The 144,179-nt window shown below is 36.5% G+C and overlaps 1 protein-coding gene across 6 annotated transcripts; it reads left to right on the forward strand.

Moving 5' to 3' along the window:
* The first annotated feature begins 9,147 nt into the window (after positions 1 to 9,147).
* FLRT2 (fibronectin leucine rich transmembrane protein 2) lies at positions 9,148 to 72,940 on the forward strand. Of its 6 annotated transcripts, none has more exons than XM_038137417.1 (2): positions 9,148 to 9,281; positions 61,527 to 72,940. In XM_038137417.1, the coding sequence occupies exon 2, from the start codon at positions 61,937 to 61,939 to the stop codon at positions 63,920 to 63,922; it is 1,986 nt and encodes a 661-aa protein (XP_037993345.1). In that variant the 5' UTR covers positions 9,148 to 9,281; positions 61,527 to 61,936; the 3' UTR covers positions 63,923 to 72,940. The 6 variants fall into 6 exon arrangements, with proteins under 6 accessions (XP_037993345.1, XP_037993344.1, XP_037993348.1 ...); XM_038137416.1 differs by lacking the exon at positions 9,148 to 9,281 and adding an exon at positions 11,486 to 12,388; XM_038137420.1 differs by lacking the exon at positions 9,148 to 9,281 and adding an exon at positions 11,486 to 12,148.
* The last annotated feature ends 71,239 nt before the right edge of the window (positions 72,941 to 144,179 follow it).

Consider the following 144,179-nt stretch of genomic DNA (forward strand, 5'->3'; position numbering starts at 1 on the left):
TTTATGATAGGAAAAAAAGAAACAAATGAATATTTTAATTTACTAAAAATAAAACATGATGCATGATAAAACTAATAATAAATGGAAATCATCAGTAACAGTCCTTATCCCCTTCTAGCCACCAATCTAATATTTATCAGCTGACAATTTTACAGAAATTACTTACAATAAGTGCTTTTGAGTTTTAGGCTATGTCAAGGATAATGTCCATAGCATAAAAAATAGATTAGGGAAAGGTGTGTAGGTTGTTGTGGTGTACAACAGATTCTCAATACTGGAATTTATCCTGCCTTGCTGGGGCATGTTAGTCTTGTAGATAAATAGTAGTGTTGACTATAAACTCTTGTTAAATGTAGGAAAAAAAATGCATTACCAATATTTCTGGGTTGAAACTGCCAGAAGATTACAAAAACACCTGGTAATTAAAAACAATTAAAAGCAGAAATCAGCTAGCAAGAAGTAATGTATGGTCCAGGAGAAGTAAATGAGGAAGAATGCAGACAAGTGCAGAAAGATGTATAGGGCATTCAAAACGCTAACAGATGACAGACAGTTCCATACAGATGAATGAAGTGCAATTATGACTTTGATAAGCCTTCGTGACACAAGACTACTCTTTGTTTGAGATAAAATATGAGGAATATAGATGAAAACAGATGAAAAAATGAGAGACAAGCCATTGTGCATCATTAATAAGAGATAAGAAACAGAAAGAAAAAGACAAATCAATGCATTTAATGAATCTTAATAGTCCAATTGTCTATGTCTCTGGATTCGTACGTGCATGCTTCATAAAATATGATCATTCTGAAAAAAACTGAGAAACAAAAGGGAGCTTCTTCATGTTCTGTTAAATACAAGGCGTCTAACTGAGGTCTCAACTAGAAAACGATCATCAGTTTCCCTGACTTCAGCTTCTTCATCCATAACTTTTTTAATCAAGATATGTAACTTGAACAATTGACCAGGTGGTTTATGAATTTTTTGCACGTTTCTCTGAAGCGTCAAATAACAGCATGGCCAGAAGTAGCAGGGTGTTGGCACAGCTATACCAATTCTCTGATTCATTGCATCAAAAGTTGTGCAGTGTGATATGACTCAGCTGACTCAATAGAGTTTGCCCTGGAACAGCAGGAGACATTTTTTGTCCATTTATCTCCAAGTGTAGAATTCCAGATTTGTGATGGTAACTAAATGGGTAGAAAGCAATTTAATGATCTGTCTCTTAGTACAACTACAGAAGAGATGTTCCCAAAGGATCTACTCACATGTCTTCAAGAACAGATTTCCTAGGAAATTATAAATTTAATATCTTCCCCTGCAAACCTGAAATAAACCTAGCTAAGTCAAATAATTCTACCAGAGAATAAGGTAGGTGACAGTAGACAATGGCCTGAGGCCACAGGCAATGAAAAGTTCACAGGTACTGACTGCAACAAGTTCCTTAACTCAGGTATCACATGGCACAAGCATTATTCAGCATTTCTGGGCAGTTCAAATAAAATGAAAAGAATAATAAATTAAATAGAATAAAAAGGGAGGGGAAATCAAAACAAACAATCCAATAAATGCAACTTTAGAAGTAACAAAAAGTGAAATAAACCCAGAACTGTTTACTCTAATCTTTCCTTAGTCCCAAAATTGAAAATCATGATATTTAAAACCTGCATTTGTTATGGAAATCATGACAGCAATCTATGACATGATGTGGAATTCCAACCCAATATTAGCTAGGAATTCCTTTCTTCCAATAATTATCTCATTCACTTATTTTGTCTTGGTTCATTAATTGGTTTGTTGGGGTACTTTTGACTTTTTTTCTAGTTTGAGAATTTGCATTCTGGAAAGTTAGAGACATTTTTTTTTTAACTTTAAATTAGAGCTGTGACTATTGACTCATTTGCAGTGGGGGATCAACATTGGTTAATGTTATTACCTCCCCCAGTTGTCCACCCATCCCTTTCCTCATTTTCCCTCAACAGGAAGAGCTTTTTTAGACTGGCAGTATCCCCTGATAATTATCAGTTTACAGCCTAGCAAAAAAAAAAAAAGGAAGCTGGAAATTGACCCTGGTTAGTACTAGCACATATTTTGCTGTCATCTGCAGAGGTTCAAGAATCTCATCTCAGTAATAACTGGTGCAAAAAATATACTTGCAGGAGCACAGCAGAAAGTTTTGATCAATAACTGCTTGAGCCTCCTCAGATCAGATGACTGTAAAAGTCTGCATGTCTCAAGCAATAGCCTTACCCTATTATTGGGGTATTATCAGGAATTATCTCCATAACAATATCATCTATTATAAGAAAAATTATAAGACAACTGTTCAAAATGGTGATGGTGTATGTCCTCTCTGACTGTCCAATCTCATGCACAAAAATGAAAAAACTAATAAAAGAGAAGCACTGATAACATCTGAAAAGAGCTTAAAACTTTCTTACCTGTGTAGATGAAATAGTCTATCTTTCAAATATGTAGCACAATAGACCATCCAGTATGGATTGGTAAAATTAACATGTCGGAGGAAAGAGCTTGATCTTGTTTGTGACTGTATGAACTGGCCCTTCAGAGAACTGATGTCATGTAAGTCATCAAGTACTACATGTTTTCAGTAAGTCAAGTGTGCTGGTACTGGTGGCTAGTGTCATCAATCCAGAGTCCTGGGGAAACCCATGGGCCCTGACTAGACCCATCCTTCCTTGGGAACCTCCCTCCCCACTCCTTCTCTCCAACTCTGCTCTGGTGCAGGGGCTTTGTGTCCCCTTGGGGATGCTCAGATGCAGTCACTACTGGACATGTGCAGGTCTCCAGTCCTCTCTTCTGGATGGACATTGGATGGCATGATAGCCCTCTTTCCAGTCTTGTCTCCAGCCCTCTGTGAACACTGAACCTAAGTCTCCACCCTGGCATGCCTGGGGATATTAATGAACCCTGCACCAAGCCCCCTTTTTTGTCCTCCCTGTCTCCCTTCTGCAGGACTGGCTGAGGGCACTGCCTTTTTCTGGGATCACCCTTGACTTCCAGCTCATCCTCCCTTTCTCTTGCTGTTCCCTACAACAAGTCCAGCAATAGGCTGAAAATTATGAGAATGCTAAGACTGGCCATAGCAGCATTCAATAGCCAACAACATTTGATACCAGAGAAATCCAAAGACAATGGCAATAGAAGTATATAGTTAGCCTATTTTGTTCAATAGTTGCTAAGACTATTTGTGTTTGACAAATGCAAGAAACAAACACCAAAGATGTTCCTATAGTGAAACCCCAGCATCTCTGAGCTTGCACAAATCCGTCTCTCTGACGAACAAGTGCTAGTGAATATGCATATGCTTCAAAATTAAAAAGAAAGAGCCAAACCTGTAAACTCTTCTCTCCTTAACTCATTATTTGGACTTACTAAAGTTCACCAATAAATGATTACATACTCAAGCTGCTTCATTTTCTCCAGGGAGGATTTCACTGTCTTCTCTAACCCTACCAAAAGAATATCTTAACTTCTTAGCATTCTTTTTGCCTGAGGCACAGAAAGGAGGATTATTTTATGATGTAAGTAAAAAGTTCAGTTTATCCTGGGGGTATATTCCTGGCTCTCCTTCATAACTACTCCACCTAGGCCACTTTAATTGTGGTATGTTTAACTAAATAATCTCATGGTAGATTTCAACTCCAATTTGTCACCACCAAGTAAGCAGAATTAACTGAATAGAAAACCCATCATGGACTGAAGAAGAGTCTGTTTGAGTTAAAAACAAAGAAGAAGCAGACCTCGATTACTTAAATTCTGCAAGACAATTCAATATATATGTAGACACGTGTCCCAGAAAATGAATTTTCCATGTGCTGTTATCTTCGCATATAGCTGGGGTTTTGTATCAAATGGTCAGCACTCTCTCAGAGGTTGAATGTATGTAGCATATATAAAAGACAAAATTGGTCCTTCCTCAGGAATTGTTCAAGGTCTTGAGAATTGCAAAGGCTGCTGAATGGAAAACACAATTCCACAAGAAGAATGGAATTGCCTAACAATGACTCCTAGCTGAATTAAGTTCACCCTAAATTTGCAATCCTGGTGCAATTCTGCAGATGGGTTTTCTTAACAGAAGGTTCCTTCAGCATCCCATCAGTGAAGCAAATTTAGACTTTCCCAGTTCTGCTATACTATGGGAATGAAATAAAAAATAAATATACTGGCACTAGGCACCATATTCTTCATAACATCCATTAGTAAGCAGCCTCATAACTTTTAACACTGCATTTCTACTTCAGCATAATACGTGTCACTCATAAGTGCACATCCCTTCTCTTTCTCTCAGCCGGCCATGGTTACCTGGATGGGTACCTTTCACTGGTTCAGTAGATCTAATCAGAGATCCCTGTACCTCCTAACAACATTTCCCTTAAGTCTAAAAGGCAGTGCTTTCCTGTTCATAAAGAGATTTCTGAAGTGACATAGAATCTTTTTTACTAAATCCTAGGAAAAACTTTTTGGTCTGAACAAAATTAATCTGGTGCCCTATGTTTTAAAGGAGTTGAAGTTGCTGACTGCTGTGACAACCTTCCTATCCCCCTCAGTCCACAAATCTGTGATGTGGGTGCTTTGCAGTGCTAAAGAGCAAGACAAATGGTTTCACAAGATATTTTCACTGCCTCAAAATCCTCTTGAAGACCTGAAAGCCTACTGCCAATTTATCAGGATTCAAAACAGATACCATCTGCCTAGTCTTTTTTTTTCTTTTTTTCTTTCAGGTCTGTATCACGGTGACATGTTTCTCTGCCCTCTAGTAATAGTCCCTGGAAAGGAGACCTCTTGTGCACCAGCATGCCAAGATTATTGCTCATTTATTTCTGAGTTTGGAGGTAAAATCATGTAGACTCTGCTTCTTGACCCTGATAGTCAGGGTAACCTTTTTATAACTTTTTCTTTAGGTAATTGAGACCAATTTTCCTTTTCACCTATCCTTTTTACAACAATATGTTCTAAAATAAATAAACAGGAAAGACTAGAAAAGGCTTTACCAAATGATGCTACCAGTTAATCAGAATCTAGGGACTAATCCAGAAAAGGCAAAAATCAATATATTTCAATAGAAAACTTGCATTCTTCATTGTATCCCATTACACATAATTAGCTGATACTGGAATTGAAAGAGAGTTAACAGTTGTCAGATAGAGCTCAAAATATTTTGAAATACTGTAGATCAAAGTTTGCTAACCTTGTGTAAAGTGACGCATGGAAATCAAGCAAATATGAAGCCAAAGCTATGCCATGAGCCTTGGGGTCTATATTATATAATGTAGCATTTTTTTATGTTCTCTCTTTAAATAATATTGAGATGTTTTGATCAGGTTAATCTTTTAAAAATAATGTTCTCCTGTCCAACTTTTATGTATTCTCATAATTCTAATGTTCATCCATGTTTGTGCTGAAAGAAAACTGGCTCCTTGTCCTGGTTTAGGGCAATTCTGGAGGAAACTTCCAAAGAGATCGCTCTAGAAGACAGATTCAAGTGAACCTTCCCCCTACTGGTTCAGGAAAAGATTTCCTAGGTGAAAAGTGGAAAAAAACGGTTTATTTAACAAGCAAAGTATTCTGGAAGTTCATTTTCTGAAAACAAACTCTGTGCTTCTTCTCCCTCCTCTGCTCTTGGAACCAGTCTTAATGGTGCAGAACTTAATGTCCAGCATAAACAGAACAGACAAATGGGGATACAAGCATCATAAAGTCACCCTGGGACACTCCTCTTTGATCATTTAGAGGCACTCTGTCATAATTATAACCATCCTCTAGAAAATACAAAATTTACAGAAATTGACTTGACAGAGACAAAAGTGAAAGAATGATTTGAGCTTGTCAAACCTGTGGATAAGAAAGTACAAATAAATCTGATTTTTTTAATCAGTAGGAAGTTGGAATGAGTGAGCTCTTGAACTCCCATGGGAGATTGGGAGGATAGCCTTGCAATCAGAAAAGGATGTTTTCTCTACAGTAGATTGATAGTCTGCCTTCTAGGCATCCCCACTTAGAATAAAAGAAAAGCACTGAATGCAGAAAGGGCAACTTAATGAAGGCTGTGTGACTTTCACTGAGGTGTTTCAGCTTTATATGGTGAAGCAAGAGTTTGTCTGATAAAAGAGTGAGGATTATTTTTTCCAGAAACATAAATGCACAGAGACAGAACCAGAGATGGAAGATATTCCTTTATTTTAAAAGCTGGCTACGACAATGAAAAGGACCTTAATGATTACGCTTAGAAAATGTGAAAGTAAAAACTTATGTTGGCTATTTGTATTATTTGTTATTAATTTGTATTATGTGTTATTCAGGTTTTACTTATGCCTTCCACTCACCATGGTAGGTAGTTAGGTTAATCATAAATTATTTATTTTTTTCATATAGGTGTTGATTTCAGTTTTTCTCATTATTCTATTTTCTCTTGCACTGTCTATACATGAAAAAAACACAAATAAACCACAAAGAAACAATGCATAACAATGTTTAATGACTGCTGGGCTCTTATGTCATGATTTAGCCACTTTAATTACCTTAATTTTATCAAATTGAGCTAAATGTCGGTTGGATTGATCTACATTTGTGCAACTGTAGTCAGCATGAAAACTATGGTAATTAACATCAATATTCTATAACTATGTCTATCTGGTTCCCTTCCCCTTCCCCTTCCCCTTCCTTTCTTCCCCTTTCCTTCTTTTTCCTTCAATTTCCTTTCTCTTTCCTTCCCCATCCCCTTTCCTTTCCCTTTCCTTCCTCAAAACCTTTTTAATAAGATGATTTTCCAAAATTTGATGAAGAATATATATAGTGACTTTTTTCCCTTCTGTCAGCTGCATGAATTTAAGGCCTGAAGTAAAATTTTACATTACAGACAAAATTGAGATTATTCAGTATGATTTAGACCAGCCTCTCAGTTACAAAATTATTTCAATTTCCTTTTACCCTCTTTCTTGCAAGCTGCTGAAATCAATCTAACAACATAGCTGGAAGAAAAAAAGAAAAATTTAAAAAATACGTTCATTATTATAACATTTCCTAATGTTATCCTATATTACATTTTCTATAAAATAAGTGAGGTTGTATTATGGATCAGTGGACCATCACTCCAGGCTAACCCTCTTGTATGATCACAGATAATTTAAAAAAGAATATATTTCTATATCCTCCTTTTAGTTTACAGCTTTTCAACCATGCAAAGCAGTTTGCTAGCAAATAAATAAATAAATACATCCTTGACACATTTATAGTCTGGTGATGGTGAGGGGAAAAATTGTTTAAAGTCCAAGTAATCAGACTATTACCAAGATTACATGGAGAGGGGGGGAGAGGGGGAAGGGGTGTGCAGCAGTTTAAAGAGAGCGCGCTGGAAGCAGCGAAGGGGGGGAAGCGTCCATCCTACCGCTGTGCTCTGCTGCCACCTTGGCCGCGCCGCGGGACGTGCAGGCGGCCCCGCTCCGCGCCCGCGGAGCTCCCGCTGCGCACCTGCGGCAGCGCTCCTGCTCCTGCTCCTGCTCCTGCTCCTGCCTGAGGAACCTCCCTCGGCCAGGGCTACTCACGGCCCCACTCGCATCACCTGCTGTTACAAACTGGACAAGGATAGATGTGATGTCTAAAGGGTCAGTTTTGGGGGAAGTTTTTTTTTGGGGGGGTGGTGGTTGTGTGTGTGTGGCTGGGGGCTGTTCTTCAAACGAGGTTCATTTGCCTGCTGTGCTTAAAATCGGAAATTAGTAATGTGGATGGGAGGAGAATATTTTTTTCCTGTCCTTTTGCTTACTGTAGGATTCATCTCCTCCCTTGCCCAGCCTTATCTTACACATTTAATGAAGAAAGCACTGAAATTCCCATTCATACACATCTACCTGCCTCTCCATCCTTCTACAGCATGACCACAGGGGCTCTGGAAGGACCTCCAGGAATACCAGCTGCAGTCAGAGGTCGTGTGTCTCCCCCTCCTTTTTTGGGGGGGGAGGGGGAGGGGGGAGAGAAGGGTGACGGAAATATCATAATGCACTGGAAAGATATATATATGAATACTAGGCAACCAATAGAGTTTGTCAATCTTGTTTCCCTGTTGTCTTGATATTGTCTTGACATCGGGCTCTGGGCTGGTGGTGCACACTTTGGAAAGCTTTCAAGCCCTTCATTTCATCTTTGAATTGCACATGCTTTTCTCTCAGTTTTAAGGTTTCTTGTGCTTAGGAGGAAACATGTTCTGACGTGCTGGAGTTTGATGGTGTTAAATATTTCCTTTGAGTACAAAGTGTATGTGGGGAAAAAGGCTTTTTTTTTCCTTTCTTTCTGTCCTCAAAATACGTTTCTTTCTCACTTGATCCTTTTTCTGTTGTAGTTAATAACCTGTAAAAGAGCAGATTCTGGAGATCTGAGTGAAATGGCACTTTTGGAATCGTACTTTTAGCCACACCACTCTGGGGAAAGTGCAGAAGCTCTGTATATGTGCGTAGGAGAGGAATTCGTGCCATGCAGATGAGTTTGCAGACACTGTGACAGAGAGGGACCACAGGTGAGTCCCCAGCGATCTGCTTTGCCAAGAGGATTTTTCCAGTCCCTAATCACAGAAAAGCCCTCCATCTGCTCTCCAGAATTGGCAGTTCTCATCTGTTTCAAGTGAAAAAAACCAAGAATATAAAACGACAGATAAAAAAGAATCCCCAGCCAAGTAGCCGTGTTGTCCTGTTGTCCTGCATTCCCCCCAGCCAGCATTCCCCGGTGCTGGGGTCTCGGTCCCCGGGAGAGAGAAAGAGCAGCAAAGGGTTAAGCCGCTGACTTTCTTGCGAGGCAAAGTTTGAGGAAGAATATGTCTGAGGCTGGATACGCTGCGGCCCCGCGTTTGAAATCTGTCACCCTCACTTAGGAGCGCTGCATCTCTGGTTGTCACCGGTGAATAATGATCGCACGGCGATAAGATCGCTCGGTGGCGGTGCGCCGGGGCCGCCTGGGGGAAGAGAAGACAGGAAACTGCGAGCCGTTTAGCCGCTTCAACGGGGTGTTCTTCAGTGTCATCGGCGGGTGTCAGGGTCAAATGACCGGCTGGAGAGCAGTTTGGGAAGATAATTTCTTTCCTCCTTTCCTTGAGAGCAACCTTGGGTGTTGGTGACCATTGGCAGCTATGGAAAGCAGAGACCTCGGTGGTGATCCTTAAAACAGTACCATGCTGGAGCCCAGCTGCGCTGCCACTTTCTCCCCTTTCAACCTGCCGGACCCGGTGGGCTTTGGGTGACCTACCGAGAAGGAACCCACTTCCGCAGGAGCAGGTAACGCCTGATTAAGTCACTTTCTGGATTGACACAATCTTGATTTGATCAAAACGTGTCCTGAGCATCATTCACTGATTTGAAGTATAGGCTGGTTGAGGGTCCAGGGACAGGGAGAGGAACAGGAATAATTCCGCCTAATAACTCCTCTGAGATTGTGGAGCGGGGCAACTGCCTGCAGCCTTGCAGAAGTTTTTAACATCCCCACTTTCCTCCCTCATTAGGGGCACAGAGGGCAGAAATACTTGTGATCGACAATGGCCAGCTCTGCATCCTGTGCTGATGACAGGTTGCTAGTATCAGGGACGTGGAAAACAGAGGGACAGGTGGATTACACATGAGAAAGAGAGGGTTTTTTTTCCCCAGAAAATGCACTGGTTGTCCATCAGCCTCATGAAGGAGATATCAATCATGCTCAAGAACGCTGAAAAGTATGCAGAGGCTAGGAAAGAAAGAAAGATCTGAAAAAGTAAAAAAAATACCTAGCACATTAGCCTTTGTACTCTACAGGACTCCTGATCCTTTCATCCTTCGGGACCAGCTGGCAGCTGCGAGCAGTTTCGATCACAGAGCAGCCCCTTCTCCGAGGGAGGGATGCAGGCTCTGACCGAGGGTCGGACCGGTGTCACACTCTCTTCTTCTCGGCTGGCTGGGACCCGCGGAGGGCCCCGGGCTGCCTCCCCTCCATCCTGGGGGCGTAAAGCAGGGAGGGAAGCGGGGTCTCGTCCTTAACTCCCTTCCTCTTGCTGAGTCCCCTGAGAAATGTTGGCTACCTGCGCTCCCCCGTCCGTGCTCGCTTCCCACCCCCATCACTCCGCGTAGGTGAGGGCACAAGTTCTTGGAGCGAGCAGGCGGCTCGGCTCGGCTCCGCTCCGGGCTGTCCTTACGCGGGGACTCTCCGAAGCCCCCTTGGAGGGCAGGAGGTGGAGGGCAGGGCGAGTGCGGGGGCAGGAGCTGCGCCGAGCACACGGCGGCTGGGCTGACCCTCGCCGGGGCTCCTCGGTATGGCTTTATTGAGCCTTTGAAGTCGTGAGTGGTTTAGCCCCCCCAAGCGAAGGGCGAAGGAGGCGCGGAGCTAATAGCGAGTGATTCAGCTTATGAGGTACGGCCGAGCAAATAGAAGCACTGAGCAGCCAGGGGTGAGGGGGAAGCCAACCCCGAGGCATTTCGGTTCCCTTTTCTGTTTCCTCGACACATGGCATTGATCAGCTCCCTCTCCTCCATCCCTCCTCAGCCCTTTTCTTAAAGTAACTCGCAGCAAAAGCTGTGCTGTGCGTTTTCTTTGCCAAAGTAGAAGTTTGAGGCAAATTCTCTTCGCACACCCCACGTCCTACCTTGACGGCTGTATCCTATCGCTCAAGTGCTTCTCGGTATTAAATAGCCTTGTTTTTAAGTGGACTTTCCAGGACAAGGCAGTAGCCTACTAGGGAGCTGGACGGCGGGGGAAGGGTTACTCCGAAACAAGCGCAGACAGCCCGGCATGCACACACACACACACACACACTCATATGTACACGCACTGAATGTGTACAGGAGAAATAGGAGGGTGGAGGGGGGAGTGGGTGTTGTTACCGCTTTAGGGCAAAGGGCGGTTTCTCCCGAGGTTTTTAAGTCTTTATGGCTGATGATGAAAATCAGACAGAATACTAGAGGAGCTCCGTCTCTTCCCTGAGGGTTGGAGATTCTTTTATTCTGTGTTATATTTGTTGAATACTGGTGTTGTGTATCTAAAAGTTCGCAGGGGAGGAAGGAGAGGAAAAGAAGGGGGTGGGGGAGGCGGGCTCGTCGGCGGCTGCACATGAAATATCGCCATGTTGGTGGAGAGCACGGCTGTAATTATTGCTAGCGAGGGCATCTCCCAGAACCGCCGCTCGGGGAGTTTTTCAGCTCACTTCCCGGCTTCCCTTCCGATACGCTCCGGTACACTCCGAGGGTCCCGGAGCAGCGGCGCGGGGCAGTCCCGCCGCGAAGGACGGGGTACGCGCACCTTCCTCTCCCGCAGCGCCGGCCCGGCGGGCTCGGCGGCGAGGCTGGGCGGGGATCGGGGTCTCCGCAGCCCGTACATCCCCCGGCAGCGCCGCCCGCTTGGTTCCCATTGCTGGAAGCGGGGGAGAGGGGGAGTCCAAACAGATGAAGCTTGCTAAATCGCCCTCAGCAACCTAGGGGTTAAAAGTAGCCTGGGGGGTGACGGGGGAGACGGGGAGGGAAATAAGGAAAGAAGAAAAAGAGAAAATCTAGCCTGACTTTGCCTCTTGGAAAGCTTTAGGTTGCAGCCCTGCCTTCCAAGCATTCTTTAAAGTAGAAATGTGGGAGGGACTCCAGGAGAGAGAGAGAGAGATGGCTATCAACTGAATTCATTACTGTAAACATCTCCCTGGGGTGTCAGGCAGGGAGGAAAAAAAGGCACGACTTACATTAGCAGGGAATAGTGAGATGTGAGGCATCACTACTGCTAAGATCATCCTGCAATCCCGGCTGGAGGCAGGCGCAGGACTTGGAGAGAGCCAGACACACGCTCACATATATACTCACATACATGTGTCCGATGCCTTCTCCGACTTACGAGGGTCCTGGGTCGCCGTGTTTGCTCCTCATGTGATCTTTTCATCATTTCCAGAGGACAGAAAGAGACAAAAAAAAAAAAAAAAAAGAAAAAAAAAAAAAAAAGGGCAAACAACCAAAAAATCCAGAAAGAAAGAAACCCCAAGACCCAAGACCAAGCGTAGCCGCGGTCCCCTCTCGTTTATTTTTTTTACCGGAGAAGGAGGAACGGCGGGGGAAAGAGAGAGCGAATCGAGGAGAGAAAGTGCGTTGGGAATGCCAGAGCCGTGGGCTGCGCGCCGGAGGAGGAGGTGGCGGAGCAGGGGGTAGGACGATGCCGTCGCCTCGTAAGGGCGGAGGAAGGCGCGGGAGGCGCGGGGGTCGCTCGGAGCGGCGGCGGCCGGCGGGGAACGGGCCCGCGGGGCCGGCCGGGAGCGGCGCCGGGCGGAGGGCGGCGGCGGCCACCACCGAGGAGCGGCGGCGGCAAAGTTTTGGTGTGGGGGGCCAGAGGCGCGGAGGGGGATTACGATCGGTGCCGGCGAGGGATTCCCACCAGACACCGCCAGGTACAGTTGGGATTTCATTTCTTACTCTTTTTCCTTTCTGGTAATTCTAGCCCCGGGCGATCTAAAGCCGCGGTGCCCTTTGCCTGCTCCCAGATGGCAAAGTTGCGGAGCCAGGATCAGGCTGTGTCAGAAATACCGCCTTCGCCGCGTTAGAGCCCCATGTCCGCGGCGCCGGGCACACTCGAGTAGGATTTATGAATGGCCGGCGGCAAGTGCTAGCAGGGTCCGCGGGCTGTTTTGCGCCAGCGTGTGGCTCAGGAGCGGGACTCGGAGCTGGCAGCTGCAGCGAGGTCCCGGGTCCCCGGTCGCGTTTCACCGCCGAGCAGGGAGGGTGCCGAGCCTGGCCCCCCCTCCGTGGGGAGGGGAGAGCCGAGGACTACCCCTGCGGCAGGGGCACCGGCAGAGCGCCCCTGTGAGCACCACCAGCGGTTCTCTTTGGGAGGCGGTTCGGGGAAACGGGACCTTTAGAGGTGAGCCTTGCTTGGGGAGAGGTAGTCGGCATAGTTCGGCGCTGCCGAGTGTTAAGGAATCTACGGGGAGAGTCGGCAGGAGGATCCATCAGATCCCCATCAGCAGCCTCTGGAGCGGGCTGGCGGTGAGTGGGTGGGGGAGAGGTTAGGGGAATCGGATCGTGATTCGGAATACAAAGGAGCCGCTCAGAGAGCTGACGACTTAGACGGGGATCTGACAAAATAAGAACAAATACTACGGTGGGGGGGGCTGGGTGCGTGGGGATTGTGTGTGAACAAAAAATAGCAGTTGGCAAAAGGAAGTCAAGTAGCTGAAAAGACCTCTCTTGAATATGATATAAAACCCCATAAAGACAAATAAACAATCATTAAAGTTATGAGAATAAGATTCTCCACCTTCTTTTCAGAGTGGGAAGCAGTCAACAGGAGCTTTTAATTAATTTTAATGGAGGAAATCTGTTTTAGGGCTTACAATAAGCTAATAAATCCAAGGCACAAATCCGTGTAAATTCCTGAACTGTGTGTGGAAGGTACTGATTGTATTTCTTCAGATACTGCGTTTTGCAATGCAGCATTCAGCAAAATAGAAAGCAAGAGGTTCCTTACACAAGGAGTAGGAAAAGATACTAAAAGCAAGTCAGATCTCTCCCTCTCTCCCTCCCTCTCTCTCTCTCATTCCTTCCCTCTCCTTCTCCCCACCTCTCTCTCTGAAAGTCAGGGTGTATGTTAAAGAGAGGTTTATTTACTGTAACTAACTTTACAGTGCTTGCAGGGAAATTAAACCAGTTTAGAGGTTGAGATTAATCAGTTCTTGGGTTTAATAAACCCAACTATCCCTACAAAAACCCTCACAAATTTCCATGGACTAAATTCCTTGCTTCATTCACTGACATGGTCTTTCTCCAAAGAAAGACCTTTACATATTTGTAGTTTAAGATGAAGCTAATGAATTGATTTTTGATATATGTATTTTTGGAAGGAGAAAAGTTTATCCTGACATTTTTTTCAAAACTCTTTAAAGGTACTGTACCTATATCCCTATTCACCTTTCTTTCCTTTCTTCTATGAAAGAGTCAATATATGCAGAGTTATCACTGAAACATAAACTTTGCATAATGAAAAAGGTCTAAACATTGCATAATAAAAAAAGACATAAACGAGTTGATTTTAAAGTCATTATTTCTATGTGACAAAAGTGATGCCAGAATGTTGGTGTTGATCTTGTTTCTGAAAATCATGTGAGGAGAGAATTCAAGAAGCTGTTTCAGTGGTTGTTCTGTGTGCTGATATGCTAGCGAGGCAGTTAAGAGAGTTCAGGCCTGTTGTACTGTAAGTAAAACAAGTCAGCGCACTGTGCAAATACAATGTCTATAAAGCTACCTGTGACTAGAACAGTCATCAGTGTTTTCCAAAGTCCAAGGCTTTAGCAAGAAGTGGAGCTGGAATGCACCCAGCGTTCTTAAGAGCTGCTCCTCACACACACGTACACCCTATATTTTGTATAAGGTGATGTTATCTGTGTTTAGCTTGGGGAAGTCTGGATCTAATTTGAGCCACTGTTACAAGTTACATTTATATCCTGGCCTGCTGGATAGCTTGATTTAGGATGTAGACACATCTCCTTTGCGCAACCCTACACCCTTCCAGTTGGAATCTGCATTACATAGGCTGTGCTTTCCTTCAAGAATTCAACTGCTTAAAATAGCAGTATCTAAAACGTGGGATGTCATTAGGGCTGACTTCCCTACCCTTCCCACAGCAAAGGAGGAGAGACATAGTTTTACCAAGTGAAGAAAACAAAAAGCAGTTAAAACAAGTACAACTATCAGGCTTTCCCTGTACTGAACTTTCTATTTAAAGGACTAGAAAGAAGGCACACTTAAGATAATACTGTTTCCAGAAAGGTGAGAGCTTTATTTCTTAATCATTTCTGCTACCTCTTTAATCTCAAAATGAGTTCATTTTTTGTCTAGGATACTTTCATATAACTTTCAGGCTTTCACTAGGCAGATTCAAATCCAGTCCATTACTGACCTCTATCTGTGAAAAGGGTGTAGTCAATGGTGTATTTTTCCCTTCTCCATAGTGGATAGGAAGCACAGACTATAAATTGTTTTAGTCTTTTATACCTGCAAGTCACCTAATTTTTTGGGTTATCAATCTTGTATTCATTGCAAACAATGTGAATTTCAATTGTTTGAAGCAGGAAAACAAAACTAAATGCCAGTTCCAAACACAAAAGCACTTTCAATCCGTTTCAGCTATTCCAGTGATAATATGATAAATATTTGCAAAAATAAGAAAAACAAGAAGTAACCAGTGCTGTTAAACATTAATACTAAAGGAATTGCATTTATATTTGTCTGATGTTATAATACTTACTCTAAAGAAAGCTGAACCTGTGTGAAATTGTATTGCCCCTCAGTGCTTACATAATTGAAACTTGAGAGAAGCACTCAGATCAGATATACTCTGAGTAGAGTTTGTAGTAGCAGGGTGTTTAAAAAATGTAAGGAAAAAAAAAATCCAGTGCTGTCTATATTAGGAATACATGTCAGAGATCAAGGAAAAAGGGGTCTTTATAAAACAGATGGACTTTTTTAGGGGATTATTAAACCCAGCTTCCCAATACTAATTTGTCTCTTGTTTATATCCACAACTATATTCCATATTTTAGTTAGTGATTGCAAATGGCAGTTAAGAACTTGACCAGCAAAATCTTTGAGTAGATGACTACCACTGTTTGACATTTCTCAGATTGTAGTTGATTACCTCAGCGCTTGCTAATGTGATGTTTTGAGGTGTTTCCTTCCCTCCCCCTTGGGCAATTTTTTAGGAGTCTTTCTGCAAAGCTTTTTATTTATTTCCTCAAGAAACCAAAAGAGCTGGAACTTGCCCCAGAGGTAGAAAAATTGGTTTTTGGTTTTTCTTTTCCATTTTTAAACAAATATTTTTATTTTTTTCTCTTATTAAAAAAAGTAGAAAAGAATAATATACAGCTGTTATTTTTTAAAAGAAGACTAATTTGACATACACTGAAGATATGAGCCTCAGTTTCCGTACAGCTATGTGTAACCCACACATTTCAAGTAATTGGCTTATTTTAAAGAAAAACAACCACAATAACATCATCATTAAAATCATGACATGTTTTATTCATTTATTTTAAATACACCGAAACCTTAATCTATCGATGATACTCAGGAAAGACGTATTTGAAATAAAAGCTCTGCTCTGTTTAACAAATTATATTCTCATCACATCAAATAATATGCCTCAGGAATACTACAATTTAATCTGCTATTTTCAGCCACTGGTGAAAGGTGTTTGGACCTTCTTATACCTTTTCTTTTTTTAATTGATGGTTTTCCCAATTAACAGGTTGTTTGTTTGGGTTTTTTCTGTCTTTGATTCCTTCTTCTGATGTGGCCTCTTGAACTGTATCAAAATTAAATACTAGCAGCAACTTAAATCCATCATGCTCTATTCAGCATTCCTGAAAACTTAATGATGCAGAACAAGGTCTGTAAAGTTTCCCTTTTTAAAAGAAGTCTTGTGTTTCAACTCTACCTAGAAACAGTCTTCTTTATATTTTACTTCAAGCTATGACTGCTTTATTTGGTTTGGTTTGGGTTTTTTTTTTTTTTTTTTCATAAATCTTTTCTAGCCTAATGTAATGCAAGGATGTATTTAAAAAGGCATATGACACAGAAAATTGTTTATTGTTCAAAGGTACTGTCTTTGAAACTACTTAAGTCCTTTCAGAAAAAAAACCCTCTTTTGATATACAGGATCAGCTCATTGCCAGATTTGGTCCTGCAAAGTGATGGCTTTACTTTGGCCCCATGTGAGAGGTGACTTGCTTCCAACAGGCCCTGGTCAGTTCTGATGGTCTGCAGTGTGTTTTTGCAAATCCTGACCCAGGCAGAGACATACCTTGAGCCACAGAATCCAGTACTTACTTTATTTTATCATCATTTATTTTTGAAAATATCACAGTGAAAATGTTTGGATGAATTGACAGAAGTTCTGCTCTTTGGCCCAAGTTCTTTGTTGTGTCCAGGTTGTCATTGGTAATATAATTATCTTAAAAATATCATATAGATATCAAGCTAGTTCCTTCTCAATGACTAAATTAACCTAAAGCAATTCCAAAAATTCTCTTTAGACAAAAATTTCAAGATTTTTTTTAATGACTGAGATCTTGTGGGAGCATTGCAAGCAAAAGAGTTTGAAATTCTGTATCCGATTTATTAGACATCCATTGTCACGTCCATCTGGGTTCAGGAAAGCCAGGGCAGGCTGATGTTACACACTTCTCTCATAGTAAATGCTGTAAACTATATGGAAGTACTACATGACCTCTTGAGAGTAGAGAAGGTGAGACCTCTGAATAAAAAGCCCCATCAGCACCTCCCAAAACCAGAAATCATTGCGCTGCAGTGCTACTCCCAGTTCTCACTGTCAGATTTTGTCATTCCTTCACAAAACCAACAGGTCAAATTAAACTATAGAGCTTTTTCTGACAGCGCTTCCAGTGCTGCACCACAAATCTGCACTAGCAGCTCATACCTGGCCAAGCAGTTCCATAAGAGCTAGCCAAGAGACATCATCTTTAAAAGGGTTCTCTGTGTGGGAAAGTGCTCCAGCAGCATGTTTTAGGAATGCTGAGGGGCTTTGGTGATGCTCACGTACAGTCTTCAATCTTCACACAGGTTGCAGAGGATCAAAACATGGTCAAACTGGAGTCATAGGGTCATCAGCTGCAGACCTGTAGGTTCAGAGTACAAACATTTCTTTCTCTTAAGATGTCCTGAATGTTTTTCCTACAGAGAAAAAGATGACCTTTACAATGTCATTGAAAACTACTACCAAAAAAAAAAAAAATCAATGTCATACTGACAGAACATGAGAATTAATATGCAGTTTTGAAAAAGAAATGTTGGTTATATATATGTACATGCATATATATACAGTTTTTTATGGGTTACATATATAGGGACTGTGACTCCTAGTCATAGAGGTCTCCCTCAGACCTTTCAAAGTACATATAATTAATATTAATTAAAAATTAATTTTGTTGGTGAACTGCAAATCAAATTAAACAATAAGAAAAAAGGTATACTTTTCCTCCAGTGTGTTGGAAATTTCTATAGTGGGTAAAAAGCTGAGGGCTGAGGTGCTCCCAAGGGGTATTGCTCCCGAGATCAACAGAAAGAGTCTGTCACAAACTGACCTGTGCTTGTGAAATACAACTTCACAGCTGAAGAACTGCATTTTAAATTATTGTACTGGATTCCGGACCCAGTCTGTCTCTCTTTCACTGGCAAGTTAATTTCACAAACACTCTTCTCATTATTAGGTAATACTCATGTGAATAATGATTTCAGTACCCCAAAGTGATGTCATTTAGCTGTAATTGAAGATGATACAACCCCAACAGCATGTCTCTGATTATACTAATGTGTATATGCTTTCAATAGGAGTTTCTTCACATGTGTATAGGAAAACAAGCTATGTAGGTAAAAGTAATTTAAGTTACTAGAATTATGCCTTTTTTAGGATTAAAGCAGTATTTGTGCTTTTCACAGGCACAGCATACATAGGTATACTTTTGTAGAAACTATCTGCAGACGTGACATTGTGTGTGCATATCATTTAATGAATTATGGTTTTGGTAAGTGAGGGAGTTTTAGTGACCCTGTTTCATGCCTTAAATGCTAACTGAAACCATGTCAGGTGTCTCTAAATGAAGGAGTATGTGTTAGCCATACCTTATAATTTCATTTGTGATCTAGGAAGTTTTTCCTAGGTGGTGCTTCTTGTGTCACTGAGAGATTTGCATGCAACTAAATGTACCCTATTTATGAGTCTTGTTAGGCTGGTTTCACAGGCCATCTCACTGGCTCATCCAAGTTTAACCTTATTCTTATCTTTAACCACTTAGCTTTGGAGTTAGTCACAAATGCTCCCAAGACTACATATTATTTCTTGAGCCATATCAGTTGATAACTTGCTCATCTTCAAACAACTTCATCATTTGTTATGTAAAAAATACCCAAACAAACAAAGTAAAAAAAAAAAAAAACAAAACAAAAACATTTTGATGCCTGAATTGGTGTTACCTTTGCTCTGATGATTGTAGGACTCCAATTAAATATATTACTGTTCTATATGCATATTGCATCATGTTGTACCGATCCATTACTGTAAGCCCCCCCATTATTAGTTAGAGAAGAGAAAGTGGAGGCAGAAAAGACAGGAAAGGCTAACCAACAGCTCACACTTTTCCCTCTAATATGCTCATAACATTTTCTTTCTTAATTTAAACTTTTTCAATACTTCATCATTTTATGCTTTGAACTGTCCATCAAAAATTTATTTCCAAATCAAAAGAAATAAAAACCAAGCAAATAAAACATGCTGCTATCCAGCCTAATAAATTTCTCCTCCTTTAAAAGAGATTTAGTTGTCTAAGAACAAATTTCCTCACATTGAAGATGAGTATACAGTGAGGGACTGTTAAAATTTAACAGAACATGATCACATACAGACAGTCATTCTCATCTATATTGCTAAATCCTGTGTATCAAATCGGTATATGCCTAACAGTGGTTTTTGAAATAGCTCGTTCTGGCCCTGTGCCATGCTTCTCAGTGAAGAGCTGCTTCTTGAACAGTTCAACAGTAAATTGTAAAATGCATTTTGCCAGTGGAAGTATTTTTTTTTTTATTTGAGGAATTACTTTCACTGTTCAACAAAACTAATTTCAAAACCTTATTATTTATCAGTGGTGCAGCGGAATTACAATCTTTACTCATGGAGAGAAGTGCCTACCACTATAGCTTTGAAAATACTTAGGAAAGGAAAAAAAAAAAATGGACACCTCTCACTCTTTTAAGAATGTGCACTTTCAATGCCACAGACAGAGTCAAGTCCCTTATATTGCCCAGAGATGCCTGAGCATCTGTGGCAAAACATCTGACAGTAATGTTACTCTACTTCCTTTATCCATGTTGAGCTCCATAAAAATCTCCTTTTCAAATTTTTTTTATTCATGTGGTATTGTGTATTTAAAATGATAAAAATGTAAATACATGCGTGTGGGGACACACACACACACACACACACACACACAATATAGAAAAGAAAAACAACAAAAAAGCTTTTTAAAATAGTTAGAGTAGCAAAAGATCATTTAAAAAAATCTACTTTCTTCTGGAGCTTTGTTAGCATCTTCCTTTTTTGTTATCTAACTAGGTAGTTAGTGATACTGAAGAACTTTGAAATGGAAACTGTTACATTAGTTTTTCTAGTTTGTTTGGTTTTCTACTGTAGTGCTTTCCCTCTGCAGTTAATACAGAACAGTTTTCACAAATACTACTCCATTCAATACAGTCTGAAGAAAAATGTTGAAATTTTATTTAATTTTTAATTCTGGATATGGGGTTCTGTATCCCTTCTTGTGTGATAACCTAGAACCTTAGTTTTTTAGTTTTGTATAATTCCAGTAAAATGCTGTCATTGAAAACTAAGTAAAGACCAAATAAACAACAAAAACCCACTAAAACAAACCCAAAAGCAAACCAAAGGACACCCAAGCCCACAGTTCTGGAGCTGTGGAAATCTCAATACTAACAAGATGGTTGTTTTCTGTTCCAAACTGGATAATCTTATCAGTATCTATTTAACTTTATATTTCGCACCACGTACAGGTTTGTCTATTATCACCGAATTCAAACACTCAGCTCTATTCTCAGATCAGTACAGTGGATCTTTATAAATCTGGAATAAATGAGATGTTAGAGTTGCTGCCAGCAGCTCTGGCAACAGAACTGTTGATCTGCCCAGATTCTCTTTCCTGCAAAAATGTCTTATCAGCACATCCACACATCCTACACGGTGTGACTGTGAATTTACAGATAAGAGGACAGAATGACTGAAAATGGATGGATGGCATGATCATAAATAGGTCATGAGTTACCAACTGTGGAGCTTGATCCTGACACCAGGAGAGGCAATTATAAATTTTAGAGCCCTTCAAAGGATAAGGAGGTCTCTAGGCAGAAGAGTTTTAACTCTTCACCCTTCATTTGTCCAAAACTGAAAGTACATAAATCAGTCCATATGAGCAGAGATGACTCTGAAATTCATAACCACTCATCTCTGTGACATTGATGGAAACTCTATTGAATCAAATGCATGAATATTCTAATTATGAACCTCTGATATTCAGAACTTCCCTTAGGCCATCAATATCTCACACGCAATCATATTTTACAAGCTGCCTAATGATTGCCTGGTTATACATGTGCTGACCCAGAGAAGGCATCCTCTAGTATAGCCAACCAGCTGCAGAAAGATGATCCTTTTTGAGCTCTAGGAGAATAAACACTTTTAAATTTCAGATAACATCAGTGTCAGTTCACAGGCTGCTTGAGTCTTGCGAAAAAATACTTGGCAATCTTGGGAAGGGGTGTTTAAATATAGCACTGTATATTGTCTTGTGTTGATTGATAGCCAATGCTTGTCGAAAGACATTCTTTTTAACTCTTCCACTGCAATGCTAAAAGATTATCTCCTGATTAATACAATAAAAAAAGGAAATAAAAAAAAAGACCTGGAGCCTTGCTATGAAATTTGCCTTCCCACGGTCTGGGGCACTTTTATTGACATATGTTTGTATTCTGGTAGCAGCCTACTACTCTCCTATTTGTCTCTTTCACTGCCTCTATTTTTTAAATACATGGGGCACTATAGGCTGAATCAGAATTTTTAGTTAGCTCTTCAGATAAGAAGGATTTTTCTTTTAAGCTGGAGATCATCCTCTTATGTCTGTCATGTCAGGTGCATTGAGGACAAGTATCCTAAAGATACTATCAAAACTAATAATAATACTCATGGAAGCTTTTATTTTCATTTAAATACTTCTCATATCATTTTCAAAAGTCAAGTATTGAAGTACTGTGCCAAAGGGAAGATAAAAGCTGGAAAGGGAAAGTAACTAGAAAGTAACTGAAAAACAGGATGGAACTGACTAATCAAAATTGTCCAGACCTAATGAAGTCCAGAGATAAACAAGTTTATGTGCAGCAGAAAATCAGAATGTCCTAATTATCACAGTTTTAACCACCTAAGCTGAGAAGAAAAGCTGAGAAGAAAATGACTGCCATGAGAGGGAGAAGTAGGACAGTACACCTTCTAGAATAAGGTAAGACAGGACAAAAGGATCTGTGGCATTCCCCTAATTGTTTCTGTGGTGGGCATAGCACATTTGAATTGTCACACAGTCAATGTTCTCTCAGAGTGTGTTACCTCTAGAACAGAATCCTTGCTGTTTTGTGAGTCTGTTCTTCTTTAGCCTATTCCTTATTAATATTATTCTGTGTTCTCATTTTTGTATCTTTCAAAACTATGCATTTTAACCATAAGAAAAAACAGACACAGAGTAAAGATGGGATGGATAAAGCAATTAGTGAGAAACTAGTCTTAAATTTTGCTCTCAGGAATGGGTTTATTCACAGAAAATATGTTTATGTGGATAAATCAAAGGGGAATAATTACTATTATATGTTATTTAAAGTATATAGTATAGATTCTGGCAGCTCTTTTTTGTTAGACGTCCCATGTGAAAGACATAAGAGATCCCTTATGTGACAAAAAAAAAAAGGACTGAATTAGGGGAGCAATGTGCCAAGGGAGCAAATGACACCAAAGTGGGTCTTTATTACTGTTGTTTATAAGAAACCCGATGAAAGAAATGTTCACTGTGCGCTGTAACATTCAGAACTGTGATGTTTTCTCTGCATCATCAGTGCATTCATGCTGTCCTGTTGATTAAATCACTGGCTAGGTCAAACATTGATCAAACTCTATACTATGGTCTGCAGTATGCTTTTGCCTCTTGCAGCTGAACACAGGGCAGAATTCAGCACTGTCCCCGTGTCAGGGGACAAGGAATGGTACAGACTAAACCAGCAATGGCTGCAGAAACTCCCTGTGCCTGTACATATGGGAGGGTTGGCATTTCTCTTCCCCCAGGCACACCAAATGCCCACAATCAGCATCAGTGCCAAGTCTGAGCCCTTAACATGAAAAAAGGAGATAATTCGTGGTGAAGGCTATTCTAAAGATATATGTCCTTGCTTTGTTAGGGAGGGTGTGCATTTTTTTTACTGTGTCAGCCTTCTCCATGAGTGTTGTGGTAGCAATAATATTTGGAACAACATGTAATTCTAGTTATTTGCTTATTTATTATCTTGCAAAAAGTCCAGTAAAGAATCTGACTAGGATTCAGCTACTGTAACTGCAAAACAGAAAAATAAAAGCTCCGTGGAAAAATGGCACCGTATGAGTTAACATGTTAGCCCTTCACTCTTTCAGATCAGGCTTCCTGTGAGTAATAAAACACAAGGCAGATGAATTTGGCTGGTCTCAGTCAAGCCTCTCATGGATAGTTGCCCACACGGGAATAACTACTGCATAGATTAGCTCTGTGAATAGTTCCAGGACAGGTGTGGGACTGAACTGCTCTGGTAGAACTGTGCCAGGGAACTCGTGTGTGATGATTGGCTCGGTGGTATCTGCCTTTCCTTTTCATGAGCACTAAAATTTAGCGAAACATGTTCTTAAGTAATTGATTTTAGGAAATTAGAGAAAACTCCAATTTTGTCAGATTAGCAAATACTTCATTGGACAATTCAGACAAAGGAAGTACAAGTGGAAATTAGAATACCTTTACTAGGGTAAGAAATTAGTCAGCATGTCATTCCTAACAACAGAAACAGTGTAATGGTTTCTGATTCATCTTTCCTAATAGACTAAAAGAAATAACAAAAAAGTGCAATATTTAGAAGCTTACAAGGGGAGTAAATGACACAGGGTTTCTCTTGCTGAATACAAAATCTTTTTATTACTATTTGAAATCCAGGCATAGTCTTTAGCAATCTGTATGAAATGAAAGAGGGACTCAGGTAAACCCACCACTATTAACAGAGCCTTGTTTTCCAGTTCCTGTCAGAAGTGAAAAGATTTGTTAGGTAAGGAAAAGAAACTGCTCTTTGACCTCCACATGCTCTTCTTCCTCTGTTCTTACGAAACAGATGTGAGCCTCAGTCACACTGTACAAGTCCTCGTAAAAAGCACATTATCAGAAACAAACTCTACACTATTTTTCCTGACATAAAAAGAGGGAATGTAAACATAAGATAGGAGGAAGAGTAAAGAACAGCATTTGATCAATGAATTCTGATGCACAAGCAGATTCAGTAAGTGGCTTGATATTAGATGCATAGTAGCACTTGTGTAAATCAGGGCTCGACCAGTTTACAGCTGAATTATCTACAACATAAAACTGAAAACTTCTCTCTTGAGCTCCTTGTTAGAGCCATGACTGTAGGCCAGCCTTCCTTCTTAAATAATAAGGGGAAAGGATTGCAGTCTGGTAGCTGACACTGCTGTTTGTGCCCTGGCTTCCTCAGAATCAATAGAGGGCCCTGCTCTTCAAATCTCTCACACAAAGTAAATATTTTGTTTCTTGATTTAAATGGAAATGCTTGGGCATGCAATTGCCTGAGGTCAGGTTTACAGCACTTCTCTAGTTATTTGCCACACAGTTTGGAGTTTCAGAGTCATCTGTGGCGTAATTTATAGAGGCATCTATTTTTTATTGCAGTTATGATCCTTGTATCAGTCTCATAGCAATTGCTCTGCCCATTGTGACTGACATGTTTTCCATGACATTTTTCATGCATTCCACCATTGCTGTAACTAATGTAGATTGATTTTCACAGGCATGTGACCATTTTGGGCATGTAATATGGCTCTAAAAAATTTACCAGCCTGACCATCATCTCCTTCTGCTAGAGGACTACAGACATAATGGCTTTATCAATGCAACAGTGGACTTTTGCCACTTGCAGTAAATTTCAAACTTATTAGTTTTAATGAATGAAATAGTTTCTCCTACTGCAGGAGCTCTCTATTGCAGGAGTAGGGGGAGTAATGACAGAGGTCCTCTATCAATTTGCCATTTTAAAATTTCAGTTAGGCTTATTGTTGTGCATATTCTGATGGTGGAGTTGTCTAAGAAAGATTAGAACAGCATGAGACAACTGCTGTAATGTTACCGAAGAAAATTCAGTATTGCTGCTTTACGGCGAATATTTATCTCCACAATTTACAGTAAAATTTTGCTATCTGGTAACCAGTGATATTTTTTCATTCAGGATTTAATGGCCCTTTTTCTGTACAAATTTCAGTAGTACCCCAGAGGCTGTTAATGTCTAATAATAAATGTGTCCTTTCATTACTCATTGTTTCCTTTATAGAAACTAGTACAATGTTTTGCAACTAGATATAAAACAAAGTGAATAATAATGAGCCACGTTGCATTCTGTTCTATGTGATCTTATTCTGCTCATCACTGTATTAACCTAATGCCAATATGTAAAACTTTAGTGAAAGCTGCCATCGCAAAAGTGTTCTGCAATGTTCAGTAGTATTACATGCATTTGTATAATGCATAGAATTTATTAACACTCAACATGAGACCTGGTCAGTCAGAATTAAAAATCTTTAAATTCCCTTCTGATCATGAAATTCAGGGCAGTGGTTTGTACACACAATAATTTATAGGTACATCGATCATGTTTATAACTCCACTGACTTGATACACATGCATGATCTAGATAAGCAATTAGCAAAATGGCATCAATTGTGCTGCACATTTCAGCTGCAAATAACAATGTTGCAAAAATTACTCCCAATGGATTGTTCTTCCATAAATGTTATATACAGCATTTCTCTCTCACCCCTGCTCTCTCGCTCTCTCCCTCTGCCTCACTTTGCCCGCCAATTGTTACCTCTAATGCTAAAAGCCCCGGACATGATGAATCCTAGGTCTTCCCAGCAAGATTAAAGGGTCATGTTTTCATGGTACTATGATTCCATCTATTTTAACATCTCCTATCAGAGAGGAAGGAATCCACAGGTTCACTAATGGATATCAGTACAAAGCTGTCATTTTAGGCTGTGGGAAAATGAGATTAGAAATGATCTGACAAGAAACAAATCTCTTCCTTTCTCTCAGGTAATTACATAGGTTGAATTCATGATCTCAGTGTACTTCTTGCTTTTCTGGCAATTTCCAGGAGGAAGATTCTCCTTGTTATAAATAAGTACCCATATTCTATAATTGCTGACAGTCATTTGGGGAAGTTTTCCCTAATATGCATTGCTATTCTGCAAATAAAAAAATGTGAAATAAATAAGACCATATCACATATTACTGCTCTTAAATAAAGAGGGATCTTTCTGATAATTTTTCATTGTAAGTCTTCTCATGATGTATCATTACCAAGAAGGGAAAAGGAATTGTAAAACCTGAAATAGCAAAAACTTTACCATACTTTCACCCCAGATATTTCTCCAGCATAAATATAGGTTAATTTTTCTAAAATTTGGAATTACCTTGCATCTACATAAATGAAAATGAAGAGACTAACTCCTTGTTTCAAATCCTTACGTATAGGATAAAGCAGAAAAGATGAACATCCTTGTATCAGGCATATTGACACGGCAAAACATATTTGGAGCTGTAAATAATCAGAAACACAGTGCATGTACAGACCTGAAATGCCTGAAGTAAATTAGAGAGTGCTCGTGCTTTATGAATCAATGTATAGATGTCAGCACATTGACAAATCAAATCGGCTACAGTCATCTGCCTATTCGTGCATGCTACCTATATCCATAGTAGTTTAAAAAGCAATTGCAAAAATCCACAACACTTTTGAAAACAGAAAACAGAATCAAAAGCACCAATTTAGTCCAAAAGGGCATATTCAAAAATTCATTTATAAAAGTGTGTTAGATTTTCGTTAAGAATACAAGGTAATAGGGAAATATAAAAGAATTTTTAATATAAATTAAAAAATCATTTTTAATGATTTTTAATATAATTTTTTTAATATAAATTTTTTAAAAAATGGCATCATTTTTTAATATAAATTTTTTTAAAAATGGCATCCCATGAACTGCAACATTTTCACAGTTTGAGCAGAGCTTCTTGATTTATTTTGATGATTAGTATGCCATCCAGTAGAAAAACTCATACATGTGCTTAGTATATATTGCCATTTTGCTATGTGAAGGACCTGGAAGAATAATTAAAAAAAACCAGCAAAACAATTATCTGCTTCCAGCCCAAATGCAAGCATTAAAAATGTTACTATAATCAGATGATTCCTAACAAAGCTGCAGCTTCAAAATATCAGATTTTTTTTATATAAAGAAGTTAATTTGGAGTAAATAGGAGGAGACTGCAAGGTTCTCCATAAAGTACAGCAAAAATCTGAAGATTGCTGTAACAAAGAGACCATGACTGCAACATATGTATATATCACTTTTTACAGATATCTCCAGGCAGCAATGGCTGACTTCTAAGGGCTTTGCTCCTGGGACAATTTACTCCACGTTACTTGTTTAAAAATTACTTATTTAAAAAATTACCTACTAAGCAGTATCCATTTTTTTTTTCCCCATAGCTTAAGAATCATGCAGCTGTACTGCAGTCATTTCAGGCTAAAGCTATAGAAAATTTTTAGATTTCTCCTCTACCTTTCCACTCTCTCCCAAAAGTGACTAAGATATTATTCCTGTGAAATGCAGGCCTCTATTTCATGCTGGCTCCTTCTGTTTCCAGTCAGATGAAAACTAAATTTGAGAAGCAGTATCCTTTTCATAGCTGAGGTCAAGTCCTTCAGAATTCTGCATACTTTCAATCTCAGTAAAAGTCAATAAGTTTTGAACATGATAACCATTTTGCAAGGTCTCGACACATACTTAAACACATTTATTTCAGTGGAAATTTATTTCAACCTATCTCCATTGGAAGGACCAAGAAGAACCACCTTTATATTTTTATGTTTTTGAATGAGAAAGATTTAATTTCAAAATGTAGAATGGCCTAAAATATAAATCTGAGGCAGTTTGAAGTAAAAGCTCTTTCTGAAGATCAAGTTTTCTCATGGTGACTATTTTTTTTTAAATTTAAATTGTGACAGTGTCCACAAAGCAACAATAAGTAATAAAAGTAATAAGAATAGGCAGCAGGTTGTCTGGCATGCAATGAGAATTTGAGCAAAGACAAATCTCCCTTGGTAAATGTTGATGTGAATAATTAAATGAAACAGAGGCAAAATACAGCCTTTCAAAATCAGTCTCATTCTAGAGACATGGGAGGAATTAACATTGAGGGAAAGATTTTCTGCATGTCTCCAAAAACTTGGTTTGCACAACTTGTCTCTGTGCTAAAACTTCCCAAAACAATTTCCCTAATAAAGAAGGTAGGAATAAATTTTTGCAATATGCAGTTTATACTAGCAATTTCTCATAATATGTGAAATTTTCATTGTCAGTTGTTTCCTGAAGAGAAAATATTGCAATATCATACTGGCCAAGCTTCAGTGGGCTGAAATGTGGCATCCAGTTACCGATTCAATATTCAATGTATGATGCTAGAGTACATACTCTGTTTTCTGAACATGCAGCTCTGATTATCAGTTGGTCTATCCTGACATTATTTTCTTAGATTAATTACGCTAGTTCAGGACTTGAAAAGAAGAATGAACTGTCAACTATATTATCTGATCTGATTAGCTTTCAAGAATAAAACAGAATATTATTCCAGAATAACAAAAAATTAAAGGGAATGTAACATATTAATGAGGAATCCACTCCTCCTAAATTTAATACTGTCATAAGTTTTCTTTCCCACATTAAGTTCCAGAATTGGCTGAAAATTTTAGAAATATTTAAATAAAATTCAAATAAAACATTTTGATTTGGTGAAACAATGCATCTAAAGTGATGCAGAATTATTTATTTGGTGTCCCAAACACAAATTTGAGCTGCATAAACCCCGGAAATTTAATACCAGACCATTTTGACAGGTAATTGATTAATGTGGATGTAATCTATTTTTAGGTATTTGTGTGGCATAATTGCACTGATATAGCTATATCTCTGTTTTAATATAAGTGACTGAAGTTCCTGGTGTTAAAGACTTAGGTGATGATTTGTCCTTCAGCAAAACCAACAGAAATAGCTCCCACTGACATCAGAGAAATGGGGTAACTCCTGACAACCCTCTCCATGTCCCTTATGGTTAGTTAAGACTTCATTCAAGCATTTCATTGAGTAGGTGCTAAAACTCTTAATATGTTTATGAGGTCTTTGTACTTTCCCTGTCATGCAGAGGAGCATCCATTCAATAAATGGCCACATGTAAAAGCTTAACTTGTGATTTGATTACTAGATTTAGCTCTACTGTAAAGTCCTACAAGCCACCTGGAAAAGGATGTATTACTTTTCTTCTTGTCTCAGTGGAACACGAGCAGTGAGACATGAATGCATCACAAAGGAAGACAAAAATTTATTATATGAGCACCTAGAATCCAAGCTAGTACACAGGAATTTTGATGATTCAGGCTCAGTACTGCATCTTAAAATTTTTCTAATCAATACCATGGAAAAATTAGGTTGAACCTAAATGATCTAAAGAAAATTTGTAAAACTGGGATCCGATGCATCTATGTGCATTTTCCATATATACTTGTAATATTCAGGCTTGAATTCTTTACAGACCTAATAAACTGCTTTTCTGAAACATTTTTGTTTCCAGATATTATCTGAAAAAAAGAGTAAGACATGCTGAGCATTTTTCAGAAACTGAAAGTCATTATACTTGTCCCACTAGCTGGAATGACAGCTACTCTTTTATCCTTTGTCTCAAATAAGAAGAACGTCAGGATATTTTTCTAAAAGCAAAAATTAGTACATAGTCTCCAATAAATTATGTAAGCCTTATTTCTAGGCACAAATGGAATTAGCTTTGACAAAGCACGGATGTATTAACCTTGAAAATATGTCTGCAGTGACAGAGGAGGCACAGCTGGCATAAGGAAACCTTCTCACTATTTAAGATAGATTAATTAACCATGTTTGGTCATTTGGAATAGCAAACTTGATTGATCAGAGTTGAGCCATACCATGGGATTCATATCTTCCCCTCTGACAGAGAGAATGCACTGACTACAACATCGTCTTCAATTAAAGCCTTAGGTCATTAAGAACTCAAGCATTGAAATAATAGTAAGACTTAACTGAACATTGGAAGAGTTTTTGTCCAGGCACTTAATCATAAGATCTGTTATGTATATCTTCCAGATATTATGTCCTTAGGCCTTAATTGCTTAGACTAAAAATGTCTAAGTTTCCATTCACGTGAGGAAACCACATTCACACAGAAGTACCTACAGTGCAACCTGTAGATGAAATCTCACTCTGTGGAATCTGCAGAAAGATACAGTGTAACTTATGTTATTAACAATGAGTGCATTTGTGTCTTCTTTCTTTTCCTGGTCCTTTCTTACTCCCCTTGTGCATCTCCTCAATCTGCTTTCCCTTTCTGTACTGATGGACATCAGTGCAATAAATCAGTTTAAAATAAAACATGGCAATAGAAGCAATGCTTTGCTGACTTAAACTGCTACACTGCACACAAGACAGGCAGGTATATTTCTATTTGGATACTTTCAGTGGATACTTTAGGTGGCATTAATAACATCAATATTTATATTACCATAAGGTCAGCTTGCACTGGAGTGTCATTTATATAGAGTTATGCTTCCTGCAAGGGTTCTTCCTGTCACAATAATTTCTGGCTTTTTGGAGGTAAACATACAGGACAACTAAGCCAAGTGTGTGGAACTTTTTAATGTTATAGCTATTAAAATAATGATCTTTATGCAGCCATCTGTGGCTCTATGCAATGCCTTCAATCTCAGAGGTTCTTTGAGATTATTAATAGCAATAACATTATCTCAGCAATGTGAGAACTGTAGCTGTCCAGATTGAATGTCATTGGTAAAATTGCATTGGAAAATATTCCCATCTGAATTGGTTAAAAATATAAGTACAAAATCAAAGAATCACTTCTTCAATTTCAAATATTTCTCATGCATATTGAGCAAAATTCTGGACTGTCGCTATCATCGGCAAATTAGGATTTTCAAGAAAGTGTTGAAGGTGTCAAAGCTAAGCTTCCACTAATTTTTTAGTGTTGCTGCAAAAAGACTGTAAGCAATTTGGCATTTACAAATTTTTGTGGTAAGTTTATCAAGTATAGTAATGATCTAAAAAAAGTTAGTTTAAGAAAACATCTGAAAAGCTGTTTTGCTGTTGAAAGAAGAAAGAGTTAATCTGATGGGCTATTCAAGGTTTTCCAGACTGCTCAAAACCACAGAAGTTTTGGTGGGGTTTTTTTGGGGTTTTTTTTGTTTGGTTTTTTGTTTTGGTTTTGTTTGTTTGTTTTTGTTTTTGTTTGTTTGTTTCACAGTTTTCAAATATTTATGACAGAAAATGTTACCATTGTTAGACCTGTACATATAAACAAAAGTTGCTAAAGTGTTTCTATATCAAGTTCACAAATATGATACTTTGCCATTACGTTCTTTGATACAAATAGCCTGATGTGAGATCTATCTTTCTTCAGAAATTTTTTTTATAGTTTATTTTATTCAATTTTTGTATTATACTGTCATTCTCTATAATAAGTTAATGCTATGCTGGAACTATTTAAAGGGATTATAGTGTCAGTAAATTTTAAATCAAGATACTTGCCTAAGCTTATATTACTGGAATATGATTGATGAGCACTTTACTAAAATCATGTGAAATAAAGTACATAACAGGGCAAAAATATCACCAGCAAAACAGCCTTTAAAAGTTTAGTAACTGAAGAGTTCAAAAATTTAGTAACTGAAGAGCCACTTAGAGCCATTGTGCTGTAGTGATTAGAGGACTCAGAAGCATATTATAGAAACTGAAGTGAAATCCTGGCTAAGCAGAAAATGTTGGGAAAATTATATTGGCCTCAAAAAGATGAAATTTCACTCTTGGGGCTTATTCATTCTGACTCTGCTGCTGACTTTCTGAGCTTACTTGGTCAAGTAATTTAACCTTTGGTCCTAGATGGTTAAAAATTCTGACCAGTCCCAGAAATATTGTTCAGAGTTGTGTCATCTTTTGTCTCTTAAACACTTAAAGATGATGCAGTGAAAGATTATCTTTGTGTGAAATGTCCCATAAAAATCTAAATATCTCAAATTCTTCAGAATTGAAGAATTTCTGTAAGAGAACAGTAAGAGAGTAACAGTAAGAGAGATTTGTAAGTAAGAGAGATTTTTTCTGGTTTTATTTCTTTAATTTTTTTTTCATGCATTTTTCGCAATAGAATCTGTTGCAATTGTAAGGAGATGTTCACAAAATAGAAGACTTTAGCTCAGAAGGGAGATGATATTTTAATACAAAAGCTACTAGGTAGATAAGGAGAGTATTCTTAAGTGTTTTTTTCCTTAGATCAGATCAAGGGTCTGGAAGTCAACTACTTCTTAAAGTGATTGTATTCTCTATAGTTAGGAGTTATCCTGCTCAACTAAGTGCTGCAGAATTTATGGTCAGAATAGGTACAAGCTGTTTATATGGATTACAAGACATTCTTAGGTAACAAAAAAAAAAAAAATAGTGATTATATGTGTCCTTGTATGGGAGTGAATAAGACAGCAGTTAATCATTCAGGATCTAGGCAGAAGCTCAGAGACCTGTTTATAAATGAGAACAATTAAGACTTCGGGATCTGTGGCACTTCAGTCTTCAGGACTTTCTGAAGCGTTTGGTGATGGCCACTGCCTTTGACTAGTCTGTCTTGCCCTTTTTCTCCCTTATGTGATATATAGCATATATGTTTCCCATATCAAGCAACTCTTTTTCTACTCAGAATTGTGCCATTTACCACATGGTTAAAGAAGTTATACTATCTTCTTTTTCATGTGTTTCTTAACACTAATCTTCCATTCTGTCTACTACTGTTTGCCTTTCCAGCATTTACTTGACAGGCTAGTTCTGATTAATCTGCATGTATCTAAGATACCAGCCTATGTTACTAAGCTATGTTTTATAAAGATGTTTTACACATAATACTTTCTATGCAGCTTGTATTTCTGATTATAATTTTCAGCCTATGCAGCAGTTTCTTCTTCTCATTTGCTTTAATGAATTATGAAGTTATTATAATAAAACAGTAGCAATTTTTGACAATGTAGGATCAGCCTGTAACAATAGTAATATTATAATAACTTATTATCATAGCACAACAGTGAAAATATAGACGGCAATGATTTAATCTAGATGGACTCCTAGAAAATACCTAATGTGAGAGTTTTTTATCCAGAACAACTTGCAAGGATCCCAGAAGGGTATATTTGGACACTTAGAAGAGGAGATTGTAGTGTAATTCACTGGAGGTACAATTGTGGGTTTAAACGCTGGGGTTTATTACTAAAATGACGTATAAATGCAAGCAAAACAAGTGTGCTCTGACTGACATATTCCATTATCACTATTGCAGGAAAACAGATGAGATATTTTTTTATAACTCATTACAAATAAGTTGAATTAAGTCTTATGCTCAGGTTCAGAACTCTGCCACTGAATTTTCAGTGGGGATGACACTGAAAAATGCAAAGGCAGGGAGAGAAGCTTGCAGAAGCATACATTTAAAAACTAATATTTCTTCATCTGAGAATGCAGCAAGTATTGAGGATGTGCAAATTTCACCTTGGAGATTTGAGACAGTGAGTCCTGCGGCATTCTTCACTAATTGGAGAAGATATGAAAAGGAAGAAAAAAAAGGAAGTGATCATCTTTGTTAGTGTGGCTAGAGGTTCTTTTCCCTTCTCATAAGCAAAGATTTAAAACACATTTTGAGACAAATGTTTAAAAATATAAATGTCCGTGTAAAATGGGATGGAATACAATTTGCATCAGCCAGAGATAGAGGGGGAGTGATGCTAGGCTAGCCTGATAGCTGTGTTTAATAAGATAACTGGTTTTCTTGAAGAAAATGATAATGTACTATTTCTATCTAGACTTCAAAAGAACATCTGATATGGTGAAATTCTTTAGCATGAGGAGGAAAGTTAGAGACTTAGAGACTGGAAACAATTTCTTAAGTGTAAACCAACTAGAAGGAAGAGAGTTAAAAAATGAAGTAACTTGTCTTAATAGATGTTATTATTAGAATTCCTCTAACCTTATCTTTGGTGCTGACAATTATTAGCATTTTCATCTAGAAATTTAGTTTACTGAAATAAAATTAGCCAATGGCACATATATAAGATGAACTCTCATGAGAGTACTGCCATGATATCTGAAAACTCTTTCACTGTTCTAAGACAGATTATGATGAGATTATTAAAATACTGAGTGTACTGCCATGATATCTGAAAACTCTTTCACTGTTCTAAGACAGATTATGATGAGATTATTAAAATACTGAAACATTTTTAGTGTTGGTGTAGTTATACTGTTAATTTACAAAAGTTTTGACTTGTAGGCTGGTAGAATAACTGTTGGGAAGGGAAACTTGAATGTGTGAGTCAGAAATTACTTGAATGCCTTTGCCAAGAAGGAGGGAGGGAGGAAAGGAAGGAAGGACGGAAGGAAGGAAGGAAGGAAGGAAGGAAGGAAGGAAGGAAGGAAGGAAGGAAGGAAGGACAGATTAGTATGCTTGAAGTGAAGTATGTCCAGTTGATAATGAAATTTTGATCATTAGTATAGGAAGAGTTAAAACTATTTGAAGCATTGAAGGGAGTTTTAATAGAAATATGTGTTTGAACTGGAGCAGGTACATAGACCAGCTGCTTCGATAACTAGAGGAATGAAGAAGCTGTTTTACATGAGGGGACTGAAAGAGCTGGATTTAGCCTAGCAAAATAATAGCTGAGAAAAAGTATGATTGCCTTCTATAAATAAATGGGGGCAGGAGGAAGACGAGTTATTTTTGCTAAAGGACAAGGTTACACAAGAACAAATTAATATAAACCAGCTATGAATGCATTTATTCCACAAATTCATAAAAAGGGTTTTAAAATGGAGCTCAAATGAGATGAATGGGATTATATGACATGATTATTTATGATAGCAGGGAATTGCATTCACTGACCCAGGATGCCTCCTCTAGTTCTACAGCATATGCTTGTACAAATCTCAGTTCTGTTCTCTGACTAGTAGATCACCTATTTCTGTGATTAGCTACTTCCTTTGCTGAGATATTGTAAAACTTTGAATTTTGCTCCCAGCAGTGGTGATGCAGTCAGAGAGTTGGGTTTAGATCTGCCACCCCACACCCCACACACACTTTTTCCCCCCTCTTTTTTTTTTTTTTTTTTTTTTTTTTTTGTGTGTGTGTAAGAGAAATAATGTTATGCTTCTGCATTTTCCAGTGGTTTTGGCAGAAAAACAGATCAGGGTGGGTGGAGGCAAAAAAGTACATGAAAGGTAGGTGGTAAACTTTCTGAGCAGGAATTATGTATGAGTAGGTATGAACAGGTAAAACAACCAATTTTACACCACTGTATTTCAAATATAAGCATTTCAAATATATACAAACATGTTACATATTAACGTTGGTATAAAAACTATTGACAGTTACTTTGATTTAACATTAGTGTTTTATTTTTACAGACATATAGGGCATTCAAATATAGAGATGTATTTCTCTGTTTTTTTGTTGGTTTTTTTTTTATGGTAAGTTCCACTGGCTCCACAGAAATTTCTTACTCTCTTAGATCACCAAGCTGATTTTGTGAGTGACCTGATGCCTTGATGCCTTGAAGTGCCAGGTTTGCTTAGGGTGACCTAATTGGCTCAAGTGACTGAGGTGCATCTGCTCGTCTTGGTTACTCACATTCCCTTCTGATGAGTTGAATAGACAGAATTATCTTTTCAAGAACATGCATTGTTGATAATTTGCCTAGAAGGGCATGTGTGTAAGTCTTGAAAAATTACCTCTATAGTCATTGGCTGTGATGTTTCATGAGATTGTTAGCCAAAAGAAAATGGTACGCAACTGGTAAAGTGCCATACATAAAAAATTCCTTAGTAGACAGAAAGTTTCTCTTTGCCTTTTATTTTGTTTTGAAAAATAAGTATACATATCTTTGTAGTACTCTAGCTGAGTGATTTGGGGAAGTGAGAACAGAAAGAAATGAAATTTTAGGAAGACATAAATGCTAAATTTTTTATTCATCCACTGTGAGTTGTGAGGGCTGTTAGTCAGAAAAAATGTTTCATCAGTCATAATGTTCAGAATTTCAGCTCTTCTCTGGTACTGAGCATGTGCTGGATCTCACTGTGGTATTGTCAGGCATGCTAAGCAAATATTAAGGAGTGTGAGAGCAGCAATGCAGAAAAATGCAAGCTAGTGTTGCATTATGCCCTGTCAGTCACAGTGAATGTGGCCTGACACAACATGGTATTTGTGCCCAGATGGTCTCAAGGGCTTAAAATTCTTAAAAGGAAAGTTTTTTGTGAGCTAGGTTATTAAGAGTTTCATCTGAATAAGGAATGAAGGTTGTGGCCCTTTAGAAGCACAGTGTACCAAGAGATTCCTATGTCTTTGTCAATTTAAAATGATGGCAAGCAGTGGCATCATATTTATTGTATAGCAGTATTTATATTAATAGCCACCACATAACAGCTGAAAAACATTCCTTTTCTATCTGGGCATGTCGCCTCAGTACATTAGCAAGGGTTCAAGAACAGAAGATGACAGGCTTTCATAGAGAATCATGCTGTTAAAATAACATTCTCTCCTGTGCCATAGCTTCTGGCACTGGAACCCACCATCCTGCTGTAAATTGCTGACATCAGTGTAGTACAGCATTAATAGTATAACTTTAACCCTTTTGAAACCATTTCTCTGGGTAAGTCTCTATCATATTTAGAAGAAGAGAAGAAAATTTCTCAGGAAAATATGCACATATACATACATTCACCCATACAGTGTATTTCCTATTGACAAATTACAAAAAACAGACTTCAGATTTTCTTTATAACTCTCACTGCTTTTTCAAAATTATGTCATTATTGATGACGGCTCCTTAATTTATAAGTCAAAGAAAAATGAGATTCTATATATTTAAAAAGTTGTCCTTCAGACATTCCTGATAAACTCTGTCGATATCAATGTATTAATTTCAATAATAGAAGAGTGAGAAAGAGGGAAGAGGGGAAGAGGGAGAAGCATTCAGCTGTTCCAATGGTGCTCTCGTTTTGTTTTGGTGACTGTAACTCCTTTCAATATATCAATGATAGATCCCAGTTCTTCTCTGTTTCATGCTATGCAACTTTTAGATTACATCTGTTACTGTGAAACATGGTCTATGTGATTTTTGTAGACATTTTGCTCTGATTACTCTTTATTCATAAAGAAACAATCTAACTATAGATATGACTGAAAGCAAAATAAGAAGACAAAATGGACACCCAAGTTAACCAAGGCTTCTTGATCTGCAAGAGGGAAAAAGCATTTGCAGTGTCAATTTACAAATTGTAGATACATTTCTGAACTTCGCTACAGAGAAACTGAAGTAGAAACAAAATGTGATTAGTAATTTGAAAAAGTGCAGAAGGGTTTTGAACATTTTTGGAAACAGGCATCACACAAATCCTGACAAAATCACACAAATACTAAGCAAATCTGAGTTTCTTAACAGAACCACAGTGCGTGTTACAATTTGGAGAAGTCTCTTATATTTTAAATTAATACCCAAATTTAATTATTCCTGTTCAACTCCATAAGAAGTTGGCCTTTTCCTAGGACACATGGTAGATGAAATCTTTATTCATTTTGTCTGCCCTGCATAAGGACTCTGTTCTGCAGCAAAACTCTTCCAGGTGTAAGAAATACTTTCTCACACCACATACTAGAGATTTGCAGATACACTGGGTCAGACTGCTTTAAATTCAACTCCTCTTCTGCCTTTCAAATAGCTATTTAATTTAAAATATATATATCTTTGCAACCCCTCATGGCATGAAAATGAAAACTTCTGACATTTGTTTATCTGTAGTTAAATAAAAGGTGATAACATAGTAAGAAAGTTTATTAGATTTTCTGCTCCTGTGGTGACCTTCACTGGCAGAAATTCTGTTAATATAGAGTTTGGCCCAAAAGCATTCTTGGTATAATTCCTTTAAATCTAGCTTTCTGTTTCCCTACTCATTTGTAGGAGACCTGATTTGATGTGGGATTTAACTTAAAAGATGTAGGATAAGAGAACAGAAGTTGTTAAAAGGTACAACAGCTTAGAGTGCCAAAATCGACATATTCATCCCTGAATGTGTCTCATTTTTTTTTTTTTTTGGTACCCTTACAATGTGTAGAGACATAGGAAACCTGAAGGAATGAACTTTTATACTGCAAAATTGTGTTTAATATGCAGCCAGCTATAACAGGAGCTCATCTGGTTTAAAGTATTTTGAGGTTTTTTTGCTTGGAAAAGCATAGAGTTGTCCATATATATCTTCTTCCTTCTTGTCTTTGCTGAAGCAAGGACAGATAAATTTCTTCCCATGAAGCTAATTAGCCACTAACAAAACAATACACAAAGTATCACTTTGATTCATCCCTGGAAAATAATACCATATCTTCCAACCTGCACCATCATAGAGGCATATGCCACTATTTCTAGAGGTGATGATAGTCTACTGAGCTTCCTAAGCTTCTTGGACTTCTGTCACTCTTCTTCACACCAGCTCTATTTTTACCTCTTCAGGACCCTGAATCAAGCAACCCCATTCCCCTGCAAACTATTCATTTCTGCAGAGGTTTTGATGTCCCATGTTGCAATTCCTGTTACTATTTGATTTCTTCTGGTTTTTGTTTTTTTTTTTGCTATTTCTTATGTCTTATTCCACAATCTTTTTAGTTCTTGGCTAAATTATTAATTGTAGGTTTCTACTGCAGGACTTAGGGATTTAGCTAAAGGCTGTCGTTAATGGAGGTCATACATAAATCTACTTTCAGCATAGAGAAATTTTTTCCCTTCATTTTTTTTTGGTGATGGGTGATATGAGTGTGATCAATTTTTCTTTGATACCATATTAAGAAGGTTGAGAATAAAGAAATTTAAATGACTTCCCATTTTGACACAGAAAATAGAAAATATACTAATATACTATCATGCCTATATATTGTACTGTATTTTCCCATCTTGTCATTTCAGTGAGTAGAAAATATTTAGTTTCAATTTTTTCAAATATTAATTGTTGTAGTGCTGATTTATCAGGCTGAAAGTCTGAAACAATGAATGTCTCTATTTAAAGAAGAAATGCAGCACAGGTGCTATGAAAGTATGAGCCATGCTTTCATCTTCCTTTCACACATACGCATAATCTGATTCTGTCCCTCACCTTATCTCAGAGAGACTTCTAGGGAATAACTGGACAGTTTCATCTCCTTTACTATTTTGGGATTTTTGGTGTCACAAGGGCACCGTTACTCCAAATGGGAATTGTGGTTTTGGCTGTAGCCAATGGTAGCTGCCGTGGAATCTGATTCCTTATTTCACACAGAGCTGCCATCAGCTGCTAACAGTTGTCAGGTCCAGTTGAGATTAATTTGAAATAACATGCCAAAGTTTGAGGGATTTTGTAGTCTATTTTCTAAGTTTTCAAGCAAATATTCCCTCATATAGTAATCTAATACCATGTCTATCTGTGCTCTTTTCTGTGTTCTTTTCTGGACATTCTTTCCAATCTAAACTTTTATAGGCTGAAGCTAGGAACAGGTCATGCAGAAACTCTTATTGATCTGTCTGACTTTGATGTGGAAGCTAGGGCTAATTGCATTTGACCCTTACTGCTTTGGGGTGAATCTAAACTATCCTAGCTCTAAATCCTGATTATTTCCTATTTGTACCTCAGAAAACCCATGTGCAAATGAGAACTATGTTGAAATTAATATTTTTTTTCTCTAATAGCAATAACAAATAGAAATCTTGATATTTTCCAAAACATTGTACCTCAGCTTTAATAATTTTTTCCAGATTTACCAGATACTTAAAGCTTTCAGTAACTATGAGACCTGAACTAGGCAATGTGAATATGACCATGGCTCCTTTCTTTTTCTTTTCTTTTTTTTTTTTTTTTTATAATATATGCCCGGAATATATATTAATCTGCATCTGTGTAAATCCAGATCCACCTTTACTTCTTTCCTGCCTCCAAGGAGCCAGGGTAGTTGGTGGGAACTTGGCCAAGCAGAGGTGCAGTAGTTGATTATCTGTTCTCTCTGTGAAAAATTGTGAGACTGATTGAAATCAACCCTCAGAGTTCACCGGCCCCAGATCAGTAGTAGGAGGACACTGGTTTGCATGAGCAGTGGAAATATCAGCAATGTCTAAACAGTACTCAAATCCAAATTGCAAGTAAAAATTTAATTATAGCAATGCAGTACAAAGTTTTTTAATGTCATTGATTCAGAACTTTTCACCAGAAAATATGCACTGATGAAAAGTACATACCAATCAAGTGCTAAACATCTAAAATTCTATTAGAAATCTTGTGGTTGCTCAAAATCTTCAAAATACAGCTATTCACTTTTCTGCTTCTGTTAGTTGTTCTATAGTATTTATCTAGCCTACAGAAATGTTTGGTGAATTGTTCATGTTTGCAACATGCTTTTGAGTGTAGAACGGCATGTAAATCAAGTGTCACTGTAATGCATGCACTGCTAACAACTCTTAGTCTGAAAAACTCCCGATCTCACTCAGAGCTTGCCTGCCATACCTCTAAGCTTCATTAATTTTTGACAGTTCTTCATGGGTTAAGATCATATTTTCTTTGTGTTATCATGGTTTCTAAATGATAGGTATAAGAATTTGCCATGGTCTTCATTTGGACTGAAACATCATTACCTAATGTTTCTACTATACTTGAGAGGTGAAAAGTAATTTAGCACAGAAGTACATTTACTGTAAGTGTTAAATGCTCTTGGTATCTCCTATGGGTAGAGCCTGGATATCCTTAAATCCATTTATTTAGCAGAGACCTCTTTCAAGAAAGATGGATTTATTTCCATGCTTTTTTCATTGATGCTGTTTTGGAAAGATATCAGCACACTAAAGGAAACAAAATGTTCAGCTCACAAATCTAAGGGGAGCTTGTAGCTGCTGAGAAAAAAATTACTTCAATATTTAAGAGGGATAAAAAAACCCCTTAGAAATTCTGTTTCGAAAAATTAAGAATAAAAGAAGTATTCACTTTCCAACCAAAAACAGTTCTTTCAGAAATCCAAATGCCATTTAGTTTATGTAAGTCACAGGAGGGAGAGAATATCAGTCAGAAGCCCATCCACGCTTGCTGAAATCCACAGAAACCTCCTGGAGTGGATTGTGCTTCTTGTGCTTCATGTTGGGGAGTGCAGAGATGAGGGAGGAAGAATGCAGAACAAACATGCAGCAGAGAAAAAGGGAATGAAGAGGTGGAAATGAAAAGGTGTGTGTGTGAACTTACGTCATTGTTACAGAACAGGGGAAAGAACACCCAGTACAGGGTTCCAATTGGGTTCTTCCTTGGCATCATGCTGGTACCAAAAAGAGTTTCATCAGGGTGGAGGAGGTGGAGGGGGCATTGATTTTTTTAAAAGGATGTGTGTAAAAGTAAAATGCAACAATGCCTGGAATGAGTTAAAGTTTAGGCTGACATTAATTAGCGAGACTGCTGTTAATACATGGTGGTGTTTTTATATCTGCTTCCAATTAAATCAAACCATGGCAGTGGATTTTACATGGTGTAGGATGGTGCACTGCATCACCAGATGAAACTTTAGGATAAATTTTCGTTTTGAAAAGTGAATTACACCCTTAAATATCCCATGAAACTGATAGAGCCCATTATCTTGTTTATTATTCAGGTCTTTAAAAAATCCCTTGATGCAGCAATAATGGCTTTCCTGAATCAACCTAATTTATGTAAAACAAAGTTTCAGCTACTTTCTTGAAAATATTTCTTTCAAGCCTGTTACACTAAATGTTGTTCAGAATAGTCCCAAGAAACTTGGAGAAAATTGCCTTTTTGCTTGTTTTCCCTATCACATTGAAACTACTCTCTTGCAGTTTTATGTCCTTGTGTTTTTCCACAAAGTATTAACTGTGTTTTTCTACTGAGCTGCCATTGTTAGCAGTATAACTATTGCATAAGCTGCACAGCTACATATCTCGAATTATAAAGGGGGATGGAGAAGTCAAGTCAAGACATTGGCATTCTATGCAGTTAACAGAATATAGCACTATAAGTGATGATATTTGGTCCAGCCCTTCAGGCTCATTGGCTTCAGTAATTCCCTCTGTTCATGGGCGTAAAAATTTTCTCAAGGTCACACCCAAGGTTAAATCATGGGAACTTCAAAATGGGAAACTTTAAAAAATGCTTCTGAAAATAAAACAAAGGGCCTACTGAAACTAATGGGAAATTTTCCATTGCCTTCAAAGGCAGTAGAATAGAATCAGAGCCATGAAGCTTCATACATGGGAAAGGAATCCGTGACTATGATTCTGTAGTAGTTTCTCAAAATTATACATTTCCTATGGACCACCCTCTTTTAACAATTTTAATAATTTCTGGCTTCTCTTGAATTAATGAACATAGTCTTGCAACCTAGTGCAAATAAACCTACTTCAAAAATAAAAAAATATGAGAAATAGAGAATTATAGAACTTGAATATTCAAAATTAAGCAATAAAATAACTCACAGTAAAGTCTTTTTAACTCTCTACTAAAAACACCAATATTAATTTTCTTGAGAAAGCATACAGATGACAGATGTTATGATGGCATATTGGCACATGACATTGGGAAGAAACTTACAATGGAGAGTGTTTGTTTTGGTTTTTTTTGTTTTCTTTTTTTTTTTCTGTTGTTTTTTAGTTTGGTTTGGTTTGGTTTGGTTTGGTTTGGTTTGGTTTGGTTTGGTTTTTTTAAGAGAGAAAGACACTCACATTATCAAACTTCATTATCATATTGTGGAATCTGTTTTAAAAAATAAATATTTTTCCACAAATCTTAGATACATTTAGAAATATACCTGAAAAGAAAGAGAGAGAAAAAAAAAACCTTTTACATCTCCTTTTTACTGATTTCTTCAAATGTACATGCCATAGCTTAGTCAGACTTCAGTTTGAAGTGTCAAAATATTATGCAGCATGTTCGCAGCCAGACAAGCACAAGAAAATGGCCATTTTCTTCACAGGAGAATTTGGCCCTGGAAGCAGAAATTCCTGAAAATGGGAGTGATATATTTGCATTCCTTTTCCCTTGCTTTTTGGGCACATTTACATGAGTCTTGAGAAGAGACTTAACACTGAATTGTAAGCTGTTGTGTTGAGTTTGTCTTACACAGCTTTCTATGAGCATTTCCACCAGAAAAATCAATCCTAAAAATTCTGAGCATTGAGCATGAACCCAAAACTCTTCACGTGACTAATGCGACCTACTGCAATTAACAACAGTTTCAATAATGTCATCTCATAGCTGTAATTTGCAGAAGACTTTATTGTACAATTCAAAATCATACATATATATTTTAGAAAATCATAATATTTGATTCAAGAGCACTCCAGGAAAAGAATAAAAGGTGATTCTTTTTTTGCTATTGCAATTTTTTGTCTTCATCTGAGATCTAAGATTGCTCATCCAATGACTAAAAGTAAAAAGAGTTGCAAGAACTGGTGAAAGACAGAAAGATTATTCAACTTTGTCACAAAGTTGTCCACATGATATATAGTTGAATCAAGGATTTTGGGTAATCTGCAGCATTAGCAACATGAGGTTAATTTTTTTTGTTCATGTAGTAAAATAATTGCCATGAATTCTACCATGTCTTATTCAGGCCACATTAAAACCTGCATGGTGTATAATCTAGGCACTTTAATCCATATGAGTCTCAATATGCCAGGTTTATATTTCTTTTTCTTTCTTCTGTGCATATTTGATATAGTGTGAGCAACTATTCCTTCCGGCTTTCACTCTGCATAGTTATTCAAAAGCCAAGAAGACAAATTCCCTCTGCAATTCAGAAAAGGCAGACTTGCAACATTTTAGCATTTAAAAAGCCTTTTGTCACCTACTGTCAGAGAGAGCAAGGTAAAACCAGCATGGTCACTTTAATAGTTGGTGCTTAAAACAAAGGTGGATTTGAATAGTTGCTTTGGCTCTCTGCAGTGTATGCTTGTGCTGTTCTCTGCACAGTACTAGAGTTTCCAAACAGTCTTAAGCACAACATCAGGGGAAGTTGTGTGCTTGTTTCCCTGTATCCTTGTAAATCATACTATTTGCATGCTTTCAAGAAACAAAAAATTTCTGCGAGTGCTCTTATTGAATTGAGTTCCCCACTGTGACACCAGGCTTCTTCTCTCTACTGGGTTTGAGTGACTCTGTCTGAGGTTGATAGTAAAGGCTAAAAGGAAAAAAAACAAACCAAAATAACAAAGCTGGAACAGTCAAACCTCAGGCCATTAAGGGCCATGTCTTCAAAGCTGTGTGTCTAAGCAGAGAGGACATGTGGTTTCATTGATTGAATGCAGACTGAGAGACAGGAACTTGTAACTTTTAATTTTACTTGTGCTCCTGTCTCACTTTGCAACCCCTAAGCAAGTTTATTCAACTCTGCAGAAGATCTAGCATTGTCTTTTGTGGAGTCACAGCACCATTCCCAAAGGCCAAGGCAGATTTAGGCCACGCTTTGAGTTGTACTCATTCTGGTCCAAGGGGGCAAGGAGGCATCCTGAAGGTAGCTCCGAATAACCGCCCAAGCTAGTGCAATTATGTGTACTAAATCACAAACTCCTTTTTATCCTCAAGCCTTTGGCCTTACTCTCTGATATCCCATATACTGGGTCATATCCTGTATTTCTTGGGAAAGTCTGAGCTGCTTTTGATACCAGCTGTGCTGTTGAGCAGTGTCTGCAGCATGTATATTTACCATAGGGCTATATGCAGTTCACATCTGAACCTAGAACACTTAGCCCTCTGTCTTAATTTCTCAACCTAAACTGAAAAATCAAAATGCTTTTTGAATTCCAGAAGGAGGCTAATGATGCTTGTTGGGCCCTGACTTTGTGAGGGATCTTTAGCTAACCCTGGGAACACAAGCATCTGAAGCACATCTCTTATCTTCCTGGAGAAAACAGGGAGGGACCACAGTGGGAAGAACATACCATACATCAGCTCCTGGCTGAGGTGTTACCTTTCAATGGCAGGGCTGCCTGTGAGAGCAGGAGTCTGGGCTCTGACCCAGGAGGTCAGCTCCAGGCCCATGTTGCCATAGCCTGTGGATGAACCAGGGAATCAGCTCTACTCCTGCTGACAGCCATCTGGTCAGAAGCATGGCCAGTGCTGCTGTTACAGGACTGATGCCTTGTGAAGGCTGACCTAGAACAGAGACTAGATGGAGCTAAAGAATAAAGTAGATATTTATTAGGAGGCCTCAAATAGATCCACCTTGGGCGGAACAGCCCAAAATGGCCACAAAATGGACGACTGGTCACGCGATCTCACACTTTTACAAGTTTTGGTGCATTATCCTATTGGAGCTAATTGTCCAATTACAACTTTAGCCCAAGGTGAAGTGCCATCTTTCTTGTTCCCTCTCTTCGGTCCACTGTTGTTTGTGCTCTTGGGCCTGAGGTCTGGATCAGCTGTCTTTGGTCTCCAGCTAGAGAAGGAATCAGAGTTTTGTCTACTCTGTGAAGAGAGCTTACTATCCCCTAATATGAGGCCTAGGCTTACACACTAAAGCAGAATAGAATCTAAAAAATATAAAAGGTAAAACCTGAGGCATCATTTCCCCTAAGCTTGGAAACCCCAAACTGACATGAGTAAATGAGTGCTAGGGTGAATATAATTGACTGTAGCTGGCATTAGCAAAAAAAAAAAAAAAACCAAAAAATTTCACAAAGACAGCACATAACCATATGAGGCCGACCTTTTGATTCCTTATTTTGAGGAGGGAAATCCAAAACCTTAACAGTTTCAAAAAAAGAACCAGAAGCGGAAAATATTCTGTTTCTACCATGATACTGGATAAATGAAGTCTTTTCTTTGCCGTTGAATACAAGCAGCAGAGAACACTTCATCCTGTGAATTTTTGTTACTTTTTTAGTGAGATTTCTGGGACATTCTACCCACACAACTTGAAGGAGAATGCTGCTTTCAGGTGTTTAGCTTCATTTTACCTTTTATTATGCTCAGGAGAGATAAAGTTGTCATAAATATTTAAGTGGGAAGCTACGTAGGATAATTGAATTAATCAGTCATTTTTTACTTAATGCTCATACTGAGTTTAAGAAACACATCCATACTGGTGTTATGTCTGATTATAGGTTCTGACTTGCAACCAGATTTTACTGTGAATCCTAATATGCTTGTCATGTCTTTTATGGCATCTTCTCCTTGAACCAGTGGGTCCAGAAGTACTTAATCTTGTCTTCCCTGAGATGCAAGACTTTGTGATTACAGGTATGAGAATAAGGATTGCAAATGTAAATACTAAGGGATGTCCAGGCCACCATATAATTTCTTAGCAAAATTAATTACTTCATTGATTAAAAAACACCATTTAGAGGTGCAGGGGTATTCTACTTGCCAAACATTAGAAGGCTGGTGTCATTTTCCATCCTGTCTTTATCTACTGTGAGGTAGTTTTCATCCAAAGAGCTTGTCACAGAAAAAATCAGTGTCTACCAACAAGAGAGACTGAAGACTGGGGGTTTTTTCTGTCAGTGGAGTGACACTAGTCTCTCCAAGCTCCCCTTTTAGAGGCCTGCCTGTCTGCTTCTGGCTCAGTATTTAATCAAAGGTTTGCCATCAGGAAAAACAAACCATCACACATGCTTTGCATCCTCTTCACTCCACTTTGGACTCCACTTCTCCTAAGGAACAGCCTCAAGCTGCCACCTCATTTTTCACCGTACTTATAGACTGATGGCTGGACACTACTGTCCTAGTCTGGATTAGAAGGATGATGAGAAAGGTGAATAATGTTTTATACAATGGCAAGTATGACTGTGCCCAACAGATTCCGGCGTATAATTATGGTTTAGGAATAAAGCAGTATTTGAACTCTCATGGCAGTGTTAACATTCTGAGATAATATTTACTGTGTCCTGCAGTAATTGATGCAAAAGCTGACCTGACTCCCTGAGAGATAGGTTGCAAATATGACATGGAAAGAAAATTATTTTCTGGGATCACAAATTTTTAACTTCATTTTTTTAGAGAAGAAAATAAACAATTTTTCTTGACTATTGCCAAGCATTTACTAAGTACCAGTACCAGAGCTGTCAAGAAACCATGTCTGGATTTTATTTATTTATTTTTAGGACATTCAAACAGGGAGAAAATATTGGTTGTTAAGAAAATAGACTTTAAATGTTATGATTGTTATTGCTTAGGTTAACAATGGCAGAGAGTGGTGGAAGTTTTCGAAGAGCTCATCCACAAAAAGGGGAATGACATTGGTCAGGGTGGATGTTGATGTGTTATGGGTGGTGATAGAATGGAATCAAGCACAGTACCAGAAAAAAAGATGTGAAAAAGATATTGTCCTCTGCTTTTGTTTCTTTTTGTCACAATATTTATTCTGAAATTTTCTTTGTGATAAGTGTGTCCTTTAAAAAGGGAGACATTTTTTCTAAACTGTCCTTACACTAAAACACAAATAAAGTTGCAGATTCTATATGTTAGTGGAAGACGAGGATATTTCTAAATATCTACCTCAGAGGAGATGAAGTGAGATGTTGAGCAAGTCTTTCTTCAAAGGATTGTGTTTGACAACCTTCCCAGCAGTCAAAAAGGAAACGACATAACCTAGAAAGTTCACAGACTTCATATAGAGTTTATATAGCAGCTGATTGGATGACCTCTTTCACCAAAGTTTCACTGAGAAGAAAGATCCCATTTATATAATATAAAAAATACAAATGGAATAATAATAAAAAAAGACATTTATATAAAATATAGCTAAATAAAAAATTACAGGTGTGTTCTAACTGAATCACTAGATTCAAAACATTCTGAATTTCAAGTCAGTACAATTTTATATACAGATATTTTGGCTTGGGTTGGGTTTTTCTATATAGGAAAGGTGCAGAGGTCATTGAACAAAAGTATATAAAACATGATGATATGTTTCAGTTCCTTCTGTGGTCACTACTTCACTCCTTACAGTTTCCAGTCCTCTAAAGCTAAAGCAGAACATTGCTATTTAGGGAACCAGAACTTAGCCCTAGAAGCACGTTTGTGCATCATCATTTTACCATTTTATTTTCTTACTTGCCTTGAAAATTCATGGTCTTAAAAGCAAAGTAGACCAGTAAAGTCACCCTCATTGCTGCATTTGGAATGCTCCTGAGAATACATTATTTGGTCAGTTTAGGTTTAACATTATATTTATAGTCATTAGCAAATATCCAGAATTTCAAAATGCAGAATTTGAGCTGTTTCAATGACTTTTAAGCTATCAGATACATTATGAGATACCACCATATCTAATTTCTGTCTCAAATACTCTGGGAATGCACGCTGCATTTCTGTTGTTATGCTCAGTCCCTAGTTGAGACCTTAAGATATGACTGACTAAAACAAAAAATTCTCAGCTGAGATAGACTAACAGTCCATCTATCTCAGTGTTTTGTCTCCAACAAATACAAGAAATTGTTGGAGTTGCTTTTTGCTATCCAGTTTCCCCCTGTACACATCCAAAAGTACCTAAAATAGTGGAATTAGACATATTAGAGGGTGCATCCCTTTCTCTTCTCTTTAAGGGAGCCTATTTAGAGACCAATAAATTGCCGAACCATTTCCACAGAACTTTTCACTTCACTATCTACTGTGCAAAGGAACCTTATTAATTTAATTAATCACAGTTTCTCTTGGTATTCAAAATTTAATTTTTATGCAGGAATTTTCCTAATTCCATGCTTCTTGTGAGGCAGTGTGAGTCAGAAGTTTCCCAGGTGGAGACTGGTATTTGCAGTTAATTTGCTGCAGGTACCTATTAAAATCACCTCACATTTTCTTTTGTTCCAGTGCAGCTTAGTGATTCGTGGGAAGTGAACTCAGAAAGTGACCAGAACAGCCACAGTGACTGTGTTTAAACAGTGACTGTGTTTAGTCAGTCCTTATCTATGCTTTAAAAGGAGTTTTTTATTAAGAATCATAATGAACACTATTGCTTTGACAAGATTTCCTCCTTCATATAAGCCCGAAACAGAAGATTTAAATATTTTTTTTTAAAAAGAGGGCTAATGCTTGAAATATTTTCAGTGAATATAGAAACAGATTTTTTTTTTCTCATGAATACAGGATGGTTTTCTGTTTCACTGGAGCAGAGGAGGGCAATATCTCCCAAGAGACTTAAAAACCTTGAAGGTACTTGCTGCCTGGGTGGGTTTGTTTGAGCATGTGTTTGGATAGAACATGTAACAGCATCTCTCATGATGTATGGTATTAGGAAATTAAGTTTATTTTAATTCAAATAGGAAGGAAATAATTTTTAAAATAATACTGTACAGTAGACAAACTCAACTGTTGTGGGCTGAACCCTTATGAGTCAACAAGTCTTATCCATTGGAATAACTATAACTGTTTTATTTTTTGTCTTTTACTGCTTTACACTACTTTTTGAGTTAAAGTCAGCTATTTGCTGTAATGGGTCAGAGATATCTAAATAGATTTGATGTGAAATGTCTGACAAATTCTTGCCAGATCCGAACTGAAGGCATATGGGGGTGGTGGTAGTGATGGGTGAAGCCTCAGATGACTTCCCCCCTTCCTATTTATTCTAATTGCCAGTGCGCCTTTGTTGTCTAAGCTGTATATTGTACATAACACAACACAGATGCAGTAGCCCAAAGACAGAGGTGGAGTAAAAAGGGATTTGCACTAAAAGAAAATTTCCTTTGAGTAATCAAAACAACATCTGCAGTTAGTCAAGTTCTCAAAATCCTTTTTCCAGGCTGCTTATATGCTCTTCTGCCATTCATGTCTTCATAAAGCAGAGGATTTTGATATTTTTCCTCATCTGCTCTGCTTCCACATACACATGTATGTATCTAGTGTATGTAATGAAACAGGAAGGTGCAAGCCCATGCCCGGTCTTTTGCATGTAGCAACAGCAATATTTCCATGGCCATCAAAGCCCATTTGCATTTAAATTCTCTTAATTTATAAGCCCCTATAAAAAAGGAACTTGTAGAGGTCAGAGCAGATGAGCAGAGGTAATATTGCTGAAAATACCATGGATTGCATGTACTGTCTTTGTACCTTACATTAATGGGTCATGCCAACTATATGCCTTATTAGCAGAGTGTAAATAAAGATCCTGTGCATTTAGTATGTAAAATTTTGGTGTAGACATAAATCAAAATCCAAGATTTCCCCTACTTACAAAGATACTTGTATTAGGGACCTACCTCAGTTTTTAGTACAAAAACCCCATCAGCAAATCCCCAAATGATGTAGCAGATCTTTATACGTAGTTCATTAAAGTACCCAGAGGTCTTCATAGAAAACATGAGTGTCTTCTTATTTGATTCACGCAGTGACCTGAAAAAATAGAATGCTCGCAAACAAAAGAAAATAATAATTGCATTTTTGAGCAGGCATACTTTGCTGCCTGCAGAATAGCTTAAAACTCTATCTCACTTTTTCTTTATATATTTTCCCCTCTGGCTCACTCTAAGGTTTTATTGTGCACTGCCTGTCTGCCTTTCTGAACTCATTTGAGAGGTCCAGTTTTGTATAAGCAGAAAATGCTGATAATATTTTGTGATTCCTTGCAATAACAACTGTGCTGAAAAGTAGCACAAGGACACATATTGATAAGGACTCTGCTGCCTGGAATTATTTGGCACACGTCAGACAGAATTTGCATTTGAGCTGAAGGCCAGCTCCAGGCTTCTGCACCTCTTAGGACCCACTTAAAAGCTACTAAGAGAGTTTAAGTGGTTTGCAAATATCTTGTTGGCTGTCTACACGTGGCTAAAAATAACCCACCATGAATCATTAATGGTAGAAGACTACGGTTTTTTGCTTTACTGTTGGTATGTGTCATTTTTGGGCCTCCTGGCAATTTTGATCAACTGATGCTACCACACACAGACCTCAAAGGTAAAGGGGAGAAGTGGAAAAACAAAGCAGAATTGCCTTTTGTGTTCTTTTCCATCTTTGTCAGGATTTGTTCACGTAAAGGCTTTGAACTTTACAGTTGAAATAAGCCTAGTCAAGCTCTTTAAAAAATGTTTTAGAGAAGTTATTGAGAAAATATAATGATAGAAGCTTCAGGACAGAATAGCAGGCCTTTATTCTGTTCTGAGCTGCTTCTTCATAACTGCACAAAAATGGCAGACTCTTTCCTGTGTATCTACTCTCTACATTGTGGACAAAATAAACCTATTACCATTACTTTATCATCCTTTCTCAGTTCATGGTCAGAAGACTTGTTATTTGGTATATCAAGTGAAACTATTCACATGAACATTCAGTCCTACAGTCATCAGCATGGGGCAAAAGAAAAATTGGCTGGAGTAACACATCTAGCTTCTGGAAACAATGTCCATTTGGCTCTGCTTTGTCTTTGAGCGCCTTCTGTGTTGGCAGCATCTCTGCTCCTTCAATGAAATAGTATACCAGAAGGAAGACTGAAAAGTGACTTAAATCACAACTGCAGATGTAAACACCATTTCTTCTTCTGCTCTGTCTCTTCTTCCCCAGGGACTGAGCTGCTGCCAGGAATTAAAGGCAGATAGTAGTTTCTTGGTTGATGTAAACTGTTGCAGTCAGCGTTTTAAACGTATAATCGGTACTCCTTCCTCCTGCAGGAACAGTGCTCTTGCTGGCTAACACTGCCCGTATGTATCATTTTGTGATTCCTTAAGAGTTTTCAGGAGATTTTTGTGGATTTTCTCAGCTGAGAATCATTGGGTTAGAAATGTCTATTTACTATTTCTAGCTTGCTCTTATTTCTACTTGTACCTAAAACTGAAGCTGCCCTATGTAAATTCTGTCCTATGCGGTCTTCTTTTCTCAAAGAACTTTCAAGGTTAAATTGGAGATGTGAACGGCTTTTGAGGAAAGGTAGTAGTGTAGCCTTTCACAAATGAGAATCAAGTCAGAGCAAAGTGACAAAAAAAGTTTGCTCTCTGTCAGAATCAAGAGCTGGGGAAGACTCATATCCCCACTGCTGCAAAAAAATTCTTTAATCCTATAATCCTTTCTTCAATACTTTTAATCCTCATATGTATACATTCTTAGGATATGTGCTTGACCAGCAACACTAAAAAGAGACAACAGGACTCTCTCACTGAAAATAGTTATTATCAGAGTTACTGGAATCATGATTGACAATTAGCAAAAAATAAATAGCAGAATCAAACAAAAGTAAGTGAGGTAAAAAAATCTGTTAATGGTCTGTACCCTTGATAAACTCTTCTCTACTACTGCCTCTGGTGTTTCTTTCCTCTCTGTACTCAGAAAATCACTGGGTTTACTGGGGTCCAGATAACCAGTGTATGGATGTTTTTGTTTTGTTATCAGGAAGTTGCGTCTGCAGCTACACCTTTAGTGTTTAATATTACTGATTTTTTTTCTTGATGATATGTAGGAGCACAAGTTGTTTCGTGTGTGAAGTGCTGTGTCATATCTGGTGCAGTGAGATTATTGCACTTTCTCCACCTGTGCATACAGAAAAGTGTAATTAGATCACTGGGAAAAGATAACAAATCCAGATCCCCAGGCTCTTGTCAGGCACTGTTGATGTTGAGATATTGTACAGTTGGTAAATAATTCAGCTATTTAGCTGAACAGGAATTTCAGAGGCTTAGTTGTACATTCTTCATCCATCATTATAATATCTTTCCCCTTTTCTGATAACTGTCTATCTGATGGCAATGATTTAAGAATTTTGTTTGATAACCTTCTATTTGCCTGTTACAGGGACTGTCCTATAAGCAAGATTTTTTCTATTTCTGGGGAACATCTTTTTTTCACTGGCCCCATAAGTGACTACACCATACAGGACAGGTTCTCTGAAGCAGAAGTTAAGAGTGCAAACAACTTTAATAATCCTTCTTGATAGCTCCTAAGAAGTGTTTATAGAGTAGGTCTTAGAGCTGTGAAGGAGCAGCATGCTAAGTAATATTAAAATAGGAAGGAGAGACCTCCATCTGCCTTTGTTGGAAAGATGAACATATGATGACACTTTCAACTTTATTTATATTGAGGTGTCTAAGAAGTTGAGGGGTAGGTCCTTCCATATTTTCTTTCCAGGCCATGTGCTACAAGTATGGAAGACAAGAATATGAAAGCCCACACTCATTTGACAAAGATCCTAAATGAGCGATACCCCACAAGGTAAGGTGATGCTGTACAGAATCTCATCAATGATGTAGCACCATGCAACACATCTAAAATGTGTCAAAATGTTGTCCCCAAAGCAGCAATGCTTCACTACTTAGGTCACTAAAAGCAGCTTTCTCAAATTCTCCACAGATGTTTTGCCAGGCTGCCCACATATCTCTAGATAAAAGCAAACTGTTTGCTTCACAGTGTAGAATAATTTATAGGTAGGGACCAATTTGTTTGCAAAGAAACAGCAGGTTGCCATCAGTTTTTCTTAGTACAAAATGCATTATGCTAACCGCAGTACAGAATGTGTGTTCCAAAAGGGGAATTATTTGAAATTAGTTTAGTATAAATGGTTTTTCTCAAACAGTCATGTCCAGTTTTATCAAGGAAAGCTGTAAGCCCTTTGGAAAATGGTCAAGAAGGCAAAGAAAGAGTATCTTTCTATTTCTTTCGCAGTGTTAAGTGCAGCTGTCCAGAGGCAGATAATTCCACAACAGTTTTCACGGTTTTAAGTTGTGGAATGTAAACACTATTTTACAAATGCTTTTATGAAGTAGAATTGTGTCCAAACTTATGTTTTTGGGTAAAAATGTCAATTTTTTATTCTTCCCCTATTGTTTTTTTCTTTGTCTCTGGTCACAAAGGATCAGAAAACACTGAACCTCAGGCACATTTCCTATTGAAAACATTATCAAAACTGACAAATCTACATGCAGGTTTTTGGCTTCGGTGAAATAATGTATTTCAATGAAAATGTGTTTTGTTGAAATGTTCAGGATAGCTCCTCATGTGAGATTGTTTTCATCTGCCATTTCCAACTTTCTGAAACCAGCTTCACATCATCACATGGTACATTGGTGAGTTTATGGAGTCCTAGATGAGATCCATCAAAACTATTTCACCTAAGATATGAGAACAGCTTTCGTGGATGAAAGACTAGGGTTTTAATTTAGTGCCGTACTAAATATATCATTCTCACTGTTAGACAAATTTGTTAAGTTTTGAAAGATTGCAGCATTAGACTGGTGAAAAATTAAAGTAGGCCTTGGGGCAAGGTTAATAAAAACACCAATAACCTTTTGCTGGTAGGTGCAATACTCCATTTAATATGAGTCCTGAAGGTGATCATCTGTTCCTCTTTGCCCACTGGAGTGAAAATATCATGATGGGCACCATCTGGAGTAGTTTTTCAGCAATCGGCAATTTGATAATGAAAGCAGGGATATTTCCCTATAAAAATATGCTTGGGCTGTCGATGACTTTTGGCTGCCTTGAAGTCCTACACCACTCAGAAGCTCACATTGGTTAAAAACCTGGAATTCTGTACTTCTTCCTTGCGTTCTGTGAGGGAGTCCTGTCTGCTCATGTACAGGCAATTAAAGATTTTGCTTTTTAATTTGCCATGTGTGTCCTCATTAAGTTTTACTCTAACAGCTACAATTAGTTGTAATGCTAAGTTTGGATGTTTCTTACATTAGAATTCAGGACTCCATAGACATGACAGTGTGGTGGCAGTTTTCCATTTCTAGAACTCTTAAGATGAAATTATCAATAGAAATAGGTCCATGCAAGATTAATTCATGCAGACAGTCATTCAGATAAGACTGGATAGTATGACAAACCAAAACATGAATTTAGATGGATACGTTTTCCACTAGACCTTTTACAGTATTTCATTGTTGGGCTTTATTACTAAAAATAGTCTTATTTTTAAGACTATTTAATTACAAAATTTGTATTTACCTATATGTGTGTGAGCAAGGACAATTTTTTTTTTTGCCACAGGCTGCAAACACAGTTGTTTCTGGGCTTGGAAGTTTCCACAGATAAGGTAGTCTTGATGAAGTGGTGCAATGCCAAATTTTCAGAATATCTTCCTTCTGTTACAATTCAGTAATTGTTAAACACAGGAATGAAGATAACATTTGTCTCAGGTAGTCTCCACACCTGAACTTTGGCACTTCAATACCCATTTATGGAGAAGTGTGAGGAGCTGAGCAGGGTGTGTCATACAGCACAGTGCCTGGCAGGATGGCTGGCAGCCTTGAATTCATGAACAACCTGAGGCATTAATGCTATTGATCTCGTAGCTATTTCAGCTCTGCTTCCTGGAGTACCGCAGTCACTCTAGTGATTATGTCTTGTAGTAGGTTTTCTCTCTTGACCTGTTACTGGTTTCTATTACTGCAAGGAAAAAATCTGTTCTACCTGAGCTTTTTTACCCCCAAAACCTATCTATTTTCCATTATTTGTTCTCTTTTCTCTTCCTCCCTCTTACATGCCCCCTCATGCCTATGAAGTAGTTTCACTCTGTAGTAACCCACAAGTAAAGAAGTCTTGAACCATGAAGCTGGGAATAGTGCTTTTATAAGAATACATGAACATTAATTTTCCCAGTAACCAAGTCCTATACAACTCAGTTTGTCAGATATGTAACAGAGGTGCCATCAAACAAGTCAGTGGTCACAGACAAATTTGAGGAAGAAGTGTGTGCATGTGTATGAGGACAGACAAAGTGGGAAGAAAACAAGTCCCACATTTATTTATTTATTTATTTGTTTATTCAGGGGAGAGAAAGATTCCTGCTGGCTTAGCTCCCTCTCCTGGCAGTCAGGAATTGGGCTGTATCAGAGTCCTGTTGAACCTGTACACCAACCAAATTTCCAAAGACAAAGCTCTTGTTCATTATACTAGCATGCCTTTTAAAAAGGGATTTCCTGAAACCTGCATCCTTCTGGGCAATGTGTCCGCATAATAATTTGCAGGAATATAGCTAGAAAGAGAAAAAAGGCTTGGAGGACCAGAAGATTACAGAAGAACCAGAAGGATGGCAAATGATGTCTTTACACCCATTGTTGCAGGATGTACCACTCTTTAAATTTTCTCCTGTCTCCACCAAGGCACATCCAAATCAATTTCACTTGCATCCTCAGACTGCCTGATCTGATATTTTGAGAATAATTATAAAAACAAATTAACAAGTAAAACCAGAAACATCCTGATCAAAGTAGAAGGCACAAGAGTTCAGATGTGTACATTTGCTGAATCATTTTGTTAACAATATTGCAAAGACAGTAATGCCTTTCTCTGCCAAAATCTGTTCATATAGACTTCATTTGTCTGTAGCAGTGTACAGAGACACTATAAGGTTTTCTTCCTATACTAGCTACTCATCATTATCCTGTCATCAATACTCATTTTAGAAGAGGGCACCAAGGACGTTTTCTTCCTGTCTCTTTTTCTTCACCGCTTTTTCTTCCTCCTTACCTCTTCTTACATAATACACACTCATAGCTATAAAGCAGCTAGTACAGCAAGCATGCAAAAAGGCTTCCTATAAAAGCATTTTGATTCCTTTGGGTCATTTTCCCCATGCCTTTGATGCAGAGATTATAGACTCTTATTAAAATATGAGCACAAAGTTCAAACCCAAGCAACTCATAGAGAAAAAAAAAAACAACCAAAACACCAGGATATTCATTAATGTGTGCACTCACAGATATGAACTTTACTTGTATGGAAAAAAGGCATACGTCAGAGATTATTCTGTAATTTTTCTTGTTACCAGTTGATAGATACAGGACATTTTTATTAAGAACAAGGAGTTCTATTCTAGATTTCATATGAAAGGAATTAGATTTGTTTTCTGTTTGTCATTCAATTCCAGACATAATAGCCTTGTACTTACTGTGTATTATAATTATGTAGAGTAAGATTATATGACTTGATTATAACCCTGGTTTGCAGCACAGCCAAGAAAATTTATGCCAAATGGTTAGTGCTAAATAAGAGTCACTGACTGGTAATAGTGAAAAGAGTAAGTATGACCGTTTGGTTTTGGCTTTGCTTGCCTTTCAATTTGTGTTGCATGGCACTCAGGTCCAGATAAACAGATGAACTGCTGGGAAAAGTGATGCTAACTGGTTAGACTATCAGAGAAAAAAAGTCCTTGGATTCCTTTGACTTATTTTTTATTATTTTCAGTATTCATTGAAGGAAAGAATAGCCAAGCATTCTTAGTTTTATTATCTCTGAAAAATGTATAGCCTTAATGTAAAGCATGACTTGGCTAATGAAGACAGACAACTCGGCTTTAGGAACACTTCAGAACTCTGTACTGTTGCGTTGCAAGGGTTCCTATGCAGGCTTGGTTCAACATGTTATCTTCTCCCTTTTTCTGTTTTATCTTCCCTGAATATCACTAGGTTCTCAGGTAGCCACAGGGACCTTGACTGCATGTTTGGAAGACTGCAGAATGAAAAATGGGAAACGTGATTCTAAGGGCAGTTTTGTAGATTCTTTAGACAGCATAGGCAGAGCCACTGAGGCAGCATACCAGTCAGAGAGGCAGGAAAAATTCTGCAAGCAAACTACTAGTGAGTTGATTTTTTTTTGTCCTCTAGATTGCACAAATTTATCATTTAACATCACCTTAAGTAATATATTAATTATTTCATGGCTATGCAGTGTGACAAAGGCTGGAAGTTGTATAGAGGGATTTGACCAGTAAAGGTACAACTAATAAAAAAACTTTCACCATTCCAACTTGCAGCCAGATGTTTCAACCTTTAAAATATCTTTAATCAAAACAGCTTATATTTTATCCAGTACATAAAGCCAGAATTTTTCTTTTCCAGCTAGTATCAGTTATGCCAAAATGGAATTTAAACAAGGCAGGTTTGAAAAAAGACAGTGAGATAAAAATGTTGATCAGAAATGCATTGCAAGTTATGAAAACAAATATTTCCATTGATTGCAGGAAGTACTAAGCCAAATTTTCAGAATTGGCCACCTAAAATATGTGATATTTTTTCATCTATTTCAATGCAGTTTTCTTAACTTCATTGTATCATTCATTAAATTCTAATGGGATTTAATACCCTGGCTGCAGTAAGGCAGGAAATGTCTTACACACTTGGAAAATAACCACTTGTGTCTAAGGAGGATATAGTGAGGAATAATAGAAATCAAGTGTACAGGGGAGGAAATAGAAACAAAAATTACCAAATTGTTAATGGACAGATGTGTTATTATTGAGGCATTTGCTTGATGATTTCTTAAATTTTAGGTTAATTGTGAAACTTGCCTTTTTCTCTACCTAGGCTGGTTCATAGAACTTTTTGACTTCAAATAAACAAAGTTACTGCCACCTATAGCTTATCAGTCAAATCCCAAGATTTACAATCACATTAGCTAAGGAATGCCTTTAATTCCTCCACTTCCAAATTTCTACTTCTGAAAAAATCAGTAAATTTGCAGAGAGACTCAATTTAGTATTTGCAGTCATATTGAAAACAGGGCTTGCTTTAGAAAGCCAGCATGCCAGGAATGGCGGCAAGAGGGGAAGCTGAGTGACTCTACCTGCCTTCAGTTTTGGCAGTTTACTGAAAAAAAAAACTGTTTACACTTTTCTAGCCTTTTGGAGTTTACACATGATGGTTTTCCTTCAAAAAGTTGTTTTTTGTTTTTTTTTTTTTTTTTATCAAGCAGATTTCCAGATTAAAAAGATTCTTCAATCTTTTTAATGTCTTTGGAGTAGAGATTTCTGACATAGAGACAGAACTCACTTTTGTATTAGGGTCCCTGAGATATGATGAAAAGTACAGCAACTATGAGCCCTGTTTTAAGTTAGTATTAAGCAGTTGTAAAAGTTTTTTAAATGCATTCAGTTTTATCCTTGTTTCCTCATTCTTTACCTTTACCACACCACAAGAGTGGAGTCATAAATATCTAGTTAGATATGTCCTTGTGCTCTTGCTTAGTACAATCAAGAGTAGTCCTAAATACATATAATCTGCACTGGGTTTTTTGTATCACTTTATTAAGGACTGATATCTAGAGTTTAGGATACTGGCATTAATAAGAGGACTACCTTTCTTTCTATCATGAGGGAAGAAAACATTAGGAAAGTTTTAACAGATTTCTAATTGCAAAATCCATGTAACAAAAAAAAGAATAGAAACTCCAGAATCTGCTTAAGTTACTGTCCATTCAAAACTCTTTTTTGTGTAATATACAATGAGAAATGCTGTGTGCTTGACCTAATTTGTTTGAATCATTACTGAAATCTTCAATTCAGGTGCCACATGTACTCAAATGAGAGGTACACTGGACAGAGGACTAGCATAAGGTGAATACATAAATCAGTTTTAATATGACAGTCCCTTCTTAGGAGATTCCCAGCAAACCAGGAACTGCAGCTGCCTGTGGCTGCATGTTCTCAGCTGGGCTTTCTATTGTAGCCGGGAGCGAAATAAAACTCAATCAGTAACTGGACTTGCAATCGGATGTGAGCTTAGTGCAGGGTATTGGATCTGTGAGGAGGTACAGGCTGTCTCTCTCTAACCATGATAGGAAAGTGAGAGAACAACTATTATTACACTCTGTGGTCCCGAGCATCTCAGAGGATGCTCTGCATATCCATTCTCATTTTAAAAGAGAGTGTCATGACAGATCAGAGCACTATGATCTAGATGGGAGACAGGCCGTATTAAAGGCGGATAAACTGTCACACTTAGGCTCATGTTAGAATGTAATCCTGTTAAGAGTTTCTCTACAGTATCACGTCATCTGGCTTAATTGAAAAGAAATGAGTCTTGACTGAAATATGCCTGTGAGAGAGAAAACCATGAACAGTAAGGTACCTAATCTTACTGTTTCTATAAAAGTACAATACATTATAAGCTGTATTACAGTATTGCATTTACATATCTTTAAAATGTGAATTCATAATGATAAACAGGATTTTTCAGGGTCTTACTTTTTTATCTCCAGCTGGTTCAACCTTGAGGCTGATACCTGATGATGCTCTAAATAAATACAGTAATCTGCAAGTACAGGGTTGAAGTGTTATAACAGTTTGACTCCTAAGGATGATTTCTACACTACCAGTCCATAGGATTCCCAAAAGTAGCATCAGGGACATGTTGTAAACAGCACAGCTGTATCAGACTAACAAGGTTTTACATACGAGCAAAGTGCCAATTTTCTGAATGACCTGGATCTTCTTAATTTGTTTAAATAAAAATAAATATAATAATAAAAATAAAATTAAAAAAAAATCAACTGCCATTTATAAACAGGATTTTTTGTTCACTAAAATTCTATCTTCTTGAAATCCTAGCCTGAGCTTTGATCTGGATAAACAAAACCTGGAAAATTACTGTGCTTATGTCACTGTAATTGAAGATCCTGAGATCTGCACATGCTTTATCCTTGCCAAGGCTGATAGCCTTCATTAGGTCCAACTATGAATTTGGAGGGGAGGATGGGGCGACAATCATTGGAAACAACATGTAACAAGACAAGACAGCATCAAACAACACAGCATGTTTCATTGCATGCTTTAGAGAGTGGGAATGTTTGGTTATAGATCTGAATAATAAATAGTAGCTGGGAACATAAAAAGCATGCTTACAGGCTGAAGATACACATTAAGGAACTCAGCTATACTAAAGTTAACACACTTGTTTATGTAGCCATTCACAGATAACTGTGTTGCAAAATTAAAAGCTATATCTAACCTTTATGGTTTCAAAGGAAGTGCTCCGCAAAACTGCCATAGTATGAGCTGCTCTCCTAAAACAATAACTTAGTAGATGTGAGCCTGTTTCACTTAGTGAAAAGCAAGTTGTGGAATCTATTGACAGCACAGTTCACATCACAACCAATATCAAGATCATAGTTTTAGCAAGTACACCTCTTACAGCAGGGTATCTTACATTCGTGGACTACCATACTTGCTTAAAAGACTCTCCTCATAAGTCTCTAATTCACTAGAGCGAGGCAAAATAATGTGGCAGTGTGCATTAATTTGGACAATATATGTAATGGCATTACAGAAATAGAAGCAGAATATTCCAGAGTCTGGTAGAAAATGAAAAAAACATAGAATGTGATTAAATAATACAGCCCAGACCCTACTCTGTCAGGCATCAGTGAATAGTAGTCATTGAAGTCACTGGTTCTGCAAAAGAAAAATAATTACCTGAGCAAAAATTTCCAGTTAAATGGTTTAGGTTTTGGGGTTGGTTTTAGTTCCAATATTTTAAATAGACTGTGAGAGGACAAAGACTGGAGGTATAGTATGCAAATGAAAGTAACAGATCTAGCCTTCACTGAAGTTACTGAAAGTCCTTCAGTCATTGCAATGACATTGCATCAAATCTATTTCAAGACTATTTAGCAGTAATATTAAGCTAATGTTTAATATTAATGCCTTTTTTTCCCTTTTCTCCCCCTTTTTTTCCCTGAAATCCATTAAGAGCTCAGCCTTAGAATAGTCTTGTAATGGGCTTAATCTTCCCTATGAAACATTTCATGCTATTCAGCTTTTTCTTTTCTCTTTCCTTTTACAGGCATACCAGATCTGGCAGATAGTGAATATGAGGACTTCACTGACTTGAGAAAGCTGACAGAAGCCAACAGACTTCAGTGAAATACACCTCCAAGCACAGAGACTTTTGGTAGCTTTGAAGTAACCTGTGGTTCATTTGCAAAGACACGGCTACTGGTTCTTTCAGCACACATGGAGGAAGGCAACAAACATTGTAACGCTGGCTAATAAGACTGTGTTTTCCTTATCAGAAGTAGGAGGAAGGCCAATTATAAAAGGATTATTTTATGCTTAGCCTCCAGGACTTTAACTCTGGCCTGAACACTGGACATAAATAGAAGCCAATTTTAATGACCTGAGATTTTGTTACCTGTGCATTATTATTGTTATCAGTTCTTAAACACTTTGGTACTTTATTTCTTTAAATTAGAAATGGGTTTGTGGACTAAAATGTGGCCCATAGATTGGGCTCTTCTCATGAAATCATGGCTTATCATTTCCCTGGGGCTCTACATACAGGTCTCCAAAACTTTGGCCTGCCCAAAAGTTTGCCGCTGTGACCGAAACTTTGTCTACTGTAATGAACGAAGCTTGACCTCAGTGCCTCTTGGGATACCGGAGGGTGTAACCGTCCTCTACCTCCATAATAACCAAATTAATAATGCTGGATTTCCTGCAGAGTTGCACAATGTCCAGTCTGTGCACACAGTCTACCTGTATGGCAATCAATTGGATGAATTCCCCATGAACCTGCCCAAGAATGTCAGGGTTCTCCACCTGCAGGAAAACAACATTCAGACCATTTCACGTGCTGCTCTTGCTCAGCTTTTGAAGCTGGAAGAACTGCACCTGGATGACAACTCCATCTCCACTGTTGGCGTTGAGGATGGGGCATTCCAGGAAGCCATCAGCCTCAAGCTTCTGTTCCTGTCCAAGAATCACTTAAGCAGTGTGCCAGTAGGCCTTCCTCTGGACTTACAAGAACTTCGTGTAGACGAAAACCGAATTGCCGTCATTTCAGACCTGGCCTTCCAGAATCTTACAAGTCTGGAGCGTCTGATCTTGGACGGCAATCTCCTCACTAATAAAGGCATAGCTGAAGGCACTTTTAGCCACCTGTCCAAGCTCAAGGAATTCTCAATAGTTCGGAATTCACTGACTTATCCTCCTCCCGATCTTCCAGGTACACATCTGCTACGACTTTACTTGCAGGACAACCAGATAACCCATATACCACTTACAGCCTTTTCAAACCTCCACAAACTGGAACGTCTTGATATTTCCAACAATCAACTTCGGATGTTGGCAAAGGGAGTATTTGATAATCTCCATAACCTGAGACAACTCACTGTAAGGAATAATCCTTGGTTATGTGACTGCAGCATTAAGTGGGTCACTGAATGGCTCAAATTTATTCCTGCTTCCATCAATGTACGTGGTTTTATGTGCCAGGGACCAGAGCAGGTCCGAGGTATGGCAGTCAGGGAGCTCAATATGAATATGTTGTCATGCCCCACCACCACCCCTGGTCTGCCACTGATCATCACCCCAGTCCCAGCTACAACCATGCCGACTACATTAGTTCCCAGCCCATCATTTCCTCCCTCAAGTAGTAAATATAATCCTCTCACTCCCATCATAGCCACACTCCCCACTGTGCCTGACAGGGAGGACAGAGAAAGGGTGACACCTCCTTTGTCTGAATGGATTCAGCTCTCCATCCATTTTGTGAATGACACTTGCATCCAAGTCAACTGGATGTCACTTTTTACAGTAATGGCATATAAACTCACATGGGTTAAAATGGGCCATAGTCTGGTAGGAGGAATTGTTCATGAACGAATAATTAGTGGTGAGAAGCAGCAATCAAGCTTGGTAAATCTGGAGCCCAAATCCACTTACCGGATTTGTTTGGTTCCACTGGATACTTATAACAACTACCGGACTGGAGACGACACTGTCTGTTCAGAAGCCACAACCAAGGCTTCCTTTTTCAATGGCAGCAACATCCCTTCCAGCCATGAGCAGACAACTTCTCAGAACCTAGGCTCCCCATTTCTGCTGGCAGGGTTGATTGGGGGTGCAGTGATATTTGTCCTCGTGGTCTTGCTCAGCATTTTTTGCTGGCATATGCACAAAAAAGGTCGTTACACCTCCCAGAAGTGGAAATATAACCGGGGCCGTCGGAAAGATGACTACTGTGAGGCAGGGACCAAGAAGGACAACTCCATCCTGGAGATGACGGAAACCAGCTTCCAGATTGTCTCCTTAAATAATGATCAGCTCCTTAAAGGAGATTTCAGACTGCAGCCCATTTATACCCCAAACGGGGGCATTAACTACACAGACTGCCACATCCCCAACAACATGCGATACTGCAACAGCAACGTCTCAGACCTGGAGCACTGTCATACGTGATAGTGAGGGACCATGGGGGTCTCTAGGACAAGGAGAAAAAAAACTCTAGAAAAAATAAGCCCCCCAAGAATAATGAAAAAATTACATTTGATAAATGTTACACAGATGCATTTATGCATTTGAATACTCTGTAATTTATACGGTGTACTATATAATGGGATTTAAAAAAAAAAGTGCTATCTTTTCTATTTCAAGTTAATTGCAAATGGTTTTGTAACTCTTTGCTTTTTAAATCTTTAAAAACTATTGCTGAGTACTGTACAGGGTTGTACAATAAGAACCCAATGTCATGGCAAAGGAAAGAATGACTCATTCTTCAAACATTAACCACTTTGCTGTCGAAGCAGTCTGAGGGATGTTAAGTTTCTAGGTGTCCTGGAATACAGGAAAATAAGTGCATATTAAAACAGGGTCACTAGGAACAGACAAAAGCAATTCAGATAAAATGGGCACAACCCTTCTGACTTGAACCCAGCAGTTGCTATTGAGCTTCAAACAATTGGAAATACATCCTTTCCTCTTTGTCAGGTCTGCACTTCTCACCTCCAACTGAAAGCTGGAGTTCTGAGTGCTGTCAAAAAAGCTGCTCTCTTGTTTGATTAGTTTTCTTTCAATCTGCTTGGAATAGGAAACGTGGAAAGAACTCAGTGTCAAACTCAAAGTGACCTTGATTCCTATTTGCAAAAGTTGCTCTGAAAATGTCCCCAATACTATATACATTATCTCAGAAACTGTTTGTGCTTTTCATTAGGATTAAGAAGCTTTAGGCATTCTCCGACCCTTCTCAGTTGGAGGTGAAGGTTATGTAACAGTATGTAACAGAGAGCTGTCATTAAGTTGCACTTCTTAATAGAGCAGCATTTGTTGACATAGCGTGTTCAGGTAAAGCCAGAATCAGGGAAATTCTGGGTGCTCCCAGCTCCGCAGTATTCATGTATGTGTTCATGTAATTTGAAATCTAAAAGTGTGCACTGCTGAAAACATGGTGCAAAATATAATGGCAATGGAAAGGTTTTGCTAATAATTTGTATGACTCAATCCTTGTTTAACTTAAGGTCCTGAGTTAGGTTCAGTATGGAGAAATAGGGGAAAAAAAGACAAAAAGAGAAAACAAACAAGAAATACATTGTAAAAACTTATTTAGTACTGGGAAGACCTCGGGGCCTATTATAAACTGAAATATCTTCAGTGGGGAAAATCATGTACAAATCTTTGTGGGTTTTGTTTGTTTATTTGTTTTGTTTTTTTCCTTCCCAATTAAAGTATACACAGACTGACATTAGCTAAGCATTTGATTGACTGGAGAATTTTGAGAACACAGGTACAGAGTGTCCCTCTGAATTGTCTTTCTTTTACCTGACGCATTTTTGAGTTTTCCATAATGATTTCTGCTTCACAAGCAGTAGCTGTGTTTAAAATTTCATTTTTTTATACCCTCAGATTCTTCTCAGTCCTTGAGCTTTTCATGCACCATGCAAAATATCATAATGCAGCTCTCAAAATTATGTAATATTTCAGCCACTCTGTTAACTCAGTGACTGCCAAGAACTGTGGTGGAATCTAATTATTTGGAAGTTTTTCAGTTTGCTTTTTTATATTTCGGGTTTTTTCAGTTTTCTTTTTTAACATAGCTAATTGTCTCCTGAGTTTGGGGACAAGCTTAAGCTACACCACATTGGGAAAACAAAAAAAAAACAAAAAAAAAGACAAAAAAAAAAAAAAAAAGAAAAAAAGAAAAAAAAAACCACAAAAGAAAAAAGATAGAGACAAAACTTCCCTGAGGTAGTAGGGAACGAAAGAAAGTTTTACAGTGATCACCTAGGGATAGACAGAAAGTTGCTGCATGCAGATTTGAAGAATTTTCACATTGGAATTCTTAGACTTTTCACTTTATGAAGCTCCTTATGCTGGAAGAGAGGTTTTTTAATCCTTTCCTTCACTCATTTCACTCAACCCATTCTTGAAACTCAGCAATCTATGAGCATGTATTTTCTGAAATTCAGATCACATGATAACACTAATTTTCTGCAATGACAAAATGAACCCAGTTATGATTGATGGCAAAGTACGACCATTTTGTAAGGAACCACATCCTCCCACCAACACCTTTAAAAATCACATTTTGAAATTCCAGTCTATATTCTACATATTAGCTATTTACTCCAACTATAGCAGGTATTCTGAGCAACCTGTGTGGCTACTGTAATAGTTAAGTCACTAAAATTCTACTGATTAAAAGTTTACCATATGATTTCAAATAGCATAATCCTAGGTAGAAATGTCTATGCAAAGTGGACGGGTTTTTTCTGTCATCTATTTACTGATGATAAGGTTTATACACTTGGGCTTTGGTTTTTGGTTTTGGTGGTTTTTTTGGTTTTTTTTATTTGTTTCATTTTGTTTAACATATCTTAGATGCCACAGCTCAAAAGACAAGCAGCAAACAGTTATGCTTCTGCTCACTTCTGTTGAATGCTGGAGTTTGCTTGAAGTTAAGCAGAGCCAGTGATTCCCATTGGGTGGACATAGTATTTAATTTCAATGAAATAACTGGTTGTACATTCGGATTCAAAAGGCCTCCTTTGAAAGTACAAGTTTACTAGTATTTACTGATGCAGGAGGAATCTTCTGTTCTAGACCTCAGTATACTATAGGCACCTTATTTGTAGCAATTGACTTATTCAGGGAGTTTGGCCTGTACTGCAGGTGAATGATCCACAAGCCCAACCTGATGACAGCAAATCTGGTAACTTATAGAATAGGGTGAAAAGAGAAGGCATTCACAAAATGTTGATTTTGATCTTGAATGATGAAACATATATATGTATGTGTATATATATATATATATATATATATATATATATATATGTAGACTATGACTCGCTTACCTAGATCAAAAATCACAATAATAGTAAAGATAGCCTACTTTATGCTTCTCTTCAGTATGAAAAAAAAAAAAATCATTTGGTATGTGATACTGACCAAAGTTTCTTTACTATATAGGATCTTCTGAAAAAGCTAGCACCTTATACTAAAATTTGTGGCTTGAGCTGGCAATATTATCTAAAGAAAATTTCAGAGTTGTAGTCAACTGAAGGGTCATATCTGTAATTTGAAGAATGTTTCACTCTATTTAATTGTTCCTTAGCTCCAAAAGGGTTAAAGTATTTCAACCTACAACAGAATTTGGGACTTCTCAAAGTGTCAGCCTCACAAACATCTGAGTTTTCATTTCAGTTCCCACCTAGATAAGCACTTAGCAAGCAAACTTCACCAGGTAAAGTATGTAGAAAAAGTCAGAGTTAAAAATAGACAATGATCTTTTGGCAATATAAAGTTTAAGACTAGTAGCTTTTTCCTTGGGCTTTGTAAAACTTGGGTGATCTTCACTTAGGACATATATCCAAACACATATAATAACTAAAGGCTATAGAGCAGAAGTGCCAAATACGTACATGTGCAACTCACTCAAAATGTTCACTTTTAACTCCTGATTTGATCAAGTTCATTGGCTCTAGGGACAATTTTTTTTTCAGTCAAAATCTCACCCATCTTCCATTGTATACTGCTAATAGTTGACCTAGACATGCAGAAAGATTGGTGAATAGAATAAAATAAGCGTTTAAGTGAAATTGTGTTAAAGAAGTATCACAACACTGCTGTTCCCAGTACTTGGCTTCCTTCTGAATACATATATATTTACAAACAGGTCCTTATTTTCATGGATTCTGTCACTTTAATAAGTGCTACTTGCATGTGGCTTGCTGGCAGAAACAAACACCTGATTAATGCATGGACTTTATGTTAACAGGTTCTTATTGCAACATTATTACTGAATTTCTTTATAAGAATATTTAGGAAATAAGCTACTTTGATCTGAAAAGATATTAGCAGTTTTCCATGCAACCCAATAAAGGACTGCAGTGAATATCATGTAAAACAGAAAAATAAAGTAGCACATAATATTTGCTACTAGAGTAGTTCAACTATATTTTTCTCTGAAGAATTTTCTTTTTTTCATGAGAACAAGTTTCTCCTGAAAAATGTATTAATTTAAATTTTGCAAACAGAAAAACTACGCATATTGATATTATTATTGTAAGGGTCTACATAAGGCACTTTATTAATGGCATTGAAGTGAAAGTTCAGTCTCAGCTTTTGACAGTAAAGTGGTTAATTCCCATTGAATTCTACATTTATAGTACTTCTTCACCTCAAATTTAACATGGAGATATTAAAGGTTTTTTTTCCTTTAGAACATGAGAATAATGGTTTTACACATGACTTATCTTTACAGTTCAGTGGAAAAACAAAACAGAAGTGAGTGCCAAAACCAAAAGTTACTGGCTCTGAACCTCATCAAATCCTGCCCGATGCTCTCTTTTAAACACAGAGATAATCCTGGGAAGCTGATGATCACTCCTTCCCCGAACTCTATTGAACAGGGCACTTTGTATCCCAGATGATACTACAGGCAATATTGAAGCATTTGGCATTAAACTTTTGTACAGCAGAGAATGTTTTACTCTTTAAAAGGACGCTGGCTAGTAGTCCATATGGAAAACTAGCACAGAAGAGATTTGGCAACCTTTTATTACACTGGGGCTCTGTGGAAATGTGCCTCCTGAGAGCTGAATTCTGATCCTCTCAGAAACAGATAAGCTACTAAACAAATTGTTATCATAAGTTGATCCGGAATATCTTAAGATAATCTTTCATAAAATTGATTTAAACTGAGATATGCACACTTGATTCTGTTCTGTGTTTGGTATACTTTCTATCTTTAACATGGAAAACTAGATGGTTTGAAGTCTGCGTTACCTGTTTTCTGCAATCTGCCATGTTGCACGCATTGTTAACTTCAAAACCTCACTATACACTATATATTATCTTGTTGACATATTCAGTAAAGAGTTATTTAAAAAATACAACAACGTTGCTGTATTTATATTAGCAAGTTAATTAAAATAAGGATGTGGGTACCTGAAAGGGACAAAAAATATCCATCTTTTGTACTTTCATTCATGGAGATATATTCAGATGATCTATGATCAGATTTTTTCATGTTCAATCCTATCTTCAGTTTCTAAAAGACAAATATTATTTGTCTCTCAAAGAGTTAAATAATTTTTTACCTCAGTTTCTCAGATTTACTCTTATCTTTAAAAAGTTATTTCTTTCCAATATGAATATAGAAAAGCAATGTAAAATGAGAACAGACTGTACTCCAGTGTTTGCAATTAATAGGTACACTTATGGAGCTACATATGCCAATAACAAATATATATATATATGTGGAAGCTGTGACTCATTATATGCATAGCCAGTTGATAAATGCATTAGACATTTATGACATGACAATCATGATTCTGTTTTTTACCTATTGTTATCTATTTAATCTGTTTTCTTGACATGAAATATGACTTTTTTTTCCAATTCTCCCTTTAAAATTGTTCTTGAATTTTCAGAATGCGCAACATTCATACATAAGCCTTAATAAATTTTTGTATAAAGCAAATCTTATACATAACATATATGGTAATACATACTATGTATAAAGAGATGGTTTAGCTACTTAGAAATGGAAATTACCCTGCTTCTACTTCCACATACAAGAACTAATTTTTTGTTTTACTGGAAATTGAGACGCTTAGTGCTATTTTATTTCAAAGGTTAGAAATTTAATATTGTTGAGTGTCTCAGTTCCTCAACAAATTATCTTACTCTCTTTCTTGACCCCTAGTATCATGTAAAACTACCTAGGGCTGGTGTGTCATATATCCACACCTAGCCCTGCCTCTTTCCCCCTGTCTATGCTTCCCCTCATTTGATGTTTCTACTGAAGCACATTAGACCCTGATAACTAAATCTACTTGCCCTACCACACGAGGGTGGACAATAGAGATAATGAGAACGACAAATGCCTGCCATCAGTTATGTATTTCTGACAATGAGGGAATCATTATTTTCAATTGATAATATTTTCTGTCAAAAAAAGGAGTTTACAACCACTGACTTCATCAGGTAATCTTTTGATAACACAAAATTATTTATTGTAGCAAAGATAAAACTTTATTTTAATACTTCTAAGCTCAGTTCTCTGGAATTTTTCATACATGTGCAATTGTGTATAAATTTCTTGTGTGTAGAGGATTTAACTACAAAGATCTCTCAAAGAAAGCACATGGAGGAGTATTTTTCATTATTGTTCAGTCAAAATTTTTAATATTCCACTTTAAAAAGAGTTCTTCCATGAAGAAGTGCTATAGTACCACATGGAGAAGGTACCACATTGAAGAAGAGTTATGGTACCACATTCCACCATTAAAGTAGGTAACAAATATTTTAATTCTACTTGAAATGCCACTGTCCACAAAGGCTGAAACTAAAAAATTGCTAAAATACTTCCATTACACAGAGAGAGACTTGGTGAATTTTTTACCAATAATTTCCTTTCCTGGAACAAATTAGGACATTTTTATGGTGAAACCCTGACCCCACTGCCTTCAACTATAAATCACAATACTGTATAACAGAAGGATTATTAAAACATGCAATATGACACATTGTACAGCACGTCACACTGTGTATCCCCAAATTAAATATATCAACTGAAAAAGGCAGTAGGCCCACGCCTCTCTTATGAAACCTGGGAAAGTTGTGAAAAAGATTGTGCAGAAAATGAGAAGGGAGTTAAGTATGTTCTGAGCAACACTGGCCAATATAAAGCCATACAAGATAAGGACATTTAAAGCCACAAATGGGCCAGTGAGCATAAAAAGAACATTCTTTTTTCACATAAACACATGCTTTTTTTGATTATAACCTCATATTATGGCTAAATTGTGACTGAAAAGTGCATGTATGAATACTGAGAAAGAAAGAAAAAAGAAAAGAAAGAAAGGAAAAGAGAGTGTTTGTTTGACTTTCTAGTCAAACAGTATAAATGACAGTCTTGTAATCCTGACCTCATATATTTTCCACAAACTGCTGTGGGCATTCACAGGTCAGGAACCAATACATAATTCATTGCTCTCTGACTTGCAATGCAAATGATAGGAATTTCTTCTCGTTTAGAAAATGTGCTAAGAAAATTTGAGAGTTGATGTGAAGTCAAGTTCTGCAGTATATGCTGATGTGAACAATGATATTTATCCAAGCAGGGCATTAGAATGTGTTTGTGAGGACTGCAGAAGCACATTATTTCAGGCATGCACATTGTTTCATTTTGAAGAAAATGCCGTACCTGATAAAAAGTACATATGGGTTATCAAGAAGAGATGACTTAGAAAAATAAAGTAGAAACCTGAGTAAGGGGAGATATTACATATTATTACAGTTATTTTAATAGTATACAGTTAAGTACTTTAGGCAATTTAAAAAAGGGTTCATAAAAGTATTGAAGCTTTTCATATTTCCCATCCCTAGGAGGATGTATTTTATTTCCAAATCACAAGAAATTAGATTATACAGCTTTTTACTTACATCTTCGTTGGAGGTTAGTTTTGAAGTCAGTGTTTCCTTTTTTTTTTGTTCACTTTGTTTGTTTGAGGATTTTGCATGGACTGATTAATTTTATCAGCTATGGAGAGATTGAGGAATAGACTACTTTATATGCAATACTTGCTTTCATGAGAAGCAAGTAGCAAGTATATGTCTAGAGTTTTCTGATTTTGTTTTGGTTTTCCCTTTTGTAATTTAACTTTACAAAAATGGAGCAAATTTGAAGTAGAACAAATTCCAACTATTTTCTGGTGTAATATACAGTAGTAGAAAGAACATAGTTTGTATTCTTTCTAAAAGAAGACAATTTAGGAATACTGAGTTAAGAAAAATTATTTTAAACTTTTTTGATAACAATTTTCAGTTGAATTAATAATTTTTCTACATTTAGTTACAATAGTCATGCTGAGAATTTGAGCTAGAAACAGTAAGTAACAATGATTAAACTCAGTATTGTGGTTATAGGAACTTTGGGTTCATAGGTTCAGTTTTACGGATTATTATTAGCAGCTGCACAAAGAGAAGGGAACAAAGGTTGCTTCTTCTCTAAAGTATCAGATTCCTTTCTGCAGAGATTGAGGAGGAAATACAGCTACTTCACAGGGCTCTCCTTCAAGAAACAAGGTGGCCAGAACAGAAGGAAAGTACATGCAGCCATGGCATTTCTCTTTGATGACTACAGAAGCTGGCAGAAATAAAGCTGAATCATATTATGAGGGATGCAGCAAATTACAGGTGTTCTGCATTATTATATGGGACATCTGGTTTGTCCAGAACCCTGTTAAGGTGCCTTCACTGAGGTCCATGCTCTTGGAGGGCTTATGTCAAAAGGTAAAACCCACGCCCATAAAAGCATGGAAGGATCTGTGTTTTACTTTGTTTTGCGCATCTTTAATTACTCTTTCCTGTAAGTTCTGAAGTGCCACCTACACCACCAAGTTCAAGAAGGAGTGTGCAACAAGGCAGGTTTGAAAGGTCACATTTTTGATGACTCTCCTTTTATTAATGCAAATATATGGACAAAACAATGTCCTTGCAGGCAAGATTCCAATCCACAGCAGATGTGATTGATCATTGTGTTAGCCATCAGATCAGACACTACTTCCAGGTTTTTTTCTCCCTTATTTCTTGTCAAAACTAAGACTAAAACTGAAACTAAGCAGTTTGTACTATTGCTTATTTGTCACAACCCAAGGAAAAGGTTTCTGCAAAACCATTTTACCTGCAAACTGTGATGATTACCCAGCAAAGCTAAGCTACAGAAATGCTGCCAATACAGGGAACCATTTTTCATGAAGTTACATCTTCTACTGTGATATCAATTCAGTTTATAGCCAGACTATGAAAAATCCAGAGGCACCAATCTCAAATTTCTTTTGCTTTTACCTCATTTCCTTTATGTTGCATTAACCTTCTCTAGCATGATTGGCTTAGAGGACAGACTGCTGCTTGATGCCTCATATGGTTATCTGATTTATTAGCTCTTACATCTAAGATTAAATCAAGAAAAACTAAGCTCTTTTCTGATTGTCTGCATCTTTGGGCTACTCTAGTAGTAATTTACTTTATACCTCTCCCCTATTGGTTACTTTATACCTCTCCCCTGCACTATTGGTTTCTCACCATTTTACACACACATAAGACACACACACCCATAAACATATGTACAACCACACTAGATTTATACATTTTTTATGTTTATGTCTATTCAAATGCTCAAATATATGAATATATAGACATATGGAATGTATATCTGTAGTATAATTATAGATTGATCTGTGTTGAGTCCATTACAGATCTTTTGCTCTGGATTTTTACATCAATTCAAGTCCACCTTAGCTTGCTCAAGAGAGTAAAGAGGTAGAGTAGCATTAATATTTTTTGAAGAACTGTAATGTCAGTATTAGTAAGAGCATGTTTCTCAACAATTTATGTGCTTTGACAGCCTATACAAAAACTTGACAATTACAGAGAAGATTATCACAGCTCCTGGAAGCAGACAGTGTGCACCTTTTGGAATACATTTTGGAATGCACAAAGCACATCTGAGGAATCAGTTTATAGCAGGACTGTTCTGTGTGGTCATTAAGTGTAGACAGAGGAGAATGTGTGAGAAGGCAGTACAAAACTGAAACCCAGTATGATCAAGAAGGGAAAAATTCAGATATTTCTACATCATTAGCATTACTGTTGACTTTCTATGTAATTTTTTTCTCTGTGGTCTATATTTCTTTCCAGTATTTGACAGTTTTTCCTTGTCATAGGAGCTGTCTTTTAATTCACTCTTCACCTTGTGCTTCATGAAGAACTTGATTTTTCTACAGGATTTTTGTGAAATGCCCCAAATGAACACTTCTGTTATACGTGAGCAAATGCATTTGTGTGTAGCAGTCCAAAGGGAGTTTTCATTGCCACTCATCCTCCCCAAGTCATTAATCTAACTGTTTGAAAAAGATCTGTCTGAGATGAGCCATGCAACCAGTGTGCTATTACAGGAAAACTTAGAAATTTGGCAGGTAATATTGTTTTAATGTTTTACTTTGGAGTAATAGTAAATGAACTGATATAAGTAGTGAAGTTCCTTCTAGTTTATGAAGTTCCACTAACAGACTACTGTGAACATCAAAGCTGTTTTAGTATTTGGAACAGGGGTGGAGACAGAGAGATTGATTTGAAAGACAGATATCCTACAAATAAAAATTACTTTTAAATGAATATAGGCCAAAATATGAGTTCTGTTCAGACCTAGGGTACCAAACAACTGTGGTAAATATAAAGATGCAAAAGTTTCTTCTATTTTTTCCTCTATTTGTAGGATTTAATTAGGGTTGCTGCTTATTTTAAGAGACTAAATTAGTACACCATTAGAAAATCTTTGCCTGGGTTGAGAAAAATTCTTTGTTTCATACATTTTCCATTTAAAAACTGAATTTTCTTTTTCCATTTTCTTCCCCAAAGAAACTAGCATCTGCTATATTGCAGTGAATTTGGAAAGCTGCATGCTAGTCAGTTAAAACAAAATATCACAGTAGACATTGAAATAAGACAAATTGTTTAGACAAAAATTTCTTCAAGCCCTAATAAACCAGCAAACAGTTAGATCGGGGAAAAAAATTTAATAATGTTTGAAGGACTGATGTTAATTTGAAGTAGTAAAGAAATTCTAAGAAATAAGATGACATGCACTCATTTGAATTTAGATTTAGACAGCTGATGAAGGATAAGTGAAATAACCATAGCAAATAACAAAATTATGAGTAAAACACTAACAGCATTAGTTTAGGGCAGAGTATGACATGACTGAAATAACATGAATTTCCTCAAGATATAATTTACTGCTTACTGTAAAATGCAGCTCTATTTTCTAACGAACACTATGACCTTCAAAACTTTTTGATCAGGATATTTCTCATAATTATTCAGAAATTGTGTTTCAGAAGACATCCTGCAGAAAGGTCTTTTAGCCATGCTAAATACGCTGGTGTTTTAACTGCTTCCAGCCCTGACAGGTCTTTGGTAATGCTCTGTTGGATTTCCTTGCAGGTTTTTTCCTTTTGTTTTTCCTGCTTGACTACCCTGGCTGGAGCAAATCCCATGAAGTATATGCCATTTTTCCATGTGCAGGTTTTTCTCAGGGCAGCTGGACAAAAGGGAAGATCTGGACAGATCCTTCCAGTCCTCTGATGGTGACCCACAAGGAGTTTGCCATGAGGTGTCCCCTGCCCAGCTGCCAGAAGCCCCAGCAGGTGCTGGGAAGAGCGAGGATGACAGCAGTGTGGTGGACGACCATCGTGCCTGTCATCTCTCCTCGGCATCACAATACCTGCCATGTGCTTCTGCAACATTCCATCTAACACAGCTGCATCAGCACATGGATCCCTCTTGAGTGACCTCTAGGGTGTTTATCAGCCTGTTGAACAACGTGAATGGCACAGAGGGGACTGGGATCTGCTCTCTGAGTATGAGATCCACATTTTCCAGTTTCTTTTCACCAGCTACATGCACTACATTCCTGAAAAAAGGTTAGAAACATAAATTAAACCGACAAAAGCGAAAGATTTTGTAACTTATGGCAAATTCAAAGTTTATGCTAAAGGCTCTAGTTTTGCATATTATATAAGAAATTATATTAATATTTTTAATAGGGCATCCACATCCTTAAAGAGTACTTAGATGTGTCTCTTTATAAAAAAGATTAACAAAATGTAAATTGCATGGGAATTTAAAAGGACTAGAATAATCTGTGGATGCTGTTACAGTCTTCTTCAAAGGGAATTATTCTAAGAGTTTTACAGTTTGAAATGAATCCTGAAGTATATCTTTTTAACCAAAAACCTTATAAAACCACTGTCAGATTAGAACAATTTATGTAGAAGGCCATCTAGGTCAGTTATGATTTCTTCTGTAGATCCACAGATAAATTTCTTATCTTCAGTGTCATCTAGTGCACTGGAAAGACAAATTCTGACACTAAAATGCTAATAATCCTGAGCCTGTATACTTGTTGATTCTTGCTTATAATGGGAAAAAGGATACATCCTATACTAAGCTGGAGACAAGCACTGGGTAAAAGGTAGGTATTTTTGTTATTTCACGATATGCAGCTCTGCTGAAAACCAATAAATTTACCTAGAGCCATTTTAGTAAAGCATAAGAAGCTGCTTTACCATTTTGAGAGTTTTCCTTAATGTATGAACTCCACAGGAACTCAATAACAATATGCAAAATCTAATGGAATTATATCATCAAGATATCCATACTTCTGCTCAAAAGCATGATAGGTAAAAAAAATAAGCAATGATTGTACATAAACCAGGACTTCATTATTCATATAACTTTAAAGTGAAAGCCAGCATCTAATCTAATCTAATCTAAGTGTAGCCAACATCTAATTATAACAGAAAATTAAGAAAATAAAGAGCATAAAGAAAGGATACCACCATTACTAAAAAAGCCCCAAACCAAAGTGAAAAAAGGCAAAAAACCCTCAATAACAGTACAGTTAGAAGTGTATCACACATTTCCTAGCTGCTAATGGTTTTGTTGAACCTTTCACTCTCCTTTGGGATCCTTACACACCTGTTTTGGTACCATGTAGAAATCACCAGCACCCAAACAATTTCACAGGGAAGACTATGATGAAATTGTTGTTTTCTTCTTCAATTTGGGATTTGCTGGGATAATATTTGTTTCTTTTTTTTAATGTTCTTTCACACTTTGTTTCTCTTCATTGCTGTGCAAGTCCACAGTACATTCAAATTTACTACATATGATGCACTTGTCATTGTCACTTGTCACCCCAAACCTCAATTTTGTTCAGGTCTGCATTTCTTTAACTAACTGTTGATGAGCTGCTCATAGCCATGGGATCTCTGGTGCCAGGCTGTGACTCTGCCCTTATTCCACACCAGTATTCCTCTGTACTGCTTGCTTGGCTTCCTCTTCTCAATGACTCCACCAACACACCAGCCTCGTAATTCTCTACATTGCTTCATTGCATTAGGCTCACAAATTTTATATAGAACAACTACTTTTTACAACTATATGTGAAGCTGGTTACACCACAGGAAGAAAAGCCATATTAAAACAAGTTGAACATGGTTGTGCAGTTATGAGAGAAAAATACTGTTACAGTTAAACTAGGTCAAAGCAAAGTTGCAGGCAGGTCAAGAAAAAGTCATACAAGGTAAGCTTGACAACACATAGTCCTGAGGCCTCATAAACTCAGTACCAATCCTGTGGCCCATTTCTAGCAATGTAATACTGAGCTACAGGCTAGGACATGTAGTGCACATGTCAAAAATGCTGTAATAAAGCCACTGTACATCCTCTGTACCCTACTTTAGAGACTAGTACCTGCTCGATTGTAAGAAAATCTACTAAAGATTAGAAAGCATTATCTTAGCTGTCGGAGTACCTACCAATTTGCTTAAAGAGTTTAAAAACACAAAGTTGTGGCTTTGACAAAGTAAGTAACAGTTTCTGCAGTGATTCTGCAATCTTAACTTAGCAATAATTTGTTTCTGAGAAGTATTTACAAGCTGTCAATTCCACTTTAGATGACACTATCCTTCTCAGTGTGATGGTTGGCTTCTCTAATAAGATTATATTTCTTACAAGACTTTCCTAAAGTCTTATTCTCATGCACTGACTTATTTTTCTTTTCTGAACAGATTCTGAATCTTTAACCTTACTAACATTTAAAGCAATTGATTAATTAAGTCTCATATTGAGATATTGCTCTCGAAGTTAAAAATGTAGGGAATAGTTGCTTAATCTGAAGTCAATAAATATTCCATATCCCTCAATATTTCTCTAAGAAGCATACATTTATGTAGCTGTATGTTACGTGGTGATTGCTTGTTCATCTAAAAAGATGCAGATTAGAAATCTGGCTTAAAGTTAAATGCATTACTAGACAGATATTAAAGGAATATCATATTCAAATTAGATGTTTTAGTCTATTCTATAGGGCATCTTCCATACTTTTATTACTTAAATGGAATCCTTAGTAGACTTCCCAAAATGTCCTGATTTATTATTTTCTCGTTTTTTGAAAGGCAGTCTTTCTGTTGCCTCTTTCTTGTTTGGTGAACATCTAATTATATCTTGTCTTACAAAATGATGCGTCTACTTGATGCATTTGTAAATTTGTAATAGAATGATAGGCTTTATTTTAATTTAATTAAAGATTATCCAATGGTTAAATCAACTTGCCTTTGCAAAAATAAAATCTTCCTCTCTTAAAGGAGGAAAACCCAGTCTCAAAAGAAAACATCAGGATTCCATTATTGCTATGCATTCTCAGACTTTCTGCCGTTAAATAAAACATCACTGAATAGATAGTGCTGAAATGAATAAACCTCTATAATTACTGTTTTGTTAGAGCTAATATAACTGAAGGCATATCTGTACTTCATATCCGTATATTGAATTTTGAGAAAAAATGCTAGAGAGAAAAAAAACCGATATAAATTGATTGGAAAACCTGCTGGCGTTGCTTACATTCCTCAAATGATCAAATGAAACAATTTGAAGTTGTTTTCAAAACAGGCTTTTAATATAGCTAAAACAAACTCCTGAATATGCTTCTTTGCCTCTGATCATTGCTCAGCTGGATGTCCTATGTATGTCTTTTCTCTTTTATTCTTGAATGTCACTTCTTTTTCCATTCCAGATATGATGCAGAAATAGTTTATTCAAGCTGGCACAAATCTGTTTTTAGCTAGTGGAAGAATGCATTCCAGTCACACTTCTGTGCTCTCCTCATCCATCCAAATATGGCTGTAAACAGCATTAGCTAACTTTGTCAATTTATCTGGCAAAGATTTTTTATGGTCTATTTCCTAAAGCTTTGCTTAGTCTTAAGTATTCCTCAACCATTTTTCTGCATCTAAATGTTATCTATTTGAGCTCTTTTGCTTTTCCTAAGACTGAAAAAGTCTGTTTATTATCAAACTTTTCCTCTTGATACTTCCGTAATTTCCCTTATGCTTAGTGCTTACACTGTTAATAAGTAGGAGAAGTAGTATTCGAAGTACAGAGAAGTATTAGAAGTCTGTATCTGTATCTCTTTTTACTCCCGTTCCTTCCTTTTACCCCTTGTTTTGTCACTACTTATAATTGATTCTAATTCTGTAGAATCTTTAAGTGAACATATCACAGAATTCTTTCCCAAAATGTATCTCAACTTGCTGAAAAACACAGGTTCCCAGACAGCGTTCTCCCTCCACAATAAAATCCTCACATGAACACGTGATGAAACCAACATGCTATGAATTTAGTTACTATGTCCCATATTCTTCTCCACTCTTCTATCCCCTCTTTTTTCATGTCCACTTCTGCTTCATCCCTACTTTTATTTCAGTGCCACCACTACTGCAATATCTCTGCTGTGCCTAAACAGCTCTTCTAGCTCTTTCCAAGTAATTTACCACCATTTAAATATGAGTCTAGCTGGTTAACAGGCAAAAGCTGCCATTGGTGACTGAGAGAAAGTAGTGATGAAGTGACACAGTGATAAGCAGTGCATGGCCATAGACTGACCAATTGGTTGAGTTCTTTCCCTGAGAATGGACATTTACAGAGTCTTTGTAATCTACCTCACCATCAATTTTCACACATTTTAAAGTAATCTGGCTGTTTGTGATACCTCTTATTTTATTATTTCCTTATAACAACCAAAACCATTCAAACAAATAAAAGGAAAGAAAAAAGAAGAGAAGAGAAAAGAGAAAAGAGAAAAGAGAAAAGAGAAGAGGAGAGGAGAGGAGAGGAGAGGAGAGGAGAGGAGAGGAGAGGAGAGGAGAGGAGAGGAGAGGAGAGGAGAGGAGAGGAGAGGAGAGGAGAGGAGAGGAGAGGAGAGGAGAGGAGAGGAGAGGAGAAGAGAAAAGAAAAGAAAAAAGAAAAGAAAAGAAAAGAAAAGAAAAGAAAAGAAAAGAAAAGAAAAGAAAAGAAAAGAAAAGAAAAGAAAAGAAAAGAAAAGAAAAGAAAAGAAAAGAAAAGAAAAGAAAAGAAAAAAGAAACAGGTGTGACAGGCAATCTGACAGGCAGACACGGCACATAAAATGTTTGTGTTCTACATAAAGCAATCAAAAATGGTTAAGTGATGCTGCAAGAAAATCATCTAAGGAATTACACTTGACCAGCTAAGTAGGGAATAACCTGGTATTGCTATGATAAAAGAGCAAGAAAATCAAGCAAATTACATCTAGAGTTGTGTTTACAGCAGCACCACATATTAGAAAAAAATCAGGGTAATTGCATAAGCCTCACTTAGGGACAGAGTCTGAAAATTCAAAAAGCAGAAAGGATAAGAAGTATAAAAGGAGAATAAGAGGATGTAATTCACCCAATGCATCACTTTGTTTTTCTGTTAAAACATTAACAAATGGACAGCATTTGTGAAAGCTTAGCTGCTTTGCATTTAAAAAGATGCCTTTGCAACAAATTTTTATAGCCTATGATTTGGCATATGTTAAACTAAACAGATGTGTCCCAAATTGAAAGATTTAAATGTAGATTTTAATTAACCTGTGTGTTGAGGGGCCTCTCCACAGAGGTTTGATTTGGTGCTTTACTCTAAGCCTGTTTGTTATATTGTATTGTGTAACAAAGCTCTGAAAGCAAGCCCATTTTCTGCACTTCAGAATTTGGTTACTTTTTGTGTTTTGTAATTCAGTTAAGCTTCTTTTCTAAACACCTCACTTCAACAGCACTTCTAAAAAATACGGACAATTAACTATGTTAAATTCTTAGAATTTCTTAGGAACTAAATTGCAGTTTATATTTGCTGAAGCACATTAGGAGGCTTGGAACACCTTGATCTGGGATGAAATAGGTTGATTTAGTGAAACATTATCAAGTCTCTAAATAAAAAAAAGCTATGAATCAAGACACCAAATCTCAGACTTTAGTATTGGGATAATAAAAATTTTAAAAGTATACATTTTTCCTTTTTTTTTTATTTTGGTGTGGAATATTTTGTAATCAAACATATTTTCAACACTTTTTGCAAAATTTTAAATTTGAAAAAAAAGAATTGGGCTAATTATATAATTTTGCTTGATTCTAATTTTAAAAGACAGCAAAACCCCAATATCATCAGTTATGCAACTGGCAATAAAATCAAAAGAATTAAAAACCCAAACAATTTTCAGAAGAGAATACAATGCTGATTTCCTTTTAAATCAGAACTCATTCCACTGAAGGAAAGCCTAGAAATGTGGAGAAAAAGTAAATTCTGGTCTCAAAGGACATATATGAATTTCAGCACTTTGATGCATCTTAAATGAAATGGAATGCTGAAACTTTTAATTTACATCAATCCACATAAATATCTAAGAAATATTTTTAAAAAATCAATCCCACAACAACAGCTTTTGATTCTGGCCTTACTCCAGTGTCCCACTTTCACAGTTTTATTTGTTCCTACAGTTAAGTAAGGTGAATATCATATTTATCTTGACTAAAAATGTCTTTGCATTAAAGTTCTAAAAAGACAATTAGTAACAAGAATAGGTTCTTATGTCATGCCTCCAATATTCACACTCCTCAGCATAGTTTCACAGTCCAAAAAACTTTATTAGTCATAGATTTTCACCTTTCATTTTTTTCCCAGTCCACTGTGCCTTTTGCCTGGGGAGTAGAAAGGCGTTTGGTCTGGTGACCCAAGTGATTAACTCTGAGTGAATCACATGCTCCTCCAACAACCAGGTCCCAGTTTTCCAAAGACTCCATCCAGCTTTATGTACTCTTTGTAGCTGCTTCTGTAAATGACTGCTCCCAAGATAATCATGGCATCTTTCTAGTTGGATTCTGAAACATAAATTCGGCACTGGACAGACAATATCTTGATCTCCCAAATTGTCTATGGTGAATGCAGATTTGAACATTTTCAACTGAGTCTGACAATATAAACTTATAAAACCAATGAAAGTTTAGTAGATATAGGTGAATCAGCTCAAAGTTACCAGCAGATTATTTGTCTTGGAAAAAAAAATAGATTAAAAATTGCCATTCTGCTCAGCCATTGCCAAGTCATATGGAAAATGCACTTTCAAAACATTCTTACTATGTCTCAAAGACTGCTTTATTTTGCCTTAGTCCTTATTTATAATGTTTAAAATCCCTGACTTCATATTAGTGTCTGCAACTTTGTCTGATAGGATCTTCATCATAGCCTGCAATTTTGTTAGAAAGATTTTTCTATTGATTATGCAAAATGTGCCCTTGTTGAAAGAAGCATCTCCCAAAGCAGAATTATGTTCTTTAAAGAGTTTCCTTTCCTTGTTGGTGAGTATCTGACAGAAGAGGCCTTAGGGGTGCATCCTTTTTCCTACAAATCATATTAATAACCTCTTTACATCTGTAATAGGCTTTCAAATTATTATTGTGCATTCCTTGTGGTACAGCCTGATTGTGTCATTTCCTGTCATTGTAATCACATGTCACTGAATTCATTAACCTCTTCATTACCTCAAAGGCTTCTCTCCCAAGAAGTTTGCATCTTAAAGTAGTTTTCAAGGATTGAGTGTAGCACCAAGACCTCCACTTCAAAAGAATTCTTGAAACAATTCTGGTGGTACCACATTTTCCAGGCCCTTTGGCCTTTGGTCATGTATTATTATGTCAAATGTAATGTGCATTTTAAATCATTACATAACACTCAAATATATAATCTAGTGTTACTTCACAAAAAGTATCCACTGAGATCTGAAGATTTATGTTTTATCTCTTTGTGTGGGTGTATAAACTCATGAACCACAGAGATTCCTTAAGCACCTTGTAGTAGCCAGGAGCAAATGAGGTAATACTATGCTGCCATTGTAATCTTTTTGGTTGTATATATTTCAATTTATCCTTAAACACTTTTAGCAAAAATGTCTATTAAATAATTTATTTCTGGATAAAATAGGAGGCAAATGTCATCATTTTATAATTCTTTAATAGACCATAATTTTTTTCCCCATTGTTATCTGAAAGAGCAAAGAACTTGCTTTAATTTGTTAGCATCATTTCTTGCCAGATTTGGAGACAGAATATTTTCCTTCATTTAGCTCGATCCATAAAGGCACCCACAATGATGATGGAGACTATCAAAATGCCTGCTGGACCGTCTGAGAGAGTAGCTTAGTGGGACTTTCCTGGAAGCAAATATTCTTTTCAGATTTTAAGTCTTGTTTCAGAAGCTGCAGCAGTGCTTACTTCACCATGCCTGCCAGCATGAAAAAGAATAACTTTTTAAATTAATATCATAATATGATAACTGTAAAAGTATTGTAAAGTTAATGTGTCTACGAACCTACACATCTGTCTCTGATAAAGCCACTCATCTTTGTAGTACCTCTCTGTATACCTCTCTGCTCATTTTCCATGAGGCATTCCTGTTTAATGCCTGCAATGGTACATTAAGACAAGAATTTCTTTTCTGATGCATAAAATCTTCTTGTGGTGTGTGCTGGTGCCTCACCTCTCTCCTCAAGGCTGCAGGATGGTCTTTGACCTCCATACCATCACTACTCTGACCTTCCAGTATTTCTGTCAGTGAGTGGATTGTAGTCCCTAGCTTTTCTTGTCTTGCTGGCAGTAGCAGCTCTATCCATTCTGTCATCCACAACTTCTCTGGTTTTAGCCATTCAACATTTATTATGGAAGAAAGGTCATAATTTCAGTCAGTGTGCTTGCAAACAAGTAGTATCTCTCACTAGCAAGAGTCCCCACACACTTCTTACTCAAAGATAATTTTTTGCTTTTCCCCAGCCAATTCCTCCAATTATATTGTCTTAATAACACTTCCCACTCCTCATCATGTATTCCTGGACCATAATAGCTTTTGTCTATTCTAGCATTTTATTCTTCCTCACAGTCCTATCTTCTGTGTCCGTGTTCCCAATAGACACATTATGTCTTGGTTAGCTGTCATCAAAAGCAATCAGTTTATTCTCTCTGTGCAGCTACACCTCTAGCTGTGACCACTCTCTTGAGTAGAGCATTCCTTAGTCATGCAGAGGTTTTTTTATTTTGCAAATTCCTTGCTCTGACTGTGCTTCCTGCAGAAGCATAATAGGTGAATGCTCCTTTTTTTCTCTTGCTTGTTCAGTGAAATGAGCATCTCTCCTTGACAATACCTTCAAAACTCTTATTCATGCTTGTTTAATAATCTAAGATTCAAGTGGTCAGGCAGTAGGAACAGAAAATACCTTGGCTGCAGCACTTTTGAACAATTCCTTTGGGACCGTCAGGTTTTAGTTGTCCCGTTCACTATAGTGACACATTCTTACTACTGAGAAATACTTCTTTTTTCATCTCCTGGTATAGCCTCTTATCCCTGCAGCTTAAAAAATAGATTTCTTACCTTTTTAATTTCTTGCATCAATATTTAGAAAAGCTATGAACTTGATAAAAATTCAATTTCAAGGATCACCACATCTGTTGATTTAAAATAGTTTTCTGTTAACTCTATGTATTTTGATGTCCACAATCTGAACCAGATTATGGCAAAATACAAATAAAAACTTTCTATGCCTTTAAATATACCAAAATTTTATGGACCTTTGTAAAGGATGGGTAACAAATGAACACTGCTTTATTGAATTTTGCTCACATCAGATTTTTCTATTGCTACTATTTAGCTGAAGACTCTCTCATTCAAGATGAGTATCTATTTTAGATCATAATTACTTTTTGAAGGCTTCTTCCTGGACAATATTATGTTCTTTCTAAGACACACTGAACTTTGATTGTTTGTTTTGGTTTTGTTAGTGTAAATCTTCTCCTAGGAACTGTTCAAACCCATAATATTTTGGGATTCCCCAAGTCTTTCCTTCCAAAATAATTTTCTTTTCCCAAATCTTATTCACCTGTAGGTACACAGAGATATTTTTGAATTTTTTTCTATTAAATTACAGGGGTACTCTGGTTTTATTTAGATTTTTTTTGGAAATGAAAGGCCACCTGTTCTACAATTGCCTATTTACATATCTTGAATTCTTTTAGTAGCAAAGCAAAGCTCTCTTCCCCATTTGCTTACTAAATGTGTACATTACAATGTAAAACATCTCCACATAAAAAGCCTTAAATCTGAAACCAACCTGCAATTTGAAAAACATACCTAATTCAGGGATAGAGTTGGAAAAAATGCCTCATTCATTACCAACTCTTGACTGAGACCAGACATGATAATAATCAACTCTTTGAAATGATGATGGCTTGGGAAACACTGGACCTGTGCTTTTTGGTGAGAAAACAGAGACATTTTGTTGGAAATATAAGATTTAAAGTCACAACCAAATTATTGAGATTTAGTGCTTAGATCAAAATTCCTGAAATAAACTTGAAATGTGTGGATATAATTAATAAATCATAGAAAATTAATCTGGGAACTATATTCTAGGCCCTGTAGTCCTTCCCTCTCTTCTGTGTGATGAAATTCCAGAAAGGTATCCATCCAGTGCTTTATATTTAGTGAAAAAATATCATGTTCTGGGGAATTGCATTTGGAGTTTAGTTACCTTACCTAGCCCTTGCTGAAACTTAAATACATTATTACTTATCCTAGTAGCCCTGGACATGGACAATGAAATAACATTTATTAGTTGTTTCTACATGATCTCTTTGATTGTACTAACTACTAATTTTTCTAACCTCTGTCATGTCATGGCTAAGCAAGGTGAGGTTTTTTTCAATCATTGTTGTTCATGCCTCTAAGATCTTTTCTTTCCTGATGAATCTGTCCAAGCAGCTTGTTTGATATTTTTTTTCCTTTGGAGTGCATTACAGCAAAACTACATTTAATATTGAGATGCAGCCAGTACTAAGGAAATCAGAGTTATATGTTTCTTACAGCTGTTGCTCAAGTTTGGCATTATCTCTTTCACAACACAGCAACGAAAAATTGATTTCTGTTCAGCTTGTAATAGCATTCTTTCCTCATGTTTTATCCGTATGTTAAGTGATCCTTGAAAGACTTCTGGTGGCTCTGTGAGACACAAAATTTTGTTTATTTATACTGACCTTCCCATGTACGTTCTATTCTCTATTAATTCTATTTATTTTTATACTTCGTTTTCAAGTAAGTCAGACATGTCGGTCCTTGGCTGTGTATGTCTCCAGAAGCACTTTTTAAGTTATTTGCATTTATTTCTGTGAAGAGTCTTTCAAAATTATTAAATTTTCTACTACCTTTCAGAAATTTAATTTCTGAGTCTCTGTAGGATTCGAAAGATAATGCATGGCCTGGCTATTTATTAATGGTAATTTTATCTGTTTATTTTAAAAACTCAGTTTGATGCTCAGGTCAAAAAAGTTCTGTGATATTTAAGAAGTTTCTGAGCTCACATGTTCTTATTCTTCTAAACTGTGTTCTTGTCAATGTGCCCTGAATATGAATATGGACATATCGCATCCTGCTACTTCACTCCTGATTGTGCTTTGTAAGTTCACAGAATCACAGAATCATAGAATCGTAGAATGATTTGGGATGGAGGGGGCCGTAAGTGAAACTTCATAGCCCTTTTCTCTGAGCTACCTGCAAGAAATGTGTACCAGAGCGGAAATACTGTCTCTGGAGACAAAGACCAGATGGGATGTGAGCACCCTGGGCACCTTCAGCTGTCTCTTTTTAAATCTTCTAATGAGTTAATGGAATACGTCTTCTTTAGAGCACTCACTGGAAATGGTCATGGAAAATGACATTCTGTTTTTCACTCACTGCTTTGTGGAAGTAGTTACAATGAAAATTTTCAAGATTCTGAGAAAATATTTTTACAGAACCCAGCTCTGTATTTCACTGAGTTGAGTTGCCTGGGACCTAAAAACAAGAGGGCAAAATTTCCCCTGGGCAGAATATGAAAACAGACCCTCTATTCATAAGAGGCCTTTCTAATATTTCTATAGTCCTGGTAGATGGGGTTGCCATTCAAGCTCTCCTGATCAGAAGAAGGAAAAAGCATAGTTTTGGTGATGTGTTGTCTTATTTGTGGCAAGAACTATCAATCACAGTTTGCATTCTGGCTTTGGTTTCTGGAGCAGTTCCAAATAGGAAGTGTGCAAGCAGGAAGTTAGCTTATTTCACTGTGAAAAAAAAAGGAAAATAACATAGGTTTCATTTGTCTGGTACATTCTGACACTGTAAAATCCTCACCCGTGGAAGTTAATGAGGATTTTTTACAAAAAAAAATTTTATGTTAAGTACTAATGGACTTAAACAAAACTAAGATTTCATAAAGAAAACAAAATTCTGGAACTGAACTCTCTGCTAGATTCTATCAATTTATTTTGTCCATTTCAAAGGCAAAGTTACTTTAATAAAGAATAATCTTGAAAGTAGTTTAATCAACTCATTCTCGTTTAGTCTGAGAGAGGATTCAAGTGGACACATCATCCGTTACCGTCACTCACTTTTACCTTCCATTGCAGACACAATATAAGACAGCCATGTATGGCATGATTACAGCATCTAAAACTGTTGTTGTAGATGCAGCAGCAGGCAGTTAAAACAGTAAGAAAATATCTGATTTATTGTTGGTCATGTTAGGACTTAAATAAAACCCCACACAGAAATGAATCCATTTGGAAATTTTGACCCATGTGTCAAAGTTTTTTGAAACTCAAACTAAGATCTAATTCTGTTCTTTAAGGTACAGCAGTCTCATAGATTGTATTCTAACTTCCAAAACCACAGACTCTTTTCTGTGAGAGTTTTGGTTTTTCTAGGACTAGAAACACCTTGGTGAAGGTCTGAGACTCAAAGGTTTGAATATTGGCAAGCCTCACAGACACTGGGCTGAAAGTGGACCCACTAAGCTATTTCATAGCTTTCTTTGAACTATACTAATTAAAACTTTGTTCTTTTGTCTTAAAAAAAATACTGTTTAAACCACTCAGCTTGATCTGAAACTCATGCTTAATGCTTATATAGTAACAGAATTTTGCTCTAGATAAGTGATTAAATTTCAGAAGCTGTTTTAAAACTGTGTATTTTTATAAATAATGTATTTCCCGTAAATGCAGATGCTAAACTTCCACAATGTAGAATTAACACAATAATTGGCTAGAGCTGTGTTAGCTTTGTCTTTCATATGGTTATATTGGGGGACAGTTTAGCAGATGTCTGAATTACAGCTTGTTAATAAAAAAGGCAATGCACGTTTCGAAGAGATGTTTTTAGGATGCTTTTTTGGATGAAATTCTGTACAAACAGAGCACAGGCCTTAAGCAAATTCAAGAAATAAAACAGGAAATAAATTGAATGCAAAGGCCCATATGCTGTGTACAAATCAGGTCTATTATCTTTGCTTACCTTATGGCAGAGATAACATTTATAAAACCTCTTTATAGCTGAGCAGAAATAAAGATTCAATGTTAGTAGTACATTGTATCCTATCTCTCAAAAAGAGCTGAGGAGTCAGCTTTTTCTTTAGGAAGAAATAATCACTTAAACCTACAAAACTAGGTGAGTATATTTGCCATGCTTATTTAATTGCAGCACGGTGTAAACATAACTGGGAAGAAATATCAGCTTCTTCTTCCTAGAACAATAGAATCTGCTTAGCCTGAGCAATACCAGCTCAGCACCTGCCATCTCTCCGGGCATACCTTATAATTCAAATGTACAGTAAATTTTTAAATCAGAAGGCCAAAAAAGTCAAAAAAGTATTCCTTGAGTTTGAAAATATCCAGGCTAGATCAAAGTCTGGTGACTTGAAAGATATTTTGCTGATTAGTATTAATGTTGGGTTGGTTCATGTTTTTGGGTGGGGTTTTTTTGTTTGTTTGTTTCCTTTTTTGTTTTTGTTTTTTCTTCCTTTCTTTTCTTTGATTGCCTATAACTTTTCTCTGATTGTAAAAGGCTTCCTGCTTCCTGCTGTTAGAACATATATGTGAGAAAATCAGATTTACCTAAGCTTTTTTGATGGTGTGTTAATGTGATACTATTTTCACTGTCATTCTCATTATTTAAAGTTGATCAAGCTTGGTGATATGTTGATATATTGTGGGATTATATATCTATTTTTTTTCATTAGAAGAGGGAGACATTGTGGTTAAAAAAACCATTACACATAAGAACAATAAATTCAAAATTCTGGAACCTTTTCTCCTAGATATTTTCTGTGTTGGTTTAGCCAAGTGATTCAAACCATTACTGTAGTATCTAATCTAGCATAATATATTGATGTGATAATGTTTAATGATCTTTAATATTGTCTTTGACTCAAATCCTTTTCTGTAAAATAGGGACAAGACAGTGATATGCAGTGCAAAAAGATCTACAAAGATAAATCTATTAAGATTTAAATTATAACATAAAGTGATTCAAGCAATGAATGCCTTCATTACATCATCTATCTGTATATACCTTACTATACAAGTACTCCTATCATCTGCAGCTCACAGCACAATGCAATACTAACCCTATAAAAGAAACCGTTCTCCTTTGGATTAATGCATCTTTTTCACTGGGAGTTTTGGGAAAATGTCCATCTTAATCTAAGCACACCAGTAATGTTTGTCTTCTGTACGTAACATTTAGCAAATCCAGCAATGATGGAAGGTATCTGGGTTATTTGTTCTTCTGCAGTACATTGCTTATATTGTGATCCATTAGTAATTATGACTGAAAAGCATGGAAAAAGATCACCTGTTTGAATTCTCTTTGCAGCAAAATTCTATCTCCCTTTTGGAGATTGAGGGAGAATTTATGCTTTTTCATGAGCTGGAATGTCTACAGAAGTGTGGGATACCACAGAGAATGTGATGGGTCAGTAGGGATGGAATAGAAAGGGTTATCAGGGAATATCCAGAAGGAACAGGGAAGAGGAGGCTTTTGAGAGCAGTAGGGAGCAAATACATTGCCAAGTCAAACAAAGCACAGAGTGAGAACTGTGTGTAGTGTGCTACAGCTCAGAGGCCCTGGAAATATCTGAGGTAAGAGAAAGAAAGGAAGAAAAAGCCACTCTGCAAAAATATGTGTGTGTATATGTGTGTGTGTGGTTTTTAAATCTCTTATTTTAATCTGTCTCTCTTGTGAGTATCATATGTTCTTCACATTCTTTAACAAAAATATGCATTAGGTCTTGTCAGTGGAATCCAGTGAGAGAACAAGAAGCAACTGTCATAAACTGAAATACAAAAAAAATCCCTTTAAACATTAAAAAATAGAGTGTTTGGTTTTGTTTTTTTTTTCCTATGAGTGTGGCTGAACACTGGAAGAGATTGCCCAGAGAGGCTGCAGAGTCTCCATTCTTTGAGATAATTCAAAATCCAACTGGGCACAGACCTAAACAACCTATCCTAGGCGACTGTTTTGAACAGGGGTTTGGAGTAAGCCAGCTTCAGCCATTCTGTATTCTTCCTTGGAAGAGGTTTTCTGGGGAGAAAAGGGAAGTTCACATGTTTATTTCAATTAAAAATATTTTCCTCTTTGTTTATTTAAGGAAAAAGTGTGGATATATCTATCTATACCTAATTCCCATTTGACTTGTACTTCCAGCAGAAATCTAGAAGTATCTAAGATCCATGTGAATTTGCTGCTGCATCAGTACATGCAGGTGGTTTCCACAAAATGAAGTCACAGGGACACAGCAGGCAGCAGAGGCCACTAGAGGTCACACAAACTATTTAAAAGAACATGAGCAAGGTAATTTATACTCCCGTTGGGAACCTTTTCCTCTTCCACCTGTTCCCCTTGCTTGTCAGTCTCAGGTCACCTTCCTTCCTGATAAAAGGCTGTGGTCAGGTATGTTTAGCTTGTTTTCCTCCTAAACTTGATTTTCAACTCTAGTTTAGCCATGTGGAGCTGATATCACTTTATGGAGAAAATTCCACTGTGATCACAGGCCATGAAAGTGTCAAAGAGTGGTAAAAAAATATAATGTCATACTAGCTGAGAAATGTTTTTCTTGTGTTCCAAAAACAGACTCAGTGAATGAGCAAGATAGAATATGGGAGAGTGAGAGTCAGTAGCAATAGCCACAGTATTCATCTTCCCAAAACCAATTCAACTTTACCAATCAGCTTTACCATTTCCAAAATCCATTTCACTGGGTTTTGTAGCAAGAGCTGAGATGAAAGAGGTGAGTCTTTAATGCTAAGACTGCCCCACCCAAAGCTTTGTCATTATTTTTGTTCTGCTCTAATATCCAGTCTCCTGACTCATAAATTTGCAGACTATTTTCCCCCTTCTTTATGTTTGCTTTTTTGTTTTTCACTTGTACATGCAGACAGAGAAATAGGGTTTCAAATACTCTCAGATTTAGGCTGTTTTTCTATTTATTATTGTCTCCCCTCCTACCTTCTCTTGTCTGTTTTGCCTAGATAGGCTACATATGGATTTTTTATTTGATTCAGCTTGTCAAAGTGACTCCTTCACATAGAGCAGAGAAGCACACGAGAGGAAGAAAGAAGACAGAGCACTGCAGACTTGCCAAAAGCTGCAGTGTTCATTCCCTGCACTCAGGGTACAGCTATATGTATATAGCTAAAAATTCTGTTCAAAAACAAATGAAAAAACAAATGGGAAAAAAACAAAATGGGAAAAAAACAAATGGGAAAAAAACTATTTTAATCCTCTACTTTATTTTAACTAGAGTTATCATTCATCAAGAATATCCCTGATAATTAGTTGTCTGGACATTGAGTCAAGATGTTTTTGACTCCTGTTCCTTCCTAAATACTTTTAGTCAAGTTAGTGAGTCTCATGTCTGGTATACTGACATGTTTAGTGAGTCTCATGTCTGGTATACTGAATATTATGTTTTTCCTACATTTCTCTACCTCAGTTCAATGGTGAGAGTGATCCATGTGTTCGTACTAATGATGAGGTTCATATAGGTAGCAATGGATGAGATGGAGCTTTACTGTTATATGAAAATAACTGTTTTGGAATATTGTAAGTTATTCATTAGGACATTTTTTATGTGCTCAGTTTTTAAAGAACAGGGACAAAGAGGGCAAGCACCCAAAAAAAATCAGAGAACAGTTATGTAGAACACCTGGTAATCAGAAAGGATCCAAAGTCACTTTTATGACCTGAATTAAGACTGGAACTTGAGTTTCCTGCTGTCTTAGACAAAAGCAAAAGTTCTAAATATCAGGCTCCTTATATTAGTCCCTTTCAAGCTTCTCTGCATTGGACTTTGTAGAAGCACAGAATAAATTGGATATAAAATTATATGTCTCATATTCTTTAATATCTTTTGTGCTTATCAGTGACCACAGCAAAATATTTCTTTGGCTGAAGCCTCCAGTAAGAGAGCTAATGATCCATTAAAACATCTCTTCTTTAATGCATGCTTTGTACTGCACCACAGGAATTCCCAAAGGAAGGAGGAAGAAGCACAGGATTTAGTTTTATGCATCAAGAAACAATGGGACATGGATTAATTTCCTTTCCCCCTAAAGCAAGGGTCTTTTGGATAACATGAGAAATAATTTGAAATGAAAACCTGAAAAATGACCTGAATGCATATGGATGGCTAACATATGGGTTTTAGTTAAATAGTTGATTATGGAAAAAGGAGCAATATCAGTTATCAGTTGCAGACTTGTAGTTTCCTTTGTAACCAAAACAAACAGTTTATGAAAATCTAGAGTGGGATAAAAATTTTTCTTTAATATAAATCACTTAAAACATGAGTTCACTAGGTATGTGCTATTTAGCTTCCTGCACTTTAGAGAATATATTTTGTATGCAGATGCAAGTTAGCTCCTATTCCCTCTCTTTCTTTTTTTTCTATCAATTTCCCTTCCTTCCTTCCTTCCTTCCTTCCTTCCTTCCTTCCTTCCTTCCTTCCTTCCTTCCTTCCTTCCTTCCTTCCTTCCTTCCTTCCTTCCTTCCTTCCTTCCTTCCTTCCTTCCTTCCTTCCTTCCTTCCTTCCTTCTTTATTCTGCAAAACCTCCTTTTATTCTCAATATAGAAATTAATTTTCCCATCATTTTTCATTAAAAAAAGGTAAGGAAATAATTTTGGAAGCCTGGTTTGTTTACAATAATTATTTAGTTGATCTGTCATAGCTGTACTGAAAGATGTGTTTAAAAGCTTACTGGACATCTTAGTTTGTGTAGGCACAGGAGTTTTAGAATAGAGAGGTTTGGGGAAGTGACCCTGCACAACCTGTGATATCTGAGTATTTTTTGAAGCAGGTTCTGTCATTTCTGTAGAGGCAGAGTGATGAGGGGATGAATGCTATTTGTGTGAGGGATGACTGCAGATGATCTCATTAATCTTTCGTTTTATGGACACTGGTTTCAAAGGCAGAAAAAAGTGACTAAGAACATGAAAATGGCATAAAGGCTAGTCTCTGGCCATTCAGACTACAAGTAAGCATGGTACAGAGTTTGCTTAAATGTCACACTGAGTCATTATCCCTGGCTCTGAAGGGCTTTGCAACTCTACTGGAGCCTGGAAATAAGGCTCACACAAACACAAAGCAAGATGCTGTCTTCTAAGTCCAAGTGAAAAATATTATTAGTATTCTCCATTAGCACATAATACTAGGATTTCTCCATTACAGGATGTGTTGTGACCTGATGCATGCCATAGGCAGAGGTTCAGGAGTAGCATGACATGGACCTTTATGCATTAGTGACAGCATCATATTGCTGAGCCCCAATTATTTCTGCATATTTCGCTCAAAATAAGTCCAGGAATTTTCATATTATTGTTTTGTAATCCTTCTCATATGCAAGTGATGAGAGCTTTAATTTTACTTTTATTCTGACCCTCTGCTTTTTTAGACCTTTGCTACCTTGATACTCTCTCTCTCCCAGTATTGTTCTGGACAAAGTGCCCGGCACACTGCTGGATAACAGTATTGTACAGTGGATGAGATACTGCTCACAGGCTGGGCACAAAGAGTTATTGTACAGGGAGTGGCATCAGGCTGGCAGCCAGTCACAAGTAGTATTGGGCAAGGCTCCATCCTCAGTCCAGTTCTCTTTAACATCTTCATAAACAACACAGATGCAGGACTCAAAGGAACACTAAGTAAGTCCAGGACACTAAACTAGGAGGATTTGCTGATTTCCTTGAGGGCAGAGAGTCCTGCAGAGACCTTGAAAAATTAGAGAGGTGGGCAATTACCAAAAATATGGAGTTCAACATGGGCAAGTGCCGGATTCTGCACCAAAGACCAGGCAGCTCTTGTTTTGTGCCTAGACTGGGGAATGAGAGGCTGGAGGGCAGTGCTGTGCTCTGAAAAGGGAGCTGGGCATCCTGGTCTATGGCAAGTTGAGCCTAAGCCATCCGTATTCTGGCAGCTAGGAGGGCCAGGTGTGTCCCTGGGGGCATCAGACATAGCATCACAAGCCAGGCAAGGGAGTGGACTGTCCTGCTCTGCTCTGCTTTGGTGTGGCCTCACCTTGAATGAGGTGTGCAGTTTTGGGCACCACAACATAAAAAAAGACATTAAGCTCTTAGATAGTATCCAAAGGAGGCATGTAGTGTATTGGGGTTTCATTCTCAGGGCCAGGACTTAGATCTTGATGGACCTCTTCCATCTCATTCTCATGAGTTCAACATATTCTCTGATTCTGTGAAACCTGAAAATTACATTGTGCTTAAGCCTATCCTATATTCCCCTATCCTCCCCTCTGTTCTGTATGATTAACGTGTTACTGGCTCAAGACACCTCTAGAGCTGGAATAATCACTTTGAGGAGTCTGCTTTGCTGCAGATGAAAGCTTATTTCATGGAAACACTGAGTTTTGTGAAAAGCAGTGAAAGTTGCACATAGAATCCCATGGTGAGTAAACAACTTACTCTCTTAATGAACTACTTTAAAGCATCATCGAGGTTTCTAGTGGGATTTTTCCTGATCTTTACCTAAACAACATCTCTGCAAAGATGCACAACTTCCACTTCTCCAGGGTAGGACTTAAGACAAATTTCCCTGTCTATCTAGCTGTGTAAAGAACTCAACTTAGCATCACTACATAAACAGTCAGAGTGGTCTATGTAAATCCATTGGGAGTTCATGTTTAAAAAAGCTAAATCAGATATGAATGATGCAGAGAATTTAATGGAACAGTATCTCCTCTTCATACCTACTCATATTCCCCTCTTCATACCTACTCATACTAGTCTTCACAAAGGAGATTGAGATTTGCTGCAACATTTCAGACTTTTCTGTGCTATTCTGCTCTGGACACTTTTGGAGGTTGCTCTGAGCTTGTCATAACACAGTCACTCCATCCACACTTGCCTAAAGATGAATATGTCCAGAAAGAAATATGTTCTCTCTGTGGTTTTCATCATATCTCAAAATATCTTCTAAATTTTTATCTGGTACCTAAAAAATAAAGATAATCTCAAAGATTTACTCTCCCAAATGTCTTAATTCCATTTTAACCTTGAAGACTCTTTTACTGAATAATGATCTTTATTAGACGTATCCCAGTTGTTACATAGGATAAAATTTGTAAAGATTGGAAGTTGACAGAGGAGATCCAGCATATTGAAGACTTTGGTGAGAATTACATTTTCTCTGTGTCACTACACCCTGAACATTAAAACGCTGTGCTAAATAATTATTTCCATTGTAATCCTAACTTGACTTCCATGAAAGATTTTTAGCATCTTTTGCTTTCCTTACAGCATCACTCCAAACCCTATAAACTATTTGGGAATTTTTTCCCCCACTCTAGAAGCTCATCTTTCCCCATTCAGACAGGTACAATGTGTCTATTTATGCACAATGCCACTAATGAAAAGTCTATGATTTGTATTGTCAGGGGACCAGCCCTGCAGTGTTTTTCTGACAGGTGAGCAGAACAGAAAACACTTTGAATGTCTTTTTATATTTTCCTTGTTCTTCCAAGCACAGTACTTACCTGCAGACAGAGAGTAGCAGTTCTTTATGTGTGTTTGCAGCTTGGGAGGAGCACACAAAAAATCTTTTTACTTTGTTAAAGCTTGTGCGAGTCTGTATGGAGTGGTTATTCCCTGTAGGGAAGGAAAGCTTCCTTTTCTAAGATCTTTGAAACTCAAAGCAGTCAGAGTAGAAAAAAAATTTGGGATTATGACCTGCCAGCAATCAGCCAGAAATATGTGATTTACCTAGAAATAATCCCCCTGCAAATTCTAGGAAGCAGGCAGTGTTTTTTAAAATGTCTGTAGAAGCACTTTTAGCTCATATTTAGTAGTTGGTTACATACCAGGTTGACCGTGTCCCTTTAATTTCATTCAATACAACTCCATTCTATGTACTTTTAGGGAGCTGCATCATTTCTATGGCCAGATAATAGATTGCAGATTTATGGACTGCTTTATTAACCATTGGTTGCATCTTTAATACAATAGCCACCACGCCCAGTAGGACTGTTAAAAGATTTCCTCAAAACTATTTTGGCATGTCTTATTTACAGCAGGGCTTGAGAGAGAAGACTCTTCTAAAACATAATTCTGTTCATCTTTATGATCAATAGGCAATACTTTGTTATAAATCCAGTGAGGATGTAAGTTTCAATCATAATTTCTAACTTATTGAGAAAGTACTGCCTTAAAGGAAGTGTGTAAAAATCACCCTGGCTGCTGTTATGAACTCTATCTCCCTGCTGATGCTATACCAAATCTTGCTAGCATAAAATCTAGCACACAGAAAAACAAACAAAACGTCTTGGAAAGGATTATTTTTTATTTCATGAATTACTCAAGAAAAAAACAATATGTATTGCATTTAATATTAATGTGTTTAGTATTTTTTTATTTGAAAATATGTTAAAGTGTGTTTTGAAAATGCATTGATTTTTTTCCTTAGATGAAACTAAATATCCTAAGTTACTAAGGCTTTGCTTATAGCAATGAAATTTGCATCAACAAAATTTTGTCAGTGTGAATATTTTGGTTCAAATCCCTTCTGCAAATGTGCTATCAAAACAGAGAGGGGCCCTTTTATAAGAATACATGGTTGAAAATGTGGTAAACCCAGTATCATCAACATACTTTGTCCCTCTGAAGATTATCAAAGAGTAGAAGATTGCAGTGAGTTGTTAAATTACACTAGTGTAAAATTATTGGGCAAAATTAATTTTTGTAACTATGTTTAACAGCCTTTTAAACACAAATAGAGGGTATATTCTTATCTTCTGTATACATCCATTGTATGTGCAGGTATTGTGGATATTTGAAACTTTTCCATCAGGTTGGCTGTCAGGTGGGACAATGAATATATGAATAAACAAACTACTCAGTTGCTTACACTTATGCATACAGAAAACAGTCCCATCCCTCCTGTCCCAAAGAACCACATGTAGCATTGTTTCTAACCTTAATAAAATGAACGTACTTCTTGTACAACTAAAAAGGGGAAGTATTTTTTTTCCCTTAAAGTCACCCCAACTCTTAAGCATCATTACTTTTTTGCTTTTTTATGAAGATGGAACTTTATTTTAGTATATATCTTCAGTCAGAATCTGAGTTTTCCTGCTCTCACTGCAGAGTTGTTCATTCATGGGATTGTCATGGAAGGTCCATTAATGTCAGCTGCTTTTGCAGCATGAAATTTTTGCACTGAGATAACAACTGTTGGCATCTGTCTCTGCCATCAGTTACAATACTTTAGAATCATCAGTACATGGAGCCTTTAGAGGCTGAATGGAGTAGCAGCAGCAGCTACACAGATATATAAGATTACATATAGAATTTTGCTCAGTGCTTGCTCAGGGCCTTATTATTTTCAGACACTGATCATTGTTTTTCTGCAAAATTGTAAATTGAAAATGACGTGAATGAAATGTGAAGGAGAAAGGAATCTGCAGATACACAAACAACTTCATAAGAACCCTGTCCCTGTCCTTCTTCGCCTATTTTTCTCATATGCACACTTAGAGACATGCAGATTATTTATTTTTTTTTATTGCATTTACTGGATTATAAATTACATATATGCTCTGAAAATAAACTTTTTTCCTTTTTTTTTAGCTGTGGCAATGGAACCTCTAACAAAATGAATTCAGAACTTATATAAATATTTATATAAATTTATTCATGGCACTAATAATGGATTAGCATAGTGCACTGTCTAAATTCTGTCAGTGTGCTTTGTATGTTATATAGAGACATCATATTTTTTTGCAGTGTCACTGGATTTTACAGCCAAGCAGACAACCTGCAGAGAAGATTGCATGTCCAATTAACCTCTTTTAACTCTATGCAATTACTGTTCCCATCCATTTTGCTTTTTATGAAGAACAAGCATTAACAATCACACCACGATCCAGTACAAAATTAAAACTTTAGCAGCAGTAGTGTCACAACTGCCAGGATATAAGAAAACCATGAGAATGAGATATTATCATACCACCCAGCATAGAATTTTTACATAATGAAAGAAGTTATGAACCACTGGGCTGATTGTTTGTGCAAGCAAAGAGGGAATGCAAGGAAAATAAGTTTTAGTCTGTAGCTCAGGCACAGGCTAAATTGCTTGCACTCATAAATTCAGCTATATTAAATCTAACTGCTAACTTAGATTCATGCACAGTTAGGTAAGTATTGCATTGACCCCATCAGAACCCAAAACAGTAAATGCTCCAGGACATGACTTCTCTTTTTTGCGAAGAGTTGAGCTGCTGAGAACAGAGCATATTAGAAAAATGTCCTAACAAATCCATGCCTCGTATATTCTTCCATCAGTTTTCTCAGTTTCTGAGGGTAGTGTAACCAAAAGCCAACATTTATCTAAATGCAAAAAGGACTTATTAAACCTCTTGTGTAAGACAATGTTAGAAATACACTGCTTCCACTGAAACCAGGGTGCACCAAAAGAGTAGCAAGGAAAGAGAAGTTTAGTTGTTTTTTAGTGACTTTGACAGCAAATAAAGAGATATATGATCTAAGAATGGGAGTCAAAAAACTCCCTGCGAACTCATCATATTTGCAAATATATTTGCAAATATAGCAATTTGAGGGTCTTGGACTGAAATCTTGGGTGCTGCACACAGTGATTACAAAGAACAAGGTAGAAAAGGTTACCAGCTGTAGGACACCTCCACTGTGGTCAGTATTTTCAGTATACATCATGCTGACAAGTCAAGACCAGCAGAACCACAGCTGACACCTTCATTGTGCTGTCAGGAAATGATGCTGCAGGAAAATCTGCAGGAAACCTCTTTGACACAAAAGCTACACAGATTTTTGTGAAAGTATAGAAAGACTTACAGGAACCAAAGCCATTGAGGGCATGTTACTCCATAGAAGTACCAGAACATTTTTTGATACTTCTTTTTCTGTCAAATCAGCTTAACAAACCATCGTGCCTTGTAGGTGTATGATCAACAGACCTGGCAAAAAGGAAAACTGCAGTAGTATATGCTTAGGACTATGAGGGGGAAGTGTCATTTCTTTTTTCTTGAAAATACTTATTAGGTATTACATCAAACTACATAAGGTTAAAATCTTAGGAACAAACAGAATAATCTTACTATAGCAGTCTACTATAAACACTTTGCAAAGCAGAATTGGTTCAGCCATGTGCAACAAACTAAAAGCAATGTGATCTACTTGGTGCAGAAAAGTTCCACTTGAATCCATAAAATTGGTATTGGCTAAGTAGAATTATGCATAAAAATATATAATTATTTTCATGACATTTTCTAGTTATCGGAAAAGAACTCCTAGGTTTATGGAAACTGCAACTGCCACCGGTTGCACATTCCAGGGAACATTCTTGGTGAACCGCAGCTTCTGCTCAGCTAGAGCAACACTGGAGAAACAGAAAGACTTAAGGAAAACCACACATGGAAGTGTAATATGAGCCTGGAAAAGAAAGTCCAATTTCACTCATCTCATGCAGATTTACAGAAAACAGCAAGAGCAGAGAAAAAAATAAAGAAAATGAAGCTTGGATGAAAAGCTAGCAGAAATAAAAAAAAACGTAGCATGCTACTTTTTTTTTTTTTAAGAATAAATATGTAGCTTGCTGGCTTGTTCAAAACCAGTTTCTGTTGACTTTGGAAGGTAGATTGCAAACTGCTGATTGAGACTGGCTTATACAAAAAAACCCCAGAGTCTCTGTGAGGGAACTGGTCACCGCACCAGCCTGACAGTTTTCACAAAGCATTTGGGCAATGCTCTGAGCATATGTTGTTACTTTTTGGGGATGGTGCTGTGCAGAGCTGGGAGTTAGACTGGATGGTCCTTGTGAATCCCTTCCAAGTCAGTTCATACTGTGAGTTTGTGAAAGTGCATATAGAGAATAAGGAGCAGTATGAACAGAAGTAGCTTATTCCACAGCTGTGTAAAAGATGGGCAATACTTACAATGAAATAGAAGTTACACTTCAAGCTTTCTTATATTAAGATTTTTAGGCATATTTGAAATCTCACCTGAGTTATATTCTGTTGTAACCGTAGGATAGGTGTACTTTTGGATAATGTATGTGTAGACTTAAGTAACTGAGACCAGTGTATTTTTGAAATGCTATTGATAAAACCTAGTTATTTCATCTTATCCCAAGTGGCCCACTATTCTGTGAGCAGGCAAACCAAAGCAATGGTTAAAATAAGACTTTTTTCAAGGAAAAGAAGAAGAAAAAACATCCAGGATAACTAACAGAAGGTAAAATGTTAATTATTAATTTAAAATGTTTAATATTTTTCTTTCTCATTTCCTTTATTTTATTTTTAATGTACCAAAGGTGCTGTCATTTTGATAAAACAAATTTCATACCCTGAAGTCCCAATACCAATAAATAAATTGGCCAAAATCTTAGTTGTCAATGCATATAAGTAACTAGTTAGCTCAAAACTAAGATAAAATTTTAAAACCTGCATATGCCTTGTCAGGTAAACTTTAATTGATCATCTCCTTCATAACTGTATCTTAATTAGATCATATGAGCCTCAGGGATCATATAAATTTTTTAAATAAATTTAAAGAACATGTCCTGCATACTAAATAGACCTTCAGCATGGTACTGTCACTTTTATTAGCAAGTGACGCCAGTATTAATTACCATAAAAAATGGAAGCTTATCTTGATTTATATTTTAGAACCTAACAATCCTGAAAAAAACCCAGGCAAATCAAGGTAGAAACAATGACAGGAATTTGGACATTTTTACTCCCACTGAAGTCAGCCTCTGCCAGCAGGAGGCTGTGTTCCTTAGCAAGTACCAAGATGTCTAACAATGCCTAACAACACTCCTTTTTGCTTACACATCCACTTTGAGTGCTGTCCCTTGACCAAAAAGATTATTCTGATAGATCAACATCACCAGACTATTTTCAATCCTCTGGTAAGTTGATGTTCAGGTTGCTTGTGATTCACATGGCCAACAGAAAGTTACCTTGATAGTCGCAGGAATGAGACTTATATAGGTGCAAGAGAGATGACAGTAAAATGAAGAGACTTCCTCTTCCTCAGTGAACCGGACAGCAAATATCTTGCTCAGAGTAAAGTACAAGTTCTTTGATAGCTTCATTGTCTTGCTACTGCCCCAAGAACTGCAGGGATAACACGTGTTCCAGATTACACTCTTGGTTTCTTTGCAGCTGCAGTTCTATTTTGTTACATAATTTGTACTTTGGCACTAGGAAAAGATTATAAATGAAGTGTTGCTTTCAAAGTTTCAGACACCGAGATTTTATTTTTTATATTGTTATTATTCTGTTTGGCAAAGGTGGCTTTAATTTGACTTTCACAAGTGCAAAAACCTGTCCCCTCAGAAGTTGGTCAAACTATTAATTTTATGGCAAAGACAACAGAGTACAGTAAAACCTTTTCACAAAGCCAGACAGCTTAACCTAATTAAATGGCTGTTTTGACAGGTGGTTTAAAGTGGAATGAATGCTATTGAGAATGGCTGCAGAGTCATATACGATGAGTGTCTGTGTGTTTATGTGTGCAGGTGAAAATGTGACTGTGCGGGGGGTGACAATAGATCTGTATTCATACAGCATTTTTTTTCTCCAAAAGCTGCAGCTGTTCAAGATTTATAGATTTATTTCAATTAATTGTGTTGGATATATTGACTCAGGTGAATGACTACACCTGGATTACAGTAAAAGAAAGATGTTTATGGAGGTCTGTGATGTCATACATCAAGGCATACGAGATGTACATTTTACAAGGGGAAACAAGCCTTGTAGGAAATATATAAACATTGTCATAAGGGATCTGATTTCTGGTTCTGCTCAACATCACAAAAGATCTTTGCCTCAGTAAAATGGTGCATTTGTAGTAGGAGTTAATGAGCATTCAGGTCTCCAAAAGCATGGTGAAAGGGCTCTGAATCCATCAAAGGTTCAGCAGTTTGGACAGCAAGCCAGATTAGCAACCTTGATCCTACATGCAGAAGACCTCTCCTCATCCATCTCCTGCCTGTCTGAATTCCCAAGCCCCCTCTTCTGGAACTGCTACCTAGGTATATGCAAGATTGGCATGAAAAGCGCTAGCCAGATGTAGTTGCACAAATGGTGAGGGACTTAGGGCCTAATCTGCTAGGTGGTTTCTCTATCCAGTTCTGTTTATTTCAGATAAAATCCTTATTATTTTACCTTTATAAGTCAAGCCTTGTGTAAATTCATAAAGTAATTTCATACATTCCTTATTGTCCTTTTATGGCAAGGAAGAGATTTTGCTGTACTTTCCTCTATGCATACTTTCAAGGAAGATTAACTGTTTCTTTAAAGTGATGATGATTCAGGTTTAGAATCAAAACAAGCACACTGCAACAAGGTAACCTGACAAAGCTATGGTATGATTTTGGCTAAGTTCACATATTGTGCTAAGAAAGGGGAAACTGTTATACCACTCACCCCTGTGTCTTTGAAGTTTTTGTGTGGATTTGGTATGTTTTATTTGTTTGCTTGCTTTATGTAGTGCTTGCAGCCCTGAGGTTGCGCAGTGGATATTGTACAATATATCTTTCCTTTTGTTCTGTTTTTTAATATCTACCTACAAAATGACAAATGATAAGAAATTATGAAGATAAACAGGCTGCTTTAGGTTCACATTGATTCTTCAGTACCCTGATTCTCACTCTGCTGATATATTCAGACTTTCCTATCTCCTTCTGTATCAGCTGTGGCATCTATTATATCACTGAAAGAGAAGAAATTCTTAGCCATCTAAACAACACTCTTGTAGGTCTGTTGTTATTTCTGTTTTCTTGTGTGAATGTTAAGAAACAGTTCTGTCAGATAATGGGAGAATTGCAATGGTGGCTGTGGCTTGTGGACTTTTAACCAGCCTCTGAGAACAATTCACTCATTTGTGAATTACATGCTATACGTCTTTTAAGTTATTATCAAATTGGTAATTAAAATGGAGTAAAGTCCAACAAACTAGAGAAATATATAGAAGACAAGCTGAGTAAAGACATATGTTGTACCAGTAATCAAAGGGAGACAGGAAAAGAATTAGATTTATATTAAGCAAAGCACAGTGAAATCTCATAGAGTAAGAAGAGTCTATATTTTAGGTACTTTATTTACATGTAAAAAAGCTACCTCATTTTTTATAACTGTACCTGAATATTTTGCTCTTCGTCTAACTAATAATCATTTTGTTCCACCTCACGCTGCCATTTGGCTTTCCTCCAAGATAATTCAGCATTTATTCTCTGTGTCTCTGTGGAGATAAAATAATTTATATTAAGAGGCAAAGTTTCCATGTTCTTTTCATGATAATAGGCAGCACCAATTTTTCACTCAGTGTTGTGAGACCTCTAATAATATCATCAAAATAAAATCCCAGAAGGACAATATGTTCAAGAATCTACATTTGACTGTATCACAAACCACCAACAGGTTTAAAAGTCCAGATATTCTCTTTTATTATACCTGAATCCAGGAAACTGTGTTTTCCACTTCCGGGACTGGAGAAAACTTTGGTGTTAATTCAAATGTGGCTGAGGTTCATGAGGAACTAGTTGTCCCAAAATAATTTTTGCCAGAGCAGACTGCCTGTTAGCTATGTACAGGTTCTTAGGAGTAATGAGTGATCAGGGGAAAGCAAAAGTTAAGACAGGAAGAGCAGATAAAAAGGGAAAAAGAGCAAAGTAAGGGTTTTGAATCCTTTCCAACAGGTGTACAAATCATGGTTACCAACAGGATCCTGTTTTACTGCCAATGCTCGTGGAGCTCACTGAAGTAATTTCAGAGTATGAGAACATTGCCAAAGAGCACTGAAGATTTTCAGTTTCTAGAGACTTCAAACAATAAGAGGGAAATTTCAGGTCAATATGAACTCAGAACATAATGCATTTAGTGACAAATTAATGCAGAAAAAAGGTTTTTAAATAAAAAGCTGTCTTCTGCAAGCTGTCTTCTGTTTTCTATGCTTTCATGATCTACTGCGAGCAAAAAGAGGGTTTTACTGCACAGGGAAAGGCTGGAATCTATTGGAATCTTGGCATTAATGTAAGGAAAAACAAATTTAAAATGGAGCAAAGCCAAGGCCAGAACTGCAGGTAAGTGGTCTAAAGAAAGGATATTCAAGGAAACAATGAGAATGCCTGACCTTGGGCTGCATTCAACTTGCCCAGGATATGGGCTGTAATCAAACAGAAATGTCATTTCTGTCTGCAGTTAACTCATAAGGCCAGAGGTACTACAGTTTTAAAACAATTCACTGGATGTGTCCCTTCAACATCATTTCAAGTATGTCTTTTCATTGTCAATCTAAAAAAGCTCTCAAAAATTTGCCTCCACAACACATTTTCTTCAAGATAAATGAAGAACCATCCTACACAAGCCATTTCACATGATTCTTTCTGTTTTTTATTCTATCATTGCAAAACAGCAATGACTGCTCTATGGTTAAGAACGGTCACAGGCTTGATTTTCTGCAAACCATCTTTCAGTCATTCTGTTATGAAACCTGGTCCAAACCCAACATTTTTGACATTTAGCATGCCCCATCACAGCTTCTCAAAATAATAAAAGAAAAATCAGGAAACTCCACAATTTGTGTTTAACTCCACAAATTCATTTCCTTTTTACCTATAAACTTGTGTTGTTGTCATTGTAGAAGTTATAAAGAAATGCCTTTTCATATCTACAATGCAACAGTTGAAAGAACAAATCACCTCAGATATAATGGACCTGATTTTCTTTTACACAGTTCTGGCAGCATAAGAAAATCTTAGAGTGGGCATAAATTTTATTTAAATACACTTTAGGGTTCCTCTGTGCTGCCAGAACCCGTAAAGGGGTCTTTATGTAAACCAGAATCAGGGCCAATGTGTTTGAGGATTATGTTTCTTTGAAAATCTTTTCTATACTTAAAGACCTCATATTTTGACATCTAAGACCACTCACAGATTAAGTATATGAGACTCTTACTGGGAATCAGCAATAAGTGAAATCACCCATATATGGCTAACAGCTTATTTCCATTAAAAGGAATGGCAAAAATTTGGCAAGTAGACCTGAAATTTTCAAAGCAGTAGGAAAAGGAGGAGATTAATTTTAATAAAGGTAATAATCAGCAATTCTGAGTTTCTTAACACACAGGCATTGACAACGCTTCTGCCATTTCCCATACTACTGCCATATTAATGTCTTCTATCAACACTTTCATGATGAGAAATGGGAAAAAAGATCAATGGAAAGAACTAAAAATTTTCCCAAAACTCATAACTCTTTCTGGGAATAAGAGAAACTTCATAATAACCATGGAAAAAAAAGTGTTATTTTCATGAAGCATTGAAGGACACATGGTGAGCAACTGCAATGACTGAAATTTATGAAGTAACTTTTCTTTATCACCTCATAATTCATATTGCAAGGTACCACATTAAGTTCTGACGGTCTTTCTTCTGTCATGAGGGACAAAATGGGCTTTCTGATAAAATGTGATATTTATTCATTTGATTTGATTTGATTTTAACAACACCTGAAAGTATTACTAATTATTTTCTCTTTGACCTTAATAATGCTTATGTTTATTTTTATTAATGCTGACCTTTAAGGTATGCAATTAATTAAAATTTTATATTTTTTTTCCAGGGACGTCTCAGTAATACAATGAATGGGTATGATTCTCATGCAGTAGCAACCCTGATCTACTCAGATTTTTTATTTCAAAATTGTTAAATTATAGATTTTTTGTGAAATTTTAGAAAGACTTACAGGAACCAAAGCCATTGAAGGCATGTTGCTCCACAGAAGTACCAGAATATTTTTGGTACTTCTTTTTCTGTCAAATCCTGAAAATGTCCCTGATTATATTTCATCATTAAGCCTCATTTCTGAAAGGGCACTGTAGGGAGTGATGTGGATCTAACTGTACTCCTTGCTGCCCAAAAATTTAGCAAATACATATTTAATGCTTGGCTAAATGCTTAAGGGAAGCAATCATTATTATACTCATTTCATATTTGGGCATGCAATGTGCAAATGCCTAGTTGAAGGTAAAGCTCAGTTACAGACCTGGGAGCAAAATCCTGGTTGAATGTTCTTTGCTCCAGTGGTAGAAACTATAATTAATATTCATTCCATTCTGCTTTGACATTGCAGGAAATGAAGACAAAAATATTTTTTAACAGAAAATAGGCCAAAAGGTGATAGTAAATTTATTTCAGGAGAAGAATTTTTTTTTATATCAGTCCAAAACAGGGACAAGAGACCATGAAGCCTCCCAGTGTTATACTTGAATTGATAAAAGAAGGAATGAAATTAACTTGTCAGAGAGCAGAGAAACCCAAGGTAATTTCCCTTTGCTGATACAGGGGCAAACTAAAAGACAAAGTGCTCTTTTCATCTTTTTAGTTCCTAAGTAAATACTGCATTCTGAGAAGCAAATGGTATCCATTTTGTATTGAAAATGTAGCCACTAGAGGGTATCTGCTCAAAGTCACTACACAAAACATCCTGAGATATGAGCAATGCCAAAAGACACAGACAAATCTTGCATGCAGATGCACTAAGTTAGGTGAGGGACGAAAATAATATAGTGTCACTGCCTTGACTGGTTATCCTTTTCATATATTCTTCTGCAGATTCTTGACTGTCTTGCCAAAATGTAATTGTCTCTGCTAGAAGAAAAATTAATGATTTCACTATAAAAGTGCATTATAATATATTGATATTTATTGATTCTATTATGCTGTATTATTTGACATCACAATGAAGGATTGTCACAATTTCTTACATTTTTAAGTTAACCCTTTATACATCCATAGCTATAACCAGTCAAGGCATATTACTTTTGCCTTGAAATTTTAGTCACATCACTCCCATTGCCTCTATTTCCTAAATGATAATTAGCCACAACTGTTTTTTAAAAAGAAGTATTGTGCAAATAATAATGTGACACAAATGAACCATGTCAAGACCTGGATCCAGCCTTATTTAATTTCTTTATTTTAAACAAAATAACATAATTAGGATCAGGTGCATCCGGAGATGGACTTTCGTCTCTGCCAGCTCCTGATGCTTCCTTTGGGTGACTGTCATAAATACTAATTTAATACATGCTGAGCATTACGGAAAGAAGAATATATAGGAAACTGCAACAGTGGTTGGTATTAGATGTGTTGAAGTTAAAAAGGGCTTACAGTCAACATGACAGAGCTGTTTTATCCTTGGGTTGAATACAAGCCATAGCACTATAACCAAAATTAATTACAAAGTAATAGTGCATAAAGCAGAAAGACTAGTGACCCAACTAAGAGTTAGATTTTGTTTAGTACAGCAGTATCATACTTGAAGAAGGGAATGAAACTCACGCTTCAAGACTAACTTTTGTGTTGTTGCACATATATATCAAGACAAAACAGAATAAAGAACAGAAAATACTCAAAATCATCAGTGTAAAAATCAGCATGATTTTAAAAATTGTGTTAAAGACATGCTTATTAAAAGCTTCAAGTTTCACTGATGAACATTGCAAACTATGCCTCATTGAGTACTTTGAAAAATCTAGAGAATTCATGTTGATGCCTATGAGACCTGAGCATTTTCGCAAATATGACCATTGACCTCAAGACACTACTTAACTGAATTAAGTAACAAATTAAGCAACTGTTAAGTTAGGAAATCATAACAGTTCACCTAAGATGCTTTAGCTGCAAGTAGCCTTGTTAAACAATGATTGGAGAATAGAAAAATATGGATATCTTCTCATTCCTCATATTCTAATGTCTTCATAACTGGCTTCTGGAAATACAGATCAAGGTCTAGTAATCTATGACATGCAAATGAAGAACAATTAAGTAGAAGTATATTTGCTCTTCAGATTGCTGCCACTGACTCAACAAAACTTAACCCTTCCTTTTAATATTGTCTAATTTCCCCTCTGTTTAGTGTTTCATGAAGATAATTGCCGCTTTTCAAAACAGTTGCAGAGGTCTTTGGTGAACTGGTTATATCCCTTTCTTTATTTATTTCTCATCCTTACTAAGAAGGGTTCCTGTCTTACCTTTGTCATTTGGTAATAAAGAAGAAAAAAATAATTAAGTGGTTATTATTCTACAAAAGGACATTAACAGCCTTGGTTGATTCCAAGAAAATGAGAGAGGAGAGTGAGGTGAAATTGAGTGAAGGAAAATTTAGTTTAGGTATCAGGATACAATTACTATAATTGATATTTATGTCTGTGGAAAAATTTCCCAGGGGGCCTGATACAAATAATGCAAAACTAATTTGAGTTATTTGTGGCTGAACTAAATCAGATGACCTAATAGTTATTCACCACAAATATATATGACTTTATGAAACTCCATTACCTGGCCTTTAAAACAAGATATATCAATAGTATCTTTACTCAACACCCTTTTTCTCAAAACACTTACCAAGCTGATAAAGAGAAAGATCCTCATCTATCAATGAAACACAACCATACAGTGGTAAACAACTCTATGTAATTATTGAACAAGATTTTAAAAAGTAATCTCTTATATAGAAAAATGTGATTGTGATTCAGTCTGAAATGTGGGGAAGATACAACCAGAACTACTAGTATAATTATCAGATTTTATTTTTAAATTTTTATTTTAAAATGCTGTCTAATTTTGCACAAATAGTACATGAAGTAAATGTTTGCTTGCCTTATCAACACAGCATAGTAACAAGAGAGTAGAGTACAAAATTACTTTGTTCACTACTGATATAAAAGATGGATACTAAATATAAAATAATTTGATGAGGATTCAGTTGAACATAGATGCTCTCAGTCTTCTCATATTCAATATTTTATAGAAACAAATTTACATTAATTAAAGAAATCTGTGAAAATAGCACAGTAAGTCCACATGTTTACATTACAAATTTTATATTGATGTGATTAAAATCAATTAAACCTACAGAGAGCGGGTTTATATCTGTTTTGTTTTGATCTTTTTAATGTCTATGTGTCATATTTAATAGTAAAATAAAAGCTATGTTTTTTATATAGTTCTACTGGATTTATATGAGTGAAAACATTTTTATTCTGCCACCATTTTTAGAAAAATCATTTATGGGAAAGTATAAGGGTCTTAAAATTATTTTTCTAATGCACCTTATTATTTATTTCAAAAGTGTGACTAAGACAAAAAAGTAAAAGCTGATTACTTTATCAGGTATTGACCAAACTGCAGGTCTAGCTTGTCCTAATGCTTTGTCTATGCACCTTATCATTGATTTATAAATTTCTAATTTTCTGTGTAGTGTTGGTCTTCTGCACACCAATATTAGATCTGAGAAAAACAAAGGATTGGCCTATGCATTGTTTAGGGACAGGATAGAGATATGGGTGCAGTGTCAATCTAGACCAATGCAATGATTATTTTGTTCTGTTTTGATTTCTGTCAGTCTTTTTTTCTTTTTCTAAAATTTCTTCTTGTTTTCTCTCTAGCTTCCCAATCAGAAAAATAGTTTCAGAAGGCAATTATAGCTGATACTTTGTGTCTAACATTTGTTGCAGTGTAGTTAATCAGATTCATATTCCCATTAAAACCATATAATTAGATCCTGTCTAATTTTGACTGCAGTTTTCTGTTGAAATTTCACCCTGTTTTTGTTCAAACTCAATTAGTTTATTGACATTCTCTGAGACTTTTGTATTTCCTGACCGAAGGGCATTGAATGGATTATTATTTATGATTGTAATTTTCTCTGCCCAGGATGTGATTGGTTTTGTGATCCATATTCCACAGTTATAAGCTGGAACTACAATGGTTTGTACTCCTGCTAATTTATTTTTGTATTTCATATGATAAGATAAATTATTCTCACATGTGATTAATTAACTTGGTATAATGCAAATTTATTATACAGGCATCTTGGATAGAATGTGCAATATATTTCTACATCATCTCTGTTACATGGAGGCAGAAGATAATCACCTGCATCATTCACTTCTTTTCTTGAAAATCGTCCTCATTCTTCTGGTGGTACTTCCCAGTCTCCTTGTATCATACCCAGACTACATAGGCTCCTTATTGCTCTGTTAAATGTCAGACTGCCATTCAATATAATGAAAACTAAATTCTCAAGGGTTCTATCTAGACTCATGTCCATACATGTAATTAACTAACACATTTTGAACAACTACATTGTGGAAGGTATTATTATTATTAAAGCTGACCTGCAGCTGTGCAAAAAACATCTTGTAGACAGTTTTCCATGCTGCAGGCAATGCAGCCCAAAATGTACAGATCTGCACAGACTCATCTGTAGTTTTTGATTATGTATTTTCTGTCAGTTCTCTTATAATTGCTACCATAAATGGGTTTTTTGCACTTGAAAAGTCATTACAGTTTTGTCAGGAAGGGATATGTAAGCATATCTGCCTGCCTCTCTGCACTAGAAAATCACTGTGTAATTCAACAATATTTACTCCTAAAAGATTTTGAAGGATTTTAAAGCTAGAAACATAATATTAAAAATGTACTTTCCACGCAGTACAGAAATCTATGAAAAAGCAGCTCAGCTATTTGAACGGGTTCAATTATCAATTTTCCCAGAGTTTCAATTACAAACTAGTGCTATCAAGCACCAGGAAAATAGATTGGATGCAGCACACATTTTGTAGCCATATGTACTCAAATACTTTTCAAATGAAAGGTAAGAATATTCTGGAGTAACTGAATTTTCATTACCAGAGTATGTTTCTCTATTTTCAGATATATAAAAGTTACTTATGAGTAGGAGTTGAAAATGTAAACAGCATTTTACTTGATCTGCTCCTGTAGAAGACACTAAATGTCTCAGCACTGATTTCAGGGCAATCAGAGACCTACACTTCATGCTTTTGAAAATCCCATCTTACCCATGTGATTTTTTTATTTACTTTCAAATATTATTTTTTTAATGCATATTATATTCCATTTTACATGGAATGCTGAGTCTATATCTTGTCACTTGATGTAGGCCTGTCTCCAAGTGTTTCTTTTTTGAGCTGAGTATTGAAAATATTCCAAGGAAAGTTATCTCAAACTTATCTACTGGTTATGAGATTCTAAAAAATTAAAATTTTCTCAAATTGTCCCTAGAGCTTCTCATATACTAGGATTGGGAATCTAAATCATTCATTTATTTAAATTTTTGATGACTTAAAGAAGTTTTGTATTTGCAAGAGCCTGAAGTTTTTCTTTAACAATTTATAGATGAAACTTCCTAAACAATGACTTATCAATTTATCTAGCTTATATGCAGCAAATAAATTTGATTCCAGACAGAATATCTGCATTTTCAAATGTGCCAATTATGATTCAGGACCCCTGAGGAAGGCTGCCCCAACCTCCCTGTTGGTGGTGTTGTGGTAGTGTCAGCAGATGGTGCCTCCTTGGGTGAACCTGGCTCTCCAGAGGTGATCTTAGAGGCATAATTCAATTTTATGCATGATTATAGACTCAGGAGCAATGTTATTCAAGGAGCAAATATTCCCCATTTAAATTCAGCAAATTCAACAATCTACTGATGGTGAAGTTCAAGATGAAAACTTTGTCCATATTTTAGAGTTCACAAACTCAGTAAGGAGGATGGGCTACATGGCCCCACCTGTGAACTGGCTGCACCTGCAAGGCCAAATGGCATCGTGGTGAGAATCGTGGTGAGAATAATTACAGCGGATCACTCGTCAAAAGAACTCCTCAGTGCCAGTGTCTGCAGCCACTGATAGGAGTCTCACACAATAACTGCAGCGTAACCCATGAGGCTCTGGGACCTACGATAACTCCCACAGGAGACTAGTTCTCTGGTCACTCTATAACAATTGCTTTGTTTTCTGCTGGGCAGAAAATTCAGATAATGCCCTGAAGAACCTCGAAGAGCCATGACTGGTAAAACTTGGTGACAGGGTCAGAAGCAACAGTGACAGTACCATGCTTTGAACTAGGACAGGGGAGGGAGGCTTTTCTGTTCCTGAGGAAAGGATGTTCAGCAGATACATGCTCTGATGGCCTCCAAGTGGTACCTCAGCTAGCAGCTAAGACCTTATGAGGATCATAGTTACTCCCACACTTTGAGCTTCTATTTCCCCAGAGACAGGAGGAAGACAGCAGAGTAAGTAGCACAAATACAGTCTTCAAATCATGGCTTTAGAGGAGAGAAAACAAAAATCTGCTGAAATGAAATAGATTTTAAGGAACTTTTATGACTTGGGGCAGATGGACAGGAAGGAAAAATTACACTAAAGAGTAGACTAAGTGCTAAACCTGTTAATCCACAAGCAACAAATCTCATTAGACCGAGCTGGAAAAAATCCAAATTAAATAACACTTTATAAAATTATTAATGCTTTTGTGGACATCTGATTTTACTTCATTTTTTTATTGTAAGAAGAATTTTTGGTAATGCCAGATTAGGTGATAGAACTAGCAGTGACTCTTTGCTAATGTAATAAAATTTTCTGACATTTAAGGAAAGTAAAAACATACCTTGTCTTGTTTCTGAGGGAAATACCTGAGCTTTTATCATAGTGTGTGCTACTAATTACTCTGGCAGAGAAAAATATTGCCAGCCTGAAGGACTGATATACCAGGATTATTCCTTAAAAGGTCACGAAATAAACAAAGTCTCCACAATTTTAGCTCATGGTAACCTTTTTGGTTTTTTTCTTTCTGCTATTTTGAGCCTTTACAAATCCTAGTTTTTAGCTTTTATTTCTTTGCTAAAGAATGCAAAAAGAACTGTGAACTGCATTGTGTTACAGGATCCAAAAGAGAATATTTAAGAAAACTATCAGACTCATGTCAAGCATCACAACAATTTGCACCTCATTTCCACCATGAAAAAGGCATTTTCAGGTTTGTTAAATATGCCACAAAGATATAACTATTCAGCAGTGTCATACTTTAGTTTTTGTTTTCCTAACCCTCATTCCTCAGTCACCTAAAAATGGTGAAAGGCCTTTTTATTTCTTGTTGAAAAGGATAAGCTTTTCCTTTCAGATGGACCCTTACCATAAATCTATTCGAGCAAGCAAAACTAGTGGAAAATTTGTCTTAAACTAGCCTTATGAATATTATTTCCATGAAAACAATGTCATAGAACTCATACAGACACCAGAAATTGTGTTATCCACTTATACAAGGTACCTCTATTTGCCTATATAAAAATTCAGTAATTATCATTACTTTCAGAAATAAAAATTAACTTTCTCTTTGGTTAATTCATCTCATAGTTTCTTATTAAATTAGATTTGCTTTATCTAAGAGTACCAAGGTTGCGAGCTGACCTCATTTAGGCAGAAGCAGAGCTGCTGTTGCTCACAGTTTTCCCCTGCCAGTGGTGTTCTGCTTCAGTCTCACAGCAGGTTCAGCCCCTAGAGCAGCCTGACAGAACGGTATTCCTTGTACTGCTAGAAGTGTTACCCATATGAAAAGATATGCAGAATATGGGTCACAGCTTTGGAGTGTGCAGGAGGTAAAGACTTGTTCTAAAAACAGAGAAGACAAAGTTTGTCTAGCCATCACTCTGCATAATAGAAGAAAAATTTCTTCATATTGAAAGCTGAAATTGAATGACAAATGTTTCAGAAGAAACAGCAGTAGGTAAAGCATTTTTCATCTGCAAACAGCAAATACGAAATTCAATAATTATTTAAGTTATTAACATACTATTTTTTTTTTGTCTGACATTATTTCTTCTTTGCTAAATACAGACTAATGTTAGATGCAATGAAAAACTTACTACCTATGTGGGTCCCCCCATGGGGCACAAGCCCTGCCAGCAAACCTGTTCCAGTGTGAGCTCCTCTTTGCTCAGCCCTGCAGGGAGCCTGCTCCAGCGCAGGCTTCCCATGGGGGCTCAGCCTCCTTCAGGCACATCCATCCAGCCTGGCGTTCTCCACGTGCTGCAAGTGGCCTCTGCTCCCCGTGGTCATCCACGGTTGCAGGGGCACAGCTGCCTTTCCTTGGTGTTCACCAGAGGCTGCAGAGGAGCCTTTGCTACGGCACAAGGAGTACCTGATCCTCCTCCCTCTTCACTGCCCTGGCTGTGCGCAGAGTTTCTCTCACACACGCTGACTCCCCTCTCCCACTGAAGATGCACAGGGAGTTTTTGCCATTTTTAAATGCAGAGGTGCTGGCATTGTTACCCACTGGCTTGGCTTTGCCAGCAGCAGGTCTGTCTTGGATCCAGCTGGCATTGGCTCTTTTGGACACCTGGCAAGCTTCTAGCAGTTTCTCACAGAAGCCTACCAAACCAGGTCATGAAAGCCTAGTACACCTGCATATCTCTATAAATTTGAGGACAGACAGCAAGATGTCCAGCATGCAACAAGTTAAAAATATATCAGCTACAAAATATAATAAATTTCCACAGGTTTGGTTTGGCTGGTTTTGTGGTTTTTGTTGTTGGTTTGGGGGTTTTTTTTGGTGTTTTGGTTTTTTGTTTTTGTTTTTGTTTTTTTTTTTTTTTTTTGTAGTTGTGTTTTGTGGTTTTTTTGTGTTATGCATCTCAGAATTATTTTTTCATGTGACTTACTTTGCCATGTGAAGTCAAGAAATCTTAGTGCTGGAAGATACCAGCGGAAAACCCCCTAACCCCCTGCATCACTTGCATTTTTATTTAATCCTGTTAAATATTATATAAGCTAAACCGGTACTTGCACTTTTCCCCTCTTGATTTTCTCTTTGGCAAAAGCATTATGATGTCTCTTGAGGTCTTTTAAGGCAAAACAAAAATAATAATTTTTAAAAAAGTCTTCTGAAAACAACAGAAATGATCAGTTTCCATCAAAATTGTTGAAATGAAACATGTTTTCAACATGGGGTCAGTGCACACATACTGGTATAATTCCACGCAGACCTCAGTCCAAAAGAGCTTATTTCCATGATCTGATAGAACCAAGTATTTGTCTGCCAGAAAAATTCATCATTACAAACCTGAGATCTGCGCCAAATGTATAGAAGCACACATGAGAGCACATCACACATTTAAAATGATCCCTGTAAAAAAAAAGAACAAAGACACAAAAACCTTGCTAATACTACACACTGACTACAACAGGAAATTTCCTTTTAAGATTCATGCATGGTTTTAATTTTGAATTTGGTTTGTAGTGGGGTAGAAAGAAGTTTGACAATCCTTTTAACTATGTTAATTAAATGCACATTTTTGCTAATGGGGTTTCAGTTGGCTGTGCCAGCTTGTACATTGCAGCATTTTAACATTCCTTTTTATTAAGTATATGTGTGTGTCTGTGTGTTCCAGTTTCTGCATTACAAATTAAGTATGTATACAGCTTGAATTCTGAAAAAGGCAGGTGAAAAAAATGCATCATTAAGTTTCTAAATCCCTTATTCATTTTTAAATGGTGGGGCTAATCTTTTTATTAAACCTCTCACCCACATTTCCATATTTTGTTTGAGATCTATAGTCTTCACTATAGATAAAGATCTACACTATAGATAGAGGTCTACTCACCTTAGACACACATTTAAAAAATGTTGCCATTAACTCTTACAGTGCCTTTTTCCTCACCTTTACTTGCTCATAGCCCCGATTACTCCATGGATTAATTAAATGCATGGGCAGGAAGTGTACCCAAGGGCCAAAATGTAAGACAACCGTACTTTTGGGAGCTTTAGTTCTCCCCATCTGTGGTACAGATTCAGAGTGTAGATTGAATACTCTCTTGCCAACTTATCCTCTATGTTATCATAACTCCTGCAAAATCATCATTTTTTTGTAATACTTTCACCTTTTAATAAATTTTGGTTTATGTTTCATAGTACATTTTTCAGTTTCTCTTTTTCTCAGTGAGCAATAGATTTTCACCTTTTAGTTTCTTGCATCTTTTTGTGTTTCTTGCCAAGGTTTTACAAAAGCAAATAGTAGTCATTCTTTCTGAATGTCTTTGATAAACAGCAATAAGATATAAAATCTGAACCTAATTGTAGCTTTTCTGGGGTTATAAGCGAACACATTTTTTTTTCCTTATCTCTTAGTGTAATCACCATTTTCTTTCCTTTGTTTTCTATAAGAGATGACTAATTATGAATAAGTGGGACAAGGAAGTGCCATTCCAAATCAAGTGTCAGTAAGAAGTAAGCCAGGGAATGAGACGAATTCAAGAACAAAATTTTATATGCTGTTATTGTAGTTTCCTAGCTCAAAAGAGAAAGATATTTTGTGAGATTATTTGCTTTCATACAGGTTCCACAGTCCAAATCCTGGGCATTCTCCTAAATTAGATAAGTTTCAGACACTTCTGATCTTTAATCTTTCGTATTGGAAAATACATGGAAATAAACTCTAAAGCAGTCAAGACATATTACAACTTTAGAGTTTTAGTCAAAACTGTTGAGAAGTTTAAAATAAGTTGTATTTGAGTCTGAAGTTTTCCTTAAAAAATAAAAAATGTAACACAAACAAAATAAACAAAAAACCCCAATCCATAATGAATCTATATCTCTCTCCATATACCACTGACCATATTTCAACTTCAGTTTTTCTAGAAAAACACCCCAACCTATTAATCTCCCTTCCTTTACCATCAACCATGTAATGCTGTAATTTTGGAAAACATAAAAGTGTTTGTTGTTCTGTTTTTCTTTGAGTAGAGATCTGCTTGTACAAAAATCAGCTTTTCTTTCGCTTATAAGATGGTCTAATAAAAGATATTACCATTTCTTTAACATTTTTCACCCCCTAAAAAAGAATGGAACAGCCACCATCTCATTTTCCCTTCCAATTAATGAATCAAAGTTACATGGACTAAATAATCATTTTACTGTTGCTTTTATAATAATTTAGAAAACTGCTCAAACAAAATATGCTCTCTGCTTTCTATATTCAGAAGATATTCTGTTTGAAATTAAACAGCATGAAGGGTGTTGAAGGCATGGCAAGAGGAACTTTAAACGGTGTGGGGGAGACGCGAAGCGCTGAAACTAACGCCAAGTTCTGCAAAGAGCCGTTCAGTGTGACCCACTGTGTGCCAAACACACACAGCAGCATGTGCAGCTTATCTTCATCGTGTGCCGAGCACTCCCTGAGCCAACTGTTTGATACAGTGTAAGATGGAGGAGGACCCTAGGGAAAGGTTCAGGATCAAAATTACAGTTAAACAGCAATGCTTTTTTGCTGCTGACTGCATTCCTTCCGTCTGTTGTTTTTTCTGGCTTTTAATTTTAAATATAGTTGCATTAACTTCTGATGAGATAATAGTTGGTCCATCTCCAGATAGTTATTCTGGGATGATGTCTTCTGTTTCTGTTGACTCACAACTTTATTTTTTACAGGAGAATGTGAGGATGGCAGATTACCAACTTGGTAACATATATTTCAGTCTGATTTCAAGCTCTGATTTTTGTCCCTATTGCTAAAATTACTGAAGGAAACAAGGATTTAAATTACACACAGGTTATTATGGAGACTTAAAACACCAGTTGGTCTATACTATTCATCTTTCTCATTTTGCTTCAGACTGTGATGTGAAGAAGATAGAGGTCTTACATTATATTACTTGGACAGGTCCACGTATACAACTCCCACAAGCAAACTGACATTGTTCAGCTCAATCTTGGTGGGTTCTTTTTATGAATTTGTATATTTTTTCTTCTTTTTGCTAACTTTAATAAACGACACTTTCTTTGCAAACTGAATTTTAGTTCCACAACCATAAAAGGAAAATGAACAAGATTACAGAGGGAGAGGAAATTGAAATTAAGCTTCACTCAAAAGATATAGGCTGAACAGCCTTGTATTACTATTTCTCCCTCTTCATTCTTTCTATGTACAAATTTGTTTCCTTTTCTAGTCTAGGAGCCTAGGTGTCCTAAGTAGAGAATGGAACAGAAAAAAAAATGTCATCAAAGATCAGCTCATCTCACTTAATTCTCACTTGTTTATAAAATTAAATTAATTGCCCTTTGGATGCACCATTTTCAACAGTATTTAATAAATATAAGGAAAATTAATTTTCTTGAATGAGACATTGAAAACTTAGATAGCTAAAATTATAAAGAAAGTCTTTTATTCAGGAAGACTGAACACCTTTCACCCATGAATAACATGAGAAATGACAGGGCAAATTTTGTATACTCTTTTCTTCCAGATTTTAAAAGGATTTTCTCTAAAATTGAAAAAAGAATTCAGCATCTATAATCATAACATCTTTTAGAACTCTGTGTGTATGATAAATGTGATATTTCCTACCTCTGCATGAATTTCCTACCTCTACGTGAAACTCTGGATGTGGAGGTCTAGACAGCTGGTGATTTTGAACAGAGACTGGCAGCTCATTTTCTAACAAACAACATTAAGTGACATCAGTGTTCTGTTTCCTACCAATTCGGATTTGATTCAAAGGTTTCTGAAATGTGAAGTTCTTAGTACTTCCTGTCCCTCAGACACATAATTTATTTATCCATTGTCAGTTAAAAATTAGATGGGTTTATTTTCCTAGATACTTGTAAAATATGCAATCAAAATTTAAATAATCTCTTACTTGAAAACCAAACTAGATACTAAGTAAATTCCTGTGAGACAGATGCTACCATCCCACATCTGCTGTTAGCAGGAATCTCTGCACCCCATGGGCTGCCATGGCTGTTCTGTGCACTTTTGAACCAGATATTATAACAAAGCAAATTTTCTTCTGGCAAAAAATAATGAATAAGGCACCAGTCAACAAAACCCATGGGTCCTACCTATGAAAACATGTGCTAAAATCTGTCATTTAGTTCACCAAGGAGAGTTTTGTATTCCAGGTATGAATTCCATGGAAGCAGTCATTGATTCCAGAACATTTCCAAATTGCCTTTCTGATTCAAGACCAGGCTTTACCTTCTTTTCCTCCTTATGGGTGGTGAACTTAGGAGACAGAAACTCCATCTCCAAAAAGTCAGGTTCAAATATTTGTAGGTTAAAATATTAGGACTTTCAATTTTATTCTTTATTTGCTTTTTATGATTTACATTTTTCATGATACTTGAAGCAAAAAAGCAGATTAGTTTGTCTGAGTTTGACAGAGAGCAAGCAATGATACACAAGCACAAATTAAAAATAAAGAGAACAGACAACTGTAACTTCCAACTGATTTTATATGTATATATGTGAAAACTTATTAAAAATTTTCCTTCAATAAAAAGGGCTATCACCCACTTCAATGGCATAAATGTCAGTATATTTTTACTCTGCCTCCTGTGGCACTTGACCTGTCTAGAAGCAGAGGAAAAGTCAATTTAAGCAAGTGGTCTAAATTGTTTCCAAAGGGTTAGGTTAGGGAGCAACTCTTTCCAAAGGGTTCATTACCTGTCTGTAAAACATGAATATGCAGATAATGCTCCCATTTAATTTCTAATCTAAATTTTTCCTACTTAGACGTTTGAGAAGATACTTGTCTGCTGAAATAGATTTCTTTGTCCACAGAGACATTGATATTTAATATTTTTTCTCTCATACTTTTCTTGCTACTTCAAATTTTGCACATCTTACAAGAAATTCTCAAGTCTAATTAAAATAAAGGTCTGGTATAACATGAAATAAGAATATTTCAGTCCTTATATCTCATCACAAACGAAAGAGAACCCCCAAAAAACAAAATTTAAAAAAGACCTGAATTAGACTACAGGAGATTGATCAAAAGCTGTACAAAATGCTATCATCTGACAACAGCTAAACTCTAGATTTTAGCAAGTATGGAAAGCTTTTCACAAGCTTTACCTTGAATAAAACTTTCATCTACTTGAAAACATTTATTCTCTTTCATCTGGAAAATATTTACAGAAATGTTAATTTCAGAAATATTTACTACATAAAATAGAATTTTTTTGCTTGGAGTTCATCTAGTCATAGAGCAAAAACATATCACTGGGGTGACACAATTCTCTGTTCAAACAGTGAGTTACCTTGAGCAATATTTAAATCATTCATGAACCAAGCAGAAGTTGAAATTTATTTTCATAAAGTTTTGACATAAATTTATAAACAATGAAAGAACTCGCTCTGATCAAAGGTAGATAAAGACCATCCCAGTGCTGTAAAATTATGTCTGAGATTAGGGAAAGGCAAAACCAACAGTGACTATGGGAGTAAAATATCATACTAGATGAAAATTTAAGTTCTTGACTGCCAATCTTCTACTCAAATGATACAGAGTTAGGATCACATATAGGACAACAAATTCAGGACACTTGCAAGTTCTCACATGAATCAAATTTGATCTAGAAAATAGTTTACTTTTTTAGATAATTTATCGAGTAGACAACTGTACAAAACCTCATGATAGAGGCAGTTAAAAATTTACAGGGTTTCAGCCTAAATGTATTAAGAGCCAGTGTTATCCAATTTTTCCCTTTCTAACTTTGGCTGCTGAGTTCTTTCCCTTGGGACCAATAAGATGCACTCTTCCTTCCATTTTATTAGGAAAAAAAAATTCTAAGTGACTTGAAACATTTTTGTGGAAAGAAATCTGTCTTGTATCTGCAATCTATTTCAAGAGAAAACATTGCAACAAATATTTATTAGCCTCCCTTAGGTGAATAGCTCGACAGAGGCCACCATGGATGGGATAATTATACGCTGTTGCTGTTACATGATTGAGACTGTACACACCATAATTAGACAGCAATATAGGAGGCTAATGCCCCTTTAACTGTCTTGATAAATCTGGGTCTTGTCACCTCCACTAGTGACAAAGTAGTATAACAGTACAGTTTGTTAAACTCCTAACCTTTCCTAAGGATGCCAAAGTACTTTTGTGATGTCCAAGCCATTTAGAACGAATAGAAAAGGGGTCATCAATCAGCTTAAATTGACCATGCAGCAGTCTCAAGTTAGTAATGTTGCCCATCAAAGTTTGTCTTGACACAGAAATGATGTGTGAAGAGTCTACAAACCATCCCTTTAGACCTTCTTTGCTACAGGTCACACTCATGGTTTTTGGTTTTGCTGGGTTTTTTTTGTTTGGTTTTTTTGTTTAGTTTTTGTTTTTTTGTTTGGTTTTTATTTTTTTTTTTGCTTTGTTTTTTTTTTTTTTTTTTTTTTTTTAATCTAGGAAATATTTCTTTTACTTTCACACTTTCACTGATATATAAAAAGGTGAAGAGGTACTAGAAGTTAGAGGCTAGGAATAACAATGAAAAGTATCATAGATAATTTCCCTGTCTGTCATAAAAATATAAAAGAGTTGCAGTTCAAATACTGAACATTTGTAAAAGAGTGCATTTCATAGACCTAGTCTGGCAGGACAGTTGTTGGGACAAACCATGTGGGGTATCAGTATATGAAAATTGATATAATGTTCAGCTTTTCCTCCCTTCATTTCAAAAAATTGAGTGATATATATTTAAAAAAGCATATAACATAAAACTGAACACAGAAGCAAAAATTTTTAAAAATGGTTTTTAACAAACTGAATAAGCATTAATTCAGTGAAACGTTAAAATAACAGTATGCTATTAGTAGTCTTCCCATCTTATTTATGAAAAGTTAACAATTTCTTTCTCGTCATTCTTTTGTGAATATTCTGTCAACTAAGAAGAATGCAGTTTTCTTATCAACACTTTTGTAGTTATTGACAGTATTCAGACTAATAATCTGAGAATGGCCAGAGCAGTCTTATGGTGTTGTTTCTGTTTTATGAGTGGATACATAAAAAAGCATCATTAGTGTCACTACTTGGTTTCTGCAGTGAGTCACAGACAGAGATCTGGATGCTGCTTTCCAGAACCAGCATCCAGTAAAAGCATTACAGCCAGTAAAATTCAAACTCAGCAGAGAATGCAAGTCCAATGGGTGAAAGTATAATTGAGAAAACTACATTAAAACCTCTTTTGAGTAATACAAACTATATAAAAATAATGAATTGTGTAGCCCATGAAGGTGCTTCTTGCCGTCAATGTTAATGGAGCAAAGCAGGAGACAGTAAAATTTTAATGCCTCTCTTCTATTGTATGCCTCTCTCTTCTTCTTCTGTGACTTCTACTGAAGTCACATAGGAAACGTCTCAGAAAGAAGGGAGTAATGACTTCTACTATATATTTTTGCAAGAAATCAGATTTCCACTGATTCTAGAAATTCTAGATTTTTGAAAGCTGTCATCTAAAAAAGGAAAAGAAGGAAATAGTGACATATTCCATGGCCATCAAGAAATGAAAATCATTAATAATGTCATTTAGGTTCAATTGTTTCCCCTTCTCAATATAGAGACAAATCTCAAGAGAAACAAAAAGAGCAATCACTAATTTCTGACAGCAAAATATGTTGTTCCAAATAACTTCAGTTCTTAGTTTTTTTTAATGCCATAATGCCTAATGTAGCACTACATTAAAACAGCAGAAAATACCGTTAAAGTTTCAGATATTATAATTAAAAGACTAGGTAGGCCATTACACTTTTCTGGCATGCTAGCACCTTTTTTAGGGAAAAAACCTTGAATTGTGCATGAAAAAGACAATTTTTAATAAAAAAGGTGAGGATTGAAAGGCAGTCAATTTTGATTACATTTTTCTAATCAGATTTGCTGTATGGAGCATTACACTACTTCCTTATCTGCTCTGAGAGGACGCCACAAACAGAGAAAGACAACAAACAAAAACCAATAAACATCTTGCATTCAAAAGAGCAATTCCCAGAATCAGGTCTCAATTAAGGCAAATGGAGATAGTCAAAAGACCGTGAGAGTGAGAATCAAATTTATGATCTAAGGAAAGGAGGTAAAGAAATTCAAAGAAATAAGAAATTAAATAGCAACAAAGACAAAACTGTGATGACAACTAAAAACTAGGGAAAAAAAATCAATGTATTTTTCTGTAATATGTATGGAAACAGCATTTATCTCAATGGTTCTGAAGTCACCTCTGCTCTGGGGAAGGTCTCACTGCATGCTGTACCTCAATCTCTTAACCTACCACTGAATGCAGTTTTTTCAAAGAAAAGGAATAACAGATTTCCTCCTTGAGGACTCTGAAATGGAGGAGATGAATCTATATGTGTTTCTTTCTGTGTAGTGGTTTGTGTGCTGATTGAAGTAGACATGAGGAAATTGGGGCAAATGGTGTTGTTAAATCCATTAGCAAAACGACATGCTCATACGAAAACAAAAAAGGCCAGAATTTTTACAGTTTGTGAAAGAAAAAAATGTACAACCAGGACAATTAACTCCCTTGTGAGTTATTATCCTACTAAGCATTTTTTTAAAGTTTCACCATATGTAGAGTCTTGGCACATGTTACAACCTGTGTTCAGAATTTATTTAACAATTGTCACGCTAAATCATCTTATAATTGGAATTACACCTATTTGATAAATACAGCTAATTTAACAGAAAAACTGTATTCTTGAACATGGATTTCTTTGTAAGCCACAGGATCTTAAATCTAGAGCATGTTATAATTTTCAGCAGAAAAGATATTAAGGTGTAGAACTCACTTCAACAGACCTCATCACTGAAAATATTTTAGAGAAAGATCTGAATCCCTCAGTGCATATGTTTCCAGAAGTGCATACATAATTCCAGAAGTCTATTTCTAGAATTAAAAAATATAGCTGTTGAGGTGGTAAGAGACTCATAAATATTGCAGATTGCCTGACAGTAGCTTATCTTCTCCAAACAGAAAATGTTCAGCACTCAAATGTTTCAGCTGCTGGTCCTCTGGGAAGCCTCTACTGACATCAAGGGAGTCACTAACAAAGACACTGTCCAGTCTGGGTTGTGAGGGTAGTGAAGTTGTTGATGGTTTTGTAAATACTCTTTATCAGAGTACAACATGAACATTGTCTAAGAGAGTTGGAAAACAAATGGAAAAGAAAATTCTGAGTTCTTGGCGCAACAGAAAATAGAAAGGTTTTTGGGTAGGGGCAGAGGGAGGTTAAAAACTAAGATCATAGCATAAGGATTTTATCACTCTTAAAAGTGATATACTTCTCCTATAAGGAGATATATACTATATACTATATACTATATACTATATACTATATACTATATACTATATACTTCTCCTATAAGGAGAAGTAAGAATAACACTTTGTGAGTGGTAGACTGACTCACGTCTATTGACGCAGGGAGCCCCTAGCCAGGGAATAACGCACCCTGACGCCATGATTCAGAAGGCTGAACAAATGCTTTATTAAGCTATATTATATTACACTACATACTATACTCTATACTAAACCTATACCATACTAAAGAAGAATCGGTGACCCTTCCCAGACAGCCACAACACAGCTTCGACCCAATTGGTCATTTAGTCCAAACAACCATCAGCAGAGTCCAACTAACAAATCACTCTTCAGTAAACAATCTCCATAACACATTCCACATGTGCCAAACAACAGGCGCAGCAAGTAGAGATAAGAATTGTTTTCTCTTCTTTCTCTGAGCTTTCTCACTGCCTTCTCCAGGAAAAATCCTGGGAGAGAGAATTATGTCTCTTTGTGTTCAGAGAATGTGAATACCACACATGTCCCAGATGATTCTTGCTGTGGTTTTCCCCACTGTAACTGCATGAGCTCACTCTCATTTCTGCTAGAACAGAAAGAGACCTTGGCATCATCCATCCCTGTGATCATTCCTGGTGACTGCACTGTCAGCTGTGGAGCCCTGTGTAACCCACACCATTGCAAGACCCTGCAGCATGGCTGTACTCAGGCATAGAGCACCTGATTTGATGAGGAGAAATGCAGGTGCCACAGTCTCTCTTAAAATGTAAGAAGCAGGGATGTATTGCTGAAGAGCTCCTCAGGCTTGCTGAAAACCAAATCCAGCTTTGATCAGAGATAAGGACAGGAGATTTGCTATTCTTCTGTCTGATGCTCTAGCATCCTGGTAATGATTTTTTTTTACAATTATATTTGGGTGTTTTAGTTAGCATTTTTTAAAGATTTTGAGTTATTTTTAACAATCCAGAAAATGCACTTTGCTTACTAACACTATCTTTCTGTTTATTTGTCCTTCACTGTATCTTACTGACACATGACAGATAATTCACAAGGAAATTAATTCCTTACACATTTAGTGAAAATAGACAAACATGTAACATGTCACTGCCTATCTCACTGATGGGATCATTCTGCTAATTAATGCCATTGTAAGATACCAGAGAATCCATGTAGGAGGAAGACAATATAAATGAAAGCCACAGAAAACTACAATCCTTAAGTTCAGCTACCTGTTATGTGAAATTTTAGATTGCAGTCAGGTCATGGTGATGTTGACAGAAGCAGAGGCATTCCATTTTGTAGGATTTCTCTAGAACCTGATACTTGACAGAGCTGCACTTTTTGGCAACTAGCTGTGTTAATGATCTCCTAACATGAGCTCACTCCATGCTGTCTCAGCCTTGTAACTGGCAATTGCCATTAAAGGGAATTAGGTGATTGTTAAGGCTAAGTGCAATGTGGTGTAAAATATCCTTGTTATTATAATGTTGGTTTTGAGGTTACATTTAAAGTCCCTGGCAACAAGCCTGATGTGCTGCATAAACAAAATGTAGTATTCATAGAAAATACAATGTCTGCTGTCAGAATCAGCCTATCAACACATGAACAAAAGTCAGGTAGGCATAATTCAAAAGTAACTTGATTTATTGTACAGTAGTGCTTCTCTATTCCACTAAGTCTGTGAAATACTATGGCTGCCAAAAAAGAGCCTTCACACAATGAAAGAGGGGTATTTCATTGCATTTACAATTTTCTTGAAGAAGGGTTTGTGTCATAGATGTTTGATTGTGCATGGGGACTGCAGGGGAGGAGATCTGTACACAACAGACTGCCCTACAGTGACTTGTTTGTGTATCCACATCTAAAACATGAAATAACTGATGTTATTCTAGCTGCAAAGAGGTACATTCTCAGAAAGTGTTGCCACATTCATCAAACACTCAGCAAGACAGAATCTTCAGTGTCATTCTTGCAGTTCAAAAATGCTCTTGAGTGCTGTATAGCCCTTGTACTTGTGCCACCAAAGGGTGCAAGTGTATTGTTTCTCTTTTCAGAGACACTGCAAGGTGCTTTTGTTTCCTATACAAGCACAGTTAATTTTACTATAAGAATTTATTGTTGACTTCCCTGTTATTTGAATTCTGTCTTGGAGGCTTGGCATGCTTCACAGATCATCTGTAGTGAGAAGCTTTTGTATACAGAAGATTAAGCTGGTGCATCATGAATTATGGTCCTTCATTTGCCCTAGTGTGACATGATTTCCAGTTTTACCCAGCAAATACACTTCTATTTAGAAGAAGAAATGGAAAAATATATTCAAAAGGTGATAAAATATTCTCTACATATCAAGTTAGATAGTGATTTTAATTTTAGAAAAAAATTAAAGACATTACAACAGAAATAGTCAAGCCCCTGTGGCAACACTCATATAAATAGTGCTGTGCAATTCTGAGCCAAGCCATTATTACCAGCTGAGGCAGATTTGAAACATTTTGCAAGGATTTAGCAAATTCTGTTTCCAGTTAAGTATAAGAAGTTCATCAATAACGTAATGAATAAATTAAAAAACCACCAAGAACAAAAATTACGTAGGTTTTCCTTAGCTAAAATAAGCCCCCCTGTAACAACCATATCAATGAAACTTGTGGTAGTCATGGAATCATAACCATAGTGTCACAGAATGGCCTGGGTTGGAAGGGGCCAAAAAGATGATCTGGTTCCAACCTCCCTGCCATGGGCAGGGACACCTTCCACTATATCAAGTAGCTCAATGCCCCATCCAACCTAGCCTGGAACCCTCAAGGGATGGGGCATTTATGGCTTCTCTGGGAAACCTGTGCCACTGCCTCACTATGCTCACAGTTAAGAATTTCTTCTTAACATCCAATCTAAGCCTAAACTTTCAGTTTGAAGTCTATTCCCATTGTCCTGTCACTCCATGCCCTTGTAAATAGTCCTTCTCTGTCTTTCTGGTAGGCCTCTAGCCTTGTAGGATCTCTGATCCTCTTCATGACCTCTCCTGGACTCACTCCAACAGGTCTAAGTACTTCTTATGTAGGGGGCCCCAGACTAGAAGGATGATTAGAATTTTCCTACAAGCTAAAATTTGAATATAATGTCAGCTATATTATAATAGGTTTCATTATCTGGATATAATATATTAACCAAATTTCAAAGTCATCTTTGTACTTTCAATCATGATTCCTAATAAGTAGATAAATATGTTATAATTTAAATGTTACCATTTTCTCTTTAAATATAGAAAAAAATGCATTAAGTTTCTGAAATTTGCATTAATTTTAAATTCTTGTTTTTTTTAATCCACTCAAACGTGCAATAAAATTCCTTAAGTTTGTACAAACTTAATTTTCAGAGAGAACTGAGTGACAAAGAGATCAGCTGAATCCAATTGATAGAATGTATTAGATCCCACCATTGTAGTCACCTTGTTGAGAAGCAGCATTCTTACCAGCCCAAAGAGAGGTCAAAGGGTCCCAGGAGAAAGAAATCTTTCTCTAAGCTGGTACTTTTTTAGTCTTTAGTTTTTAATTTCTCATTGACTCAGTTCATAACAAAACTTGCAACAATCCTGTGTCATTCCTTTACCAGTTTGGCTTGAGAACAGCAAGATAATATAAAAATGGACCTTGTTTTAGATTTGCTATTTCCAAAGTTTTATCTGAAACCATAATATTTAGAAATATTACATAGAAATATTTAGAAATCCAATTAATTATTTCAGTGAGAAGCACAGGATCTTCTCAAGAGCATTCTCAATGCTGTTTGAATTACTGATATCTTACATCTGGTCGTCTCCCATATCTTGCTACTTTTAAGGGTTGCAACCTCACTCTGAATTGTGTGTACATGTCTTTTAAAAAAAAAAGATTTATTGTAGCTGAGGAAATGATGTACTCAAAAGGAAGAGGGCTAAGGAAGTGAAAATGATTTTGCAAGCCAAATGACAGGATTTGCAGTCTCCTTGCAAGAAGTCACAAACAGGATATCAGTTCACTGTCTTGCTTCTTCGATATACATGCCTATCTTTGGAAAGCTCAGTAAGCTCAGTTTTGTGACTTTCTGCTTATAGATAACTGTCATTGATGATTGACTGATTAATTCTCCATCCAGACTATAGAAAAGTTATTCTAACTTTCAGGATATTATTCATTTGAGTCTATTTATGTAAATAGATGTTGCCAAGGAAAAGAGTAGTTTTGTCTCAAAAGCTCTGTGGATGCATATTTAGGAAGTCGAATGTGTGTTATCACAATTTGGTAATTTCATGGTACATGGGATTGAATTAATATCTCCAAGAATGTCCCATATTTATTGGATTAAAATATGCATTGTAGTAACAGACAATTGAAACAGTCTGTGCAAGTTTATATGTTTCAGATTTGCCCCATCCAGTTTTTAGTCCAACCCCAGAGCATTCCTGATATTTGGGTTTCATTAATAGTGATCTTATAAGTCATGTCTTGGAGTCAGATGAGCCAGGCTAGTCAGCTGAAAGCCAGGGATGAAGCCCAGACCTGCCTACTCCTACTGACAACTATATAATTGTTATCAGTTCATTTCTGTTTGCAGGGAAAATGGGAAAACTGGTCGATGTTGCATGTAACTTTTAATATACTGTAGCATAGAGATGGTATAATTGTCATAGCTAAAGGAATGAGGTTTTAGTATAACTCTTCAGTATAAGCCAACTACCCAAAAAGTAAGTTCCAACAGAATGTTCATATAAAAACAACACAAAAGCAAACAATCCCTGCAAATCCTAAAGAGCCACTGTTACTTAGCTTAGCTAAAATCTGTCTTTCTCTGGATGTTTTCCAGGTGCAATGGGAAGTAACAAGTCCTAGCTCAGAAATAAATAAAATAATTAACTGGTTTGTAATTCCTTTTTGTGGACCATTCTGTGTAGCCAAGTATAGAGTCTTTCCATAACAGAAAAAGATGCTCAAGCCCACATAATTTGATTCTGATCACACATTTGGGGAGATTGATATGCTTATATATGAAGATTGTGTATATTTGTAAAAGAAGACACTATTAATAAAAATATTTGCAGCAGTTACGCTAGATATTCTAGTTCCTAAAATACAATATTTCTATGTAAACATAATAGAACTAATTTGAAAAACATTTTTCAGCCTTCCCTTGCATAGGGAAATAAAAATGCACACTAAGATGTCAAATGAGCTCCTTCTCTTTGTGTCTTTCCATAAAATTTAGCAATTTAAATCATGACTGCATCTTTTTCCCACACTTCATTATCCTTCCTGCTCACCAATGACTTCCATTTAAAACTGGAGAGCATGATTTTAAAAAATATTTAGATAAAGTCGATATAGCCTTCAACCGTAGAAAATGACAGGTAGTTTTAATGCTGTGTAAAAATCACGGATTTAAATGTGGCTGTAATTATACCTCTATTATTTTTAAGTTTCACTTTAAACAAAAGTATATTGAATATCAGTGAAAAACAATGGAAAATGATTGAGCCAGTTATGTAATTGATCAACATTAACTGCTTTTGCAGTTAATAGAAAATAGTAGAAATTTACATATTTTGTCTCAACACCACAGCACTGTGTGCTGAACTGCAACATGCAGAACAATAGTAGTCACTGCAACAAAATGATGTCTTTTTTTGTTTGTTTATGATTGGATGATTTTTAAGTTCTGGAATTTTCCTTGTCCTAGTGCTAGTAAAAGTGATGGGCTGCAGTATGCACCAAAATTAGATGCTACTACCTAATAATTTCTGAAATTATTCTCCCTTCCCTTCTCTGTTCTCCCTTAAGCAATGCTAATCAGTGCAAAAAAAAAAAAATTGAAGCAAGCTAAATGTGGCAAATCAGAATGGATGAAGAGAAATAATTATCGCTTACCTTTTCTTTCGTATGACAAATGACAGAAGAGAAAGCTACTGATTCCTGATTCATGTGTTGGATAGTGACTGCCTGAAAACTCAGCTGGTGGCTAAGCTTATAAACCTATTCAACAATCTGCAGGATCTATACAAGACCCATATGCTTAGACAGAGTTCTTGTCTCCTTCTCTAAACCCTTTCTTTTTTTATCACCCCCTCCTGAACTCCATGAGACTGCTGCTCCATTAGGAAGCAGGTTTTGATTCGGAGAGATATCCTACCCTGCAGATTCCAACACTGAGCCAAAGCACCTTCACCTGGCTGTGAATCCCACCTCATATGTGGGAAGCCTGGAGGGAAACTCCACTGAGGACTAAGTTACAGACACACACATGTTTTATACATGTATATAACAGACAAAAACTTTGGCCTTTTTTGATATGTTTTTCTATATGTCAGGGGACCTTTATTGCTAGCTGAATATACATTATTTTATCCCTTGCCACATAGGTGCCTGTGACAGATTTAATCAGGCCTACAGAATATAATAGTCTCAACTGTTCAATGACTGTAGGTTTGGATTAAAGCATGAAAGCTGGCTTTCTTTTCAGTAGGTCAAACTGTCTTGTGCTGAGAATGAAATAAGTCCATTTGCCCAACGAAGAGAATCCAATCTGACAAAGAAAAAGTGCCTAAGAGGCTTTTAAAACTAAAGAAAAATACACTCATATACCTTTGTACGCAAACTCCTGATAATGTCACATTAAGAAGATATTGTATGTTCTGCTAATATTTAAATCTGCTAACACAGAAGAATAAGCAAACTGGTAACTGCAGTTCTGTGGGTTTTCAGTCATTTCCACTGAGTTGTCTTTGCATTCACTGTTCTATTTCTCAACATGGAAAAAATATCACATGTGCATGCAGCCCAAGAAACACTTTTGTTTGTCATATATCATTAACCTACTGATGCTGTAAAATGTAAAATAAACAAATGAATGATATTAAGTTAACACTCTTAATTTTTTTTAATTAATTTCTGATTTTTTTTTTGGAAAGAAATAGGTTCATAACTGGAAATTGCTGCTTACTAGATCTAATAGTTACTAATTTGAAGTGGTTTCTTACGTGTTGGAAACAAAAAGAGGAAGGCTATTTCAAAGAATTTGCTATGTCTAAACAGTGTTCACATAACCCTGATTACACTTGCTATGAAGAAACGTGTAGATACTGATTCTACTGAAATCTGACATAGATTCTCTAGATCAAAGATTCTCTAGATCAACCTTTTAAGCATTCTAATAGTCCATGAGTCACTTTAATGAGCTTCCTGTGGAGTTGACTTTACTGTGTCGAATAATACTATAGAGTTGGGACGCAGTAGGTCCAGAGAAATGCTGCCATTTTTTATAATCAGCATGTATTCTGTGTGGATCTAGCCTTTTATGTCTACAGAAAAGGTAATAATTCAACATTGTGTTTGCCATGCAAGGCATAGAGATAAGGATAGAGGATTTTGCACTGACAACAAAGTAATTTATTTTTCTTTCATTTGACAGTGTCTGCTGTACCCATGTATGCATTTCTCTGTATGCCTAACAGAACACACAGATCTTTAAGAGAATAATGAATTCTAATGTACTGTATCATTAAAACTGCATCTCTCAGACATGGTGTCTGTTTCATGTGCTACAAAACAGAACATAGTATAAGCTTCAGTATAACCTTTCATTTAGTTTAACAGAAGAAAGTTGTATTAATTAACCTGTGGATAAATGAAAGTCATTCCATGGTGCTGTGGCCAAGGACAATAGATTTAGCAATGATTAATTCAACTTTAAAATCCACTCCCCACCCAAAAAAACCAATCCTTTAAAAGAGAGCTGGAATACTCATTGAATTAAGAATTTTCAACCTCATTTAAAATAAGTAGTCCTAGAGACTCTTTCTCAAGAAAGGCCTTTGTCTATTTTGTGCCACAGCCTAAACAGGAAGGATTTTGGACTTTTTTCCATCTGGGGCAGACAATGGCCTATAATCACCAGAGTCATCAAAAACAATATGAGAATCTAAAAGGTCACACTGGGTGCCCCCTTTTGATTCCCATTTATTATCATAACACTTAGGGGGAAAAAAAATCAAGCAATTTTACACGTGGTATTGAAGTGTCCAATACACAGATTGAAAGCTCTTCCAACTGATTTACCAATGGAACTGCTAAGCTTCTGTTTTCAAGCCTTACTGCTTATTGCCAGGCCTTCTTAAAATATCAAGAAGGGATTCAGAGAGTGATAGCAGGCTGTCAATAGAACTTTGGTTTCCCATCTCCTACAATAATTTAGGAAATAGATAAAGCAACAGTTGTAACAACCTTAATCACCTTCTGGTCATCATATGTTCAAAATAATGAAATTTATTAAAAATAGCCTGACTTAGACTTTTAAAAAAACTATTCTATTTGGGATTTTATTTTCCTTTAGGAAAAGATCCTCAAAGAATTATGAGCTGATATTTTGCTTGGCTGAAGACTTCTCTTTGGTAAGGATTGATTTAATTTATTTTCTAGGCATACTGGGATTTTTTTTAATTGAATATTCAGTAGCTGCTAGTCTTTTGTACATTTTTACCAGGTTTAAAACTCCTTGAATGAAATGCAAATTTATAACTGCATAACTGAAAGTCATCTAGTAGACAAAAACCCACCAAAGAAACCTAACCAAAAAGCTCAGACCTGAGGAGAATCTGAGATTTTTATGGGTTTTAAAGTTGTTTATGCCAACATAAATTAAGAATGATTCTACAGAGTTCAGTGGACTTTAACTGATATAAAATAAACATTACATCAAAAGAGTGTCAATATTTTAAGTAATCAGCTTCTGAACTGCAGCTAAAAGTATGTGATTGCTGAAAAGATCATTCATTCATTCAGTTCCATGTTTCATTAGACAAAAGAATGTCTGGTTCCCACAAATATTAATGGTATGATTTGTCTTGAAATATTCTTGTTATTCTCTGTTCAGGAAAAGATTTAGTGGATTTTTTTGGGTGTGCCCAGCTGAGTCCCCAAGTCAGTAATGATGCCACCCACAAAGTCCTTTCCCCTTTGTGGACTACAGTCAGCCCAGCTCAGGTTTTCTCCTGACCTGAAATGCTGAAATTTTGGGTATTTCCTGACTCTTTCCAGCACAAAGATGAACGTTGTGTGTTGCAATGGAAACATGTCTAGTAGTGGTCACAGCTTCCCAGGCATCATCTTATTTGCAGCCCTTGTCATAGGAAAAAAAACCCTGGAAAGAGGTAGTAACCATCAATCACTCATTCACTCAAAATAAAGTTGGAGAACTGCTGTCCCCAAGATTAATTAAGCATATTTCACATATTTCTGCATATTAAAAAGGACACTTGTACTTTTATTAGGTATGGGTTTTAGTCCTTATTCCAAGTAAAAATGTGTAAACATTTATATTTCAGATTTATGGACACATTTTTATTTTTCATACTTTATATTGTATATTTTTCGTAAGTATAATGATCTCCAGAGCTGGAGTGGGAATCCATTTAACCTTATGCTTAATCCAGTCTTTCCTACAGGTAAGCAGAAGTTATTTCTGGAATTGCTCCTCCTGTCTTATTCATATACAATACTCTACTATATTTCCTATAGTCTCAAATGATTTTCCAGATTTTCTGGCACTCTACAGTGTTGTTTTAATATTCTGTTAGCAAATTCTTCTCAGATGGCTCCTTCTGTTTCTGTAAAATGATCCCGTTTCTCCAGTGATATCTTATTTATAAGTATACATCTTTCTCTTCAATTTTAACAGTAACATTTGTCATACCAGATTACCATGAACTGAAGTGACAGATGCTTTATGCCTACTGATAATGCCAATAAAATTTCTCATTGTATATATAGTAGTTGAGGCCTAATTCTAATTAACTCATGCTAAGGTCTGTGATAAATCTACAAGGAAGACTAAACCAGTACATATGATCCTAGATTTTTCTGACTGGCTTTGGTTCTATATTTAGATTGTCTGGATAAACAGAAGGCACATTGATTGCAATGGATTGAAAATACTCACCTATGCAATAGAAACAATCTGGCACACCCTGGTGCATGTCTTTGGAAACATATGACCCCAGATATATTTTGGATGGCTCAGCAAATTGTCAGTAGAATAACAGAAGTGGTAATATAGAGCCACCAGCTTATCAATTGCTGGTTCAAATTTGGCTAAGTCATGTCTGATGGCTTCAATTTCATGACTATATGATCTGACCTGTTCAAAGTCCTTGATGTAATTTGTTGCTGATTGCAATCCAGGTCCCAGTGGAGCTGTGTCCAAGTCACAACAGAGATCACTCTAATTGACATTAAGTGTCAGTTTCCTTGGCAGGCGTGGATGGCAGGTCAAGGATTAACTACAGCATGAAGACAGAATTCCTCTCAAAAGAAACAGTGCTGACAAAGGATACTTTGAGTGCTTCAGGGAAAGTCTCATCTTTTGGCTTTTGTGAAAGGTTAGATCATTTATATCAACAACATGTTGATGTTTACCACATACTTCATTCAGCAAGACATTACATTTTAGGAGATAAAATTACCTCTCCTCACATACACAATTATATCTTCTGATTTTGAATCATTGTTTTGTGAACTGAGGTGCTTCCCTAAATTCTATTTTCTCAGTTTTTTTATTTCAAAGGTATTCTCTGAAATATGTCATAGGTTTTTCTCTCATTTACTAGAAACTTGGAAGCCACATTATGGGGATTATCACAATAAGCTTTTGTACAATGCTTTTGTGCTTTCATCTAAATATGCATTATATTGAAGAAATGTTATTGACTTTGAAGATCTTATGTATATATTGTCACATTCTTTATAAATTCACATTTTGCAATTTAATTAATGATTAGCCATGTTACTATTTTCTCAAAAAGTAACATAAAGTGCTATAAAATCAGAAACCCGGGAATTATTAAATATCATTAAAATTGTGATATTTTGAAATGAAATATATAACTTCTTTTTATTATTAATTTTATTTGGATATTTATGTCTGTGCCTTTCTGAGATAGTGGATAATTTTTCCGATTTTTTATCTCTCTAGGAAGGTCAGACATTAATCCATTACTTTAAAAGAATTGGTTTTTTTGTGTTTTCCTGTGTCTGAAGAACGCAGGTGACTAAGATCACTAATGATCACCAAAAAAATTACTAAAACCTGCCATTTGTTTCTCAAAAAGTTATAATAAGAATATTACAGAAGCATTTTTAACTGTTTGCTTTCTCTAACTGGCTACTTTTTGTTGTCTCTCTATTGCCATTGGTCACTTTAGTTCCCAGAATCTGTAACTGCCTCCTGATAAGATGATATAAGTCAAACACATCCTTGAAGTAAATTACATAAATATTTTTATGTGATAAATTGTTTATTTAAAAACCATAATATTTTCATGGTAGTCAGAGAATCAATGCATATACATTTATCTGCGTGTTCATTAGTTCTTTCATTTCTGCCCAGTCCTCAGCCCTTTCTTGTCTTCCCACTAGAGGCTTTCAGACCAGGGTAGGAGTATAATAGATTTTCCATTTCTTTATCTCTTGCTTGAAAGCCTGACACTTCCTTACAGTATGCAAGTCCTCAGGGCATGTATGCCTCTGCAAAATGAACTGGAGGCTTTTTTCCCAATAGATAGTCACAAATAAATTGTCATGCGGGTGCTTCACTGAAAACAGACTTTTGCAGATCTAATATGGACTAATTCCCCCTGATTTCTGTAGGAAATCTATAGGATTTAATAAAAATGTGTTGGGAGTTTAAAGACAAAAAGAAGGACACATAAAAATGTGTTGGAAGCAGAGAAGCTGCAAGAAAAAAATTTGTCTCTGCCAAAGTTTGGAGCAGGAGGATAGGCCTTTTTCCAAACTTCCCTTTCACGGTTTGACAGACAATTTTTCCTTGTGTGCCCACTACAGTATGTAGTTTGGAAGAATTCCAATGTTTGTCTTTTTGCTAGCACTTATAAGAGGGATACGTGTGACTGAAGTCCACTACCCAAAAGACCTGATAAGGTTCAAAATTTTTCCTCTTAAGCCAATGTAATGCTTCAGCAGATCTATGAAATAACATAAGTGTGCTGTGAATTTGACCTGCCAATGCTCTAATAATGGACCAAATAATCAACACATGTATGACCAAGTCATCATGTGCAGAAATCTTTTCTGCATGATCCTGATCATGAACCAGAAGTAATGCTCTCCTTGGCTTTTAGAGGTTAAAGGGGCAAAGGTTTTAAGAGATTCTTTAACTATTTCTGTTACCCAAAACATTATGTTTTTTCAGAGATGAAAATCAACCTCCTGCATTCTGATCTATTGCCATTGTATTATTAGATAAATTAAATTTTGATTGTCTTAAATTTCTCAACCTTATAAGAATCAAACCTTGTGTTCCCCACACAGAAAGGCAACTGCTAACAAATGATTTTGCTCTAGATCCCAGAGTAAGGTGAATCATACCTGAATTTCAGCTTTCTGATTCAGACTGGCAAACAGCAGTTGGATTTCTCTCAGCTTTCATCTATTGCTTATGATGTTGCTACAATGTTTCATTAAACATTGCTCACAATTGAATTTATTGAAGAGATCTTGACTCTTTTGAAATGAAATGTCTTAAGTGGTAGCACTGACTTGAAATAATGGAAAGTTGAATTTGATTGGTAATTGCAAGTCTCTTCTTTTCTTGTGTCCTGTTCCTCGTTCTATCATTTGTATGACTGTCCATTTATAAAGGCGCTTAGGCAGACACTCTTTGGCTGAGCATCTGTGCAGTGAGCAAAAAGCTCTCCACACATTGCTTGGAAAATGCAGTAACAAGTAGGAACAATACTAAAGCAGAAAACGGAGACAATATCCACAAAAAAAAATTTAATGTGACAGCATTTAGAAGAAAAAATTGCTACATTCTCACAGATTACTTCAGCTATGGGTACATTTGATCAACTGTGAATCTACAAAACTTTACTCCGGTGACTGTAAAGCCCCTTTTCTGGCTGCTTTGTGCCTGCATATCCTCAAAAACATCATGCAGCTGTAACTTCTTTGTGCTCTGAGTACAGTGGGTCAAATAAATTCTTGATGTAATGAGACTAAAGCAAGTTATACACAAGTTGAACTCAGACCATTTTTGTTTATCATATACTATTCCCTCCTATTCCATTTGTAAATCAACACTTTCTGACAATTTAAAAAATATTCTTAGAATACATATTCTATGTATGAAATATTCTTAGAATACATAAATATCTGGATAATAAAGCACATATTTATTACTATATTTCACAACTTTTATCTCAAGATTTCTTAACACTCATATTATGATCAAATTAAGTTTAAGAATTCCTCAGATAAAGATAAGAATACAGAATCAATTATGTATGAAAAAAAAAACCCTGAAATGGAGTCTTTATACATTTTTCAAAGATATAGAAGAACATCCATATAATGTAGATAACCAAACTAAAAAAAAAAAAGTAAAACGTTCAGGTAACAGTCTCCCTTTGTAGCAAAAATTTATAGAGGAAGTTTGGTACTAGTGCAGAGAGGTATTACAAAAATCACGGCAACCCCAGACGAGGGGAGAGAAAAATGATGAGGCATCTGACTCCATCTTCAGAAGGCTGATGAAGTATTTTATTCTATAATATTCTATAAATCTACAATTGAATCTGCCATGCACTCACATGCTCACAACTGCACTCATCCTCATTCTTCCATGACTCTCGCTGACTCTCCGTGACTGCCCACAGACAGTCTGGACACAGATACACTCTTGGCCTTGATTGGCCAAGGGAAGAAAACATCCTCACTTTGGGTAAACAATCTCCACATTCCATTCTCCTTTGGCACAACACAGGCACAGCAAGTGATAAGAATTGTGTTTTCTTTCTCTGATGTTCAGAGAATGTGAATCCCAGAAATTCTTGGGAAAAAATTGTGCCCTGCTTTTCTCCATGAGGAGAAATGTAGCAACAGAGAGGGAGAGAGTCTCCAGTACCTGAGCTGACAGTTTTATAGTCACATTTTTCATGTTTATCTGTAGGCATCCTAGAGGCAGAATAGTTAGTGAATACCTCTTAAAAGCTAAATCTTAAATTTTTTGCCTAGTTTCCATAGAAATATTTTCTTTTCACAGAAATCTTTACACTCATTAAAACTGAAAATATTATGGAAAACTATGAGTTTCATGACATCTTTCAGAGAAGCCTCTGAGTTTCATGCCAGCCCTCCCATCCTTTGGCTTCTTATGTCGCACCACGCTCTCCTCTTGTTAAGCAGGGCCCAGCCTCTTTGACAAAGAGTTCCCTGTGAATTTCAGCCCCAGGCTTTAGCCCATTTAGTCTCCACAATAAGCAGAAAAATACAGCTTCTTGGTCTACAGGCATCTCAAAAAGTTTTATAGATTTATATTTTCATTTTTCTTATACCAAGGTTTGAAAGGCTGAGGATTAATTTCAATGCAGAGAACTTAAGGCTTGAAGATTTTCTGCACTGCAGAGTGCCAGGGATGAATATCCTTAAGCAATCCTCTGAAACTTTCAAAAATTTAATTCCGAATGCTTATACTTTCGTAACATACTTTACTGTAATCCTTTTTCATAGTACTGCTCAGAAGAAATGGCACTAGTTTGTTAAAACATGCAATTCGAAATACAGCGTCCTGTATTTTCCATAGATAAACTTTGCTGTAACACAAAATCTACGTTTCCAGGAATTTTTGTGTCTCTTCACTGTGATATCTCACTGCATATGGCAGAGAAGGAAAAAAAAATAAATAGACTGCTCTATTTGTAAAATTATTTTATATTTCTTCACTTTCAACATAAGTCCCATTATTCATTATTTTCCTTTTATATTTAACTATTTCAATTTAAATTCTTGCAGTAAATACTTAGACTATGGGAAGGCACCTGGACATTTTCCTGAACAGAATTTGTTTTTCTAACTCATTTTTTTTTTCCTTGATATCAGTAAATCTGTGCAATTTCAAACACCCTGTGGTACATTACTCTTGGGATGTTCACGAATTCCACTCCATCCTTCTGGCTGCTTGAAATGAGATGCCATGTGTGGAAATTTTCTCTCCAATTCACACACTAAAGCAGAATGAGAAATGGGAGTTTGAGCTCTTCCTTGCCAACACTGCTCATTCTGTTCTTCATAAATTGTGTTGATATTTCTAGAACAATTGTAATTATATTTTCGTTGGCCTTCTTCATATATGTTTTGTTTTCACATAGTCCTCAATTTGGTGTGTTGGCTTACCTTCTCATGTAAAAAGAGAATACTACACTGTTTTTTTTATCCTTAATCAAATCTCCATTGACTTCTCTATCAATGGATAGACCCTAAGAATCTACTCTTGGGATACTTCATACCGTAACAAATCTATTATTTGAAGTAAATATTTCAGAGATCTAATTTTTCACTTCTAACCTAACAAGTCATTGTTAGGTGATATGATGTATCGACTTGGAAAATAGCAGCAATGCTTTGTCAACCTTTAATAAATTTAAATATATCTGGATCCCAGCGCTGTACTCATGAACTCTTGTCTGTGTGCCAACTTTCAACACGATGCTGAAGCTGCTTTGCATTACAGTGCAACAGCAGTATCCTGTGGAAAGATAAGAAGGTTAGCTTTTGCAGAGTGTAGGTTTTCATGCCACAGTATATTGAGAAGCATTAATCCTTCTCACTTGAGAGAAACCACTCCTCTAATCTGCATCTGTGTCACGTCAAGATTTTTTTTTCAACTTTTAGCAAAAAAAAAAAAAAGAAGGGCTTGAGTTACAAGGTTTCCTGCAGCAGTTACTCTCAGCCTGAAAATCCTAGATACAGGAAGGAGTAATTTTCATGTATTGATCGTATTTTAACTCTGTCATTTTAAATTACTTAATAATTAGGTTAAAATATGTTTTCTGGTTTTATTTTTAGCAATGGGTCTAAACCACAAAAGTTTTTTTTTTCTTTTACCCACTAGCTAGATTACTTACAAATTCTGCTTATTAGATTTCCTACTCTCTTTTACACGTTACAAAGTTTTTTTCCAAAGTAAATCCTCAGACCACTCACATGGCATTTCTCTTGACTTCTTGTTCTAAAGTGCTATGTATTTTTGCTGTCTCCTATTAGAATAGCTGACAAATTTGACTCCAGAATGCACTTCAGTGATACATGAGGGAATGTTTCCCATGAACTGGATTATGTTGTCTTCCACTAAAAACTTGGCTCAAGAATTTGAATGCAAATCAAAATCTTTCCTACAGCTTAACAAGTTCATGCAAAAAGTAGGAAAAAAAGATAAAATAAGACAAGTTTGTAATGATGTAACAGAACTGTTTGAGAGGATTTAAAAAAAAAAATTCTGTCATTGTTCTAGCCAATGTGTAAATCAGTAGTCATTTGGGTATAGGTCTACTACATGTAGCACGCATTTTCACCAGAAAGGGCTCATTGTAGGCAGCCATTCTCACTCGTATTATTCTTTGTTAATATAACACATATTTTAGTCACACATAGTGAATATATCTGACATATTTTGGTCTATCTATTTAATAATTTATTAATTATGTATTCTTGGAATTTATAGATCCTTGCAGTTAAAGCATGTAATTGGAAGAGATAATCCCAAGAGTCATCTATTCTGGGGAATATTTATAAAATGTAGAATGAAATTTCTAATTTTGACATTTATTTCAGAAAGAGAGATCAAAAATACCACTTTTTATCATGGTTGGATCACATTGACTGAAAGCTCAAGTTTTAACTTAAATGTAGAAAAAGGCAGCAATGGTCAATATGTTACAAACAGTAATCTTGACTGTGGAGTGATCTGAGGTGATTTCTGAACAAACCTAAATTCTGCCTGATGGATGAGTTGCCCTTCAGTTCTAGGGCTTTAAAAACTGGAATAGAATTCTGAAGCAACTACCCTAAATCCAACTCTGCAATGTCCAACACTTTGCTTGCATGTATAGCCTTACAGTGAATTGGAGAATGAAACCTCAGGGGAGGACCAGGGGTCAGAAAAGAGAATTTGTGTCCAAATTCAACAGACTGCAATTGATTCCCATGAACATTAGTTGACAATTTGTGTGTGTCTTGGTTATCCACCTAGGGACATTAGTCTGTGTCTGGTTTTTTATTTAATGTTTTGTCTCCAGTATTCTTTCTTGCAGTTGAGGGATAATTAATGAAAAGTGAATAAATTCAGTTATGAACAGACATGTGGTGGAATGAGAAGTGCCTCAATTAAATGACTTCTGTCAGTAAAACGCTATTGGTCTGAAATCTACATAATCTGTCGAGGAAGAAAAATGCAGTGAAACACAGCTAGTTGAAAAATTAATCTCAGAAGATTAGAATTAAAGTATCCAGAATTTTGTGAAAGCAACATTATTTAATCTTATTGATTGATTGATGTACCCCAATACATCAGACGGAGAGAGAAATAGTGTAAAGAACAAACAGCTATTTTACTAGGATATGTGAAGCAATTGCAACAATCCCCTTAAATACGGCACCATGAAGATTTAATGAAAAAAAACTGGTCAAGGGAGAATACTGAAGCATGGCTTTTTCTGGTAGAGAAAGCAGTAGATCCATTAACATGACAGCTTAATGTTCAAGTTAACATCTCATTCCAACATATTCTCCCCTGTTTCTGTCTATGCATAAAGAACAGACATAGATTTATTGCTTCACTGTACTCTTTGTTGGAAGAAGTGAATTTAACTTATCAGCAAAGTGAATGGACAGAAACCCGTGCCTTAGTGTTTTGTACATATGAGTCAAAGGGCTGTTAGAAATTTTTCTCTGTTTATTCTCTTCCATGGATCTCATAAATGAATCCTGGTTTCTGATTGAAATTGCTCATTGATTATCTCCAGAAAGAAATTCAAAAACTGAGATGAAACCCACCACACTATTTTCATCAGTACCTCAAAAATAAGAAAAAGCTATTCATTTGGCCCAAAGCCTTCTATTTGGCTAATTTCTATGAAAATGTTGACTCTGTTTGGAAAATAGTTATGCAGTAAAATGTACTTCATGTTGCTGCACAGTAGAACCCATATTTTTGTCAGACAAGATTGATAGAAAGCATTTAGAAAATACTGCTATTGCCATTTTTCAGGAAGAAAGCTGAGGCAAAGAAATATTAAATTTCTTGCCCAGGAGGAATTCTGTAGCAGAGTCCAGAACAGATACATTTGGAAAATACTTTTTTATATGTGTTTTTTCTGCAAAAACACATTTCTTCTCATTGTAATCTAAAAATGTTTTACTCTGTGTCTTGGTACTACAAAGCATCATACTCAAACGATTTAAAGTGCAAACAATAATTATATTCCAGGAGACTGGAAGAAGGAAGACCTTGTTATGAAGTATGATTTCAGTAAGGCAGTTCTGCGCCAAATTTTAGGGTAATATATATCCATACCACTCTCATGATTGAACAGATATATCATGGTATTTCCAAGTTAAGTGTAGGCTGAAATGTGACTGCTGCAGAGAACAATACACTAGGAAAATCATGCTTTGACAATAAGTCCTGTTTGATTGGTTCTAGCTTCCTTAAGAATTTTGGACTCCTAACAATATGTTCCCTGTGGTATTCATAGGAATTTAATCAGTTCTTAATCATAGGTGATAAAATCTAAAATAGCAGATGCTGACATAAAAGAACATTAAGGAACAAAAAAACAAACAAGAAAACCTAGGAACAGTGTCTGGGAATTTTGCAAAGAGTGGTGCTGTACTTTAAAAGAGAGCTAACAATTTGTAATAAAATAACAAAAAATGCAAACCCAGATTCTCAAAAGTGCATGACAACTTGTCCTTGTACACTTGTTACGGGTTAATGCTTCTATCTTACAGCTTTTACAGTATCCCTTTAGAAAGGACTTCACTGTGACTTCCCTGTCAATTGATCATGAGGTCATTTGGTCAGAAAGATATTGTCCCATCATCACTGGTATGTCTGTATTTAATCATATGCCCATTTAGACACCAGAGTGAAGTACATTAAAGAAAGCATTTATTAACTTAAAGAATGATCTATTACGTTAATGGATTCACTTCTGGCCATGCAAAAGAGGATTATAAATTAATAAATCATAGCAAATGTGTTCTCATCTTAAAAAAAAAAAAATGCAGCTAGCATTTAGTGCCTGGTCTTTATTGCTCCAATTAAAAGAACAGTCATTCCAGGCTGGCCTTAACAGGATAGCCCTTCTGCTTTAACAGTCTTAAAGCATTTCTGCTGCAACAGTCAGCCAACTCAAGAATAAAATAAACAGATCTATTATTTACATGAATTCAGTTTAGAAATATTTTGTTTGTTAAGATTTTAGAATAAATATGTTTTTATAAAAAATAGAATAAATAGATTATTTCTAATATTTCACTGCTTTAGACATTGTTATTCAGACAGTAAAGGGTGGGCCTGAAAAAGAACCAGGGCAAGGCTGTCTGCATAAGTCACACAGTTGGTTTGGATTGGGTTTTGGCAGTGAAAAAAGCAAAAACTACAACTAGAAATTCTCTTTCATTAAAAACTGATTAGCATTTTTCTTCAAACCAGAAATATTGTTGGTTAATATAGGTTAGCCAAGAAACATCATAGACGGAAAAGTACATGAAAAGGAACCACATTCAACAAAAATATTGGTTCAGATCCTTCACAGTGGAATTAGCACAGAGAAGGTTTGGACACAAATTATTTCTAATTTATGAGCCTACACCATATGTATGGGTGTTGGCAGCCTGAGCATTTGCAATAGAGTCAAGTACTTCGGAACACCTAACAAGTACAGCTTGTGACATAATGGGATAACATTTGTGATTTGTTTGCTTGAATGTGCATATTGGCATGTAGCTTTGAGATAATCGTGGCACAAGTACATGAAGGATGGCCCTTTCAAAATCTTAGGTCACATGTGTAGATGATTGGCATGCAATTTCCAGGCATCGGAGGGGAACAAATGGAAGTACTCTAGAACTTTACATGGCTACTGAGTCTTTCTCTGTAATGTTTTCCAGCT

This window comes from Motacilla alba, chromosome 5 (genome assembly GCF_015832195.1).
Source record: "Motacilla alba alba isolate MOTALB_02 chromosome 5, Motacilla_alba_V1.0_pri, whole genome shotgun sequence".
In the NCBI taxonomy this organism is placed as follows: domain Eukaryota; kingdom Metazoa; phylum Chordata; class Aves; order Passeriformes; family Motacillidae; genus Motacilla; species Motacilla alba.

What these genes read in the sequence shown, in the direction of transcription:
- FLRT2 (XM_038137417.1), top strand. Translation starts at nt 61,937, where the DNA reads ATGGGTTTGTGGACTAAAATGTGGCCCATAGATTGGGCTCTTCTCATG.